The 121,626-nt window shown below is 40.4% G+C and overlaps 7 protein-coding genes across 14 annotated transcripts; 5 read left to right on the forward strand and 2 right to left on the reverse strand.

The window, feature by feature from the left end:
• Positions 1 to 1,325: 1,325 nt before the first annotated feature.
• On the forward strand, positions 1,326 to 69,120 carry frya (furry homolog a (Drosophila)). 7 transcript variants are annotated; one of them, XM_058633424.1, is made up of 61 exons: positions 1,332 to 1,729; positions 21,754 to 21,953; positions 26,330 to 26,383; positions 28,933 to 29,072; positions 29,214 to 29,304; positions 29,466 to 29,545; positions 29,637 to 29,717; positions 31,232 to 31,400; positions 31,797 to 31,889; positions 31,994 to 32,092; positions 32,516 to 32,617; positions 33,566 to 33,669; positions 34,084 to 34,192; positions 34,301 to 34,387; positions 35,116 to 35,287; positions 35,367 to 35,499; positions 35,596 to 35,703; positions 35,972 to 36,227; positions 36,368 to 36,550; positions 36,642 to 36,728; positions 37,331 to 37,590; positions 38,494 to 38,683; positions 38,951 to 39,075; positions 39,593 to 39,650; positions 40,141 to 40,232; positions 40,382 to 40,554; positions 41,128 to 41,288; positions 42,895 to 43,005; positions 43,477 to 43,631; positions 44,309 to 44,408; positions 44,491 to 44,662; positions 45,053 to 45,315; positions 46,620 to 46,766; positions 46,857 to 47,046; positions 47,303 to 47,393; positions 48,140 to 48,222; positions 49,082 to 49,232; positions 49,338 to 49,441; positions 49,978 to 50,163; positions 50,820 to 51,018; positions 52,314 to 52,435; positions 52,544 to 52,731; positions 52,815 to 52,909; positions 54,058 to 54,638; positions 55,478 to 55,575; positions 55,674 to 55,844; positions 56,127 to 56,267; positions 56,704 to 56,883; positions 57,605 to 57,769; positions 58,646 to 58,720; positions 58,817 to 58,987; positions 60,049 to 60,249; positions 60,886 to 61,017; positions 61,890 to 62,026; positions 62,365 to 62,572; positions 62,994 to 63,143; positions 63,774 to 63,872; positions 63,962 to 64,045; positions 65,311 to 65,421; positions 66,019 to 66,224; positions 66,720 to 69,120. In XM_058633424.1, exons 1-61 carry the CDS (start codon positions 1,516 to 1,518, stop codon positions 66,976 to 66,978), a joined length of 9,147 nt encoding a protein of 3,048 aa, XP_058489407.1. In that variant the 5' UTR covers positions 1,332 to 1,515; the 3' UTR covers positions 66,979 to 69,120. The 7 variants fall into 7 exon arrangements, with proteins under 7 accessions (XP_058489412.1, XP_058489411.1, XP_058489407.1 ...); XM_058633422.1 differs by having other exon boundaries at positions 1,333 to 1,729; positions 44,306 to 44,408; XM_058633425.1 differs by lacking the exon at positions 1,332 to 1,729 and adding an exon at positions 7,616 to 7,856 and having other exon boundaries at positions 44,306 to 44,408.
• Positions 69,121 to 69,815: 695 nt separating this feature from the next.
• On the reverse strand, positions 69,816 to 70,628 carry LOC131462527 (CDGSH iron-sulfur domain-containing protein 1-like). The gene has a single exon (XM_058633809.1). It carries the CDS (start codon positions 70,600 to 70,602, stop codon positions 70,246 to 70,248), a length of 357 nt encoding a protein of 118 aa, XP_058489792.1. The 5' UTR covers positions 70,603 to 70,628; the 3' UTR covers positions 69,816 to 70,245.
• A 173-nt stretch (positions 70,629 to 70,801) lies between these two features.
• On the forward strand, positions 70,802 to 72,478 carry LOC131462526 (E3 ubiquitin-protein ligase TRIM16-like). Its single transcript, XM_058633808.1, has one exon. It carries the CDS (start codon positions 71,105 to 71,107, stop codon positions 72,149 to 72,151), a length of 1,047 nt encoding a protein of 348 aa, XP_058489791.1. The 5' UTR covers positions 70,802 to 71,104; the 3' UTR covers positions 72,152 to 72,478.
• Positions 72,479 to 72,596: 118 nt separating this feature from the next.
• Positions 72,597 to 89,988, forward strand: brca2 (BRCA2 DNA repair associated). Of its 2 annotated transcripts, XM_058633806.1 has the most exons (27): positions 72,597 to 73,082; positions 74,029 to 74,128; positions 74,866 to 75,099; positions 75,649 to 75,712; positions 75,900 to 75,952; positions 76,793 to 76,821; positions 76,914 to 77,025; positions 77,398 to 77,456; positions 78,064 to 78,151; positions 78,252 to 78,830; positions 78,911 to 83,773; positions 84,327 to 84,416; positions 84,514 to 84,583; positions 84,671 to 85,119; positions 85,413 to 85,603; positions 85,680 to 85,867; positions 85,949 to 86,119; positions 86,261 to 86,633; positions 86,751 to 86,906; positions 86,987 to 87,134; positions 87,462 to 87,574; positions 87,784 to 87,979; positions 88,064 to 88,230; positions 88,310 to 88,448; positions 88,857 to 89,113; positions 89,245 to 89,394; positions 89,486 to 89,988. In XM_058633806.1, exons 1-27 carry the CDS (start codon positions 73,080 to 73,082, stop codon positions 89,843 to 89,845), a joined length of 9,402 nt encoding a protein of 3,133 aa, XP_058489789.1. In that variant the 5' UTR covers positions 72,597 to 73,079; the 3' UTR covers positions 89,846 to 89,988. The 2 variants fall into 2 exon arrangements, 1 of the variants encoding a protein (XP_058489789.1); XR_009240892.1 differs by lacking the exons at positions 88,064 to 88,230; positions 88,310 to 88,448; positions 88,857 to 89,113; positions 89,245 to 89,394; positions 89,486 to 89,988 and having other exon boundaries at positions 87,442 to 87,574; positions 87,784 to 87,916.
• An 815-nt stretch (positions 89,989 to 90,803) lies between these two features.
• Positions 90,804 to 97,870, forward strand: n4bp2l2 (NEDD4 binding protein 2-like 2). The gene is made up of 6 exons (XM_058633807.1): positions 90,804 to 90,914; positions 92,565 to 93,550; positions 93,899 to 94,023; positions 94,645 to 94,733; positions 95,638 to 95,714; positions 95,817 to 97,870. The coding sequence occupies exons 1-6, from the start codon at positions 90,912 to 90,914 to the stop codon at positions 95,998 to 96,000; spliced, it is 1,464 nt and encodes a 487-aa protein (XP_058489790.1). The 5' UTR covers positions 90,804 to 90,911; the 3' UTR covers positions 96,001 to 97,870.
• Positions 97,871 to 102,361: 4,491 nt separating this feature from the next.
• trmt9b (tRNA methyltransferase 9B) lies at positions 102,362 to 113,039 on the forward strand. The gene is made up of 4 exons (XM_058634526.1): positions 102,362 to 102,440; positions 110,391 to 110,584; positions 110,729 to 110,902; positions 111,796 to 113,039. Exons 2-4 carry the CDS (start codon positions 110,428 to 110,430, stop codon positions 112,734 to 112,736), a joined length of 1,272 nt encoding a protein of 423 aa, XP_058490509.1. The 5' UTR covers positions 102,362 to 102,440; positions 110,391 to 110,427; the 3' UTR covers positions 112,737 to 113,039.
• A 628-nt stretch (positions 113,040 to 113,667) lies between these two features.
• On the reverse strand, positions 113,668 to 120,237 carry hdac12 (histone deacetylase 12). The gene is made up of 8 exons (XM_058634527.1): positions 120,025 to 120,237; positions 119,800 to 119,946; positions 118,608 to 118,767; positions 118,077 to 118,273; positions 117,033 to 117,183; positions 116,106 to 116,222; positions 115,880 to 116,022; positions 113,668 to 115,732 (listed from the first exon to the last, which is right to left on the reverse strand). Exons 1-8 carry the CDS (start codon positions 120,124 to 120,126, stop codon positions 115,709 to 115,711), a joined length of 1,041 nt encoding a protein of 346 aa, XP_058490510.1. The 5' UTR covers positions 120,127 to 120,237; the 3' UTR covers positions 113,668 to 115,708.
• Positions 120,238 to 121,626: the final 1,389 nt, after the last annotated feature.

Below are 121,626 nucleotides of genomic sequence, written 5' to 3' on the forward strand. Positions count from 1 at the left end.
CTGGTTCATGCTGAGGGTGTGTCCCCTTATTATTCACTACAGGGCAGAGCCCAAGGCATATGTGAACTGAGGGGAGGATTGGGGCACCCCTGGGGCCCCAATAGAGTGTGAAAAAAACAAAACCATTTTAACATTAAAGATATCATTAGGTATATTTAGACAGGGTGTGAATCACAGGGTGAATCTGTCGTAAAAAGTGCAAATAAAAGAAAAATAACATAATTGAAATGCCATGGCTCTGTTTTATTCCAAAATCTATCGTACATATTGTTCAGCAATTTAAAACTATATTTATATTACGTATTTAATGACCTTTCACAGCCCACCTGCAGTACCTTCATAGCCCACTAGGGGTGGTCCACACTTTGGGAATCTCTGTTGTAGTTTGGTGTAAATAACACAATTATAAATTAAAGCTGCAAGCAGCACTGTGCGGGTCCTCGCGGCCACAGCCCTGCCGGCAGGTGGCGCTTCGTTTTTGACTCAGTTTTCATGTGCTGATGTTCTCTGGCCGCGTCTCTTATCTCACATGTGATGTTTTGTGCAGATCGGACGTTTTTGTTGGTCTTGGGCTGCGTCGTGTTTCTACCAAGTTTTGTGAAATTTGGTGCAGCCCTTAAGGGGGCACTACTGAGCCATTTTGCAGCACTTTTCATACATATTTCCCTTATTTTATAAAATGTTACGCCACTTTCTGATTTAATCGGTTTTGGCCACCGCTGAGTACGTCAAATATGCGATCTTTTTGGAAGGAAAACTACTATTTCAGGAATTCTATAGTGTTATATTTGTATAATATATAATAGTTAAGCACCAGCTACATGTGGTGGGAAGGAGGGGGCGCAATATCCTATTCTTCTTCGGGCCTCATAAAGGCTTGGTCCGGCCCTGCTACAGGGTTTGAAACAGGGACTTAAAACACATGGGTGTTTTTTTTGTTCCACTTTTTTTACTCGACACTTTCACTTATTTCCTGAACGACACCAGATGTAAATGCGAGGAAACAATGAGGGAAACAAAATGTCATGCGTGTGTGTGTGTGGGGTGGGGATTTGGGGGAGTGTTGGATTAGATTAAGGGAAAAAGTGTCCTTTTATCTCCTGCTGCCAGGAGCGAGACACGTCGTTAAAACTCAGATGAGTATAGACTCCAAAACAAATACAGGATATTTGTTCATGAATGCCTCGTGGCTGTGGAGTGGGTGTGGACACTGTAGCTGTCAGAGCGGCCTCTTTCTCTCCCTCTGCAGTTATGACTGCCCCCTCTCTTCTCTCTCTCTCTCGTCTCTTTTCCTCTGAGAAGTGGGAGGCTCTAAGTCATCCAATACCTGCCACATTCATAAATGTTACTGTAACTTGTCTAACTGCCTCGACAAGTGCAGAACACACGAGCACACACAGAGAGACAGAGAGACGTTTACTGTCCTGGGACAAGAGGAAGAAGAATATTTTAAACATCAGTAGTTGAGCAAGAAGAAAGGAAAAAAGAAAGGCTTTAAATGACTCCTTTGGAAGAATGATAGAAGTGGCCGTGTCCCAGTCGTCCAACATGTCTCTGGAGGAGAGTCCTGGCAGAGACGCAGTGGAGAGTGAGACGGACTGCTCGGAGGGGCTGGACGAGGTCGTCCTGGGACGTATCGCCGGTTTACCCCTGGATCCGTTTCCACCCAGAGACTTCAGAGGGAAATTCAAAAAGATGCGCCACAAAAAGAGGCCGACCATTCTGGAAAGTAGGTGCTGCTTTGTTGTGTTTTGGGGAGTTTGAGAAATATAGTTCAGAAACTCTTATTTTCTTTATCCTTTATTCAGAAGGATCCTATTGAGATCAAGGTTATAATAGTTCGGAATTTTACATTTGTTTTTAGAGTGCGTTTGCTAGTTAGGGTTGCAAGAACCCTCTTGAAACTGGAAGGATTATTTCTATTGTTACTTTTTGTAAATGCCTATAGTTTTAGTTTAGTTTTTATTAGTTTTAGTGTTAGTTTGAGTTTTTTTGTATATTTACCAGGAGCAAGGTCATAATAAGTATTGTGTCATAAAAACAAAAGCAAAAGATGCCATTTTAACAAAAATGTGTGAGGACAAATGATGAACAACCATCCCTGAAGCAAATATAACAAGAAAATATAGACTGAAGTGCAAAATGTGCATTATACTGCTGTACACATTTGATTCTTAGTTGAACCAACTCAACCCAATTAACTACATAACCAATGTCCCACATGGTACACAAAACAACAACTTTGAACGTGTTTAAAAAAGTCAGTCAGTCTGTTGTAAAAGTAAGTGTTTTGCAGCTCATTCCATGTCCAGAAGAAAGCAGTTTTTACTTTTGGAATATAAACTAACCCTTAACCCTCCTCTCCTCCACTTTAAGGAGCCTTTATTCAGTGTAAAAGGCTTCTTAAATATTTAATTTCAAATGCACACATCACAGTCACATGGTTTCGTTTGCGGAACATCATTAACAACAACATGTGGGTAAACTCCCAGAATCCCTCAGCAGCACCTTCTCTGTGTCGCCTCTAGTCGTCACTGTTTCCTCCTGGGGTTTTGACAGAATAGCACAGAGAATGACAGTGTCCGTGCCTCATCCTGGTTTTCCCTTATAAAAGAGATTTTTAATCTTAATGGAACTTCCTGGTTAAGTAAAGGAGTGAAATCAGAAATTGGAATTCAGTTTTTTTGCCACAAATTGGTAAATAGTTTCTTTATATCGTCTTGTTGATCAGTCAAAGCTGCTTCACATGACAGTTTTACACTTTCACTCATTCACTCAGTCATCAGGAGGAACTTAGAGTTAAGTGTCACATCAGCACGTAGACTTGCGTCGGCGGGAATTTAACCTTCGACCTCTTAATGCTACTGACAGGAGTTCTTGTCTATGAAAACAGTAACAACGGAAGAAAATGAATGAAAAACTGTATTAAAAACTACAACAAACAAAAGTAATAGCAAATAATAATAAACCATTAAAAATATAATAGGGCTGAAATAATTAATTGATTAATTATTAATTGCCAACTATTTTTTATAATCGATCATTTTGACATTTTTGATCATTTAAATCAATTTTGCTGATTTTTTTTTTAGCTTCTTAAATGTGAATATTTTCTGGTTTCTTTCCTCCATAAAACTAAGAAATCATTAAAAAAAAAATTCTTGTGGATAAAAAGATGTCTGAGAACATCATGATTTTGAGGTTTGGGAAACATTGATTTTATGGAATAATAATAAGAAAAATAAGAATAGATTGCAATTTGGAGTCCTAATAAAGAACAAAAAAATGCAATAAAATCAGTTAATTAATGAATTTGATATTTTTTGTTTTACAGTCCAGACAATGTTGATTTAATGTGAACAAAATCATTTATAAGAGAGTTAACCGGAAAAGACCATATCTAAGTTTTTACATTACAAACAAGTGTTTGTAACAAGATTCACTTCACAGCTTATTGGTCATCAGAGTTTTGGAAGAGACGTATGAGTGAATGATTGTCTTCTTGATCGTCATCAGTTCGACCTGCAGAGAGAAAACTAACTTAATATTGTCTCAAAGAGCAGAATCATGAGTCCGCATAAACATTAAAAAACACTGAGTATTGAGTGGCAAAATTGCATTAAATGCTAAATCTTTGATTTTTTTTCTATCGTGTCTAAATCACACATAGTTGTACAGATCTTAACCAAACTTGGTGCACTCGTTGCTCTCATGATTCAGAACAAATTTCTAAAGTACTTCCATTAGCTCCGCCCACCCATAAGTCGGCCATTTTGGAAAAACAAAAATGGCTAGTCTGCGCATTTGAACCAACTTGTCCTAGCATGTTTGAGCTAGCTGCGTCAAACTTGGTCCATATGTTCTATTTATTATTATGTTATTATTATGATACCATCAAAATATCAACGACTCTAATGTGAAACAAAATTAAATTAAAGCTTTTTGCATATTGCATTGTTTTAAATTGTGATCAATTTGCTTAGGGACCGAAATTTGTTTTCTGACATGTATTGGAGTTAGGATGTAATTTATTTTAAGTCAAGAACAATATTTATGATCACATTTCACGAGACATCATTAGAATATGAACCACTGTCCTCGAATGCAGCTTAAAAAAAATCCAAAGTTTCCACCAATTGTGAAATTTGCTTTCATTGAAATTCTCCTAAAACATCAAATTGTTAAAAATACAACAATGAATCTGAAGCTTTTGTGATTCTGCTAATGGTTTTGTTGCAAATTCTAATTTAAAAAACAAACAAGGATGAAGGATGAAGAATGTTGGACAGTGACTCCAGATGAGTGGCTGAATGAGACGCACATGCCTCACATTCTTCACCTTCATCGGAGCTTGATAATGTTTTTAATCAGCGCTGAACATGTCACAGCCTTCACTTTACCCTCAAGTCTCTAAAGTCAAGTCTTTAAAAAAAAAAAGGACTTGCAGGAAGTTTTTGGTAAAACACACAAGAGAAAAACAAAGAAACAAAGCTGCAAACGTCACGGAGTTTCACTGCGGCAGCTTCTGTTTTTTAAGAAGTGAAAGTGATCGTCTTCCGGAGATACAAAAAACTGTTTTACAAGATGTATTAAGATAAGATTAACCCTTAAAGTCTCATTATAGATCTGATATTTCTGTCTTATCTTCCTTCTCGTGTCAGAAAATTTGTTTTTATAACATGACCCATGAATTATCTTCTATTATCAACTCGGGGGGGGGGGGACTCTGGTCGTTACAGCAGCAGAGACGGTCAAAATGTAGAATATTTTTCCATATGTAGAATATGGAAAAATATTGAATATTATGATTAACAGCAGTGAGTAAGCAGAGTAAATACAGCAGGAGCTGGTCATTGACAGTGTAAACATTGCAACTGTTGTAGGCTACTTTCTTCTTCTTGCTGCTTCACCAATAATCAGGTTTGAACAGTTAGTGACTTTGTTTTAGGTTTTGTTTTTCCTATAAAAAAGATTTAATACAATTTAAGTATTAATTTAAGAAAGTAAGTATTATAATTTAAGAAACTAATTTTTCCATAAGTTCTGACCAGGACTGACTAGGTTGTGTTCAGGACAGCTATGACTGCTAGCATACTGTAAATCAGACGTTTTTACTGTGCAATTCTTGAGAGATTTCAAATTAAAAGTCACATATTCGCCTGTATTTGTTGCCACCGTGGCACATGAGAACCAAAAAAGACAACATTTCCCATGATTCCACACTGCATTGTTTTTCAAATCAGAGACTCCAGGCGACAGATATTACATACTGTTCTTCAAAGTCAGAAAAAAAAAAGAATAAAAATCCATACCAAGGGATTACATAACTTCTTTCCCCCTCACTGGACTGCGAGGTTGACCAGATTAAACTGTTTGGGCTGAACTCCATAATGACATGTTTTTGCAGTCAAGCAATTGTCCATAATGAGTTAGATTTGCTGCGATTAGTCAGTTTGTGTTTATTTTTTCAGTGTTTTCTGTGCAAACATGGTTTAAAAAAATGCTGGCGCTGTATCTCTCTATAAGCTAGTGCGTATTGAGTCTCCTTTTGACCTTTACGGCACAGAAAAACAAACAGTTAACGGCGAGACGGATCGTGCTGTGGTTCTCGTCTCCGTAGCTTTTATCCTTGTTTTCTGCATATACATTATAGGTCATCTCCTTCTCCTTCCGGGTCAAAGACCAGATCTGACTCCAGTAAGACTAAGTGTATACATGCAGGAGTAATCGGACTATGAATCACATTTTCCAGGTATGTTAGTCCTACTAAGACTACCTTAGATCTTAGTCAGACTAACGTGTTTACATGACATTAGGAAAACCAAATTATTGTCTTAGTCCGGCTAAAATTGGACTTTTAACATGCATGTAATGTAATGTAATGTAATACTATTGCGTGAACTAGAAAGTTCTCTCCTTGAGAAATTCATGCCAAAAAAAAGTCGCCCGCTCTCACACAGTCAGAGGAAGTGGAAACAAATTCCTGTGCCCCCTCTCTTAATGGCAGCCACTGCAAAAGTTAATGAGTTCTTCCTGTACTCATTCACCACCATCACCCTGTCACCAAGTTACAACCGAATCACGCCTGTACTTTTTCATCTCATCGCTGCCTAAAAGTCAGACCAATAAATACTCTTAAGTATGAATTTGTGAGCGAAATCTGCTATAAACGTCACAACATGGCAACTTTAGGATTTTACACATTGCCTTGTTTTGACAACTTCTCACCAAAAAAAAAAAAAACCCACATAACCTGCTCTGTAAAAACTGCAAACACCATCCCCGCTCGTGTCTTTCATGCAGCTCTTTCACTTCAGTCCCTGTAGAGTTGTTTAATTTTCTCTTACGGCTCCACTGAAAGAGCGAGTGTGAGCCAAAAGGCGTCACAACCCTCGTAAATGACGCCATCAGTCACAACCGAGCTGTTGTTCAAGGTGCGACTGAGTCTGAGTTCATGTCTCCTGGAATAAAAACACACACAGTCTCTGCAGCGGGAGGAAGAAGACGGGCGGGGAGGTTTTTTTTTAGTGAGGACATAAAGCACCCTTAACTCACCGACAAACCCCTTACCTTAACCTATCGACAGAGTTGTAATGTAACAAAGTACAAATACTTTTACTTTTCCTCCACTACATTTCCTCTATCTATCTTTGTTAATTGTTACTACCTAATAAAATCAGATGAAGATTTGGTATTATGGTCTGTATTTATAAAGAGCTTTTTCTAGTCTTAATGAGCTGCTTTACATTACCGTTTTCACCCATTCACTCACTCGGGGCTAAGGGTCTTTGCTCAAGGACACATATAGACTTAGCGGAAACCAGGAATTGAACCCACAACCTTTTCAGTTGAAATACAACTCACTTTAATATTTTTACTTCAAAAACTTAAGTACATTTTATATCAGAAAATTACTTTTGATACTTAACTACAGTAAATGTCATAAACTTTAAGACTTTTACTTAAGCAATATTATTAAAAAAAAAGGACTACTTCATTTTCTGGTAACAACTTTTACTCAAGTAACCCTGTTAACAAAGAACTGCTATAAAGTGACCGCAGTTTAACATCAGTGCTGTGAAGAAGGTCAGAGGTTAAAAGCCAACAGTCCGTTAATCCCATCTCCTCCTCTCTGCTCTTTTTTTTTTATTATTATTATTATCCCCCCAACCACCACCACCGCTCGTCCAGATGTTCACTGTAACATGTCGTACTTGACATGATGTCATATCTACAGAGTGTCAGTCAGTGATGGAGGCGTGTCACATGATCCCCGTCCTGAAAGAACAAACGAAAGAGGAACAAGGCCAGGAAGTGCTGTCATCATTATCACATATATATACACACACACACACACACACACAGAGAGAGAGAGTGGTTATTATTAACCTCCCTCCACTAAGAGGATTGCTTCCTGCACTCTCAGCCTCCTCCGCGCTTTTTATTTAAAGGGAGCTTGTGTTGCCTCCCACTGCCTGCCACGGCTTTACAGAGACACAGAGAGAGAAAGAGAGAGAGAGAGAGAGGGAGATGCTGAGGGAGGGAGGAGAGGAGGGAGGAGAGGAGAGGACACTAGAGGAGGGGTAAAGCACAGCTCGGCTGTTTTCCTCAGGATCTCGTCAGCACATACAGAGAGAGAGGTGACAGCAGGATCTACCTGCTGCTGCCGCTGCTCCCAGCTCTGCTGCTGCTGCTGCTGCTGCTGCTGGAGGTTAAAACCAACAACTACTACCAATAAAAACATTAAAAAAGGAGGGGGAGACGTTTGGAACAGGAAGCTGCAGCCATGACCAGCCAGCAGGACTCAGGCTTTTTTGAAATCAGCATCAAATCCCTCCTGAAATCGTGGAGTGGCAGTGAGTAGCTTTTGTTGTTGTTGTTGTTGTTGTTGTTGTGCAACTCCTGCTCTACTTTAACATCTGACTTTATACACTCTTTATTTTATTTTTTTATTTTTTTTTTGGGCTCTTGTGTTGCATGACTGGGACGTGCACTTGTATTTTTTTTTCATTGTCCGGCAAACACAGGAAGCATCTCACCTTTTAGTATCAGATAACCACACTTACAGTATATGTCTCCATGACAACAGCCACAAACATGACTCAGTTCACAGAGAGTCTGGTGTGACGATGAGGAAGTTGTTTCATTAAACACACACACACACAGTTTTTGTACGACACCAGTAGTAATAACATTTTCTTTTGGTTTATTATTTTTTTTACAGATTGGTGAGTCAGCATTTCATTTCTGCTGATTCACTCTGCATTATTTGTACTTGAGTGAGTCTAAACGGCTCATATTAACCTTCAGAACACATTTTTTTTCCATTGCTATGTTAAAACGTATAAACAGAGGTTTATATGCAAGAATGTGCAATAGGCTACTATATAAATACACCTGAGAGGAAAAATAAGTAAAATATGTTAAAATCTGATTAAATTTGTGAAATTTGTAAATAAGTCACAGTTCAAAGTTCGTTTTATGAACAAAACCTAAAATAAAAAGTCGATTTTTGTACTCTTTTTTAAAACAATGCAACATAAAATGAATGGTAACTTAACTTTGCCTCAACAAAAGCCTAAAGATGTGACCTATAAACACACACACACACACACCCAGGATGTCCATAATATTATCATTATTATTAGTGTTAGTGTTAGTGTTAGTATTATTATCATTAATAATGATGGTAATAATAATAATACATTTTATGTGTGGGCACCTTTCTTAAATAAGAAGATAAATCAAACAACAGTTAAGATGAAATAAAACTGACAATTTCAACACAGTAAATGGTAGTTTAAAGATTAATACCACATAAAGAGTTGTGTAATTTACTGAGGGTGCACCTGCGGCACGGATCTGTGCTGTGCGAGCACTAAGGGTTAAAGTGTAAGGAGGACACAGTAATAGGATTAGTCGCGGTTCAGCTCGGCTGCATGTTCTGTTCACAGTGAGCGTCTCCGTGCGGCTGCACTGGGAGACATTCCTGCCCGTGATGTCTGTTTTATATAAGACACACAGCGTCTTGGGTTTTTTTTACAAAAGCAGACAGACGTTGAAACTAAACCTAAACATCCACTGACTGAACTGTTCCCTCAACCCCAAATATGATTAATATTAAGTAACTGCTGAGGAGATGTGAACGTATAAATAGAAGTGTGTCGTCTGCATATGCTGTGATCCTGTGTTTGTATCCGTCGCATGTGAAATGTAAAGCGATACTTGAGCGCGCGACGTTTCTGTCGCTGCTCTCAACGCTGAACCATCTCCTGTTGACATTGCATAATCCCCACTGTGGCTCACTTTGCTGATAAAGACACAGTGACCAGTGTCACTGGTGATGGCCGGCTACAGCTTTAAACATCTAACATTCACATCCTGATCCCAGGCTGATGTATAATCTGTTATAAAAAAAATGTTTGTGTGCATGTTTGGGAACTGATCAATATAGGATATGAAAGGTGCAGTGCAAAGATTTAGCAACATACAGTATATTAGTTGCATTTGCAGGTGAATATCCCTCACGTTACCTTATCCGTCTAATATCTGAGTGTGTTGGACAATCTGAATGAATAACATAATTTTTCTTGCTCAGTTTTTCTGATTTCAACTATGTTTTTACTGAAAAAAACTTAATTTCTGCTCAGTTTTTTTATTTTAATGATATTTCTTGCTGAAAAAAGCTTAATTTCTGCTCAGTTTTTCCTGAATTAACAACATCTATATTAGAAAAACAGTAATTTCTACTTTTCTGGAGTAGAAGGATCTTTTTTTTTTTCGGAGAAGTAAATGCTATGTTTTTCTGAATTAGTGGATTAGCTTTTTACCCTAAACAAATGAAGTTATGCTGTATTTCTTAACTAATTAGATATTTTTTCACAAAAAGTAAAATTCTGCTGTTTTTCCTGAATCAGCGAGACAGCTTTTCCCTAAAAGAATACATTTCTGAAATGAGTTTACACAATTTTTCTCTATTTTTCTAAATTAACATAATCATTTTTTCCTGGAAACAATATTTGCTCTGTTATTCTATAATTAACTAGATGGTTTTTTTTGGACCATTCACATCATTTGTCCATTGCGAGCTACTGTAAAAACATGGTGGTCCACAAAAGACAATTGGAACCCAACTGTAAGTGAAAGAGTTATTAAAAACTGACTGTACATTTTATTTTATATATTTTCCATCGTGAATTGAGGAAATTGTTTTACACAACTGACTTGGCTCACCAACATACAGTCCTAGTGAATTCAGAAAATATGCACAAAAACATTTTCTCAAAGTTTACAGACATTCTATCACCACCATGTTGTGTATATCACCGTTGTACATTTGATGTTAAATATTTTTGTGTATTGTATTGCTGCTGTCTTAAAACAATAGTATTTTATTCTATTCTATTCTATATGTTATTTATGCCCTTTAGGAACCAGCAGTACTGTATGTGGGTTGGGTTTCTCCCCCACTCTCTGTCAAATACTGTTTGCATTAATAACTTAAGAGTAAACAAAGTCAAGGCCTTTGAGACTCTGGTCTGTTGTTAAGTCAGCATGACCAGCGCTAATAAAACTGAGGCAACTGTAGCAGCACAGAAATAGCATTGTGTGTCAGCAGTGTGAGGTCTGCAGGTCAAATTGCCTGAAGGCCGGACCACGACCAGCCAATCAGAGCAGTCGATGCATCTTCAGTCAGTGTGAACAGATTTTGATTACATTTCTGAGGGATGTAGGTTTATGCTTTGACTCGGGTCTTTGGCCCTCTTCTCTGTGGTCCCCCAACTTTGATGGTGTTGCTGGACCTCCTTATCTATGATCCGGTGCCTCCCTTTCTTTCCTTTTGCCCTCTGGGCGTGCGCTGTAATGCGACTCTTGGGATCACATTGATGTTCATCGTGAGGACATGGCCCGAGCCAGGTCCACCTGCTTCTGTTGATTATGGAGTGCATATCTTCCTGTTGGCTGATGTTGAGAAGCTTATTGTTCCAGATGGTTTTGAGCAACAATAATTATATATATATATAGGATTTTGCGCAGACATGAGTTGGGATGTATGTAGGTTAGGACCCAAGAAAGTACAACTGCACACAAGATTAACAATAATCAGGAGAAAGATTATCGCCAAAATGTAATTACCTTTTTTTGGATGTAGGTTAGGACCCAAGAAAAATGTGATTACATCTTGGTGATAATCCTTCTCCTGATTATTGTTAATCTTGTGAGATACTGTTAATCTGACACTTTGGGCAGAGGTTTGCACTCTCCATGCTTTCTCTAGTCACGAAAAGCAGCTAAGATTTTTAATGAAAACTAAAGGAATAAGCCAATGCGACGATCAATATCAGTATTGGATGAGTGAAATGTTTGGACAGTTTGACGAAATGCAGTTATGCTTTGGCTCGGAATGAGCTGATACAATACTCAGTATAAGTATTGGTCCGATATCGGCCAAAATCACTGGGTTAGATATCGAAACAAAATTCAGTCTGCCAATCAGAGCAGGAGATGAGTTGTCCAACCTATAATTCAGTCATTTTTGATTGGATTTTGGAGAAGGTTTCTGGGTATTTAGGTCATGGTTCAAGGACTAAATGAATAGATTTAGGTGGTTGTCTATTTCCAGATTCTGGATTTTAGTTTAAACTTGCAAGAAACACAGGCGTGTATTGACACTGTAGGAAATTAAGCAGCCCTTTAGGGAGGTGAGCTGATACAGTACTCAGAGTGTCAGAGTTGGTCTAATTTCTGGATTGGATATTGAGTCAAATTTGATCTGCCATTCAAAGCAAGAGATTCTGTCAAACCTAATAATTCAATTATTTTGAACACATTTTCTGGGGACAGATTTTTTTCTAAATGGACTGAAAATGGAATTATGCTTTTACTTACTGTTTTTTTGGGGGGATGAGCCAATACAATACATGGTATCATGGTCCAATGCTGGCCAAAGTCCCTGAAATGGATATCGAAAAATGTAAAATTTGAATATGGTATAAAAGTTTCAAAGTAAGATGTGACAAGTAGTCGTGAGTCATCTCTACTTTGTGCTGTACAGTTTGAAATGTTTATCGCTTCTGTTGTAACTAAAGCTGAATATATGATTATTGATAAACTGAGCTTCAGTGAAACATACGGTAATTGAATCTCCTCCATTTTGCTGGAGGAGACAGATGTGGACATTTTCACAGTGACTCTCCCTCACAGCAGGCAGCAGCAGCAGTTTCCACCATGATGTCATGTTTGCTAAAAACAGGGATGATGGTCAATAGTTTTAGAGCGACATTTTAATCTGCTTTGCATGGAGGTCTGTAATCACTCTCACTCTCTCTCTCTCTCTCTCTGCCTCTGCTCAACCCCAGTTTTTGTGATGGTATATTAGTATGAGGATGTTGACAGTCCTGTATGAAGTACTTGTTACGACCAGGCCTAGGGGAAAACCTGATCACAACATTCATAATGAGACTCCCTCTTCTCAATTCCCAATAAACCACCAGCAACAAGTCAAACAAACCATTTTACAGGTTTATTAAAATCAAGCACAACACGTCTACTGGCAGTCTGGCTGTGAGTGGTTTGAGGAAGTCTCCTGCAGCTGGGATGTTCAGGCCTCTTATTCAGGTTGCTTCCAGGCAGGACCAATCAGCTCCCAGGCTCCACCTAGACTCACTCACACAGGTCAATCACTCAAAACATGCACACCTGCAACCCATCTCACACTCACATGCAGACACATACACACAGGGAAAAAGCATTCACGACCCTGGGGTCGTAACACCTCCCCCCTTAAAAGAGAACATTTCTCCCCTAAAGAAATGTTCGATACAACTAAAATGCTTAAGTTGCATATTTTTTGATGTTGTACCTCCAAACAAACTACAGAATATCTTCAGATCTGAACTACATTAAGCAGAATCCACACCATTAGCTACATGAGTGGGTGCCACTCCCACAAGGTAACAAAATGGCTACCACCATGAGGTAAAAACATCACAAGACAAATTAAATTTTGTGCTTTTCCACAATAGTAACAAGTGTCCCACACAAAGTGGAGTGAAACAGCCACAAAGCAAATGGGTCAAACCAAAGTTGCTGCCACAGCAACACACAAAACCCAACAAAAGTGAACTGCCACTACCACAGCACAAAATGGACACTGGTCCTTGACCAAAGTTACTGAAATGAATCAAACGGACTGAACTGGAAAGTCAACTCCACCACATGAAGATCCACTGATCTATAGAGAGACATCATCCCACTCAAAAATCACAATTGCACACAATAAATACAACAGTAACACACAAGTGACCAACACACAAAGTGGACTGCATCAACCATAACAAAAAATGGTCACTGTAGTCAACCACTGACCACACACTAATGTTGCCAACCTACACCTAAGCTGCAACCGAAAAGTGACCCAACGAACATGGAGCGCAGTTACCACAAAACAAAGGTCACAAACCACAAGTTACTGTAAACAAAGTATTTATTGTGACTTAATAAGTGATGTGAATTATATTTGTAAAGTGCAAAAACTGAGGAAAAAGTAAAGAGACACCCAACCTATCAGGATGAAGCTAAACCTAGCTAGTCTTCAATGGCTTGCCGAGCTCGAGGCGACTTTAAACGCTGAACTCAGTGCATCACTGAAGACCAGGCGTAGTCAACAGCAACACTCTGAAGCGTGCCCCCACTCAGGATTACCACCAAAAATAAGAAAGGCAAAATAACAAAGTGGCAAGGTTGTGACACCTGCCCGGCGGCTAACTAGGGTGCTCAAAATAAAACACTATCACAGTCAAATAAAAAGACACTAACCATACACACTAAATTCACCTCATGGATGTTCAAATCTGGACCAACTCCAGTCAACCTATCCAGGTGTCTTATCCCGGACGAGCCTCCAATTGTAACGACCAGGCCTAGGGGAAAACCTGATCACAACATTCATAATGAGACTCCCTCTTCTCAATTCCCAATAAACCACCAGCAACAAGTCAAACAAACCATTTTACAGGTTTATTAAAATCAAGCACAACACGTCTACTGGCAGTCTGGCTGTGAGTGGTTTGAGGAAGTCTCCTGCAGCTGGGATGTTCAGGCCTCTTATTCAGGTTGCTTCCAGGCAGGACCAATCAGCTCCCAGGCTCCACCTAGACTCACTCACACAGGTCAATCACTCAAAACATGCACACCTGCAACCCATCTCACACTCACATGCAGACACATACACACAGGGAAAAAGCATTCACGACCCTGGGGTCGTAACATACTTTAAAGTGATACTTTTAGAGGAATAGTACAAGTATGTTACCAGAAAATGACTTTGGCAGAAGTTGAAGTCACTTTTTATAATATTACTTAAGTAAAAGTCATTTTCTGATATGAAAGGTACTTAGGTTTTAGAAGTAAAAATAGTCAAAATTAATTAAAGTGAGTAAAGATAGAGCCATGGTGGTAGGGCGAGTTGTCTTTCAACTGGAAGGTTGTGGGTTCAATTCCTGGCTCTGCTTGTCTATACAGTATGTGTCCTTGAGCAAAGACACTTAGCCCCAATTTGCAGTTTTGAGAATGGGTGTGAAAAATGTGTGAATGGGTGAAAACTGTTGTGTAAAGCAGCTCATCAAGACTAGAAAAGCTCTATTTAAATACAGACCATAATACCAACTTTTCTTCTTCTGATTTTACCTGGTATTAATGAGTAACAAAGATAGTTAGATGAAATGTAGTGGAGTAAAAAATGTATCCCGTTTTCTTCGTACCTGTCCGCTGTTAAGTTGCGTCAAAGACACACAGATACAGACTTTCAAAATAAACTTCCTGTTAAACTGGAAATAATGAACTATCTATGTTGACGATAGCCAAACACAGTTGCTAACTTGACATATTAACAATGTTGATGCTCGCTCACGTTGTTTTGTCAAATTTTTAACAAATATAACAAGACATTTCTACGTTTTTAATCCCCCAGTAGCTAACCAGGGTATGTTGTCAGTTACTCAGGTTTAAACTGGAAATTTTACTCAGTCAACCACTTGCTAACAAGTATTTTGCTTTGATGTAAAAATCTTAATGACACAATTTCCCTCCTCATTACATAATATGATTTAACAAATACTTTTATAAACAGTGACTTTTACTGGTTTCCTCCCTTCTTCTTTTCTTTTTTTACTAGCCTGGAAGAATAATTCACTTAAAAGAAATGAGAGGATTAAATTAGTGACAGTATGGCTTTGTAAAAGCATCAATTGCCCACTACTTTTCTCACAGAAGTGCATAGTCAGAGTTTGTCCCAGCAGCTGAACAAAGTGCTCCCAAATGACTGTGTTGACATTGGAATTTGTGGTTGAGCGACAGAGGTCAGTGGTATCTAAATATCCACCCACTCTGTTCACAAACGGCTGCTAAAGTGGATGTTTACTCAGTGGCACAGTCTCAGTGGACTTGCATATAGGAAGCTAAATTCTTCTGTGTATATGTAATCACGTGTGTGTGTGTGTATGTGTGAAAGAGAGACACTTGTTAGTCTGATTATGTTGTCCCTCAGGATCTCCACCGTGCTCAGGGTGTTTCCAGAGCGGCGATGATGAAATAATTACTGTTACAAGCTCAAAACACAGGGAGCTGAAGATGTAGGCCGCGTCGTAACGCCATCCAAAATCAATTAATCAACATTTAACCCAATCACTTTGTCACATTAGTGATTGCTTTTTGGGTTAAATGTGAATTTTGACAAATATTTTAGCCACTCTTTGACCTAATTATCATTACTTTTTTTTAAAGATTGTCCAAAAATGTGGCTAGAAAAGGAAGCTCCTTGTTACTACTCCTCCTTATGAATGGTCACGTTTTTAAGTTTAACTCAATAACACAGTTTTTAAGTAAAGATGTATAATCACTTACTAACACGTAGCAATAGGGGGATTATCAGTCATGAATTTGGCATAGTTTATTCCCCTGTTTTCCAAAATAAGCAGCTAATTTACAGCTATTTCTGTAACACATGACAATTGTTAAACAAATAACTTCAATATATGGTGTTTGGTGAATGAATCACAAATTTCATTTGTGCACGTTATTTCAAATATAAGCACAAATTCTAAATAAAAGGTTGGTAAAATTCCTGCTAATTAGTTTGGGGACCCAAAATAAACCATGACCATACCATGACCCATCTAAAGGTCCATTTACACTCAGTGTTACTACTACTCCTTTTGAATTGTCATGTTTTTAGCGTTTCCTCAATATCATAGTTATTCAGTAAAGATGTCTAGTTACTTACTAAAGTGGATGTTTACTCAGTGGCACAGTCTCAGTGGACTGCATGAAGGGAGCTAGATTGTTTGTTTGTATGAATATGCAAGCACGTGTGCATGTGTGTGTGTGTGTGTGTGTAAAACAGACACTTGTTAATCTGATTATCATCCCCCAGGATCTCCACCGTGCTCAGGGTGTTTCCAGACTGGCAATGATGTAATGCTCACTGTTACAAACTTAAAAAAACACAGGGTAACTCCATCCAAAATCAATGAATCAACATTTGACCCATTTATAGAAGAATTTTTGACACATTTTTGATTCATTTCAGGCTTGAATGTGTGAATTTTGACACTATTATTTTTTATTATTTGTAATAAATGTCCATAAACTTGGATAAAAAAAAAAGTTACTACAGAACCCCATTACGACCCATCATGTTTTTAAGATTTCATCAATATCAGTGTTTTTAAGTAAAGATGTACATTAATATATTAACACGTAGCAATAGTGGAGTTACCAGTCGTGAATTTGGCATGGTTTATTTCAGTGTACAGCTTTGTATATCATTTTTAAACAAATAACTTTGAAAGGATGTTTGGTAAATGAATCACAACTGTATTTTAGGCATGTTATTGAAAACAGAAACACATGAAACCTAAATAAAAATGTATTTGTGGAAAAAGATCTCCTTGGGTCCACAGTACAATATGCAGAACCTCCTTATGAAGTGACACGTTTTTAAGTTTTCCTCAACATAAAAATAATTCAGTAAGGATGTTTATTCACTTAGTGACACATAGTAATTCGGGGGCTACCAGTAGTGAATTCGGCATAGTTTACTTGACATTAAAATTATCATGTGTGTATGTACATGTAAGCACGTGTGTGTGTATGTGTGTGTGTGTGTGTGAAAGAGAGACACTTGTCCGTCTGTTTATGTTGTCCCTCTGGAGCACCACCATGCTCAGGGTGTTTCCAGACTGACGGTGATGTCATTGCTCACTGTCCCTCAGCTCCTTGTTTGCCGAGTCACATGTTGTGTTTGAGTCTTTTTTCTGCGTCCACGGCAACAGACAGACGGTGCTTCCCACACACACACACACACACACACACACACACACACACATTGACTGACAGCTTTTCTTCACCACCCACATCCAGACAAGGTCCGTTGGGAGGAGGCCGCTAACGCGACATCTTGATTTGATTTTAATGTTAATGCTTTTGTTGATATCACACGTGTTTGTGCTCACTGTTGCAGGCGGAGACGTTCAAAATGGGTTTTCTCTCCTGATGTCATTTTCTGCAGCACTTGCCTTAAAAGCCCAGTATGTAAGAATTAGTGACATATTGACAACCATATTTTTATTTTTTTTTAAATGAGCGTATTCTTGCAACACAAACCTCCATTTTTAAACCTCAAGATTTGCAATTCTAGCTGTCAGTCACACTGGTGTCCACCCATATGTGCTGATCTTATCGTCTATTTTCCTCTAAATTTGAACATAATTTACAAAAACGACATCATATTCTGTTGAAGATGAGCTGCAACTAGTGATTGAGACCATTAACTCGTTGGGAAAATGTTTACTGACGTTATAAATCAAGTAATTCGTTAGAAGTTAGCTAACTGCTACTTCTGTCCTACTTCCTTTAGCTTCCTGTGAGTTTCCATGGATACAACAAAGGTTTTTAAGTACTTTTTATTGAATTTATAAAACTCGTGTAAGCTGTTCTTGTATGTCTTGAAAGCGACGTCAAACACAGTGTAGCCCTTGTCGAGAGTGCATATAAATTACTATAAAATAGCCAATTTATATGTATTTTAGGCTCCAAAAAGCTAGTAAGAGAAATCACTTTTTATTTTAAAGGTCTAGTGTGTGAGAATTTAAGTCACGTAAGAGGTTGAAATGCTCAGTTTTTCTCTTTCCCGAAAACATCCGGTAACTATGTTGGCCTTCACATACCAATATACCTTCTTCTTTTTGTCTCGGCTTTTTAAGTTTCCTAATTTGTCCATTTGGGCTCCTGTAGCAATATGGTGGCGCAAGATTGGTAGAGTCCAAAAAGTAAGACCATTGCATGAAGAACATATGAAAAAGGCTGTGGGAAAAAAAAATAATAATTTATTTTTAAGTCAGAAAATGTTGATTAGTGTTTCTCAAACCGAGAAAGGATGATGTTCTTGTTTGTGTTTTTGTCCAAACACCAAAAACTATTCTATTTTAATGATTTCTTTGTTATATGGAGCCAAGAAACCTGAAAATATTTACATTTAAGAAGCTGAAAAATCACAGAAACTAGAAAATATTCACATTTAAGAAGCTGAAAAATCACAAGAAACTAGAAAATATTCACATTTAAGAAGCTGAAAAATCACAAAAAAATAAAAAATATTCACATTTAAGAACCTGAAAAATCAGAAAACTTGTTTTAATTCCTTGAAAACCACTAAACCAATTAACCAATTGTCAAAATAGTTGACGATTAATTTAGCAATCGATTCATTATCGAGTTATCGAGTCATGGTTTCAGCCCTGGCTGACCCACACTTGGAAGTGTGGGTGAAGCGGTGTCGGTGTTTACACTTTCACAGTCGCTTCCTCGTGCTTTCCGATCGCAGAATTGGTGGAAAAAGGGAGGCGGGAGGGGCTGCTCTGTCAGTATAGTGTGTACCCCCGGGATAAATATAGTCCCACAACTATGCCACTATGCCGTTGGGCTGCGTCACTGTGCCGTTGGCTCAGCTAAAAATTCCTGTCTGACCTTCACTCTTGGAAGGCATCGGCCTGGTCACAAGGCTGGAGACGGTCGCAGCTGAAGCAGCTCAGAGGGAGGGAAAACACTGCACTCCCACTTAGTAAAAACACTCCCACTGTTGCTTCTGTGCACCATGGATCCTCTGCCCAGCTGGACAGAGCCTGCTGACACACGCGTCATGGAAGTCGGTGGACTCTACTAGCACTAGAATTGGGCGTCTTATAATTTGGGACAACCCTGGATACCGTGTCATCCTTCCCCACGATGGACGGGACGGCGGTGTGCCTGAGTAAGGCCGGCCTCATCCGCTTCATCAAGGGCCTGGGTACGTGTTGTCGAGCTGTCATGTCCAGAGCTCTTCGTCACGCATGCTGGACATTCCTCAGTAGATATCCAAACACTGAGTGTCCTGGAAAGAGCAGCAGAAGACCCACTTGTATACTGCGTCAGCGTTTTTCGTCCAGGAGTCAACGCAGTCCTGCGTTTTCTGTGTGGAGAAGGGAAAAATCTCACTTTTGCATTCTTTTTAGAACGCATTTGTTTGCAGTTTCCTTCAGGTTCCTGTAAAACATGCATTGGTTTTTAGATACGAGATACTTTTGTCAGCAGGAAAACTGATGTTTCTGCTTTTGGTGGACGAGAAGGGTCATGAAATAAAATGACCTCTCGTCTGATTCCTGAAAAAAAAAAAACCAGGACATGATTCATTAAAATTTGACTGTTACGGGTTTTTCTCATGCTTATATTTTGAAATTTGAAAATTTCTCCATCAAAAAAAAAAATTATAATCTGCATAGTGGTACTTTACTGCAGTGAACTATCTGTATGGGTCATTTGCACTGATTTATACTACTACTACATTATATAAACAGCTGAAAAATCACGTCAATTATGCAAGTTTCTGTGAGCAAAAATGTGTAAACTTGCAAATTAGGGAACAATCAGTCACTTGGTTAAATATCAATCAAGTAATATAGACTCTGTAATTGCAATATAAAGAGTATATATGTATATACAGTATATTCTAATCATTCTTGGGAATTTTTTTTATCATTTATTAAATTTTTTTTGTGACACCGTACATTTCCCAATTGTGGAACTCAAATTATTATCTTATTTTCCAATTTTTCAGCTACATATCTGATCATAACCCGTTTTTAAAGTGGAATTTCAAGCTCTTGTTTGCGGTTGACATAACATAAAATAACATAAAAGTAATGAGCGCTGAAGTCGATGTGACATAATTTAACTGTGCAGCGTGGACCTTTCTGCTGCTGCTGATGTGTTACTTTTTATTTATTACATCCAGCAGTTAAGAGCAAATGCTGGGGCAGTAATTTCCACAGCTGTCTTCTCAAACAATACTCTGAATATTTCACATCGGGAGATTTACGGCAGTTCCCGCGGTAAGACGTTGAAAAGCCGCAGGATGTATAAAAATGTCCGAGTCCTAATGAGATGTTTGTGTGCACTTCTTTGCTATTTTTAGCACTTTTTATGTCAGCGGATCGTAACAGTGTGTGTGGTTTTATGGCCCAAGTCGTCGTCCATAATTAAACGAGGGCCGCGGCACAACACTGGCTGAAGGCTCTGCTTCCCTCTTCTCTAAGGGCAGTGACATCTTTGGTAGGAAATGAAAACAGCAGCTGTCGGTCACGGTGTTTTTAAAATTCGGTCCACTACTGTAGTAGGAAAAGAAAGAGCAGAGTCAGGCAGGGCGAACTGGTGCCCTTTGGACAGTCTCCCTCAGGAATGTTCAACATGTCGGGAACTTGATGTCCATGTTTGGAAGCGTCTCGCTGATACCCGAGTGGGTGTCAACAGATCATGACTGCGAATGACTCCCTTTTTTTTGGGCCTAAATTGGATGTAAATGTTTGACATTAAGGGCCACGCACACGGTTGGTGTAGTGGTTAGCATTCTTGCCTTTGCAGCAAGGAGACCCGGGGGTTCGAGCCCCGGGTTGGAACAAGGGTCTTTCTGCATGTAGTTTGCATGTTCCCCCCCGTGTGTGAGTGGGTTTTCTCCGGGTTCTTCGGCTTCCTCCCACAGTCCAAAAACACGCAATGTGGGGATTAGGGAAATTGGACACTCTCAGTCAGGGGTGTCAAACGTACGGCCCACGGGCCAGAACCGGCCCACCACAGCGTCCAATCCGGCCCACAGGATGAATTTGTTAAAATTTCACATTACAATTACATTCTAATTGTAATGGGAAATACTGTATTTTTCACTTCCAGGTACCTGTAACTAAATGTTTGTGCTTTATAGATCCACTGTGATCTGTAGGTAGTAATGCACATGTGTAAATGGTAAATTTAGGCATAATATTGTTGAAATTGTACTTATTCTTCTCAAGAAATGTTATGTTTTGTAAAAACAACAACTACATTGTCAGTGAATGTAGAACAACGGAAAACAAATTCAGAGTTCTTGTTGTTTATAGGTTATTATGCTATTATTTTACTGGTCTGGCCCACTTGAGAGCAAATTGTGCTGCATTTTGGCCCCTGAACTAAAATGAGTTTGACACCCCGGCTCTAAATTGACTGTAGGTGTGAGAGTGAATGGTTGTTTGTCTCTATGTGTGGCCCTGTGGTGGACTGGCAAACTGTCCAGGGTGTGATCCCACCTATCGCCCCCTGCGACCCTCCTGTGGAGGATAAAGTGGTAGAAGATGGATGGATTGATGGATGTTTGACATTAACATTGTGTTTCCCCTGTCCCTGCAGCATCGCCCGTGGCAAACGGATACAACAAACCCCCCAACCCTCCAGTCAGCTGTCCTCAGGGAGAGAAGGGTCCACCGGCCATGATGCCCGTCAGCATCGACCCGGAGAGCAAACCGGGCGAATTCGTCCTCAAGAGTCTGTTCGCCAACTTCACCAACGTCTCCGAGCGAAAGATTCGCATCATCATGGCTGAGCCTCTGGTGAGTCCGATCAGAGAGGGTCGCTGCTGTTTGTGGTTTGTCGTAGACTCTAAATCTATGATAGTCTTTTAAAGAACGTCATTAGATTCAAGCTCACTCTTTAAAACATACATAAAATACGTCAGAAAAACAATAAATGTATACTTTTAAATATTGTTTGCTTGAAAAGTAAGTCAACTTTATTTCTATAGCACTGACAAGTGCAGACAGAGTGGCATAAGGCAAAAAGAGGGCAAATAAAACATAAAAACATACCAAAAACCAAGCCACACGCTTTTCCACAACGTCTTCAGCTTTTTTTTTTTTTAAAGAATCAACCAAATCATTTACAAGCAGAGACAACAAGCCATCAAATGTCAAAAGAGTTCATCAGATAATTGCATTATATTCATTCAGTGGATCAGCAAGAAAGCTCAGAATCCATATTTCTATACTCTATTCAAATCTATTCTATTTTAGGTCGTGACATTTGACGTTTTAAAGATAAAAAAACAATAAATCAGTTACTTAACATCAATTCAATAATGAAGTAAATAATAATAAGCTAAGACACCGTTGCGGTTTTCTCTGGAAACACTGAGATACTGTACTTCGATTAGAATATCGTTCTGGTATTTAATCATTAGCATTTTGGAACATTCTGGTCCTTGTTTTCTGAGCTCGACCAGAGAAGAAGGTGAAGTTAAAAGCTGCCAGTAAAGTCTCTGAAAGACTTTCTTTTTTTTTTTTGTTGTCCAGTAGACGTTGTAGCTGATCGATGAAGCCAACGACAGCTGTCATAAATAATTCTGCTCACAGACAGACAGTCAGACAGACAGTGTGTGTTAATGTGGCACCACTCACCACCTGCTCCTTTCACCACATTAGCGTCGGACAAGAGCCACGAGGCTAAAAATACTCAATGTCCAGTGTTGTTTCATTGTTATTTTGTAAATGCCGGACTGAATTTATCACCTTTCCAATTGTAAGACACTGTTTTATGACTTGTTAAACAGATACACCTGAAGCCAGTTTGTTGGAGCCACTGTGACGTTTGACATTTTTATGCAATAATGGTCCACAAAATTGAATCAAACTCATTTATACAGCAGGTTTCAACACAATTTCAATTTAGCACAATTTCAGTCAGACTGAAATTGTGGTAAATCAAATTTCAAAGTCAGACTAACACATCTCGGTATTGCAATCAGGAGTCAAATTACTTCTGAATGTGGAACTTCAGTCGGACTAGAGTCGTAGTTCTTACCCCGGTATTAAACCTTAAACACTCAAAAGAAACAAAAATTTGGCAAAAATCAAACGGGTACATATTTTTGGGCTGAAGAGGAGGCTGATTTTATCTTCTGTTAGCTCAAAGAATGTAATATTTTAAAGTTTATGGGTGGTACTGTAGGTAGACTCAGTCATGCTAACAGCTAGCAAGTAAGCAAGCTAACCCGGAAACATCCTAATACTAAGCTTTATGGAGGCGTAATGCTAACTAGTAAAGCGCAGTCAAACACACTTTAGTCAATAAATCGATTCTTCACTGGTGTTTGTACACTGAGACAGGGACAGTCGTCCACATGAACAGCGTCGTCAAGCTACAACAACCGCAACTCAACTTGGAAACGTATCTTGCTGCGTTTACACTGGAGTTTAAGTACAACTACATGCTAAAATATTTCCTTTACCGCTGTATGAAACTTGTTTTGAACAAGTTCTTTTTCTGTGTGCACAACATTGTTTACGTTACTAAGAAAATACTAAAATGCCGCTTTAAGCCGTGAGCTGTCGCACATATAGATTCATGTAAATAGTGATCCTGTTTTTGCAGCACGTCCAGCGCTGACATGTCAATGTACGTGTGGCTGCTGTGGTGATGGTTGCAGTTTTAGTGACTGTAATTTACAGAGAGAGCTGTTTGTCTGTGGTTCTCTGCAGAGACGTGTTAATTACCACCGGGAAAGTGTGCATCACCTCCGGAGAACTTCACCCGAGATGTTTTCCTCTCTGTGGAGACCTTAACTAATTCATTTATCGACATATACATTCACGTGTCCTAAGGATCTCAATTAGCCGTTTTACTACCACAGCTACTCTTTTCAGGAGTCCACATTTAACGTTGACAAAAATCAATACAATGACTAAACAATTACTTAAATTAAGGTATTTAACCGAAAACTTAAATCTTAAGTAAAAGGCTAGAAATGTTATGTCAGTTTATTTTGCAACGCCAAAAACATGACCATAGAACGTAGATGAATAAAAAAATAAACTGTACTGTATGTCTTGCAGTTTGGTACCTGAGGCTGACCTGGAAGTAGAAATATATATTATAGCCACCAGGGGGCGACTCTGATTGTTCATATTCTTCTCACTTGATTTATAATATCAGTAAACATTTTCCTGATGAGTTAATTGTCTCAATCGCTAGTTTAGCTCTTCTTCAATAGGACACAATCTCAATTTTTTTAAATTTTGGACACATTTAGAGGGAAATAGACGACAAAACACGGTACATGTGAGTGAAAAACCAACGCATGCCTGGTTGAAGGTGACATCAGTTGGTTGCAAAACTGTTTGTCCCAAAATCTGAGAAGTTCATTGGAACACTGGAGCGTTAGCTGACCTTCCTGCTGTAGGAGAGTGAGTGACGTGACAATCAGCCCATGCAGCGTCAGTGTCAGAGACTAAAAGAAACAAACAGTCAGCTCTTCAAGAAAAGTCATGATTTATCGCTTATGGTGCAAAGATGTTGCTGTGTTGTTGTCTGGTCCCTGAGACAGCTGAGGAAGGAAGGAAGAGGTGTTTTCAACCTTTCACCGCTTTATCTGCTGTGAGACGACACTGATTTGGATTTGGACAGTAAACACTTGACTATTTGAACCTGCAGAAGCTTTTATTCGGAAAAACTAGAGACTAAAAGAAACGGTACAGATGTGCTGTTTTGTTTACTTGTCTTTGAGACAGTTGAGGGATGTTTCACTTTGACTCTTCATCAGGCTCTGCTATGTTGCATGAAGCAACACTGACTTGAAGAAAACAATCAAAAGCAATTTCCAGAATAAAATAGAACTTTATTCCAGCTGTAGCAGCATTATTTTCTTTTGCCTCATCAGATTTATACATATTCACAATTAAGAAACAATGCATATAAAACTTTAAAAATAAGTGTTTACATTTGTATTTGTTGTTTTAAAATAAGCTTTATTTACAGTACTGTGCAAAAATGTGTCATTTAAATCTGTATGCATGTTTCCTGTATTTCCTGGATGTGTTATGCTCATTATAGCACTGGTAAAACAAGATTTTTGCACAGTACTGTATAAAGCACATATAATAATTAAAAACTCAGAATATTAAGCAGATGGAAAAGTAAAATAAACTCAGATTGAACAAGCAGATTATTAAAGTAGTTTGTAAAATATGCCAATGTCAGAGTATGTATGAATGTTCATATGTCAAATCCTAACACTAATGTCTCAGTAGATTAGTTTGTTTCCTCCGTGGCTGTAACTACTTATTTCCTGGGGGACATGTTATGTTTTTGCGTTTGTCTGTCATTGTTGTCTATGACTGTAAAAGTGATCAACAATGGAGGAAAAGTTACTTCAAAAACTTCTGTTAAACTGAGCAGAATTACAGCAGGACACCTGATGTGTCCTCCCCTCCCCCCGAAAAAAGGGAATTAAATAATTCAATGTCAAAGGAAGTTAATGGATTAAGGTTTAATTCAGCTGAAATCCCTCATGGACGTCTGTCCCCGCCTCAGATGATGGACCAGTGTAATATTGGACTGCGCCATCTGTAACATCTGACCCTGACTGCTCATGCCTGGTATCAGACTGAGCGATGACTCCACTCATGAGTCAAGTCTCTGTTTAAAAATACACCACACACACACAGGTTTGTCGGGCTGTTCCTCTAAGGACTCTGCATTAATGTCCATTCATTTGGACAGTAAACAAACCCTTATCCCTAACTTTAACCATCACCAGTTAATGACATTACATGTCATTTTAGCAGACGCTTTTATCCAAAGCAACATACAATGGAATTGAGTACAATCAGCCAGGGGTGGAGTCCAACTTGCAACCATTGAGACCATGATGTCTTTCGCACACAGGGTACCAGTCTTAACCACTGAGTCACTCCACCCAATGACTTACCTTAATCTTAACCTCACTACAATTCACATCTTAGTCCTAAAGTACCGTTAGGGATTAGGTTCTGGTTCAGGTTTTGGTTTCCATGAAGACTACTGGTCCTGACAAGGTCAGTGTTTATGACAGAAAAGGTAACAAGAGAGTTTAGACAGAGTTTTATGAACTTTGTTGGAATTTCTTGACCAAAAAAAGTTGTGAAATATTTTCTTTTTCTCTTGTGTTTTTCAGGAAAAGCCATTAACGAAGTCACTACAGAGAGGAGAAGATCCTCAGTTTGACCAAGTAAGTGCAAACACAGTTCATTTACGTGACAATGATGGATACAGTTTCTAGACAGCTTCGCTTTCAGAATAATTTCACTCGTGCAGTGTTGGTCACCATGATAAAAACAGTACATATGAGTGTTCACCAAGTCGCAGGTGACTCCAAACACAAAGCAAGGCTGCGCAACAGGAGTTTGTTTTACAGGCAGAAGAGTCTATATACTCTATGGTTGAAGAATCAATGCACTTTTCATGTCTTAAAGCTGCTTTATTTCTGTGCACTGTAATTAGGAGTTGATCAAGATATCGATTTGGTGCTATATCGTTGTCCTCCCTTGTGTAATACGATAATTAATACACCAGGGTAAATATTGATATTTTAATTCATAAATGAAGGTGCTCACTCGCCGTCATAACACCCTGAGCACACTTGATCTCGTCTGATCTCGGAAGCTAACCAGGTCCACAGTCCAAAAGCATTCAGAATGGAGATTAGGTAAATTAGACGTTCTAAATTGACCATAGGTGGATATGTGAGAGTGAATGGTTGTTTGTGTGTCCCTGTGACGAACTGTCCAGGGTGTGACCCCGCCTTTGGCCCTATGTCAGCTGAGATTGGCACCCGTGATTGGTTTCGTTCTCTTCAGTTAGACAGATATCGTGATGTATCGTCTTGCAATATATAGATCACCACAGAATGGTTGTATCATGATATTTATTATCGGTATCGCGGGCCATGTCATATCATCTCGTATCATGAGGTGCCCTGTGATTGCCACCCCTTACTGTAACATTAAAGGGCTGACGGGTGAAAGCGCTGCTCACATCCCCAAAGGTCTTTGACAGCCAGTCAAGGGCAGCAGTGTTTACCTTGAGATCTGGCTCTGCTCTGTAGGTGTGTCCAGCAGCAGCAGCAGCAGCAGCTGTAGAAAAAGGACCTGTTTGACAGCGACAGGGGCATGTTTGTGCTGCTGCGTGAGGCCATTCAGCAGCCACACAGAGCCAGAATTCTTCTCCAGCCTCGTGCTGAATGAAGGGCTTGCTGTGTTTCCCCGGCCTAAACCAGACTCCCCTCCCTTCCTGTGTGCCCGGCCCGTTCCTTCCTTTCCCTTTCCCTCCCCTCCCCACATGGAGGGAGGCTGCCCCATGACCACAGTGTCAGAAAGGACCAGCACACCCAACAGTATCATGTATTTTACCCCTTGAAGGTCCAGTATATAGCATTCAGGAGTGAATCATCAACATTGGCATTGCAATGAGCAATTCACAAAGGATGCTATCTCATCATTCCCTTTTTGATTGTCAGGGCAGTAAAAATTCAGTATTGATAATCTATCGAGTTGGGTTTGAATGATTACAGAAACAATTGCAGAAAAATTGCAGAAACAATTGCGTCAATTCAACATTGGACATTTATAGACATAACCGACACCCCTGTCCTTTACCAGGAACTGTGTAATTTTCCACCACAGGAACCAAGAACTATTAGTACCAAATTTTCCATTTTGGTCAAATGGAAAATGTACCTGGTCGGGGGGGGCAGTAGTCCTTTGAGGTAGTTCAGGAACCTTCTGGGTAGGGCTGCAACTAATGATTATTTTCATAATCAATTCATCTATCGATTATTTTCTCAATTAATGGAGTATCGTTTGGTCATTAAAATGTCAGAAAATGTTTCTCAAACCTCAAATGTCTCAAATGTCTTGTCTTGTTATCTTGTCCAAAAGCCCACAATTATACAGTTTTAATGGTTTCTTTGTTATATGGAGCAAAGAAACCAGAAAATATTCACAATTAAGAAGCTGAAAAATCAGAAAACTCGCTTTAATTCCTTAAAAACACTAATAATCGATTAATCGAGTAATTGTTTCAGTCCTACTTGCCCTACTGCCCTACTTGCAGCACGGAACATTTTTATTTCATGTTTTATTTCAGTTTATCAATCTTCTTAACAGCTTGTATAATCTCCTCATTAATTAAAACCAGCAGTTCTCATGTTTAGTTCACTTTTTACAGCAGCAAAATGTGATTATCCTTCACTTTAACTGTTGTTCTTTTGTTTTGTGTAGTAATAAACAGTTTCCTGTCAGCAAACACAGCGGTAGTGGCGTGACATTTCATTTGTTTCACATTTATCCAGTCCGTCCAAAAATTGTGAGGCTTTGTTTTTTTTTGTTTTTTGACGACAAAATAAAACCCATATCAAATATATCAGTTGTGACATTTTAACACCGGGATCACATTTCGCTCCGAAGATAGTTAGCTCCACTAGTTAGCTCGGCTGCTAGCCCCGCTAAGTAGCAGCAGCGACGTTGCGCTGTTCTTTTACGCTCAGTGAAACACAGACACTTTATTCCCTGAAGCACAAAAACCTGAAAACAAAGGATGGGGATGAATTTCTGGTGAACTCTGCTGTAATTTCTGTTCTGATTGCTTTACAAAATAAACAAAGGAAATGTTGATCGCTATCTCTGGCTATGGCATGCTAATTGCCAAACACAAACATGCATTTGGCACGACATATATTGATATTTATATCTATACTGCATGTGTCTCTTTTTCCTCCAGTTGATAAGCACCATGAGCTCTTTGGCCGAGTACTGCCTCCCCTCCATCCTGCGCACTTTGTTCGACTGGTACAAAAGACAAAATGGACTCGAGGAGGAGTTGCACGAATACCGACCGAGAGCCAACACCAAGTCCAAAAAGTGAGAGCTGTCAGGTTGACTTTAGCACATAGCGACGTGTGTCACGAGTAGAACATGTAAAGAAACAGTCATGGAGCAAACACGCAGTGTACAATTGTTTAAAAAAAGAAAAATCCTGTTCCTCTTGTTTTTCTCTGATAGTGATGAGCAGCAGAGGGATTTTCTACTTGAAAGGAGGGATTTGGCCATCGACTTCATCTTCTCTCTTGTACTTATAGAGGTTTTGAAACAGGTGACTTGGCTGAACTCTGTGCCACGAAGACATTATTTTGTTAATCTTATTACTTTGTAAATTTAAAAGTTGCTTAATCATGTTGTCATGCTGGAAAAAAAATAAGCCCATGATTGACAGAGTCTTAGTTTTGAACATCCATTGTTGTGAACCTTGAGTAGATGCCGCTCCACCCAGTCCTCGACGGTTTGGTCAATGAAGTCATTAACCTCGCCTTTAAGCACTTTAGATACAAAGAGGGGTAAGATCCTGTTATTCCCAGTAGAATTCATTCTTCCCTTCATAGTTTTTATGTTTCTCTAAGGTTTTGTGTTCTCTTGCATTTCCCACAGGTATCATGGTCCTAACACTGGCAACATGCACACTGTAGCAGACCTTTATGCTGAAGTCATAGGAGTATTAGCCCAGTCCAAGTAAGTTGCAAAGACATATTCATCATAATATTATTGTCTATAATTGTTTTCCTCTTTTCTATCTTCCCTGATCAGCTGCTTAAGTGTGGCTGCTCGCAGGGAGAGAATTAAAACCAGATTTTGGCCACTCAACAAAAGGCTGACCTAATAAAATGTTCACACACTTAAGTCTATGATATCTTAAGAATGTGTTTACTACTTCATCTTGCTGTTGGGCAGCTTTTTACTGACTGGAAACTAAAGTTTGTGTTGCTTTGTCAACCACTCCCTCCCGCACACCAAACTCTATAGAGAAAACAAGCGAGTTTACATGGCAGCACACAGGAGTTGTTGATCCACTGCTGCCTCCATCAGTAAGTTCAAATGTGCTATTCTGCGACTTCAGTGTTTGAAATCCTTTGTTTGGATTGAGCTAAGTGACACAAACTTGCCAAACAAGGCAGCATTAGACCAAAGGCTGCAGTGTCCTTGTGAGCTAAAAACAACGATTTTCTCAATGGAATTTGGTGCAGAAGGGTGATGGGTTTACAATCTTCAGTTTCCAAGTGGAAGAGATTGTCTAAAGGTAAATTAAAGTTAAGATGTCATTTATTAGGTAACCCTTTTGTTAAATGGCTAGAATTTAGTCTCCTTCTGGCAGGTTCTCAGCACAAATACCTTATACAAATACTTAAAAAAAACAACCTCAGCTGTCCCTTTTAATATTTATTTCTCCACGCTGTCTGCTTCTGGTGCCGTGCTACGTAATGACGGTGTCTCACTGTTGCTCGCGCCTGTCTACAAAACATTCCCCAGGTCACACTTTTGGACAGGTGCCCTTCACACCAAACTAGGACTGGAAATTGATGTTTGTTTATTTGAGGTTTTTCAGATCATGGCAGCAGAGAACAAAGCCTTAAAATAGAGATATGACTGGAGAAAGCGCGCTGCATAGCTCCAATCCAAAGTGTGCTCTGCTTAATTTCCTGCAGGACATATTTCCCTGAGAGGCTTTTGTGGAGCTCAGAGGTTTCACTGCAACCTAAAACTATTCAGATTGGATTCATAGTTGAGAGATTTATGCCACAAAACTCACACTCTGGACTGTTTGTGTCAGTCCACCTTTTCTCCCGTTACCTGACCATAATGTGGGATTCACTGTCTCACGATTGCAGTGTGAGCCAGCAGTAAAGGAGCTGGGAGATGCTCACATGAGCTCTCATGATTAATTATTTTCTAAATTTAGACCTGAGAAAGAATCCCATCTGTAAGCCAATTTGGGCAAAGGATCAGGTGCCAAACCAAGTTCATCCTGTGGCTGACACTCTGCATGTCCACAGTAAGATAAGGGGCGATGACATTTTCAGAAAATTAAACCCCCCTGAATGGATTCTCAGAGTATTCGCTCCACGTCACAGTGTCAAGTGGAGAAGCTTTTTGGGATTTGCAGGTTCAGGTCGGTCTTTATATAGAATCCCATTTAGTTTTTTTCTTCTTCTTCCTTTTCTCTCTCTCTTTCTCTCTCTCACTCTCAGGTTTCCTGCTGTGAAGAAGAAGTTTATGGCCGAGCTTAAAGAGCTGCGGCAGAAAGAGCAGAGTCCGTACGTCGTCCAGTCCACCATCAGCCTCATCATGGGCGTCAAGTTCTTCCGAGTTAAGATGTATCCTGTCGAGGATTTTGAAGCCTCTTTTCAGTTCATGCAGGTACAACAGGCCAGAGATCACATAGTTTGACACTTAATTTCCTATTTCCTAATTTCCTAAATTTAAGGTGAAAAGGGGGCAATCTAAGGGGCTTTGTAAGGGGGAAAGTGAGCTGTGCTAGCCAGAGTCTCTTTCTCACATGATCCGGTATATAAGGATATGCAATCTTGATGTAGACAGATAAACAAAAATCCTGGAAGACAGAGGGAATTCAAAGGGTTAGGGTATTTTTGGTCCTTATGCATCAATTTGATATTTTTTATGATATAATGTTCGATATTATTCACGAGAAAGCGAGGTACGACTGCATTTATTGTAAAGTAGCGTAAATGTATGGCATCCTGCGCTGAGTCAACATATTGTTTGCCAAACCATTTACTGCTCTTTCATTTGCAGGAGTGCGGCAATTATTTCTTGGAAGTCAAGGACAAGGACATTAAGCACGCTCTGGCCGGTCTTTTTGTTGAAATTCTGGTCCCTGTTGCCGCAGTAAGTTTGTTTTTCTGTTGCATGTGATAGTTAATTAAAAAACCCCAGAAGAGCGACACTCTGGAGAGGAGACTGATTCCTCTGTGTGTGTGATGCCGTTCTAGGCCGTGAAGAACGAGGTGAACGTACCCTGCCTCAGGAACTTTGTGGACAGCTTGTATGACACAACCCTGGACTTGTCCTCCAGGAAGAAGCACTCGCTGGTAAGTAAACGAGCAGAGAAACAAACAGAGGCCATTTGTTTTTCTGCCTCCTCATCCACACACACGTTCACACACACACTCTCTGCTGAATGCTTAAATGGGCTGGATGTCTGCGGTCTTTGTGAATCCTCAACCATTTCAAGGTCACTCTTGTCGTGCGCCGATCTTTTGCAATGTCAGTGTCCACAGTGGAAATAATTTATGATGTATGAAGAGGCAAGGCTGCCTTTTCAAAGCAGAAAACCAAGCTTTTTTTAGTGCAGATTGAATGCATTAAATGCACTTTTAATGTACTTTCAGCCTTTAGTGTCTGTAAAAAGGAAAGTGTTTCACCACAGCAGATCACAGTGAAATGACAAAGACGATGTCAAAGACAGCCTTGGCTATGACGGTATATCTGAAAAGTCTCTCTCCTCCACGCAGGCTTTTTACCCACTGGTGACGTGTCTTCTGTGTGTCAGCCAGAAACAGTTCTTCCTCAACAGATGGCACATCTTCCTCAACAACTGCCTCTCAAATCTAAAGGTAATTTAAAGCTCTAGTGTGTGACTTCACCAAGCGATGTTACTGTACCTTTAATAAGTCAATATAGTGAGTGAGTGACATCAGTGTTGTTTAAACCAACGTTTCCCAACATAAATTGTGACGGGCAAAATTTGAACATTATGTAGCGGCTAATTTACAGTCGTATCTGTGACACCTAATATCATTTTGAATTGGTCAACAAATCATTTATGAGAAATGTTTGTAAAATGAATTAAAACTCCACTTGTGTTATTTAAATAAACTAAATAAATTTTTTGCAAATTAGTTTGGGGCCCCAAAAAAGATCTCTACGACCCATCTATGGGTCCCGACCCAGTGTTTGGTAATCCCTTTAGTACAAACAGGAACAATTATAGGATTATAACTGACTTTTTGGACTCCTTAAACACAATTTCTTCTTTTTTTTTTAAACAATGTCGCGTTTACAGAGTTTGTTTTGATCATACAGGGAAAGTTCTGTGTGGATCACCTGCCCCAATGACCATTTAAACTAACTAGCAGTTAGATTACACGTCTATTCTCAAGATGGGTAAACATAATCCCTCAAAGTACCATTGAAGCTTAAATCAATTTTTTTTCCTCATAACCCTATCTTCTTATGTCCTTTGTCATCATTTTGTCATTTTCTTCGTTCTGTCAATTACATGGGCATAATATCCTTTTAAAGTAAACTTCCTATTGTATGGGAAATAACAAAAAAGGTCACATTACATTACTTTATACTTCAGTACAATTGCCAACCTTACAGTATAAATAACCGGGTTGACAGGTTTCTTTTTACACTAAGCTTTGAATACGCTCAGATAAGCTTTTGATATATCGACTGTACAACAACAATAAACTATTGTTTTGAGGCTGTGACTTGTTGCTCTTGTCTGTTTCTGCCACTGACCTTTTTTTTCCCCCGTGAATCTAATATCACGACAGAGTCGAGATCCTAAAATGGCTCGCGTTGCACTGGAGTCCTTGTATCGGCTGCTGTGGGTCTACATGATCAGAATAAAGTGTGAGAGCAACACTGCAACACAAGGGTAAATATCTCCTATCAGTGACCTCACAGAATCATTTCCACTGAGCGAGAGGCAGAATTTCCTATTGAATTGCTTGTTATCGTCAATTTTCCAGTAAATACCTGTGAGGTAGTGATTTAAATTGTTAGCAGAAAAGACAGTGAGCAGTCGTTGTTTTAGTTGCTTTCAGAGAAAGAACAATGAGCAGTTTTTCACGTGAAAGGACATTAATCCAGGGATAGGTCAACACCACATTACCACGAGCCTGAGTCAACTGGGGCAAACCAAAAGGAGTCAAAATTTAAACATATTAAACAAACACAACAAATGAATAGAGTACTCTTGTAAAGAGTTTAATCTCATTTTCTATTTACCAATTTTATGCAGGGCAACACTTCAAAATCTCTTATGAATCTTCTCCCTCTCTATCCACAGTCGCCTCAGCACCATCATCACAACACTTTTCCCCAAAGGATCCCGCAGCGTGGTACCAAGGGACATGCCTCTCAATATCTTTGTCAAAATCATACAGTTTATTGCACAGGTGAATACAATTACTTTGCAGATACAGTAAGTCTCATACTCATCTCTGTGGGGGCTCCTTGTAATTACTAAATGACTCTAAACACATTTTTTCCTCCTTTCATTTCAGGAAAGACTTGATTTTGCCATGAAAGAAATTATATTTGACCTCCTTTGTGTCGGAAAACCTGCAAAAGCATTTAGTCTTAATCCAGAGGTATGAATTTAACCTTTATTTACATTTTTATTTAGCTCTAATATTTTCTGTTGTCCCCTGAAATAGGGTAGTATAGTATATTATAGTACTTACTATAGTGCAGTGTACTATACTAAGGTATAGTATAGTATAGTACAGTATAGTACTTACTGTAGTGCAGTGTATTATAGTATAGTATTTACTTGTGTAGTACCATACAATACAATACAGTGCAGAATAGCATTGCATAGCGTTGTATGTACGATACAATTGTGTAGTAAGGTATACTAAAGCACAGTATAGTACAACATAGTATAGTATTGTGTAGTATAGTATTTACTGTACAATTGTGCACTACAATACAGTACAATGAAGTTTTATATAGTATAGTGAAGCATAGCATAGTGACTGTATAACAATATAGTGCAATGCAGAATTATATAGTATACTGTAGTTTTGTATCGTAAAGGACAATAGTGCAGTGTGGTATAGTGTTGTACTGGTCAGTACTTTTTTTAGTATTATTCAAGTTTGTTACGTTGTAGTACTGTACAGTAGTACAGAATGACGTGATGCTATGCTATCAATACTATGGTACTTTATTGTGCTACACTATGCTGCAGTGTACTGTAATGTGAGATGCTATGCCGTGCTACAGTATACTATGCTTTATTATACTTTACTATACTATACCGCACTGTACTATTGCTATATACTAAGCGTTCTATGTATTTTTCCTGTGTGTCCAGAGAATGAATATTGGTCTAAGAGCATTCCTGGTCATAGCTGATAAACTGCAGCAGAAGGACGGTGACCCTCCCATGCCTAACACTGGTAGCACTTTGCCCTCCGGGAACACACTTCGAGTGAAAAAGACATATCTTAGTAAAACGCTCACAGATGAGGAGGCCAAAGTTATTGGTGAGTGACACTGACATGCCTCGTGAATGTTGAAAATGTCATGCTACGGCGATTACAGCTGCTGTGCCGTCGTCTCCAGGGATGTCACAGTATTACTTCAGCGTGAAGAAGGCTATTGACAACATCCTCAGACACTTGGACAAGGAGGTGGGACGCTGCATGATGATGACAAACGCTCAGATGTTAAACAAAGAGCCTGAGGACATGATCACGTACGTGTGAACATCACTCTGACCTGGCTGACACAAAACACTGTTGAATGTGCTTTCATTCAATCATATTTATCAGTTAATTCTTGATATTTTCAGGGGTGAGAGGAAGCCTAAGATTGACTTGTTCAGGACCTGTGTCGCTGCCATTCCTCGTATCCTGCCCGATGGGATGACCAAGCCTGAGCTGATAGACCTGCTCTCTCGGTATGTCACATGTATCGTGCTCTGGATGACAAATATGGCTGTCTGAGAAGATAAATAAATGTAATCAAGTGTAGCTAATGTTTCTGTTTGTAGAAAGATTTACCTCGTCTTGTTTCACCTGATGTTCCTGTTACATCTGTTTGTGTTTTGTTTAAAGCTTAGTATACGGTATTCTCACATCTTGGTCATGGCCTCCATAATCTGTCCAGATGATGGATTATTGTATCAGTTACGTTCATAATAAGTCATTTTACGTCTTGTCTGTCAGGCTGACAATTCACATGGACGACGAGCTGAGGCTAATAGCCCAGAATTCTTTGCAAAGTCTGCTCTTGGATTTCTCTGACTGGCGTGACGACGTTCTGTTTGGATTCACTAACTTCCTGTTGCGTGAAGTTCAAGACACTCACCAGGGACTGTTAGACACCTCCCTCAAATTACTGCTGCAACTGCTCACACAGTGGAAACTTACCCAGGCTGCCCCAGGGAAGAGCTACGACACGGCTAAGATACACACAGCCGAGGTACACACCTTTGTGGCAGCTATGGCTTGTTTATGTGCTTAGCAACACATTTGTTTTTAAGCCCTCTGGCTGATACTGCCAACACTTGTGTCAAATCCTAGCTACCATGCAACTGTTACATTTGGAGGTTTTTGTCACAGCTCTTGCAGACCAGCTCAAGTCTGAAGGTGCCTCCCGAGCGAGGACCTCACTCCACGGTGCTGCACGCTGTGGAGGGACTGGCCCTTGTTCTGCTCTGCTCCTGTCAGCTGAGCACCCGCAAACTTGCCATCGCCATTCTCAAAGAGATACGAAGCCTCTTTATGACCATCGGACAGACCGAGGTATGGAAAGGCCGCAAAACGACACACCGTAGCAGAGAGGGTATTCTTTAAAGGGGTTTACAGATTGTGATCTTGTTTTTCTTGACTGCAGGATGATGACAAACCTATGATAGAGATTATGGATCAGCTCAGCCCCGTAATCCTGGACAGTTTTGTCAACGTTGCAGTTTCTGATTCGGTAAGTTAGAGCAGTGTTTCCCAAACTTTCTACATGGGGGACCTACTTTCAAAGATGGCAAACAATCATGACCCAAATCACATTATCAGTCATGACAAGAGCAAGTTTGTGCTTAATGTAGTGGCAAGTTTACAGACATGAACCCATAGAAACTCTCCCGTGACCCATTTGTTGGTCACCAGTCTTTGAGAATCACTAAGTTAGAGGCGCAGCCTGTTAGCCTGGTTGATACCAGACCACATGTAATCTGTGTAGTCACCTCCCACTTCCAAGTGGCGGGACGAATGGATGTGGATCAAAATGCCTCGGTATGCAATTGGATAGGCCTTCGACCAATCACACCAATGACCTGGATGATGTATGCAGACCAACAGAAAATGGTTCAACAAACATGCTTGTTGTAGTTTTCCACGAGCGATGGCTATCTAGTAATGGAGTCTAACGACTTTTGCCCGGGGGAACTCTTTGGAGCAAGTCGCTTAAAAATTTAAGCAACAGCTGCTAGACTCTAAATGGCTGCTCAGTAAAAGTTGTTTCTAATGAAATATCTAATTCATTCATGACCCCTTTCTCACCTTTGCCCCCTGCTTGCTTGTTTGTAGGCCGCTCTGCCAGTTGGCCACCACGTGGACCTCCAGTGGCTGGTGGAGTGGAACGCACTTTTGGTCAACAGTCATTATGACATCAGGAGCCCCTCGCACGTGTGGATCTTCGCTCAGTCAGTGAAGGATCCCTGGGTGCTGTGTGTGTACAGCCTCCTCCGACAGGACAACTTGCCCAAACACTGCCCCACAGCGCTCAGTTACGCCTGGCCCTACGCCTTCACTCGCATGCAGACACTCATGCCCCTGGTCGATCCAAAGTGAGTGTCTTCTCTCTTCTATTCTACTTGTTACTGCTCATCCTCACACTTGCACTGTTCATATTCAAGACCAATGTTATGTTGTTGTTTTTTTTACATTTTATTCTTTCATTCCTCGTTGTTCTATCTATCTATCTATCTATCTATCTATGTATGTATCCATCTATCTATCTATTTATCTATCTATCCAACTGCAGTATCCATCTCTATTGCTAGTTAGCTATCTGTCTATCTATCTATGTCTGCTAAACAGCTAGCTAGCTTGGTAGTTAAATCTCTTGCTATGTATCTAGATAGCCTTCTATCTGCACTTTTTTCTATCTATTTATATATCTATCTATCTGTCTGTCTGTCTGCCTGTCTGTCTATTTATCTGTCTGTCTGTCTGTCTATCTGTCTATCTATGTCTGCTAAAGAGTTGGCAGTTAGTTAGCCTTCTATCTGTACTTTATTCTATCAATCTATCTATCTATATATCTATCCATCTATCCATCTATCTATCTATCTATCTATCTATCTATCTATATCGCTAGTTAGCTATCTGTCTATCTATCTATGTCTGCTAAACAGCTAGCTAGCTTGGTAGTTAAATCTCTTGCTATGTATCTAGATAGCCTTCTATCTGCACTTTCTTCTATCTATTTATCTATCTGTCTGTCTGTCTGCCTGTCTGCCTGCCTGCCTGCCTGTCTGCCTATCTCTCTATCTCTCTATCTATCTAGCTATCTATCTATCTATATATCTATCTATGCCTGCTAAAAATCTAGCTAGTGAGCTACATGCTATCTAAATAGGTATTTGAATGTGTTTCTGTGTACGTTTCCCTTGAATATGAGACGCCTTGTTATAAATATCTTACATAATAAGGACTTAATAATGTTTTCTTTTGGAATTGTTTACCAGTAACCCTGTTTACGCGAAAAAGACCAGCACCTCGGGCAGTGGGGACAGTCATGTCACGCTGTGGAGAAACTACCTGATCCTGTGTTTTGGCTTGGCCAAACCCAGCATCATGAGCCCAGGTCACCTGAGAGCGTCGACACCTGAGATCACGTCTGTCACACCTGACAGCGCAGTCAGCCACGACAACAAGGTAGCCTCCTCCCTTGACTTATTAATTCCCCCTTGTGCTTTTTTTCTCTCGTCAGGATCAGGTGTTCATACAGAGCTTGTTGACATCCAAACTCAAAGCATCACATTACACAGCAGCTATTGTATCTTTGCATGAATGGAACAGGGTGCTGATAGATTCTTTTATGAAGAGACACGTACCTCAATGTAATCGTGTGTAATTACTGGTGTTAGCGCTGTGTGACTGGTGTCTATGTCTGACTGAACTGTGTGTGCTTTGGTGTTTCAGGTCATCGGGAGCCCGTCCGTGGCTTGGCTCCTGAAGCAGTTGGTTCCCCTGATGAGGGCAGAGAGCATCGAGTTGACAGAATCATTAGTGCTGGGCTTTGGTCGCACCAATTCCCTTGTATTCAGGTATAACAGAGAACAATCTTTCACAGGAGATGTGCTACTATGAGCTGTTTGACTGTTTGAAAGGTGCAGTGTGTAACATTTAGAAAAGTCTATTGGCATTTCGTAGCCTTAGAATAAGTCATCATATGTACTTTTGGCAAGGGCCTTGCTTTATGGAGGCACCATCTTGCATTGCTATGTTTCTACAGGAGCCTGAAAAGACAAACTAGTCAGGAACTGCATTTTGCATGATAAAACAGAAGCCTATTTCACAAATAAGAAAGGCATACACTTTCTTTTATGAAGGCCACTTTAGTTCTCTGACAGTTTCAACTTTCCCCATACAAAAGATGATTTGTAGTAGGTTATTTTCATAGGTTTGTTTATTAGTTTTTCCGATGATTACAGTGCACTGTTATCATTTATTACTGCACCTTAATTATTTCAGTGTTCTAAGTGAAATCCCCTTTCCCTAAAAATGAAATATGTGTTTTACTGCAGCTGACTTTGTCAATTTTTTCTCACTGTCTCTGCACAGGGAACTTGTAGAGGAGTTACATCCCCTCATGAAAGAGGCGCTAGAAAGAAGACCTGAGGTTGGTTGAGCATATTTGAACACCTAACACACCAATAAAACACCATTAAATCATACCAACACTTAAGATCACCTATTAAAGCTAAAATAGGCAGCATATTTGACAATAATGAACAATGATTCAATGTAAATACAGTGGGAGCCTTAGATAGAACTAGATATCTGCTCCACAAGCCTTGAGAGTGATGGGAGTAATTGACCAATCACATGACCGTTCAGAGAGACGGCAGCACCTATACGTGTCATTTTGGTGTAAAGGTCACCATTCTGATTGTGGCAACATCTGCCTATGTTGCAAAGCAACCTAAAAGAAAATCTAAAAGAGACAATTACGTCTTCCGAAAAGACTTTTAAAAGACTGATAAGTTATTTTTTCCAACAATGCTGCCCACTACAGCTTTGGTTGTCTGAAAAATGCAATGTAGCTCTATCACTGACCTGGCATGTATCATAAAATCTCAGTCAGTAAACTGTGTTTTATCATTTTGTAGAACAAGAAGCGCCGTGAACGCCGTGACCTCCTGAGACTGCAGCTGCTGCGGATCTTTGAGCTGCTGGCTGACGCAGGTGTCGTCAGTGACAGGTTCGTGTCAATAACAACAATAAGGTTGACTTTTTTGCTATATGATACAACAATAAAGCGTCTTTGTTATCAACTGAAGCAGTAGGTCCCTGGGATTTTCTTCGCTTCTTGCTCCTCATTGGGCCTCTCTGTTGTTTGTGATGTCTCAGTACAAATGGGGCCCTGGAACGTGACACCCTTGCTCTGGGCGCTTTGTTCCTGGAGTATGTTGATCTTACCCGGATGCTTCTGGAGGCTGAGAATGACAAAGATGCCGAGATCCTCAAGGACATCCGAGCTCACTTCAGCGCCATGGTGGCGAACCTCATCCAATGTGTACCAGGTAGTCAGAAACGCTTCCTCAAACCAGTTTTTCTGTTTTTTTCCCGTTATACCAGTCACTGACAAGATTAGATCGATAAATTACAGAATAGAAACTCTATCTGCACTGGCATTTCCTCTACCTGGATGCCTAATAGAATCCATCTGTACTTTTCATCCATTTGTGAATTGTGAATTATGTAACAGGCTTCCATTTGGCTTGAGCTCAATCACTCATTTCACGGAGCACAAGACTCTTGACATTGATCTTGGTTTGGGAACGGCCCAAAGGGATTAGATCTAAAAATAGCGTGGCTGGAGGACAGAGAACGTGATGACTCATTGGTTGCCAGACCTAAACAAGTCTCCACTCAATAGCAAAGTATCTGTCAAAGGACATGTATATCACCATGCTGGGAAAAAATGTCCTTTGATTACGAAGGACTGAAGAAGCCTCTTGAATGAAAGGTGAAACGTCACGAAAACTGCAAGTCCAGTTGTTACTGAATTGGTTGTAAAGAGTTTAGGGTCACTAAATATTTTTGCTGACTGTTTAGTTAAACTCTCAGTTAAAATGAATCATCTGTATCCACAGTGCACCACAGGCGCTTCCTGTTTCCACAGCAGAGCCTGCGACACCATCTCTTCATCCTCTTCAGTCAGTGGGCCGGTCCATTCAGCATCATGTTCACGCCTCTGGATCGCTACAGTGACAGGAATCACCAAATCACGAGATATCAATACTGTGCCCTAAAGGTAAAAACATGAATCTACTGATCTCAAAGACTCTTACATTTATTAATATTACCCATAAATATCAAGACTTAAATATCATCTGTCTGTGTTGTGGATGCACGTGAACACCCCCAACATTTGAGGATGTTGATGAAAAAGATGAACTAGAAAGGTTGTCCAAAGAGGTCCACTGTAACCAACAGCTGTACAAGCCATTGCTCAAAATTTAATGTGAGAGTGAATACAAATACATGGAGCGTTAAAACTGTGGCAGACCCTCATTCGTCGTGATTGTCTTTGGACTAGCAGATACAGAAAGTATGGAGGAGCCCTAGTACAGTATAATAATAGCAGTGATGTTTTGAATCTATTGACTGACTATTAGTCTCACAACTTAATAGACTTGGCAGGTGGCTGACTCAGGGCACCAGTGTGAGCAGTGCCAACTTTGACGTTGTTTGGATGAGAAATTCCAAAGATCATATCGATGGTATCAATTTTAGTCGAACTTTGAAGCGATGACACAGTTCACTTCCTGATTCTTATCAGCCACAACTCGACCATCAGCTGTGAACGAAAGGCCCTACTTTCAGTTTCAGTTTCACCTCGTCCTCGGCCTATTGTCTTTTACCCATATTTGGTTTCTTGTTTGTAGAACCTTCAGGTTGTAGATAGTTTGGACACAAATAACTCCTGATAAAGAGCTGAAACCCTAATCTAGACGCAGATTTGTTTTTCTCTGAAAATGCTTTCCAAATGTAGATTTAGCTTTAGTTTTGGCAGAGCCATGTTCTGCTACTCAAGCCTGAAGTTTAAACTAACTGCTCCTGGCTCACCTTAGTGCAAAAACAAAAGTATTAAAAACATGCATGCAATGTAAACATTAATTTAGGAAAGAGGATGTTGCCACCTTTTGCAATCCTCTCCTCGTGAACAGTGTTCACAAATTGTGTTGATGAAACCAGCCTCTGAATCACAAGGTGGTTCTGCATTGGGAAAAAAATCCTCCCGTCCTACCTTGTTTGGTACAGACTCGTCTCCACCCACAAGTCAAACACAAAGTGACGTAAACTCACCCATGAACTGCAGCGTTTGAATAAATGCTCCATCCAGAATAATCCGCAGTGCACCGAGATTAGATTTTCACATCTCATCTCATCCCACTGACACATTTAGACACACACATTGAGACCTTCATACATTCAACACCAAGACGTGTGTCACCTCTTTGCATTGATTTACATGCAAATGTGGCGGAGGCTTTGTTAAACAAAGAAAAGAACGTTTAGTTCTTTATTGTCCTTCAAGAGTCATTTAATTTGTAAGCAGCAGCACAAAAATTAGGGTATAGGATAATGTAGGCACATACAGAGCAACCTAACCTGGTTTTAAACAATCTCAATCCAATTGAAAGTTTATAAAAAAATTGTCAAAATACAATTAATGTTGACAGTCAGGACTTGAGACTCTATCTCCATCCAGAGAAAAGAGGAATGATTAAATCCAGAAGGGCATGATCACAACTGGACAGGATGGATCAAAACGTGTCTGTTACCGATTCTGGACCAGGATCAGTTCATCTTGAATCATCAAACCTCTAACATGTGACTGCTGTTTGTTCTTCCAGGCCATGTCTGCTGTTCTCTGCTGCGGGTCTGTGTTTGACAACGTTGGCCTCTCTCCTGACGGATACCTCTATAAGTGGCTGGATAATATATTAGCCTGTCAGGATCAGCGGGTATGTGGTCAAACCTCAGTGGTGCCTTTCAACCAGCTTTGCCCAAATTTCTACATGGGGGACCCCACTTTTTAAAAATGGCAAACTATCGTCCCCGTCCAAATTACATAATCAATTGCGACAAGAGGACATTTGTGCGTAAGGTAGCGACTCATTTACAGCTGTATCGTTTGGAAAATGAATGACAACTTCCTTTTTTATTCATGTATTTGTATTTCCAAACAAAAACATTGATCTTCTCTCCTTGTTTCCTTCTTTATTAATTCCTCTGTTTCGTGTTCCCATCTCTTTCTTGACCTCCTTCTATAAAAAACACAAAGTTGTAATTCATGAGTGATCTTGTGATTTGGGGCCATGATAGTTTGCCATCTTTAAAATTGGGCCCCCATATAGAAAGTATTGGGGAAACCACTGGTTTAAAGAATTTTAAGCATTTGCAGAGTGTTGAGTGTTGGTCTGCTCCTGGCTCAGGTCCACCAGCTTGGCTGTGAAGTCGTGATCCTGCTCCTGGAGCTCAACGCCGACCAGGTCAATCTGTTCAACTGGGCTGTGGATCGCTGCTACACAGGCTCCTACCAGCTCGCCTCAGGCTGCTTCAAAGCCATCGCTGCTGTCTGCGGCAGCAGGTACAAAATCTCTCACTTACAGTACACACACACTCCAACTGTCTCCTGTTTTTATTTGAATTTCTCTTTTGGAAACTACTGCTACAGTACATCATCTTACTGTACCATCTCGCTTGTGTCTGCTCCGTCTTGCTTGTTTGCCCCACAACAAAAATATGATTACGACTTCATTTTCTGATTTATCTCTGACAGAAAATGTCATGTGATATTGGTTTACTCAGACAGGGAGATAAAATAGTGTTAAAAAAACAGGACCTGAAAACCCAGTGACGCTCCCAATTTCTTCTGTTCTCAAACGTCATCTCCGTCATACCTATGTGCGTCTTTTGCGTTGGTATGGACGTTTATGCAATGCTTCCTGTAGAGGGCAGTGCCGAGTTGCAGGCATCAACAACAATGGCAGCCACTGACAAGGTTATTTTATTGCACTTTTATTGATCCGAAATAAACAGAAAGGCAAGCAGATTTCGGCGGCGGTGGTAAGCTGTCCCATTCATGTTGACTGTACATTAAAAAGTCCTGCCTCAGAGTTGTATCACTGGCTTATCAGTGGCTTTGGGAGCTATGGGGGGCCAGGTGCCTTGCTCATGAACACAATTTTCTTTCCTCTTGATTTCTTAAAAAAAAAAAAAGCAACATGACTTTATTATTTTTCTTCTCCTTTTCTCCTTTAGCAGAAACTGCCAAAGTGATATCGTCCCACTGCTGAACCTGGTTCTCTTCAAAGCTTCAGACACCAACAGGGAAATCTATGAGATTTCCATGCAGTTAATGCAGGTGAGAGAAACTATCACTGTGTGTGTGTGTTTTACATCATTTACAGTCAGTATAACACGTTCCTCTTTCTTTCTTTGAGCAGATCCTTGAGGCAAAACTGTTGGTTTACTCAAAGAAGGTTGCCGAGCAGAAGCCGAGCAGCGTCCTGTACGGCACTCACGGTCCGCTGCCGCCTCTGTACAGCGTCTCACTGCCTCAGTTGTCCAGCCAGCTGGCTCGGATGTACCCCGAACTCACGCTGCCTCTGTTCTCAGGTCACTCTTTCTTCCGTGTGTGTGTGTGTGTGTGTGTGGTTACAGGCTCGGTATTTAAGCCTGCTGTCATACTCTCCCAGGCTTGTCATCTTCTCGTGGTTGCCCACTAAATGCTGCCTCTTCCTGTACCAAAGAAGCCTTCCTCTGGTAGACACTTACAGTACATATGGACACGCCCACTGACCACAGAAACATTGAGAGCTCAGTTTTGGAGAGCGGGGCTCCCCCGTCCACTTTAAGTGGAAATCATATGGATCAGGATTAAACTGGCGATTATGGTGAAAAGGAGTATGCAGCATGTGTTTGATTTGTTGGCCGGAATGTAAACACCGCAGCGCCTGCTGATGTTATTCTGATGCTAATATTGTCTTCCCCCTCCACTCGTTGCAGAGGTTAGCCAGAGGTTCCCCACCACTCATCCCAACGGGAGGCAGATCATGTTAACCTACCTCCTGCCGTGGCTCAGTAACATTGAGCTGGTGGACAGCGGCCTGCTGCTGCCCGCCTTCGCACCGTGCACCTCAGATTACGACGCGTCCACTCGCCATGCGACCGCCCCGGCGGCTTCATCGCACCAGCTGAGAGGCAGCGGCTGGGGCTCAGTGCAAGCTACGTCTATGGTTCTCAACAACCTCATGTTCATGACTGCGAAGGTAAAAGACATGTTGGGGTTTATGGGATGTATATATTCAGGGAAAAAGCTGGCACGCTCAGTGATGTTAGGGCGATGGGGGTTTCAGTGGTAGAGCAAGTCGTCTTTCAACTGGGTTTGGTTGTGGGTTTGATTCCCAGCTATGCAATGTCTGAATGAATAGGCATCTATTGGGACACCAACAGGGACTGTAATGACATATTTAAATACATATACAGGACTTTAATATAGAGTTGGTTCTCCCACTCTTCTTGGAAGTCTTTCCTTCAAGATTTTGAAGTGAAGTTCTACGGTGAATTTGTGTCCGTTCATTCATTCTGTAGAGCAATGATGAGGTGAGGCACTGATGTTGGACGAGAAGGTCTAAGGCTCACAATCTCTGTTCCTGTTCATCCCAAAGGTGCTTGATGGGGTTGAGGTTCTCAGGTTCTTCCACACCAAACTCAAAGTCAAACCATGTCTTTATAGTCCTTTCTTCTTCTGTGCACTGGGACACAGTCGTCCTTCCTCAAACCGTTGCCACAAAGTTGGAAGAAGAGCATTGTCCAGAATGTCTTGGTTTGCTGAAGCATTAGGATTGTTCTCCTCTATTGGAGATAAGAGATCTCGAGCCCAAAGACCTGAATTCAATGCTTAACAGGTGTGGCCAAATACTTGTGTCCATATAGTATAGATGGGCTGAATGTGGATAAATGTGTGATTGAATGCGTGTGAATGGGTGAATGGCAAAAACTGTAGTGTAAAGCAGCTTACATTGGAAATACTGTATATAATTGTGCTGCAGGGTACACATTTAATGTAGATTACAGAGACTGACCATTGGTGGTGTTTAGTCAAGCATTTGTTTGTATTTTTTTTTGTATTCTATGTTATCATAAAACAGTTGTATTTTATCAGATGTAAAAGTCCCTATTATTTGCTTCCCCGTGATTTCTAAAGACTGATAATAGCCAAAATCTTGTTTACTTAAAGTTTTTAGTGGCACTGGAGTGCAAATTGATGTTGTAATAAGGGTTAAAAACAGTCGTGTTTGATCTGTTTATTGATAAGATAAGACCAATATTGTCCTTCAGAGCAGAGACAGTCGACGTAAAGGTAATAAATAATAACAAATGCATTCTATGAAGTGACTATTAAGACGATTATAAAATAGAATAGACATAGAAACATGCAGTATAGACCTCATTAAGTCACTAAAATATACAGTGCAGCATGAGCTTTACAGTAACGGTGTAAACAAGGCTTGCATATAAATTATGACTATTTCAAGGGGAAATGAGGTCACATGACATGTATGTTTTTCAGTATGGGGACGAGCTGCCTGGACCAGAGATGGAAAACGCCTGGAACGCTTTGGTCACTAATGAGAAGTGGAGCAACAATCTCAGAACCACCCTACAGTTTCTCATCAGCCTATGCGGCGTCAGCAGTGACACCGCTCTCCTTCCATATGTAAGACGTGGCGCAGTATATCATTAAGACCGCGGCTTCCCAACAGTTTTGGGACCAGATGCTCATGTTGTGTCTCTGTCTCGTGTCCAGATCAAGAAGGTGGTGATCTATCTGTGTCGCAACAACACCATGCAAACCATGGAGGAGCTGATCTTTGAGCTGCAACAGACGGATCCGGTCAACCCTGTGGTGCAGCACTGTGATAGCCCTCCTTTCTATCGCTTCACTGCCACGGGCAAAGCCTCCACGGCAGCAGCAGCAGCAGCAGCAGCAGCCTCAGGTACAACTGTGAGCGACACAGCTGTGCACTCACTGTGAGCAGAAAGAACACTGGTTAAAAAATTGGTCAACCTGGGAATTCAAACTGCTCCACTGAGAGGAACTTCAGAAATATGTAGATCATAATACGTTGTTTTAAGTCTGGAAAGATCCCAGTGGTGAATGTAAAGCTGGTGCTTTTGGTGTTACACTTCATGCTCATTAGACTTTTCTTTCACACCTTTTTAAACATAAACTCTTCTCGGGTTCATTCGTAGGCACCACGTTGAGCAGCAACACCGCTGTCGTCTCCCAGGACAGTTTTCCCGATACAGACGACTCCAAGACTGTGAAGGAGAATGAGGAGAGGTAAATCTTTAATATTTGCTCACACTTTACACGACAGTGCAGTAACAACACGGCAATAGTTGAATTACTCCCGTCAAAGTGGGGGGTAATACGTCGTATAGCACTGTTTAATGTAATTTCCACCAGCTTGGAAACAAGGTGATTACATGACAATATCACAGCTAAAAGCATAGGGAAATTAAATTAAATATCTGCCTTCGATTCAAAGCGATAACAAAAGATCTAGTTTGGGATCATGGAGAACTAAAGTGGCAGAATGACAATGAGTAGTTGTGATCCAATAGTGACAAATATACACAATTATATGAAAAAACAAAAGAGAAGACACTGTAATCAATGTGACGGAAAAACGCAGGAAGTGACGCCGAGTTGGCAAAATAAAACAGGAAAAGGATATACATGATGTTGCTGTCAAAAAACTTGGTAACATCTAAATGAATATGAACTTTTATTGTAATTATTATTGTCTTTTTTCAGTGTACACTAACACTAGTCACATAGGCAGGAGCATAATTAACTAAACTAAACTGAAGTAATGTCCTGGTAACAGCTCAGTAATGAGAATTACTATGTAATACCATTAATATAATACGTTTTAAATGAGAAAGTTTGGAATCATAAATGATAATGACCACACTTTAAAGTTGTGTGTTTCACACACCTTTTTTTATTGCTATTACTTTGATGTTGTGACCATAATATCACATCCCTAGTTGATAGGTTGTTTTTTCTGTTTTCTTTTAAAGGCTCAGCCACATAATGCGAGCTCACAACCGCCTGGAGTCACGCTACAGTAACAGCTCAGGAGGCTCTTACGACGATGATAAGAGTGAGTATTTTTTTTTTCTTTTTTCTTTTTTCCCCTCCTCCTCCTCCAGAAGCTCCTGTGATAATCTGTGCTGGTCATAGTCTGGTGAGTGTGTTATATACAGACCAGGGTGGAGGGTATAAAAATGGTGACTGGGCCTGATGTCATTGATAATGTATGAGCAACGCCTGTGGAGTCTGTGAGAACTGGCACTGGAGCAGTGACCTAAGAATAAGTCTGACCACACTGTAACACACCACTTTTTTTTCTCTCCTTTTGTAAATTTGACATGTTTTGTGAATACAGAACCCATCAATGTGTTTGCGTCAGTTTATAATTGTTTTAAAGGCAATAGAAGTACAAGACTCAATCACTCACTCACCTTCTGGCTTTTTCGAAGCTGTTAATGTGTAAAGTTAGCGATTGTCATCCATCTTGTGGATTTTAATGTTATTTTTGTAATTTCCTGTTTAACCGGAAGTTTATTTTGAAAGGTTGTGCGCACGCTTGTGATGCAACTTAGCAGCGAAAAAAGAGCGGAGCTAACGTGCAAAACGGTGTCAAAGATAGAAGATAAATCGATAAATTAGACAAACAAAAAGTTAAGAAGAAAACAAACACATTTAAAGCGATATAAGCACCAGTCCAGAGTGGAAACAAGGTCATTTTGGACGTAATCTTTCAAAATGTAAGTCTAGTTATGTGAACTGCTATGCCTGCTAGCTTATCTTTGTTTTTCCGTTTAAAACTTTTCCACCGTCAGTTAAAGCTTCTCCTTTTGATGACTGGACGCTAAAGCAATCTTTGTGGATTCATAGTGGAAGATTGATGCATAAATGAAGGTGATTTTATAAACAAATGTATTTCTGTGGTCTTACAGGTGAACCTCTGCCTCCCTACGCTGATTGGCTGATGGTTGTCAGTGAGACCAATAAGCCCCACCCACTGCCCATACCTCTGAATGGAGGATGCTGGGCTCCACTTGTGGACTTTCTGCCAGAGACCATCACTCCCAAAGGACCATTACACAGGTGAGACCACTGCTTATCTGCTCACTCTGACTCTCTTTGCTATGTCAAATGAAAATCTTGAGACAAATATCAAACGTGATGCCATGTTTTTGATTTGTTTGTTAGGTGTAACGTCGCGGTCATCTTCATGACAGAGATGGTGGTGGATCACAGTGTGCGAGAGGACTGGGTCATGCACCTGCCTTTACTGTTACATGCGCTGTTTTTGGGTAAGTTCACACTTACAATATATTATCCCAGTGCAGCTACAATGAAAACCAAATGACTTCATGATTATATAAGTCAAAAGAAAGTAGAAGATTCCCTTCACCTTCCCATTTAAATGTTTATATTTCAAATGCCAGTTGATGTTTCAAGCACAACAGGCTCTCCCTGAGATTATCAATAAACATGGAGTCACTATTTTACTATTGCTATTTTACTATTTTATCTTTTTTTACTATTCTTGTTTGTTCATCATGAACAGAAATAGGTATCATTGTTTGTTTGCTTCGTCCTTCATCTTAAAAGGAACTTTCGTTTTTTTGACTGGATTTGCAGTAAAAAGTGTCTCATGCCACATTTTTCTATCTGAGCCCTAGAGAATATTGACCGAATCAGACAGGCATCCCATAATTTCTTGTTTTGAAGTTTTCGCTTCATGTAGAAGTTCAGTTTCAACCAGCTTAGACTTTGAGATCAATTCTCTGAAACACAGCACAGAAGAAAAAAACCTGAAAACAAACATCTGTTTCTGTCTCTTCAGGAATGGACCACTACCGTCCCGAGGTGTTCGAGCACAGCAAACGTCTCCTCCTCCACCTGCTCATCACGTTGTCCTGCAACAACAACTTCCAGGACATCGCCTCCGTCTTACTGCAGACACGGGGGATCAACGGCACCAAGACCCTCACCTACAAACCAAGCCTTCAGCCTGAGGTTTTACCCTCTGGTAAAAAACCTTCTACTTTACTTTTTTTAATTTGCTCTCTTGTACATTTTGTATATAATTACACTAGAAGCAGGTTTGGTCATCGGAGCAGTTGCCCCTCGTTGCTCTTCCTTCTGTCTAACATAAACATCAGGAGGGGAGGGGTAACATTCCTATTAGAGAATAGATAAGTTTCTTATCAAGGCAGAACATATTTGGATACTGTACTAAAAGCACAACAGAGAACCGATGACATCAAGGGTCTTGATTAAAGCATTCCTTTCTGCTATTTTTGTCCTTTAGCCCAATTTGGGGCCATCTGCTCAAGCTTGGACATGGTCCCCTCCTCCCCTCTACGATTGTTTTTTTTTGCAAGTGTCTAGACATTCTGCAATGTTTGTTCGTTTGACCGTTGGAATTACAAAGTGTGAGCTAAATATATGATTTCTTTCAAGATAGTGATAACAATGGAATGTGGAGAGCCAAAGAAAACACTTGAACGCGTTTTTCCCTCGACAGTTCCACCACACTAAATAAACACTGTCCACTATAGATGTATTTGAATTCCAGTCCTGTTAAAACAGGTCATGCTGCTCTCTCTGCTCTAACTCCTGCTGCATCTCCAGCTGCAGTCAGCGACACAAACTCGAAACGTGCTGTTCCTCTGTTGTGTCCAGGAGGCTTCGACTTCCTGCGGGAGAGTCAGGCGTCTCCCGTCCCGGACTCTGGCCTGAGTTCCTCCTCGACGTCGTCCAGCCTGAGCCTCGGTGGCAGCAGCAACAACCTGCCCGACATGTCACAGGAGGTGGAGGAGCTGGTGGCTTCCAGTAAAATGGACGACAAGACCAACAAGCTCATTGAGTTTTTATCCACAAGGTACACAAATGTCAGGATCAATGTCCAGTGTTGTGAAAAATTAGAGTGAGAAATTAGCTTCTAATGCACAGATTTACTGTATTTATGATGGAGATCACCACCTAGTGGTGCTGTGTGAATAGTGCAAGAGTGAGCAGATTTGAATTGATATTAAAATCATGAGAATTAATTTTACTCATTGGGAATTAAAGATTTCCCGTTTTGAGGGCATAAATATTAAAAAAATGTTTAATGTTATTATTGATTTGATTGATTATTGATGTTATTATTTTGCCTCTCTCTGATATCGGTGTCAGCATTGGACTCGAAATATTGTTATCAAGCCACTCCTAAAAGTAATGGAATTTAATTTTGTTTACGTTTAAAAGTGAACACGCTACAGTTTTAAAATAGTAGGGATAAACAATATTAATTGCACGACATCAGTATCGGCCGATATTACATTGTTACATATATCCAATTACATTTTTTGATATTATTTCAATTAGAGCTGCAACTAACGATCATTTTTCATAAATCGATTAATCGATTGGTGCATAAAATGTCGGAAAACCTTAAAAAATATTGATCGGTGTTCGTCAAACCTGGACATGATGATGTTCTCCAATGTCTTGTTTTGTCCACAAATCAAAAATGATTAACTTTTAATGATTTCTTTGTTATCCAGAGCAAAGAAAGGAAGAAAATACTCATATTCAAAAAGCTTAAACAATCAGAAGTCTTGTTTTAATCATGAAAAAAGCTTCGAAGCGATTAATCGATTATCAAAACAGTTGTCGATTCATTTAGTAGTCAATTAATAATCGATTACTCGTTTCAGCTCTAATTTCAGTAAGTTCACACGCCACACATGACATTTCTCACGCTGAGAAGTGATCAAACTCATCGCACCTATGTAACTTATGAATGGATGATGCAGCGGCAGATTGCTTTGCGTAGTCCATTCATACAGCTGTCTTGAATTAGCAACCTTTTAACCAATCAGAAAATAGTGTTTCTTGTTGCCGGGTAAAGTTTGAAAACAGGTTTTCCGCTGCAAGTACTCGTTGCATGTTATATCACTCCATGGTATGTCACTGATATCACACAAAAAGAAAACAGTCCACAGTCTATATGTATGTATCCATGTCGTTATCAGCCCAAATATCCCGATATATCGTCCAATATTGTGCATCCCTTTAAAATAGCTTTAGCCAGTTTAAGTTTAACAGTATTTAAATGGCAAAACAGAAGCACATTTTCTATAGCAGACCTCCGTATGGATCTTATGTTTGTGTGTTTTGTTGTTTTTATAGAGTTCACGGGCCACTGTGGTGCCATGAAGACATTTCACCAAAGAACCATATTTCAAAAAGCACCGTGCAGCTGACAAACTTTCTGCGCCACGTGGTCTCTGTGTTCAAAGACTCCAAGTCAGGTAACACCTCAGTGTGTTCCCGCGACAGTAAATACTGTATTAATGATCATCTCCACCACGGTAACCACGGTAACACCCCCTCCCCCTCTCTCCCTCTGTCCTCGTTAGATTTCCACCTGGAGCAGCAGCTCAGTGACGTGGCCCTGCAGACGGCCTTGTGCAGCTCATCGCGTCACTACGCCGGCCGCTCCTTCCAGGTGTTTCGAGCTCTGCGGCAGCCCATCTCCGCCCATGCTGTGTCAGACCTGCTCTCACGGCTGGTGGAAGTGGTCGGTGAACATGGAGAAGAAGTGCAGGTTAGTATGTGGACACGAGATGTCCAATGTGTGAGGATTAGAGACGTCTAATGGTGTTATGGTGTCCTTTTTCTGTCTTGCAGGGCTACGTGATGGAGGTATTGCTCACGCTGGAGTCTGTGGTGGACAACTTGGCTGAATGTCTGAAGAACAATGATCTGATGTCCATCTTGACGAGGTTTGCGTCTCATCGTTTTTATGTCAACCTTTCTTATTTTAGTGTCATGGTCTAATGTGACACTTCATGTCACTGAAGCTGAAGCTGAGTCAGTTTAGGACCCAAGAGCAGGCTTCACAAATGCGAGGGTAACAGTTGACGTAGTGGAGTCAGTGATCAGTTCCAAACAACGGTGAGGATATGCGTCAGTGGCAGAGCTGATGAGTGGATTGGAAGTAGAGCTGCAACTACTGATTATTTTCATAATCGATTAATCTGTCGATTATTTTCTCGATTAATCGAATAATCGTTATGTCCATAAAATATCAGAAAACGTTGTTGATCAGTGTTTGTCAAACCTGGAGATGATGATGTTCTCAAATGTCTTGTTTTGTCCACAAACCAAAATGATTCACTAATAATGATTTCTTTGTTATACACATGCAAAGAAAATTTGCATTTAAGAAGCTGAAACAATCATAAATCTTGTTTAAATCATGTTGTTTAAAACATATACACAAACCTCTTGTCTAAAAGGTTGCAAAACTTCTGCAAATTTGTTTGGGGAGCCCAAAAACAATCACCCATGAGCCAGTGTTTACTTATCATGAGGTTGCAGTTCATGTAGGAGTGGATCAATAACAGTCTCTAAACTTTGAAAATCTATGACAGATATTTTGCCTTCCTTCCTCGTGCAATATGATCCTGCACTTTTAACTTTTCACAGATGATTTGTTTAATTCAGTTAAACCGATATTGACATTTATTGTCTTGCAACGTATCGATCATCATTGAATCATTGTATCGTGATGTTATTGGTATTGTGGACCATGTATCGCGTATCATGAGGGACCCTGTGTTCCTGTACCAAGTGAGAAAGGGATGTGGGTGGGAAGTATGAAGTATGTTGAAGTTTTACGCCTAAATGTTTGTCTGTATGAGAATAATTTCCATCTGATGGATGAACATAATATGATTGTATTCACTACAACTGTAATTTTTGACCGGGAACAGCAAAGTACGTTGAAATTAAATAAACCACTCTAAAGTGTTGATCAGCAGTTTTAGTTCTTCAGGCAAGAAGATGAAAAACACAATCAAAGCAATAAACATGGTCAGATTAGACCAAACAATGAATTCATTTAATATATTCTGTCTCTTTAATCCAGAGCCGCGTCTCCAGATTTCCTGACCAGCTTAAAGGTGCTGTCCAACAGGAAGAGCACGGGGCAGATCAACCTCAGAAGACAGAAAAGGATCAGACACCAGAGAAGCTCCTCTGTGCCCAAGAAGTTCGGCGAGGCCGACCGGTGGTCGGATCCCCCCCGCAGCGCTACACTGGACCGAATCCAAGCCTGCGAGCAGCAGATGTGTTGCTCTAAAACCTGCAGCTCGTCCTCGTCCAAGGACAACGTCAACGACCCGAGCAACATCAACCACCCCAGCAACCTGCTGGCCACCATCTTCTGGGTGGCCGTGTCCCTCATGGAGTCGGACTTTGAGTTTGAGTATCAGATGTCGCTGAGGCTGCTGAAGAAGCTGCTGGGCCACATGTCGCTGGACAAACAGGAGAACCGGGAGAAGCTGGAGAAGCTGCAGGGTCAGCTGAAATGGAGCAGCTTCAGCGGACTCCAGCAGCTGCTCCTCAAAGGCTTCACGTCGCTGTCAACCACCGACCTCACACTTCAGCTCTTCTGCCAACTCACACCCGTGTCGCGAGTGCCCGTGGTGGACACGTCACAAGCCATAGGTACGATGATGGTTGATGACATGAATTTAAATGTCAAAGACGCGGTAAAGCAAAAGTGATGCAAAGTTTTACACAGTACAGGTATTAGTATTAGGGCCACAGGAATACATCAGTATTAGGGCCATACAGAAAAAATATTGAAGATTTCAAGATTAAAGTTACAATAGAGCTAATATTACAAGAATAAAGTTCTAATATTATAAGAAAAAGTTTTATTATTAAGAGAATAAAGCCCCAATATTACAACAATAAAGTTGCATATAATATTCTGAGAAAAAAGTCATAATACTAAGAAAATAAAGTCCTATAATATAACTGGAATAATGTTGTGCACAATATTAAGACAATAGGTTGTATTATTCTGAGAATTGAGCCCTAGGATTACAACAATAAAATCGCACAAAATAGTAAGAGAAAAAGTCTTAATGCTACGAAAAATAGAGTCCTAATATTACAAAAACAAACTTGTATACAATATTACAGGACACACTCGTAATAGTATATAATAACACGAGAAAAAGCCCTAATATTACAAGAATAAAGTTGTGGATAATATAATGAGAATAAGTCACACAATTATGAAAATAAAATCATATGTAATATTACTAGAAAAAGTCATAATATTACAAAAAAGAAGTCCTAAAATAACGAGAAAAAGTTGCATATAATATAACAAGAATTAAATTGTAATTGACTTAACTTCACTTTTTTTTTGGTGTATATCTTCATTCACATGATGAGACGTCCACATCCGTCCGTGCCACACTTAACTTTCTTAAATGTGGCCCCATGATTTCATTTCCAAATATTACAATGAATTTGTCCTTTTCATCTTTCAGGTTTCCCTCTAAACGTTCTCTGCCTGCTTCCACACCTCGTGCAGAACTTTGATGGCCCCACGCCGTTCTGTCAAGATGTTGCTGAGAGGATCGCTCAGGTTTGTCTCCTTCGAAACATTTCTGTAACCTCTTTGTGTCTTAAAGCAAATAATATCATTTTCATCATTAAACCCAGTTTCCTTTCTCTTGCGTGTAGGTTTGCCTCGAGGAGAAGAACGCCAAGCTGTCCAACCTCGCTCACGTCATGACTCTGTATAAAACACACGCCTACACGCGGGACTGCTTCTCCTGGGTCAACGTGGTGTGTCGCTATCTTCACGAGGCCTTCTCGGATATCGCGCTCAGCCTGGTCACCTACATGGCAGAGGTCTGTGTCGCTTCATCGACTGAATGTTTGTTTTCTGACCGTTCAAGCTGCAGTGCGTAACCTTTAAACACAAACACATGTGCGTGCGTACAAACCATTGTCAACTCACAGGAAGTGATTTGTTTTTTGTCAAGACAAAAGCTGATAAGAGGAGATGACTGCAAAAAGCAAACGTCTTACAAATGACAAATATCATACAACGTCACTAAAAGTTGCGCCCTGCAGCTTTAATATGAATGCTATTAAAGTAAAATAAGTGTTATTTTAACTCTGTTTTAACAGCTGTTGGAGAAAGGCCTCCCCAGTATGCAGCAGACACTTTTACAAATCATCTACAGCCTCCTGAGTCACATGGACCTGAGCGGAATTCAAGCCAAACCCTTCAACGTAGAAGTGCTCAAGACGATCGAGAAGTTTGTGCAGGTGAAAATGAAACTATTTTATTGCTGCGGTGACTTTTAGGGAATGTTTTCTCGTGTTCATGGAAAGCGGAAAAAAAAAAAGGAAAGGTTACATTCGATGTGATCAGTGGAAATCTTTAGCCAACTGTGTGAGTGAGTCTTGTGTTCCCTGTTCCTTTTGTAAATGTTCACAGGGGAAAAAAAAAAAAGAGAGAAGCTGTCGTGTGTCAGCGCAGTAAAGTTGTAGACACACCCAGTCTATAAACAGTCTGCTTTTCTGCCACAGGCCTCGAGCTGCTTCTCATACTGACTCTATTTCTCCTTTAGCTTCCTACTGTCAGGAATCTGACCGAGCACATTTGTCTCAATAAAGGGGAATTCAAATAAATGCACTCGATTTAGGATGTTTATTTATTAATATGTGTGTTTGTTTCTGTTTCTTGAATTGGTGCACATAGACCGTCCATTGGAGGGAAGCACTAAATATCCTGAAGCTGGTGGTTTCCCGGTCGGCCAGTTTGGTGCAGCCCTCGGCCCCGCAGAGCGACCTCTCCTACGAGGACATGAGCCGCGTCTGGGAGCGATCCACCAAGGCCCTGCCCGGGAAAACTCTGGATTTCCACTTTGACATATCTGAGGTTAGAGACTCTTCCTCTCACGTTGGCCTCGAGCGACTGAGACATTGTCCCTGTGAAGACGGCTCGTTTCTTCCTGTATTTTCCAGGGTGTGGTGAGAGGAAACGTTTCTTTCCCCACTTTTTCTATAACGCTTACATTTCTGCTTAACTGAACCTCTGGAGATTAGCTCAAATGGTAAACACAATTAGCCACAGCAGCAGCAGCAGAAGCAGCGTGGAGCTTGAAAGTGATGCCAGAGATACAGACAGGGCGGTGCATGTGTGGGAACTGAACAGTGAGCTGTTTGTGTTGTTCATGAATGGTAGGAAATGATGTCAGCTCTTTGCTGACGTCCTTTGTGTGAGTGTGTGTGTGTGGGGGGGGCTCAGTTGGTTCTAGTGAAGAGCCAAACACTGTGTGTGTGTGTGACTGTGTGTTTAAACTTGAGACATTCTGGAAAAACCACTGATATTCCTTAAAATAACCTCATTTATTTTTAGACCACTTTGCTTTCCCTCAATTGCTTCATGCACCTGGAATGCCAAGTGGAATAAAAAAATAAAAAAAAAACTGCAAATACCGATGAAATGTCACTTTATTTTGGAAAATGTCAAAAGCCTGGAAGAAGCAGGAGCTGCCGTGAAGCCCCAAACATGGACTTACGAAGCTTTCCCTGAGTTCTTCCATTCACGTGTCGGTCTGTCTGTTTGTGTTTGTGTTTGTGTGCGTCCATGCGCTCAGACTCCAGTGATTGGCCGGCGCTACGACATCCTCCAGCGCTCGCCGGGCCATGACGTGAAGAGCAGGAGCACGACAGTGACCTGCAGCACCTCGTCTACCTCGTCTGGATCCACAGTCAACAACGTCCTGGTGCCGGTCAGCTGGAAGAGGCCTCAGTCTTCACAGGTGAGCATGTTTGTCTTCATGTCTTTTTGTGTTAGAGGGCAGTAAATTCACAAAGGTGTAGTATTAATTTGCACGTTTGTATTGAAGTTGAATTAAACAATTCAATGAGTTAAATAACTTTGCTTTTTAAAACTTAGACAGGGTTCCCACGGGTCCTTGAAATCCTTGAAAGTTTGTGAATTTTATTTTATTTATTTTTTTAATTTTAAAGACCCGTAAGTTTTTAAAAAATTACCCTACATAGACAAGGGTTGTGCAAGAAAAAAGTGAAGTTGATATTTAGATAAAAGTCTCCCTTGTTTGTCATGACGCCACCTACTGTTTCACGCCCTGCATTGCTTGATGTACGCATGTCAAAGGTCGAGTCACTAGCGGTCTTGTGGACACTGTCGTCGCTCTCTCGCTCTCTCCGTCGTTGACGTGAGATTCCATGAGCGAGTAAAGCTAAGCAAGAGACGAGAGCGAATGACGACATGATGCCATGGAAATGAAAATTCCAAGATCTCTGTCTCACCAAAGAAAATGACAAAGACTGATTTTGACCCAAGATCCCAAGGACAAACACTTGTCCAGATGCAGAGCGTGCTGCAAATCAATAAAAGTGGACGCCATGGACAAAGACGCTCTTGAGCTATTTCAGCATGTTCTATCCTTGAATTTGGTCCTGGAACGTCATTGGATTTGATGTCAGTCAAGGTGTGGGAACCCTGTTGAGAAAAATGTGCACTAAGTGAGCAAAAACCAAATAACTTATAACACTATCTAGATATATAAGGATATCTAGATTTCTCTAAAATTGTTAAAACATGCGGGAGAAAAGGATCCACATTGAAAATTTGGTTTTAAACATCTCAATGTTCTCTTCTCCTTCTACAGAAAAGAACACGAGAGAAGCTGGTGCATGTTTTGTCTCTGTGTGGACAAGAAGTTGGCCTCACGAAAAATCCCTCGGTAAGATTCGCCTCGTTTTAGCAGAGCTGTGAGTTTTCAGCACATCGCCACTGTTTTTAAAAAACAGTGTTTGTACTGGTTGGTTTCTCTCCGTAGGTGATCTTCTCCAGTTGTGGAGACCTGGACCTCATGGAGCATCAGCCCAGCCTGGTGTCTTCTGACGACGGGACCCGGGAACCGGACAACATGGACGACACCACGTCGGAGCAGCAGTTCCGAGTCTTCAGGGACTTTGACTTCTTGGACGTGGAGCTGGAAGACGGAGAGGTGAGTCTCAGGACGGAGGAGGAGGATTTGAAGACGATTCATCCTCGTCTTCCTCCTCAACTGTCACTGTTTGTTGACTGTCTGTGTCAGCTCTGCCTGCTGTGTGTAACAGGTTTTCCTTTTTTTTTTGTCTGTTTATTCTCTTTGCTATCTAGGAGCTACAGGTAAGTTTAGTGATGCAACATTTTTATTTGCAGTGGGTTTTTTAAAATAAATAAGTGTGTGTTTGTACTGATAATTAAGTGAATTGTGACACTGACAGTGAGGAGCAATGTGTGTGTGCATGACGTGTGATTAAATCAAACAGATTCTGCTACGTTCATGTACGAGACGAGAGAAATCATCGTCACGTCGTCTCTGCTACAGACGCCATTGAAATACATGTCCTTGAAAGGCATCCATTTAACAGTTATTTAACGAAGGGTATTGCGTTTGCTTCTGTTTCTCTGAATTAAGCTTTATGTGAATTATTAGCTTAATTAATTAATTAGTGAGTGAGTGCAGTGAACAACAGAAGTATATTCCATTTCTGGACCTAAACTGTCGTACACCGGACCTTAACTGGTGTAAAAAATGTATGTATGGGTGTGATATTTTAAATAGTTTGCCAGTGGTATAACAGTACAACCCAGTACTTTTCTTTTTTTTTTTCTTTTGTTGTTTTTAACCCAATACAAACTCTCGGAAAATCTTAATCTCAAATAGGGCTTTACTGCCATCTAGTGTTACAATTGGAGGAACCGTGTTAAAGCACCATCCATCCATCCATTTTCTACCACTTTATCCTTAATTTATTTATTTTATTCTGATTAACTTGACTTTGAGTGGTAGGATTTAAGCCGTTGAAACCACACACTGGTTTGGTATCAGATTAAGATAAGTGTCCTAGTGAGGACGCTTATTACTTCTGTCCGTTGATATTTTGTTCTCAGAGTCTTAGATAAATTCGACCCTCCCTGAACATGCACCGCTTGTTTGTGTGATTGTGTGTTTGCGTTGCGAGAAGAGACTTTGCTTTTCTTTTTTTATTGTAAACTTAAAGACCATGTCCTCTGTTACAGGGAGAGACGATGGACAACTTTAACTGGGGCGTGCGGCGGCGCTCCATGGACAGCCTGGACCACAGTGACCTGCAGCCCCTGGAGGAGAGTCAGCTGTCGAGCAGCATGCCCAGCCTCAGCAGGATCGCCAACGAGGACTCGGACGAGTCGTCAGAGGAAGATTCCCTCACCGTCAGCCAGATACTCTCCCGCTCACAGCTCGTAAGTTCACAGTGGAAGGTTTGTTTTGGGGAAAAAGTAAAGTTACACTGAAAACAGCTGCTATACAAGTCACTCGTCACTCGTTTGTGTGCTGTGCCGTGCTGAGGTGATCCGGGACCAATAGGGCCCAGTAGCTTTTCTTCCAGTCTCCGCATCAACACTGTAAAAAATAAAGCTGTGAAAACAGCAGGATTGTCTTGAAAACCAATATCATTTCACACATTTTTGTCTTGTCTGCATCGTCATTCTGTTCAAACCGTTCCCAGTGGACCTTAAACGTTTATAGAGCTTTTATAGTCTTATACAAATATATATATATATATCACGTTTCATTATGCAGAGACTGTAAAAATGTAAATACAAATCAGCAACAGCATTTCAGCTGAGTCATGTTGTGGACTGTTGATTTCTTCTTTATGGGAGAGGAATATTTGTTATACAGTGGGAGAATGATGGAATTCTTTAAAGTGTTTTCACAGTTGAAATAGTCGACTGGCCCAGTATCAGTAACGACAAGAAAAAGTGGTGTCAATCCACCACTGATCCACAGCCACAGTGTTTTAAAAAACGTCAGTGTTTCCGTTCTTTATAACGATAATTTTCTCCGGTTTCTTTCTTTCTGTGTCTCTTCTCCAGATTGTCAGCCTCTCTCCGACAGCAGAGAGCAGTAGCGTGGACTCTCCCTCCTCCCCTCCGGCCGATTCAACACCTCTGAACTCCAAACATCCGAGTTTCGAGGTCCAAGTGCCAGAGGACTCGAAGCCGCGGGTGAATAAGGGCTTCAGAGTGTCTGAGATTCTGGGAGCCACCAATTCCTACCGCACGTCTTTACTCGACTTCTTTACTAATTTCGCCAAATAGCGGCTGCTTGTTTGCATCTTTGTCTTGGATGTTATTCTGTACACTGTGCTTTGGGTTCAGTCTATGATCAGTTTTATTATTATTATTATTGTTGTTTTCTGTTTTTATGGCATTTTCTACATTTTTCCTCTATTCAGAGTAGAGCATGAGCCAAAAAAAATTTGTTTTTTCTACGTGTTTCTGTCGCTGCATGTTGAAGGTGAATGAGCTAAAACCTGCAAACAGGGAAATCAGTAACGCTTTGGGCTAGTTTGTGCCTTACTTTAATGTTTCCAGGGGGTGCTAGTTGGGTGGTTTGTGGCTATAGCCATAGAAGAAAAGAAAAAAAAAACAATATACCGCTTCCCTTTCTGTGTCTGTCTGTTAAAGGCAATGTGTATACCTACTGCTTCTGTGTTGGTGGCGCTAAGCAACTACTAAAACTCTTGGCATGCGGGAGGTAAAGAAAAGGTTTACACATTGCCTGCTCCAAAAAAAAAAAAGAAGTGTGCAGGACCACGATGCTGGCAGAAATTGCTCTTATTCACATTAATTGGCACATTTTATTGCACACAAATATTATTAAATAAAAGAAAACACTACAAGGAGTGTCCGTAGGGTCCCGTGGCAAGGTTAGTGTATCCATTTTACCCACAAAATTATGTTTAATAATGAAGTGTAACATAACACAGGGAACAGTTATGAAAAATAATAATAATCCATATTGCATGTTGCTTCAGTTGCATGACTTCAGCGTTTTTGTTTTTCTATAACGTAAGGCTGCTTGCTCTTTCTTTCAGCGCGAGCCGTCACAAGAAGACGAAGTCGCCGCCGTCCACGAGGACGAGGTGTCTCTGTCCATCGTCGAGCTGCCGCCCGAGTTTCACTGTGGTGACGACTACAGAGGAGAGCTGGACCTCGACAGCTTCTTACCCAGGTTCACCCTCTCTACGACTTTTCTCACTTTTCTAAATGTCAGAAAGCGCTGAAAAATCTAGGAAACATATTTAATTATGATTTTTCTCCATTCAAAAAGTCTAAATTATGAGATAAGAAGTCGAAATTATGAGATAAAAAGTCAAAATTATGAGATAAAAAAAATTAAATTATGAGATAAAAAGTCATAATTATGAGATTAAAAAGTCATACTAATGAGATCAAAAATTTAAATTGTGAGATAAAAAGTCATAATTATGAGATAAAAAGTCATACTAATGAGAATGCATGAAAATGCAGCTTTTTTGACGTTGGATGATTTTCTCTGTGTCCACTCAGTTTCGCCGAAGAGGAGAGAGACGACATGCTGGAGTGCCGTTCTTCACCGCCGCCGTCACCTTTCTTCTCCGCCATCCTCGCCGCCTTCCAGCCGGCGGTGTGCGACGACGCCGAGGAAGCCTGGCGAAGTCACATCAACCAGCTGGTGTCCGACTCCGATGGATCCTGCGCCGTCTACACTTTTCATGTGTTTTCTTCACTTTTCCAGGTATTGTACTTTTTGTACGTTTTGTTTTGTTTTTCTTGTGGTTATATGAGGTATTGACACATTATCAACTCAGTTAACCAGATTTGGATTCACCCTCACTGAAAACAGGGCTGTCCACTGCTGTCCTCTTTTAGTAAATTTGTGTATTAAACTTTGTAATTAAACTTTCAATCTAATTAATTGCGGTACGAGGATAATAGGATTAGAACGGTGGTTGATTAACCTTTAGAGAGGTCTGATTAGAGCAGACTCTTAATAGATGCTTCCAGCTTTGAAAAGTCATTAACCCAATGTTGTTCACTTCACTGACCAAAGCCGACAGTGGAGGGAAAGTCATCGTCCGTAGCAGGCTGTATGCAATTTGAATGACTCGGAAGGGATTTAACAGCATCACAGCGAGTTTTGTTGTTTTCCTTCACAGAGTATCCAGACCAAATTCTGTTCGTTGACCTGCGACGCCGTGAGTTACCTCGGCGACGGACTGAGGGGGTTAGGGTCGAAGTTTTTGAGGTCTTCTCAGATGCTGACGTCCTGCTCCGAGTGCCCAACCTTATTTATTGACGCGAACACGGTAGGTAACATGACACATTTCCAGTTTCTACGACATTTTGTGGCAGGTGTGGAAAAAAAAAAATGCTGTAAAGTTTTCACAGTTTCCACAAAATATGAATTCTAATTGTTTACATTAATCGGTTTACTAAATGCAGAGAGAGCTAACAGCCACCCCTCAAACCAGAATTGTTAAGGCGAGATTGAGAACCAGGAAATAAGTTGAGGTGTGCTTGACTAGAATCACAAAATCAGGGATTTTATAGAATTGTAGATTATAGGTGTATGAGGCCATAACAGACCTTTCAAAGAGAGCTGTTGGAGCTCTTTTGAAGAAGCACAAAGAAACGGGTAAACGTTGAGGACCATAGATGCAGTTGTGAGCCAAGGAAGCGTATTGTGCCAGACGAAAGACACGTTATGCTTACGTTCAGGGTAGGCAGAAACCTCTGGGACCCAGGTACACCCATCTACTGTCTGAAAAAGTCAAAAAGCCCTTCCTTCGATGTAGAAACAAGGCCAAAGCGACTTGACAATGCACAAAAACACGAGAACTGTGATTTAATGAATGCATTCTTACTTTTGGACACCTGTCTAAAACCGTATCTTTAAATATGACATTTTTGATCACGCAAAACTCAACTTTTTACAGATTATGTCGTACGGTCTCCTGGAAAAAATGAAATTCAGTGTGTTGGAACTTCAGGAGTATCTCGACACTTACAACCACAAAAGGGAGGCGGCTGTCACTGTAAGTCGACTCAACACTGAGCTTTGAAATCTGTATGTTGTCACTGAGTTTTAATAATAATGATAATGATGTATGTGTTATATCCTCAGTGGCTGAGCAACTGTAAAGCCACTTTTCCCCGGGCCACAGGGGGCGCCGTGATAACATGTCAACCCGTGGAGCACGAGGAAAAGGTAAACCAGCCAGTGTACAAACACATTATATCAAATTGTTATTTCACAGTCAATGCTAAGGATGTCTAAATCTAAACTGACCTTTCATACTGTACTTCCTGCACTGCGATTACTGTGTGATACTGTAGCTCTGTGAGTGTTGCCTCTAATTTTTCCTCAAGCCATGTAAATGTTATGTTTTCCAACGGCATTATTCTTTTCTCACATCCTGTGTGCATTATGATCGTTGTCAGCTCCACCAGGCATGAGAGCAAGAAAGCTTGAGTTGCATTTAAAGTCCCTGTAAAGTGATAATAAACAATATACTATATATTATATATATATGTATATATGTATATATACATATATATGTACGTATGTGTGTATATGTACATATATGTGTATATATATAAATATATACTGTATATACCTTCTGACTTTGTTACCTCGAAACAATGCGTTACCAGATTTGAATGAAAGAAAGTGGCTAAGGTTTCAAATCATGTAAAATTCAGCAACATTCTGTGCTCTTAAGGTGGTGGGGGCGTGTCCATGGGAGGAGCCAAACACACATACAGACTGCTCTTCTTTCTGTTCTTCTCTACTTCATTTCCTCATCTTTAGACGCAGGTGCAATTACTGTGCGTGAACGGTAAACCACTGATAAAGCTCACTGGAGTTATACTAACGATGGCTCCGGTGCGTCATTTAGCTATATTATTAGACGCGGCTAAAACAAATCCTTCACGGGAGACTAAAGAGAAACTGTTTTCAGTCTTTACTCCACAGTTTCCACATGTTCTCGGACACCATTTTCTCATAAATAAATGTGTGAATAGGAGAAAACGTGCATTTGCTTTACAGGGACTTAAATGTGGCCGTCAACAATGCACTTGTGTCATAACTGAAGACTGAAGGCTCGGTTGCTCCGCTTATTTATCCTTTCTCTTCAAGTCCGACTTTAATTTCCAAGTCGCCCATACATCAGTGCTTATGTTTCTTTACCTGTGCATGAAAATACCTCTGCTTTTTTTTACTCCTTTTTAAATGGAACTGCATGCCTTTCTTTTCATTCTCTGTTTTTTTTCTTGCTCGCTTTGTAGCACATGGAATCTCTGGCTGTAAGTTTAATCCCGGCTTGTTCTTAGCTAACTTGTTTCTACAAGTAAATCCATCCTTTTTTCTGTAATTTAGTTCTGGAGTAGGTAGATGTGTTTGTATTCCACAAGTAGGAAAATACCTCATCATGTAATCTTAATGTAAATCTTTTTTTTTTTCATTTCCAGCAACTGGAGCTCTGTCAAAGACTCTACAAACTCCACTTTCAGCTGTTGCTACTTTTTCAGTCCTACTGTAAATTGATTGAACAGGTCCACGCGATCAGCTCCATCCCTGAGGTAAGTAAAGCGAGCACTAACCCGAAAATGGTTGATAAACTCAAATTACTCTGACTGGTAAAAGCCAAAGTAGATTTAGGCTAAAGTTAATAGGTTTTATGAACACAAGTCGAGTACTTTGTGACATTTTCCACCCAAAGCAACCGAATGCCGTCCTTGAGTGAGCCAACATACCTTTAATTATACATATTTTATTACAAATTCACATAATTTAGTCGTTAAAACAACGGCAGTTTAGAAAGTGTTTGTTTTGAAATGCATATTGTTGATATTATTGTAAGTTATTCTATATTAAGATTTGAGAGAGAAAGATTTATCCTCCCTTTTGTTCCTCTTTTCAGTTACTAATCATCTAAAACATACATATTTACATATTCATCAATAATATTAAATAGATGAATGTAAAAAAACAAGTTAATAATTCATATGTGAGCCTCTCTTTCTCTCGAAAACCATATTTTGAATTATAATTTTTAAGATTTTATATTGATTGTAAAAATTAATTCAATTAATTAAACCGAAATCATGTATGAATGGTCAAAATGATTGTGATTTGCCATTCTAAAATTGTCAAAATCTTGTTCTCCCATCTTTTAGCTGAAAAATATGTCCAGAGAGTTAAATGAGATGAAGAGGAACCTGAGGGAAGCAGCAGCCGCAGTAACCAGCGACGAGATCGTTTGCCGCCAAAGCTCCTGCTCTGAGCCCACGTTCAGCTCCTCTGAAGCTGCCGTACAAGCCGTTCTGGAGTGTCTGAAGAACAGAGAGTTTAAAACGGCCATTCGCTACATTCGCGAGTGCAGGTGAGTCCAATAACTATTTTTTATTTCATCATTCGAATCAAGTTGTGACATAGTAGAGCATTATCCACAGATAACCAGGCTACATATTATGCAATGTTTCCATCACGGTACACTTGGGTACATTTTGGAATAGCACCTTTCCTTGGTAGGTCGCATCATAGCAGGTACAGAATCCAACACTAACTCGTTTTAATATTGTGTTAATGTGTTATGTTTATTTTACATGTTTTTACTGCAATGTGTAAGCATTCTCTGGAGTAGCATGAGAAGAGTAGTCAGAACGTTGCAGGTTCTGGAATGGTGTGTTCTCCATCTGTTCCCATACTCATGAAAAGCACCAGGTTCCTGCCAACATGGTGGTGCAAACAAACCCAATCAGGCTTAATACAAGCATATTTATGTGTAGTTTACACAGTTTCTGTCAGTTAGGCCTCCTTATTGTCTCACACTGGATCTTTAAGATGGATAACCCCTTCTCTTTTTTTGTCTTTGAAGAACAACTTGGCCTAACGACATCTTTGGCAGCCACTCTGAGGATGAGATCCAGACGTTACTGAATATCTTCTTCAGACATCAAACGCTAGGTCAAACGGGAACGTTTGCTCTGGTGGGCTCAAAGCAGGACCTGACAGAAATCTCTGTCAAGCTGATGGAACTTAACGGAGAGATGCGGGACATGATCAGACGGGCCCAGGGCTACCGAGCCATCACGGCTTTTCTCCCCGACTCCAGTGTCTCCGGCTCAACGCTATGATGGCGGTTTTGGCTGAAATGTGTCCCTACCGGCACAGAACCCCCATGCTATGGCCTAGTCTCTAGTCCTGTCTGTGGCTGCTGCTATTATTGCTATTATCTCAGTGGATAGAAAGCATTATGCACTCACGCTCACTTACTCTCTCTCTCTCTCTCTCTGGAATAACCAAAAACCTCTTCTGCTTACTCTGAGTACACCAGGATCTTGGACGTGCAGCAGTACTGTTGTTTTTAGACACATGAGTTTAGTGTTGTTTGGCTTTTTATCCAATCCAACCCATTTTTTTTTTTATAAAGCACATTTTAAACAAGAGTTGACTGGCTGTACACTCTCAGAAAATAAGGTACAGAGTTGTACCTTTAAGGTTACAATGGCTTGTCACGGGGTATCCAAGTTGTACCGTAACGGGACCATTGTTGTACCTCTAGCAACAATATTGACCCTTATTTTAGTGCATTTTATATTTAAAATCAAGCTAATTAAATAAAATTCACAGGCTAAAGACAGGGTACACAGGACAGGTCGCCGAGACACATTAATGAGTATGGCCAACTCACCAGCCAGAGAATATTTCAGTCAAACTGGGATACAAAACTGGTGAATTCTTGCTGTGAGGCAACAATGCTAGCCACCCGGGCCCCACAAGGAACTCGAGAACTCAAGAACAGGTGCAGCTGTGCTCAGATGAGTAAACGGACGAACAAGAACCGTACAAAAACACATATAACAAATAAATTCCTACACTGCAAGCACCAGATATTCTCCCTTTAACAGCTGCAAACGGCTCACAAACAGCTGATGTGGGCTATATGAGCTGTAATTCGGCTAGTTGGCTAGCATTGGTGCACTAGCGACATTAGTAGCATTAGCTTGTGCATGAAGGGCAAATTTGGTTGCCCCAAAAAGATGCAGGACCAAAATAATAAATAAATGATAATAAACAGGTGACACACTACACAAACAATAGGGAATTTACTCCATGTATGTACATTTTGTGCTATTTAAAAGCTACATACAGTATATGTACTTAGGTTAAATAATGATCCCTCAGGGGTTATTAGATTGTACCTTGGGGTACATAAATGGACTCTTAATGTATTTCTGACTGTGTACAGTAATAATACATTTTTTCTTTAAAAAAAAAAAAAAAAAAAAGCACATCTAAGTGTGAGAAAAGACACACACAGCTACTGTGCGTCACGCTGTGTTTTATTGCACTAATAGCCCAGGAATTTCCAGGCTGAAATACGAGAGCGAATAAACATGAGCTCGATGACTGGTCTGGTTTCCAGGCTTCTAATAACACACACACACATTAAATACATCTAAAGTTTAAATCTAAGTGTTTGTCTTTCGGTCATGTTGTTTTATTTGTGTAAGGGAAAGTGTGCAATCCTTCATGGAGGTGTAAAAGCCTTTTACTGTATCATGAAAGAATGTATTTTAATATCACAGCATTGGAAAAACAAATGAGAATTGTCCTTCAAGAAAAAGGGAGGCTGCGTTACTTGGTTTCAGTAGTGGGTCCTTAATGAGTGTGTGTGTGTGTGTGTGTGTGTGTGTGTTTGTGTTGTGTGGTGTGTGTAGGTGCCTGAGTGTGTGAATTAAAGACCTGATGACCATCACTGATGGCGTCACAATGTTGTTCTCATAAACTACATGCTGCAAATCTACTGTAATGTCTCCCAAACCTACATTCTTTTATGTGGGTCATCTGTTACATGAGTAAAACTCTTACTGTACCTTTTACCTGTGCAGCTTTAAGTAATACAGTAAATTATTTATATGATTTGCAGGGGGAGAACCGGCTTTTATCAGACTAGATTTATAGGAAATGTTTATTTTACCTGCCAACCCTGCAGAGTCTATGTATTAACAAGAGTAATAATAACGTTCAAAAGCATACACCGAAAGCTATTTTTAAAGAAAAATATATGATTTGTACATAGCGCAAAAGAGGCTTTGATCGGACTCATAAGATTGTATTTTTATGAACTTACACTTTGAGTTGCATGTAGAGTTAAAGAGATTCCACAGGAAGTGTTGGTGTCGCCTCTCGCCTTGTAAATACTACTGCCTTTGCAACGGATTGTACGGTGGTCTGTACACTTCTCTAATAAGAATTAAACCTACATTTGTAAACAGGGGTGTCATACTGTTGTTATTGTTGATAGTTGTTGTTATTGTTGATTCTGGCGTTTCCCATTTTAACGTTCCCCACAAACTTTTATAAGGTTGTCTCCTCGCTAAGGAGATCAACACTGATGTTTCACAGGAAGTAAAATATCTTCCATTTCTTTGATCATGAAATATCTCAAAATCCTGAAAATCCAGATTTAGACCCTCACTTCTCACATCTGTAGCCTCTGGTCATTATTTAACCTTATTTTTGAAAAAAAAAAATTTGAATTTGCTGCTTTGCTAATCCAAAAAACAATATCTAGAATAAACTTTAGGATCCTAGATGGAAAGTGTTCTCATTCACTGAACAGGCTTGGCAATTGAAATGGGTAGCCAGAGGCAAGGCACTGTCCAGAGAGCATCTATTATTATCTTTTTTATTTCTGTATTGTTCAAATACAAGCATGTGTTATTTTAAGGGCTTAAGGATAGTTTCTGGCAGGCTGTAATGCCTGTAATAGACAATTTGAAGTTCTTAACCACAGTTCTCTTCCTGCTCTCGTTTTCCTTCGTCCCATCACCCCTGTATCCTCCTTTCCTGTAAGAGCACCCCCTCCCTCCAAAGAGGTAGAGGGAACTCCAGAGTCTTGGGAAAGAGGGGGATTGTGCTCGCAACCAACCTTGCAAATGAGAACCATGATGATGCTGGGATACAAAGATGCAATGAATTTATTACACCCAAAATCCTTCTAATGGAACAGCTTCTCAAGGTGAAGATTCTTAGATTTTTACCTGTAGAGGACTATTTCCTGGGCTACCTGAGGCAAAGAGCTGCCAGGTCATTGTGTCTCAACCACCTGCTCCAAGGAAGACGCCAGACATGAGCATACAATGTCCATGCACAGGGGTGATAACAATTTTGTCCAAAACACATCAAAATGCAACAGAAAGCAATTCGCAATGTCGTGAAATGTGATGAAAAAAACAGGGTTGAAGGACTGAGGTCAACATTTAGACTATTTGCAGCATCATGAGTCTCTTTTCTGGGCTTTGGTGATTGCACTTGAGATGCAGAATGGAAAAACAGCGGGGGGGGGGGGGGGTCATGGGACGTCAAGAGAGACCGGAGTTGTGCGATTAATCCGTTTAATTATTCTTCCTCTTGATGACGAGGGGCCCGACGTTGTCCCCAGTCTCGTCGTTGTGTTTGGCGTGTGCTCCGTCACAGTAAGGGAACTTCTTTGACTTCCAGCAGCGGCAGTACACAGCCTTGGTGCCGATGTCCTCCATGTCAAAGCTGTGGACCACTTTGGGACTGTCTTTGCTGACGGTCGTGTTCACCTGCCCCTTTTTACAGCGCCGCCCGGACAGGTAATGGCTGAGTAGGAATCCCCCAACAGCTGCAACCACTGCGACTGGCAACGCTACCATCAAATGCTCTTTTGATAACCTGAAAGCCGAGCTGGGCAGAGTGGGCGTCGGAGGCGCTGTCAGCTGCGGCATGCTGGGTAAACTCGCAATTGTGATCGGGAGAAATCAAAATATTCTGTAGTTATTCTGTGTTTTTGTTCTATATGTGGATGAGGAGCTTTAAACTGCATTAGAGAGCTTTGAACTGCTTTGAGGAGCTTTGAACTATTTGAATTAGGGCGACTGGGGAACCTTGAGCTGTGTTGAACTTTGAACTTTGAGTCGCAGATGCTGAGAAAATGAAATGTTAAATGTCTTGAGCTTCTTCATCGTCTTCTAGTAAGTTCCGCGCAAGCTGTATTGAGGAACTTTGGACTGTGATGAAGAGCTTTGATCTGTGGACAGAAACCTTATGGAAGATGCAAGACCATTGTTGAGGAAAGGCCTTTAAAGATTGCCTCATCAGCTCAGGTACAGATGTCTTTATAACCATACCATTTAAAACCTGAGGACAGCACCTTCAGGAGGATGGTTGTCGCCAAAAAAGGCTGACAAAACCTTAACGAGAAAACTCTGAAGACTTCACAGACAAGAAATGGAGCAAATAGAAGAACAGCTGGAGCAGAAACTGATCTGCTGTCCCATCTGTTATGATGTTCTGAAGGACCCTGTGACTATTGCCTGTGGACACAACTACTGCATGAACTGTATTAAGTTCCACTGGGACACAGAGGATGAGAGGAGTATCTACAGCTGCCCTCTGTGTAGAGGGACCCTCAGACAAAGGCCTAACCTGGTGAAGAACACTTTGTTAGCACATTTAGTGGCACACCTGAATAAGTCTGGTCTCCCTGCTGCTCCTGCTGATGACTGCTATGCCGGAGCTGAAGATGTGGCTTGTGCTGTCTGCACGGATAGAAAACTGAAAGCTCTCAAGTCCTGTATGGTTTGTTTAGCGTCTTACTGTGGGAAACACCTTGAGCCTCATTATAAAACACCTCCGTTTAAAAAACACAAGCTGGTCGACCCTACCGTCTCACTGAAAGAGACTCCAGTGGATGCTCTACTGTCACAAACGGAGCTCAAGACCAGAGCTGAATTCTTACAGTATTCACAGGACATCACTCTGGATCCAAAAACGGCGTATAAACATCTATTTTTATCTGAGGGAAACCGAAAAGTGACATTAATAAGGGAGGAAAACTCTTATTCTAGCCATCCAGACCGATTCACGTCTTGGTTACAGGTCCTCAGTCGAGAGAGTCTGACTGGACGTTGTTACTGGGAGGTGGAGTGGAGAGGGGAAGTCGTTCATGTCGCAGTCTCATACAAGAACATCCACAGAGCAGGAGACTCGGACGAGTGTGTGTTTGGATACAACAACAAATCTTGGTCGTTCCGTTGCGAGCAGAACAGATGTTACCTTTATTGCAACAACACCTGGACTAAGGTCTTATGTGGTGCGTCCCCCAGAGTAGGAGTGTACCTGGATCACAGTGTAGGTCTTCTGTCCTTGTACAGAATCTCGGACACCATGACTCCTCTCCACAGAGTCCAGACTACATTCACTGAGCCTCTCTACGCCGGAATCAGGTTTTATTCTTGTCCTGGATCCACAGCTGAGTTCTGTAAACTCACATAGACAAACGCTGTGGGCGGGTACTTTGACATCCTGGTATTTCTTGTTGTGTTGATGTTTACGTTTGTTGAGGTGGAGCCAGTGTTGCAGCACTCGTGTCCCCTTGCTTATCTATTAATTTCATTGCTGCTTTTTTGATTGTTGCAATTATTTCTTAACTGCTGTATTTTTTATTTATATTTATTTATGTTTCATTTCTTGTCGATTTGAATGTACAATTGTTTGTGTCATTTTAGTGATCCCCATTCTATTCGATTCATCGTACTTCCTAAGACATCTGTTCCATGTTTTTTTTTTTTTTTCATGACAATAAAATTGTCAATAATGTTTTTTCAGGGGGGAAATCTGTCTATTTTGGACCTGTTTAAGGTCCTTGCCAAGTTGATTTTGTGCTGTGCTTTAGGAGTTTATTGTTTGACTTATTAGAGAATAATAATTTACCACATTTTAAGAACAACACAGTTGGCCAAAGTGTTTCGTGACCAACAAATGCAAAAGTAAAAACGATAAAAGACAGTCAAACAGTAAAAGCCAACAAATCCAACTGCGTAAAAGCCAAAAAAAATTGTTTTTAAGGGAGGACTTCAAACCAGGAAGTGAGACCATGTAGACATTTAACAAGACAAATAAAATTATTTTCTTTGGAGGAATCAAAACATGACCTCAGTCTTTTTTTTATTAATAACGTTCATATATTCATATTTATATTAAAAAATATAAAGTTGAATATTTCAGTTTCTCGTCTACCGGAAGTGGGGTTTGCTTCCGGTTGACAGCGGCGCGCGAGGTTTGTTTTGGTAGCAGCGGAGTGAAACTAGCTAACACTTGGACTCGTTTCGAACATTTCTACATCACTTTGCCTCAAAGTTTTTTTTTTGCTTAATGTGAAATTGTCTTCGCGAAATGAAAGTTCACTCTCTCGCCCTCCGTCATGGTGAGTTACATCCACTTTAAATACAAATGTAAAACATTTTTTACGGCTTTATTTCCGCTGAATGCAGCTAGTTACTAGTGAGTTAACACGGATTTTTCACTTTCCGAACACTGTCAACCAGCTCTAACACTTTTAACTGCTGGAGCAAATGTTAACTAACTTAACCACGTCGCTTATCTTATCTCGAACCTCTTTTCTAACGTGTCAGGTTTGTAGCTTCATAGCGTGTAGTCGGGAGGAGAAACGGTGCAGCTCTTTAAAACCGTTCGTTAATCAGAAACAGAGACTGTTATATTGCAAAAATACAAATTCAAATTCAAGAAAATGTAATTATCTCAACTTTAAACATGTAACTTACTTCTAGAAGTGGTGTATTGCTCCGGATATAAGCATTTATAATAAGACTAGAAACAAATACCTGTAAACACTTAGTACACTTTGTAATTTGACATTTCACAGATTTAAAATACACAAATGTCATCTTTGGCAACACTTTCAAAGAATTCCTGTGTCTGTTTTTTGAGCTAAAACCATGATAAAAGATGTCACTCATCTTAGATATCACTTGTTGTAGCTTCTTCTAATTTCCCACTCCAAACTATTAAAAAAAATATCTTATACTGTCGTAAACCTTCTGCATTCTCAATCACGTTGTGATTTAGGGCTGTGACTCATTAATCATAATTCCTAAATCTGTTGATTATTTGCTTGATGAATCAAGTGCCTATTTGGTCCATTGAATGTTGAAAAATGATGATGTCTCATTATGTCCACAAACTGATTTCTTTAGTTATATAAAACCAAATAAATAATTCTACATAAAATTAAATGTGGAAAATTAAGAAATTTGAAGCAGAAATATAAAAAGTACTGTGCATGCACAGAAGTTGCAGCACACATACATTTTAATCATCAGTGTGTAGTCACAATGGAAATGTCTCTTCAGGTGTGCCACGTGAGAACATGTAAGGATTACACCACGTCTCCTGGAATGGATTTGCCTTCCAAAAACATGTACGAAGAGTTCAAGGATGAAATCTGGAAAGGTACGGTGACTTTCAGATGAGCTTAACATGTAAAAAGAAATGTGTGTTTCATCTGCTCTTCAGTTTATCACAAGGTACACAAAAGTTGTGGCTACTGTACGTATTTTCCCACGACTTGTTTACATATTTCTTGTTGTGATCATTGCTTAAAAAATACTATGATATAGTTTTTTTTTAAGTATCTGAAATGTAAATAATAATAATAATAATACTACTTTCCCTGCAAGCTGTACTCAGAGGTGTAACACTGCCCTCCACAGGAAGGAGCTTTTGCTTTTTATTGCCCAAATCTCTTCAACACAGCTCTGTTCATCCTCTCTTCTCCTCAGTGTCATCCTATCATCTTCTCTCCTCAAAGTTCTTTATCGTAGTTTAGATTTCCTGTTCTTTTTTGTAATTATTTTCTGGCAGGCTGTACACTGAAATGTTGCCTCCACAGGTAAAAAAAATAACATTTCTGTCACTTCACACAGCCATAAATAAAACGCTTGCACGAAGAAATACCAAAACTGTTTTCCTGTCTCTTCACCCTCCTCTACTTTTCTCATCTTTTCATTTCCCCCAGAGCCTTCTGTTCATAACTTACTTCGTATTGTCCCATCCTTAGTTCACACAGTTGCACAGTCACCAAGAAAACCACAAAACATAAAAAATGTCTTGCTTCCTGTACAAGGTCTTCTCAGGTTTAATAATGTTGAACTGAGCTGCAACCCTTTGTATTTTTGTGTTTTTTTCAGAGCTGGCACCGCTGGACCCCGACTGGTTTAATATACTGACAGTTCAAGCGTCCACCGTTGAGGACAATGTCTCCGATGTCTCCGATGAGCTCTGTGCGAACCAAGAGGCACATTTTAAAGCACCTTTGGATAAAACTGCACCAGACAGTCAGCTGTTTTCAACGCCCAAAGCTTTCAGACACAGTCGAGTCGGGTCGCCTGAAACTGAGGCAGAGCAGTCGTTCCCTGCTGAAGGTATCGATTCTAGGATTCCTCATCTATTAATAGCTTTCTTTCTTTCTTTTTTTTTAATGATTATGACTTTGGTTATACTGGAGCAAAGAAACCAGAAAATTAGGGCTGCAACTAACAATTATTTTCATAATCAATGTATTTTATCGATAAATCAATTGTTATTTTCTGCAAAAATATCAGAATCATGTTGATCAGTGTTTCCTAACTCTCAAAAAAAATTCTCCAATGTCTTGTTTCATCCACAAAACAAAATTACTCAGTTGTATTGATTTATTTGTTATACAAAGCAAAGAAACCAGAAAATGTTGTTTTAAATATTTAAAAATACAAACTTGATTAATCGATTGTCAAAAATAGTTGGCGTTTAATATTGAAATTGCTTACTAATCTGTTAATCATTGCTGCCTTATTGATTCATTGATATTCAACTTAATAAATGTTTTATAACCTCTAGTATACGTGCTAGATAGAACTACAGACGTCTGCAAATTATATTTTAAACGCATTATTGTAAAAAGTTCTTATCTAATGTTCTGTTGTTCACTGTAGAAAAAGAAATGCTGCCATGGAAGGAAACACAGAGTCCACATTTGTTACGAATGGCAAAAGAAAGGTAAAGAAATATTTCCTTTTTTTGTATCACATATTTAATATTTATTTCATGAGTGATTTGTCATTATCTGAATTAATATATAACTTGAATAGAAAAGGAATTGTGAAGTTGGTTCTAAATTTAATTACCTGTTATTATTTTATGAAAAAATAAACACCATTCTATTTTCTTATTTTCTTATTTTAAGGGTTGCAGAAGCAAAATATGGAGGAATCTGTCCACAGAGTCAGGATGGTTATGGTGAGCCGCAATATCCTGTTTGTATTAGGGATGTACAATATTTGCTCTGCCATGAATATGAAAAATATTACGTTCATTTCACTACACAAGAGACCAAATGCGTATACTGCATGTCTGTTATCGGCCAAAGAGCTCTGCATATTGGATATCAGCAAAGAAGATTTTTCCTGTTATTTACAGATTTTGTAGCTTCTTTATGAAGAAAATAAAGCTCTTTGACATAAAGGACAACCCAGGTATAATACAAATATTCATGGACACTTATGGCCATGAATAGGAATTCAACAAACTACATTAGACAGCGCTGGGGAAAAAGAAGCCAATACTGTAATTTCAGAAGAAGTGTGGTTACAACTGGGAAAATAAATAACCATATTTACCTTAAAATAATAACCTAATTTATTCATCTTTTTCCAGGGGCATTCCATAACGCACGATTCAAGTAGTTAATCTAGAACTTGGATCAGATTTTTTTTACAAAATGTGACTAATTTTAGTAATCTTTGGGGTCAATTGTTTTTTTTTTTTTAACTAATTTTAGTAATCTTTGGGGGCAATTTTTTTTTATAATTTTAGTAATTTTCAAATCCTCAGTATGAGAGACAAATATTTGCTGCAGATATTCATGGTCGCTAGAGAAATACTCGGGCAAAATGGGATTATCATTTATTCAAAGACTCTTAATACTTGCTGTCTGTTGGTCTGAATATATCTGGTTTGTACTGTAACTGTCTTGACCCTCACCTGTTCCTCGTTTAAAGTTTAAAAATCTAATATCATGCAGCCCTTGTTTGTAAATTCTGTTTTTCAAATCTGTTTTTGTCGATGTCGTCCCTACAGATTTGCTTCATCGTATGCCTAAATCCCCAGTAAGAGTCTTTAATCAGATAGAGATACTGCATTTTATTTATTTTTTTACATTAATGGTTGACCCTCTTTGTGTCGTTTTTATGAATCCCAGGTCAGCTATGCCAAGAAGATAGCTGAAACCCTGGGTGCACAGGTTGATTCTGATATATCGTGGACCAGTTCTCTGAACACTCCACCACCTGTGCCATCCACACTCATTTTATGTAAGCAAAAAAGACTCAATTTATGTGATTTCTTTCTTTCTTTATAAATAAGTGGTACTGCAGCCTCACAACAGGAGTCTGCTCTTCTCTCTGTTCTTCTTCTCTACTTCATTTTCCTCATCTTTAAGAATTTTAAGGTAAAGTGTCAGTGTCGTGAAGGAGCAGGTGCAGTCACTCACCAGGGAATGATAAACTGTTGATAAGGCTCACTGAGGGTTTTCATATATAGTTACAGTGTTTGAGGGGGAGTTCTGATCCTGAAAATCCTGAACCGAAGACTGGAGAAACTGTTTCCAGCCTTTACTCAGCCACTGCTTTCTTAAATATATAACATGTGAAGAGAAGAAACTCTCCTGTGCTCTCATGTTACAGCTAAACCTGACGAGAGTCCCTGTCCTGCGAGTGTTTCTGCTGCAGACAAAAATGTTGTCGTAAGTAATCTCAATTTCAATTATACGTCAGACAGACATGCATCCCGCCAACCTATATATGTATATATATTTATATATATATGTGTGTGTGTATATGTATGTATATATATGCATATACGTATATATATATAAATATACATATATAATGAAAATCTGAAAATATATATATAAATAAAGTCTGAATGTCTTTCTTTTCTGTTCAGACTTTCATTCTATGTATTCTTAAATTAATTTTCTGAATGGCATTTTCTTTATTATAGAACATGTATTATTATATACATGTTTTTATCAATTTTGTTACTTTTTCTGTCCATATGAATAGTGTGTAAAGCAATTTTTACCAGTGCATCTGGATTTTAATTAACAAAATCCAAAACTTTGTGAACTATACTTTGCGCATGATTCCAGTGCATCGTAAATCACACAAAGTCAACGTATGAAGAAGTTTGTAAATAAATTCCGGGTCACACAAGTCGGACAAATTAAAGCTCAAAATCCAGTTTGCCCATTTTTCCTATTTGAATTTCTCTGTTTATCTATGATTTTGGAATCTAATTTTGATGTAGAAAGAAGCATTGATATATTTCTCCGTCTTGACTGTTTTTAGTTTGTACGGAAGCTTTTTCCTTCTCTATCGAATTCGTCCAGAGTTGTGGCAGCGTCATCAAAAAACAGCGACATTTCTGTTCAGCGAGGTACTGAGTTTTTTTTCCCCTTTTTAAAGTGGTAATATAGTGAACGGAGCATCATCTATGAATATGAATGAAATTGAAATATTATGTCTGTGATCGGCAGGCGGCCTCATTTCCCCTGAGAGTCCAAGAATTTGGAGACAGAAGCTACCGGATGCGATCGAGGACAGCGATGTTCGCAGGACTGTGGCAAATGTTCTCGATGGCGCTGAAAATGTCCTCTCCATATTTTTCAGCAACAGCGGTTCAGCACTGAGAAAAGTGAAAACTGACCGAGTCCAGAGGAAACAAATTGTCCCGACAAAAGAGCAACGCTCAAATACAAACAGTGACACCGTCACTGAACAGAGGACAGATGATCAGGACCTTGAGAAACTTTCCTCACCTCCGCCGTTGCCAAGTAGAGATATTAGAACCACCCAGTGGTCTCCTTTGAGTTTATCTGAAATCCCTCCCTGGACGACAGATGCTTCATGCTGTGAAGTGGAAAACAACGTTTTGACAGAGCGATTGCAAAGAGACTCTAGCCTGTTAGCAGGGACAACTTTGAAAAGCCCTCACGGTGGCTTTATAAAGAAGAAGAGAAAGTTTATTTACACTGTTGATGCTTCAAAAACACAGGATGAAGGAAGAGAAATTCCATCACAGATCATCGACACCTCAGCACTGGTTCCAGATTCTGGTAAGTTCATACATAAAATACAATATTTCTCTCTACATTGACTGAGTGTAACTTTGTTTGACATCACACTTGTCTTTCAGGGAACGATGAGAGTGTCAAGCTGTGGGTGAAAGATGGAGATGAGAACGAGACGCAAAAACTACCTCTTTCTGTCAAATCAAAACTCCAGGATCTTGACATGTCGCAGCTCTGCAGAGATTTTGCACAGGATTTCAGTCAAATGTTGGACGCCGATAAAGTGAGTCTGGCATCGGGGGATAATCCTCACAATGGCTTCTCTGCGTCCGCATGTCTAACAACCATGAGGCAAGCTAAGGAGAAAGCAAGGCAAGCAAACCTTCACCACGACTTTGATGCTGTTAGTCACGGAAAACTGGGTCCAGCCACTGATCAAAGTTACTCCGTCAATGAAGGCACAGTAAGTGACAGCGGATTTCAATCTGCAGTTGCGGACGTCAGTCACCTGACGACGACACTTCCCAGCACGGAGAACTGCGTGCAAACGCAACGGTTTGCAAACGGAAGAAACGGGAAACCTTTAGATGATATTGAACGAGAAGCTGAAACAGATGTCAAGCTGCCCAGTGCAACCGAGGAAAACCAGGCACTGGATCTTTGCAGAGAGAACAGGGAACCACAAGGACCCAGTTGTGCAAAAGAAACAGATAATACCTTGTGTGAAGTTGGCGACGGCTTCAAAGCCGCTTCCAGTAAGTCAATACGAATTTCCTCATTACACCTGGAGAGAGCTAAGTGTCTCTTTGAAGAGAATGAAGCTGAAAAGACTCTCCGAGATCAGCCGGCCACAGGAGGTGAAATAATTGGCATCGGTAATGGAACCGCGAAAAATACAATCTCCAATTCAAACCAGCCTCCGTCTTCATCGATCGAGAACACGGCGGATATCAGTTGCCAGTTAACTGCGTCACAAAAGGCTGATGTCACAGAACTGTGCACTCTCTTGGAAGAAGCCGACAGCCAGTTTGAATTTACACAATTCAAAATGACGAAGCCACAGCAGCAGGATAATACCACGTCTCTCAACAAAGTGGATAAAGAACTTGACCCTGATTTTCTCCTAGGTATTGATTTTGATGAGAGCTTTAGTGTCGATGCTGAAAAACACACGACAAAGACTGTGATGACTGAGAAAACGGCCTCATTCATGGATGCTGAAACGAGCGGTGACGTGTTAAAAGTCACAAGTAAATCCTTCGGGAGAAATAAAAATGCCGCCGTTGCATCTTCCTCTTCAGAGCACATCTTTGAAGGTGGTAGCGGTGTTTCGTCAGCTAAACCTCAAAATCTCAACAAATCCCACATTCAGGAGAACAACAATCCTTTGATGCCTGGCGTGGGATTTATAACTGCGACGGGGAATATTTTGAGGGTTTCAAGAAAATGCATGAGCAAAGCCAGAGCTTTGTTTGCAGATTTGGACGGGGATCTAACGGATCACAAGTCAACAGACGAGCATCGCGGCAAAGTTGACGCTAAAACCGAGCAGAGTCGGGTCACGAGCGTTGCCAAAGGTTTGAGAAACGGGTTCCAGACGGCCAGTGGGAAAGGGATTTCTATTTCAGCTAAAGCAATGCAAGAGGCAGACACTCTCTTCAAAGATTGCGACATCAGCCACAATAACACCGCTTTATCAGTAAAACTTAAAACAAACATGGTACAATCGCCTTCATTGTCCAGTAATGCAAAAACACATTCGGAACCTAAAAGTATCCAAGAAATCAAAGAGGTTGTCGTGGATAATGTGGAGAGTCAGAGCTTTGGTTTTAAGGATGCTCCGGCAGTTACAAGTGCCGTTTCATCCCATGTGAACCTGCCTCTGACTACTCAACACCTTTCTTCTCCCTCCTGCACAACCTCAAAGAGCTGTGGCTCCTCTACCAATAATCAGTCGAGTAGCGGAGGTGGATTCTGCACAGCCAGTGGGAAGAAAGTCTCTGTGTCGGCTAATGCCCTGAAAAAAGCAGAGTGCCTTTTGAACGAAATTCATGTGCTTGACAGCGTCAAGGAACACCTGACGCAGAAAGGAGATGCTTTAAAAACAGGCAATCCCACACATCAAGCGCTACAAAATGGTGGATTTCAGACAGCGAGTGGCAAAGGCGTTGTCATTTCATCTGCGGCGCTACAGAAAGCAAAGTCCCTGTTGAGTGAAAGTGAAGCAGTCGATGATAAAGTGAGTGTAAAAGCAAATCATTACAAGAAGCCCGTTCATGGTTTGTCATCCAGGAATAATGGATTTCTAGCAGCATGTGGAAAGCCAATGGCAATTTCGTCTGAGGCCCTACAGAAAGCTAAAGCTCTTTTCAGTGACATTGCAGTCAGTGAGGAGGTGCTAAAAGTTTCAGAGCCAAGGAAGAGCAGCAAAAATCTAAACCTTTCTCTGACTACAAAGTCATTTTCTTCTCCCTCATCCACAGTATCAAAGAATTACATCTCTGCCAATAATCAGTCGAGTAGTGGAGGTGGATTCTGCACAGCCAGTGGGAAGAAAGTTGCCGTGTCAGCTCATGCATTGAAAAAAGCGGAGTGCCTGTTGAATGAAGTTCATAAGCCTGAGGAGATGAAGGAACATCCGACGCAGAAAGTAGATGCTTTAAAAACAGGCAATGTCACAGATCAAACACTACAAAATGGTGGATTTCAGACAGCGAGTGGCAAAGGAGTTGTCATTTCACCTGCGGCTCTCCAGAAAGCAAAGTCCCTGTTGAGTGAAAGTGAAGCAGTGGACGATAAAGTCAGTCATCACATGAAGCCCGTTCATGGTTTGTCATCCAGGAATAATGGATCTCTTGCAGCCGGTGACATCACTGTGAGTGCGGAGACTCTAAAAGTTTCAGACACAAGGAAGAGCGGCAAAAATCGGCACCTTACCTCAACTACAAAAGCATTTTCTTCTCCCTCGTGCTCCACGTCAAAGAATTACGGCTCCTCTGACAATAATCAGTCGGGTAGCGGAGGTGGATTCTGCACAGCCAGTGGGAAGAAAGTCTCTGTGTCGACTGATGCGCTAAAAAAAGCAGAGTGCCTTTTGAATGATGTTCATAATACCCCCGAGGGCAAGAAGAAATGCATACAGAGAGAAGACTGTTTAAAAGCAATAGGCAATAATGCAGATCACACTCGAGCTGCAACACTACATAAAGGTGGATTTCAGACAGCGAGTGGCAAAGGAGTTGTCGTTTCATCCGCGGCGCTCCAGAAAGCAAAGTCACTGTTGAGTGAATGTGAAGCTTTTGAAGATAAAATCTGTGTGAAACCAAATAATAGTGGATTTCTTGCAGCCAGTGGAAAACATGTGACATTTCCTTCATCTGAGGCCCTCGACAAGGCTAAAGCTCTTTTCAGTGACATCACTTTGAGTGAGGTTCCAGACACAAAGAAGTGCAGCGAAGAACAAAATGGTGCGAGAGTCTGCGTATCTCGGAAGAATCTCTTGACAGCACCGAATGTTGTGGAAGAACTGGACGATTCTATTGCCATGCAAGAAGCAGACGCTTTCTTCAAAGACTGTGACACGGAATGTGAGGAAAGTGTCGCACGTGGGAAGAAAACTTCCAAACAAAAACATGACGAGATGTTGTCAAACACCAGTGAGGGGCATGGAAGTGCAAGCTCCAAGTTTGAAAAGGGATTAGTCGTTAAGCGTAAAAATGTCACGCGTCACAACGACGTGGAGTCTCACAAAGGTGCTTTGACGAAAGCTGCAGATTCTCGTGATGGAAATTCCTATTCTGCCTTCAGTGACTTTGGCAACAGCGGTGGATTCTGCACAGCCAGTGGGAAGAAAGTGTCCGTGTCGGATGAAGCGATGACAAAAGCAAAGTCTCTGTTGAATGATAGTGCTGCCTTCAAGGACACAAACAAAAGAATGCCACCTAAAGAAGATAATTTACCACCTCAGAACCCTGACGAAGGAGTAGCTTTTTCATTTGATGCCCAGAAAAAAGCAAAAAGTCAATGTAGTGAAGCTGAGAGTAAAATTAACGTCAAATCAACCCGTTCGAGGATACCTGTCTCTTGTTCGACTCCTGTGAACGGTGGATTTCTTGCCGCTAGTGGTAAACCTGTGGCATTTTCATCAGAGTCCCTCCAGAAAGCGAAAGCAGTATTTAATGACATTGAATTCTGCTCAAAGACTCCATCAATTTCCGACACGAAGAGGAGGAGTCATGTTTACGATCAAACTACAAACAACGCTGGAAACCTCACCTGTGGTTTCACGACTGCAGGGGGCGCTAAAGTCCACGTGTCGCAGACAAATATGCTGAAAGCGAAGACCCTTTTCAAAGACGTCGCAGAAGAGGAGAGTCGTCGTTCAAACTCCGACCCTACCCCGACCCACGAGTCGGATGGAACGAGAAATAATTTTAATCTCACCACAGTGAGAGATGAGCAGGAGACGAGGCACAGTGTCCCCCGGGTCGTTAAATCTTTTCAGCCTCTGCAAGAGACCGACCATGAAAACGAAACTCTACGGGATTCGAGGATGCATAATTGCATTTCTAATCGAGAAAAAGCACTTGCAGACGAGTCAGAGTTGAAAGAAGGGAAAAGAGAGGAGACATTTACTTCACTGTGGGTGGGAAACCCTCATGCAGAGGAGATGGGAAATGTGTCGGGCTCTGAAGTAAATCACACAAGCAGCAGCGAGGGACCCAGGTTCAAAAGGACAGAGGGGACTTCAGTTATAATATTTCAGTCACTTGACCTCGGTGGCTGCACTAAAACACAGCAGGAGTTTCTCGCCCAGGAAGCTCTCGACTGCACCAAAGCATTGTTAGAAGATGAAAGTCTCGCTGGTAAAATTCTCTTGCCGAGTTTAGAGGGTGAGCGACTGCAAGATAACCCAGGCACCAACCCCAGGTCTGTGGAGGGGCAGAGAAGGAGACGGAAAAGAGTGGGAGAAGATGCAGATATCACAGGTAAAATATTTGTTCTGACTCAGGACATTAAAGGGATTGTTTAATTTAGTGTGCTAGTGCAGACAGACTGCTGTTTTGTTAGTGTTAAACAGCCTTTTCTCACTGAAAACTGCAGTTTGTGTTGCTTTGTAAACGTCCCAATCGCCCCCACACCAAAGTCCATAGAGAAAATCAGCGGTTTTACATCACGGCACACAGGAGTTGTTGATCCACTATTGTCACACTTAGTTAGTTCAAGTTTGTTATTTTGTGACTTTGGTATTTGAAATCTTTTGTGTGGATTCACCTTAGTGACACAAACTTACTAAATAAGGCAGCAGGAGACCAGCAGCTTCTGTGTCCCCATGAGCTCAATACAATTGTTTTCTCTATGGACTATGGAGAAACAAACCTAAGTTTCCTGTTGGAAAAGGCTGATAAACTGCCAGATAAACACACAAAGTAATGAGATATTCTTTAAAGATGTTTCCATGTTGCACATAAACTAAAATGCTTGATTATTCATTTGCATACACATTGCATTTATTAGCCATATTTTTCTGTCACTCTCCAGTTCAGCCTCCACTGAAAAGACAATTACTGGAAGAGTTTGATCGGACTGTTGACGAACCAACGCTACAGCCACAGAAAAGTTGTCCAAATAGTAAGTATTTTGACTCTCAAACAAGTCTATTATGTTTATATTTTGTCATTTATACACAAATACACCTTCTATCTGTGTTTTTATTTTTTTCATTAAGGTGTAATGAAAGATAGGAGAGTTTTCAAGTACAGTGTTTCTCATCATCCAAACATCACAGGGCCACACGGGTAAGTTAACCCTAGATTTGTGTACATGTGGCTCCCAGAGTTAATCAGCTTTACTGTAATTGTTTTATTGTTGTCTCTCTCTCTCAGAAGTGAGAAACACTATGTGGAAAGGCGACACTCAATAGCAGGACGCGGCACATCGACGCATTCAAAGATGCCCACATTTGTTCCTCCCTTCCTGAAGAACGCAAAGACGGAGACTCGCAAGAATACCGACCTCAACGTCAGCGCGAAAACACCGTCTGCGTTTGTTCCTCCGTTCAAAAAGCAAAGGACTGTTGTCCAAGAGAGCTCCTCGAGACCGCACGACGAGAAGGACAAACACCTGCGTCTCTTTGGTCCGCCGTCCAACAGCAACGGTTTCGCACCGCCTGCTAAAAAACCACAAAGCGATGCAGATGTAAGTGGCGATAAAGGCGAAGAGGACGTGAAAACAATGACCTTTCCTGACACTACAGATAATCCTACGATGAATAGTCCTGCTGGCTGTGTATCGGAAGAATCTGCCGCAGAGGAAGTGTTTTCCCGAAGCCAAGGTGCAGTAACCTTCACGTAGAAAATCAGGACGATGCACTGTAAGGGCCGGGTCATATTTAATGTCTGTGTTTCCATCTGTTACCATGTGTCCACTGATCTTTTATTTCCACCACTGTCTCGCCACAAGTTTGCCCTTATTTGTGTTTTTGCTGAGTTTCACACGTACCATAGACCGCAGAAATAGCCGGATGAAGAACCTTGACGTCACATGGACATGGAACACGTACGACCCGGCCCTCGATACTCCTTCTTCTAACATTGATTTAAATAATATCTTTTGTGTGTTTCGCAGACGTGTTCTTGAATCTTGAAAGTGTGGAAATGGCGCGTGACATGCAGGACATGAGAATCCGGAAAAAGAAGCGGCAGACGATACGTCCGTTGCCGGGCAGTTTGTTCCTCGCGAAGACCTCAGGTGTTTCCAGGGTCCCATTAAAAGCCGCTGTGAATGGAAAACCTCCTGTGAGATGGTCCCCAAAACAGGCAAGGCCCCAGTCACAGAACATTTACGTTTAAAAACATTTAAATCCTCTAACATCTTGATGCTGCTGTGTTTCAGCTGTATGAATGTGGTGTACACCAGCATGTTTGTGAGATCAACTGTGAGAACGCAGAGATGTTCCGCTTCAGTTTGAAGCAGTTTCTCAACATGGAAGTTTTCACCGAGCACGGCGGGGTTCAGCTCGCCGACGGCGGATGGTTGGTCCCCAGCAATGACGGCACGGCAGGGAAACAAGAGTTTTACAGGTATCATTTTGAGTTCTACCGTAACACGTGTTGTGTTATCCGATTGCACTTAATCCTTAATCCGATCCCCGCTGTCCACAGAGCGTTATGCGACACGCCAGGAGTGGATCCAAAACTGATGAGTGAGGAGTGGGTGTTCAACCACTACAGATGGATTGTGTGGAAACAGGCCTCCATGGAAAGATCGTTTCCGGAAACAATGGGCGGCCTCCGTCTCACACCAGAGCAGGTTCTCCTGCAGCTCAAGTACAGGTACGTCGCTTTTTAATTTAATGTCACATAATCAATTATTAGTAAATCAATTCATTTCCTCAACAAACACTATAATATCAGAGAAGATGGTTGAACTACTTTTCCTGCGACTGTCAATGGTTTTCATTTCCACATCTCCAGATATGACGTAGAGATCGACCACAGCCGCCGGCCGGCTCTGAGAAAAATCATGGAAAGGGACGACACCGCGGCCAAAACGCTGCTCCTCTGCGTCTGTGGCGTCGTCTCCAGCGGTCGACCCCCAAACGAGCAGAGTCGCAGCGACACCAAGGCTCCGCAAGGTTCCGACGCCAAGGTGGAAAACTCGTCTGCGGTCGTCTGGCTCACGGACGGATGGTACGGCATTAAAGCGCAGCTGGACGAACCTTTGACCGCCATGCTGCACAAAGGGCGACTGGCCGTCGGGGGGAAACTGATCGTCTACGGCGCTCAGCTGGTGGGATCACAAGATGCGTGCTCTCCTCTGGAGGCGCCCGAATCCCTCATGCTAAAGGTACTTTAATGACATCTTGTAACGAGTTTATTGTCGTTAAAAATGTGACTTACACAAACTTCCTGTTCGAGAAGCAACATTCAACTGCTGTTTGTGTTTTGTTTTGTTTTTTTTTAGATTTGTGCCAACAGCACCAGACCTGCGCGATGGGACACCAAACTGGGCTTTCACAAAGACCCTCGGCCGTTCCTGCTTCCTCTCTCATCTTTGTTCAGTAATGGAGGACCAGTGGGATGCGTGGACATCACTGTGCTGAGGAGCTACCCCGTACAGGTGAGTTTAAGACACTGTCACACCTTGAATGTTGTGATATTTATTTACTTTTTGACTGTCTTCTCGTTTGGTTTTCCAAGTGGATGGAGAGGAAACCAGATGGCGGCGTTGTTTTCCGCTCTGTTCGCGCCGAGGAGAAGGAAGCGAGACGATACAGCAAACACAAGCAGAAGGCCATGGAGATTCTTTTTGCCAAGATTCAGTCGGAATTTGAGAAGGAGCAGAAAGGTAAGGGACGTTTTTATCACCTGTGTACTTCCAGTGTGCGAGAGATAGTGATGATTGGACCCACTGAAAACTTCTTTTCCCAGAGTGTGAAAATCTCCTCTGTGTTTTCGTGGATACAGTCGGTACATGACTTCATATTGTATTGTGTACTTATTTATAGACGCAGATGAAGATTTTTCTTGAAATTATGCTGCGTTTACGGGAAATTCTTTAAGTTAAATTATAGGGAATGTCTTTTTTTTGCGTAGATTAAGCTTTAACTTCTGCCACTAAATTCTCTTAATGTTACGCACTGGACCTTTTTAAGAATGGAGGTTTCATCTCCAGGTAACGACAAACCTCAGCGCAGAAGACGGACAATGAGCCGTCAGGACATCGTGAGTCTGCAGGATGGAGAAGAGCTGCACGAAGCAGTTGGCGACGACCCGGCTTATTTTGAGGTGAATTTGCCAACTATTTTGACTTTTTGGCTTTTTAAAATGGGTTTTATCTGGTTTCTTTGAGATACTAATTTTGGTTTGTGGACAAAACGAGACATTTGGTAACCTCGTGTTGAGGTTTCGGAAACAAAAATCAACGTATTTTCACATTTTATGACATTTTATGGACCAAATTTGAGTTTTAATCACATGGATTTGTTACCTGTCAGGCTCATTTGAGTGAACAGCAGTTGGCGACGCTGCAGACATACAGACGTTCTCTGATGGAGAAGCAGCAGGCTGAACTGCAGGACCGTTACCGCCGCGCTGTTGACGCAGAGAGCAGTGACGGCGGCTGCCCCAATCGAGACGTCACACCCGTGTGGAGACTCTGCGTCGCGGACTCCATGGACCAACATGCCAGAGGTGTGTCCTCGTTTCTCCTCTTCCTCCTTTTTTTGACCTGTTATGCCCTGATTTTAATTTACGCTTCTTCTTCTTCTTCTTTAGCTTACCAGTTGAATCTTTGGCGCCCGCCCTCGGACCTTCAGTCTGTGCTGAAGGAAGGCTGCAGATACAGAGTCTATAACGTCACCACCTCGGATGGAAAGAGACGCAGCGGGGTCGAAACTGTTCATCTCACTGGGACGAAGAAAACGCAGTTCCAGGACCTGCAGGTACTGTGGGCAACTGTTGTCTCTATGGTATGTGTATGTAAATTAAAGATTGTTTTAAATGATTTTCGACATCATACAGGCTTCTTGGGAATGGCTATCAACACATTTTCAGCCGCGGGTTTCTACCAATTTTGTGGAACTTCAAGACATAGAGTATCAGCCGCTGTGTGGAGAGGTGGATCTTGCGGGATATATCATCAGTATCATAGATGAACAAGGTGAGCGGTTAAATGTGAATGTTTTCACATTTCTGTGATTTTTCATCTTCTTAAATGTGAATATTTTTGATTTTTCAGCTTCTTAAACGTGAATTTTTTCTACTTTCTGTGATTTTTCAGCTTCTTAAATGTGAATTTTTTCTACTTTCTGTGATTTTTGGGCTTTTGCTCCATATAACAAAGAAATCATTAAAAAATAATAGTTTTTGGACAAAAACAAGACATTTGAGAACATCATCCCATTTTATGACATAAGAAAATAATTGAGAAACTTAACAATATGTCCCATCCTGTTCTTGTGCGTCTCTAATAATGCTGCCTACGTATTTGTTGTTATTCACTATCTCCACAGCTGTGCCACTGTTATTGTCGGTGCTCTAACAGGTGGATTTCTTATCGTCCTTTTAGGTTCCACGCCTGCGTTTTATTTGGCTGATGGAAGCCTGAACTTTGTCAAAGTGCGCAGTTTCAGCAGCTTCGCTCACTCTGGCCTGGAAGATGTCGTAAGACTGCGAGTGCTGTTGGCTCTGAGCAACCTGCAGCTGCGAGGTCAATCCACGCATCCATCTCCCGTGGTGTACGCTGGAGATTTGACCGTCTTCTCCACAAACCCCAAGGAGGCTCATCTGCAGGAGTCCCTGTGCCAACTCAGGAACCTGGTCCAGGTACAAAGCTGAAATCAAATGAAATCTTTATATGTCGGCCCTGCGGTGGACTTTTGGCCTATGTCAGCTGAGATTGGCTCCAGCTTCCTCGCCCACCTTTTTAAAAATGTATTTTCATGTGTGATTTTCAGGCTCAGGAAAACTTTTTTCAAGCTGCTGAGGAGAAGCTGTCACTTTTAATCAAGTCCGATGACGTCATGAGCGCCGTGTCTTCTCCAGCTCTGCTTCAACCGCGAACCCCGGTGGTTACGACAGACGGACGACAGGACGCCAGGACAAGTGTGAGTCTCTGCTCTCTAAAACAGATTTACTCTCATAATCAACACAACACTGATTTAAACTGTTTTTCTTTGTTGTTGTTTTTTAATGCAGCTACTACATCAGCAGCCAATCAGAAGCCTCGACTCTGTCACACCCATGAGCACGAATCCTCCTGCTGCGTCGTCTTCAACAGAAAAGAAAAAAGACCCCAAGAGCCTAAAGAGGAGACGAGCTCTGGACTACCTGTCTCGTATCCCGTCTCCTCCGTCTCTGTCCTGCCTGAGCTCGGTGGCTTCTCCGTGCGTGAAGAAGACGTTCAATCCTCCGCGCAGGTCTGCGGCACCGGGCACTTTAACGACTCCCGCTCGCAAACCTGCTCCTCCTCTTCCGCTGGCCGAGGACGAGTGGGTGAACGACGAGGAGCTGGCGATGATCGACACGCAGAATTTGCAAGTCGGCAATTCACTGTAATAAATTATACACAGCAACTGTGCGGAAAACAGAAACCGTACAAAAGAAGTGAGGTAAATATTAAAATTATGTCATCACTTCCTGCCCGTCCACTTGTTTGTCTGTAAATAGAAACAATAAAAAAAGGTTTATTTTTAATTTGATGAAGTCAGGGAGCTTCTGCTCAATCCCTGATTAAGTGCCTGATCCTTTTTTGTTGTTGTTGCTGCTTACACCACACATCAATTCACCATATTTCTATATAAATTTGGATTTTAAAAAGCCTTTTTTTTACCAGTGAAAGTACAAGGGATGGAGATGAACAGTTATTCTCTTACTGTGAGTTACTGGGTAAAGTTACTGAGACATAATACAGTATATGATCAATTATTGTAGTATGTATTTGAAATGCCCATCCCAAAACGTAAAACTGAGATAATTGATTAAAAATAAAGTACAATAGGCTACTGAATAATTATTTACATCCACATCAAAAATTCTGAATCACTCATTCTAACTGTAAATATGTTGACTATTAACAATAAGTGAATTAGGTTATGTTTGAAATTCGATGTCACAAAACATTTTAAATGGGTATGATTTTTTGTTTTCTGATCGTGACACTGCAAATCTTGTTATGTTATACATGAAAAAACTCACTGCTTCTGGATCATTACACAATCCATAAATTCTGTCATAATACAGTAAGCTTTATTTTGAAGTGCAACTCAGAAAGGTCACAAACTATCACCAAAACAATTGTAAAAAGTGCTTAAAAAACAAATAATATAATGATTAGAAATAACATTTAGTAAATCAAAATGAATATTCTCAAAGTTAAACCTAAAAGATGCCTTTTTTTTAATAATTTTATTTCATTGAAATAAATCACTGTTCTGTGGTTGTTGCCACTCCAGACCAGCGGCGGCGCTATAATCACACTTAGTAATGGTAATCGGCTCGATGATGACAAGAAGAAGAAAAAGAAGCAGAAGAAGAAGCGCTTAGTAAACACAAGGCAAACGTGCCGGGGGATTGTATAATTTAATGTTTTTTCCGCATTATTTTTGGACTCTTTTGGATTTCCATGGTAAGAATTCACGAAGGGCGACATTTATTCTGTTTGTGTTTATGTCACATTTTAAACATAACCCCTTTTTCACCCCACCACCGTTTTCTGTCATGACATTAGCTAAACACGACACTGTTGTTTGGTTTCAGTTTTAGCTTCAATGACTTTACAAGTGCATATATATATATATAATATATATATTTATACATCATCTAGACTTAATTTACCTTTGCAGTGAATGTGTCAACCATAAAATGTTGTAAAACAAAACTGCACTGATTTAGTAGGAAGGAACGAAAGGAAAGGAATAAAGTGCTAATAAAGTATTTGGGATTTTTATTTTTTTTAAACTAAACATAAGATAAGATAGTTTCTTTATTAGTCCCACAGTGGGGAGATTTACATTGTCACAGCAGCAAAGGTACTAAAGATAAAGATAATACATAATAAACATGCATTTCCACATGTGTGACAGTATACTACAGAACGATTTTAACGACACGACTGTAACAAGTTAAACATTACTGACAGTTTGGGCTTGATATTGACAGCAATTAACAAGGGTTGGACATGATATATTGCATTTATATCATGTAAAGTACTGCACGTGGGACGAGTAACCTGTTACTTATAAAGTGAGGTTGTTTTTTATAAACACGAGGTCGGCCAGTTAAGTAACCGTTTTCGCTCTCGTTTGAATGGACCCCATGAAAATAAAGCATTTTTTAAATATGTTAAACTTTTTGCTTTCCACGGAAAAAACAGAAAACGGCCAGGAGAAGATATTATTATAGATTTAAATATCAACATGAATTGAGTACTTATCATCATCAAAGGAATACCCTTCCCCAAAGCCTTTGAATTGTTTGAAAATTAAATTTTACATTGGATGACGTCACCTCCAACTTTTACCCCGAAAAGCCGTTGTTAGCAATGCTAGTCGATAACATCGCGACACGAATCGTCGAGTAAGTTCGCTTTACGGCCAATTATTTTATCATTTTTTAATTTTTTATCATTTTATCATTTATTTAAGCGATTGGTTTAAAAGAGTAACTAAAATTCAGCTAACTTGCTAAATTCAGCTAAACTTGCTAACTAATAGTTAGCAAGTTTGCTAGCTAATAGTTTAGTAACAAACTACATTTTCCCTTTTAACATTGTTAATGATTATTGTGCATCATTTAAATTTTGAGAAATACTGCTAAACCTGCATGTCCGTTACAACAGCTGTTTATTTTAGTTTTTCCAAACCGAACACATCAGTTCATATCTGTCTTTCTTTTTCAGAATAAAATCTCTGAATTCTGTATAAAATTTTATAAATAAATAATTTAAAAAATTTTAAATAATTTTTTTTTGTGAAGACAAGCAAATCATTTATTTATTTAAATTTTTGATCAGATTTTTTGTAATAATCTGCCGTGCCAGATAGTGATGCTGACCATTTCTCTATAGTAGTTTGCTTGTACAGCGTTGCAACATTTCCATGGATTAAAGTTAGACATTACTGTGTATACTACTGAGTTAATGTGAATTAAATATGACAGAAAGTGTTTGCACGAGTGGTGGCCATCTGGCCGTTTGGTGAAGTTCCTCTGGCTTTCCGAGTTTAAAAGCTGACAATTTTAGATAAACGTTAACTTTTTCCGATTTGTGTTCACACAGATGTCTCATCCTGACTCCGCCTCTACGACATCACCTGGTATAAAGCGCCCTCGTGTGGCAGGTCGGAGTAGTGCCGACGTGGATGATGATTCACTCGTAAACACCAAACGTGTGAGTAGTGACCGCGCCGATGGCGAGAACAGCGAGAAGGAGCGAGTGTTAAAGGAGGTCGGACTCACCAGCAGCACTTTCATCGGTCCGGTATTTCCTCCACGAGCCGGCGCAGTCAAGTCTGACATCGAGGACTCGCTGAGCGAGTTTTACAAAGAGCTGGAGCAGATTGATACGCCAGACGGTGCTAACGTGAACTCAGGGACACGACCCACTCCCACCAGCCAGCACACAAGCCAGGAGAATTTTAATTACGCAAGCAAATCTGCAGAAATGGACAAGTCCTGGACTAGCAGTGGAGGGAGGCACCCATCATGGCCACACTGGTACCAAAATGGACCGTACCAACCCAGGAGACCAAGGCCAGGCATGGACCAGGCATCTGTTTCCTCTCACAACCAGAGGCATTATCCACAACCAACGTACAGACAGCCAAACCCAAGATTACACCCACCACCGTTCCACCCCCACTACCCACCTCCACCTACATTCCCACAACCACAACATGTGAATCCAAACAGGGGCAGCCCAGGAGTGACAAACCACTATCAAGAGCGGTCTCATTTCCAAAGACCTCCAATGTGTCTACCTCCAAATGGGTCCAGACCTCACACTCAGGGCTATCACGGAGAAGACCATCCGCAAAACTTTGACAGGCACGACTGGGGTCGTAGCCACGACGCGTTCTCTGATCACAGAAATACGGGACGGTGTCAGTTTGACGAGGATTATAACGGTTGTGAGAGATTTGGTTCAGGAAATGAACTCTGGGAGCAACAGCGTCACTGCAGACCTCCTGAAATCACTCACAGCTCCGCCCTGGTCCTGATCCTCATGAGGGGTTTACCAGGATCCGGCAAATCAACACTGGCCAGGTAAGTTTGAGTAGTGTTGTTAGGATTCTAAATTCAGCCGATGGATGTCCCTGTGATGGACTGGTGACCTGTCCAGGTTGAGACTTAGACTTTTTAAGAAGCAAATAAAATAACGATTTAACTATTCAAAAATATTGTATTTTATTGTTTGAAAATACACTTGTTCTTTGCGCTCCTTCGTTTGTTCTTTGCGCTTCTGTTTTTCGTTTGTGGGCGGGCCTTAGGAAGCTGCTGATTGGCTACTGACAGCTCAATGGACTAGAAGTTGTCACAGACTTTGAGTAGCTTGGAGTTATTTGTGTATTCGTTCATTTATAAACAATGTGAATGTTTGCATGTCACTCACAGGGAGCTGCTCTCCACTGGTCCCTGTGGTCTCATACTCAGCACCGATGACTACTTTGACCTCGAGGACGGTTACAGATATGACCCGGGTCTCCTCGGAGCGGCACACGAGTGGAACCAGAGCCGAGGTATTTACCCCTCTCTGTCTGTATCTGTGTCTATAGTATGATTTTAAGGGGGATTTTATCAATCTTTTAATTTTATTTGTTGCCTTCATCAATTCAGGCATTTTCAGATGTGTCACACTGTGACTGCTTTTAAAAATAAAGTCACAAATAGCTTAATAGGTTAGCTTTAACCATTTATTTATATCGTTGTACTTATTACCTCTTGGTTATTTTACAGAAATGTATTAAGGTTTTGTCCCTATTTTTTATTTATATATTCATTGATTATTTATTCTATTTTTATTATGTTGTTTTTTATGTTCACACTTCCCTGATGTTTTTATGTAAGCATTTTCTCACTTCTAAATTGATGCAGTTGCTATTTTCTTAAAATAACTTGCAAAGTTAGTAAGTAAAGTACATATATATATATATATATATATATATATGTATGTATGTATGTATGTATGTATATATATATATATATAGATAGATAGATAGATAGATAGATAGATATATATATATATATATATATATATATATATATATATATATATATATATATATATATATATATATATATATATAGTATTTTTTGCCAGAACTTGGTTGAGTGTATTTTTCCTTTAAAACCTCTTTTAGCTAAAGATGCCATGAACGATCATCGCTCTCCAGTTATTATAGATAATACAAACATCCAGGCCTGGGAAATGAAGCCATATGTCCAAATGGTAAGTGATAATAATCATAATTAATGTTATTTATGATGATGGTAGAAAGGAAACCTGGTCTCCCCCAAAATAATTAAGGTTTATCACTTGGTATTTACTTATAAAATGAAGAATAATCAGAATCTGTTGTAATAATTAGGGAGGTATAAATAAACCGAGGCGTTTGATTTAGTGCAGAACAAATGCAAGGAAATAAAGATTAAAAAGTAGTTGAGTGTATGTGAAATATGTACAAAAGCGACGTTTTAGTGTTTAAAATTACAGTCCCAGTGCAAAACATTGTAAGGGAGTGGATTCACATTGGTTGCCAGGTTTGAATAATTACAAATAAGCCTCTTTTAACACATAACAGAGTAAAAGTGTGTTTTTTAGATTTTAATCTCAAAACACCAGAATTACGTGATATATAAATCAGATTTCTGATTAGAAAGAAATTATAAATGTGACTTCAATCCCGTTTTTCTGTCTTTATTCTCAGAATTCTCAGAATATTATTTAAAAAAAAAATTGTAGTGTATGTACTTGTATCACCAAGAATTATAAGAATTTGGGATTAAACTATTAGAATTGGCAAAGGGAAGCTATACAATTTACATTAAGCTTATGTAAGCTTATGCAGAATTAATATTGTTTAGGATAATAATAATAATATCCTCATTAATAACAGTGTATTAGTTACAGAAGAGAATTACGTCTACGTTTACTATTATTTTTAAACAAAAACAGTCGAATTCAGAGAAATCACTCCAAATTCTGACCTTTTTTTTTCTTCAGAATCTTGATTTTAATCTTAATAATTTTGGCCTTTTCTCCCCCCCCCGCATAAAATTCTCGTAATCCTCTCCTGTAATTATTGATGTTCTAGAATCTTCCTTAAAATGTTAATAAATTCTTTTTTAACCAGGCTTTAGAGAAAGGATACAGAGTGGATTTTTGTGAACCTGACACCAGCTGGAAGTTGGATCCTTTTGAGCTTGAGAAGTAATTTCATTTATTTTCTCTATTTTTTTAAATATATAAATAAGGTTATGTATATTATACGCGCTGCTGCAGACTTCACTTCTGCTCTTGTTTGCCCTGAAGGCGGAACAAACACGGCGTTCGCCACGACAAGATCGCGCTGATGTCGGAGCGCTTCTCGTTTCCCGTGTCCATCGACATCGTCCTGAGTTCACAGGAGCCGCGCCGCGTCGTTCAGAGACAGCGCCCCAAGCAGCAGGAGGCGGCGGAGGCGACGATGAGGAGGAGGGACAGACCTCTTCATTAGTTTTAAGTTAAAGGTCCAGAGTGTAAAGTGTGACCGGCTCGTGCTTGTCGTACCGCGGCGCTCCGTGTTTGTGCTCTAACCAAAGCGAGAACGTTCCATTCCAGTCGCTGCGATTTCTCTCCAGGAGATTCACCCTCTTTTGTGTTCTTTGAGCGTTCTCACCTCCTGTATCCGTTCCGTTACCGTTCGTTCCCTCTTTTGACTAAAACAAGCGTGTACCACCGGAGTCTGGATTATTCCCAGGTCACGGGTGCAAAAACAAAAGTAAAATCCCCAAAAATATTAGAGGAAAATAGAAATGAAATAAGAAAAATAGAACATTTTGGGTCCGTTTTCCATGCCCGTTCACGGAAACACTTTCTGTCGTAAATGTTCACCAGGACTGATGCGTTCGCTAAATTTGATGAGTTTTAGGGCCTGCTCAGGCCCTCAGAATGTGATTTAATTTGGAGGAAAAAGAAGAAGAACTTCAGTTTCCACACCTTGTGCTCTCAGACCTTAATAAAGATGAGATAAAAAAATTAAACTGAGAAGAAAATAAAAATACTAGAGTGCAATTTATAGAGAAGTAGAAGAAAAAACACTTCAAATATAATTATGAAAGTAAACCGCTGATTCTGATCCGATTGGAATCAGATTTGGCTGCGAAATCTGAAGTGAGGACTCAATCCATGACTTTTTATAAAGGAATCGACTAATCTAATACTTATAATCGACAGATTAATGGATTATGAAAGGCAATCGTTCATTCTTTGTTGGTTTTTGCCTCAGGTTTATGTGAATGTCGCCTTTCTCCGTCGTTTGCACAGAAACCCACAAACTCAGGCTGCGGTTGTTATATGTCGCCACAAGATGGCAGCGTCTGTAAAGTGAGGCTCTACAAGAGCTTTTTCTGCTGCAACAAAATAACGAACCCAAGTTTTTATTATAAACGATTTTACACGTATGCAAACATGTTCTACCAATACAAGGTTTTTAAAATTGTACACACTGGACCTTTTTAAGCAGCTTTGAAAGACAGTATTTTTGATAAGTCGTGTTGCTGCTGATTTAATATACCGTGTATATATACTTTTGTATATGGAGATAAATCTATTTTTTGTCGGTTTTCTAAAGACATGGATAAGGGTGAAGTGTAATGTAGGAAATGTAAAAAACAAAAAGTCAGGATCATCTGCCTGATGTTGTTTTAATTGATTTTAGTTGCTTTTTTTTAACAGAAATTCTGATGAAAGAGTTTCTTTGTTCAGGTTAAATCACAAGTTTCATAGTCAAAATGTCATAACCATGAGACACTGACTCACTGTTCATTTCTATCACTGTTCATTAGAAATAAGTTTGTTTATTGTCCTTTTTGCCTGTTTTGTACTTGAAATTGATGATAAATGAGCAGAATCGAAAAAATGTTTTTGCATCTTTTTGGTTCTTTTTTTTCACGTCAAACATAAATGTTATATAAGTTATAAACATAACACAGTGTGAAAGCTCTGTGAGTTTCATCGCAGTCATTACCGCGTCTCACAGGAACGGACGTTTCACCGCTTCGGTCCCTCTGGTGTTCATTAAAGCGGCACAAGCAGCTACTGTTGCATCCATTTTAACTCCTAAACACCTCATCCGTAAGAATCTGTGCGGCAAAAAGATTTATGGCCACAGATTTTTGGTTCTTTTACAGGGATGTTTGAGTGTTGAGCTGCTGCATGTGACAGATCTGGGTTGTTGCCCTTTCTTTCTCTTCCCTGCAGAATCCACTGTTCTGCGCTTAAAAATAGCATGTGTGGTTTTGGCTCACAAAGGATGAACAGTGGAGGGAGGAATTTTGCGATTGGACATTTTGTCAGGCTGTAGTTTGTGATTTTATGACCATATTTTGTTTATTTCAGTGTTTTTGTGATAATTCAGTCAAATATAAACACATACGAAATATAGTGATTGATTCCAAATGTGCGTCCAGTGTTTCACCAATTTTCCAACTTTCTTTAAACGTAAATATAACGATTTATAAAACTTCACAAGCGGCGTTCTTGGTCCCCTGCAGTCGCGTATGTTGGCCACTAGATGGCACGCTACATTGTCTACATCGTCTTAAAAGGCAAAGACAAAATGTCGTATGATTTAATTGGTTTTTAATGTTATTTATTAATCAGTTAAAAATACAACGTTCACATGGGAGGGGTTTAAGGAAGAGAATTTTCTTGTTCTTACAACCATGTGGCAACACGTCACAACCTCACCCGTAATAATCTGAATTCCCATTGTGGAGCCTCCAGAATCTTGTTCTACGTGTGTGCGAAGTGTGGCTACTTCCTGACGCAAACCGTAACCTCGGAAACGGTCTTCATAACACGAAGTAGCTGCTCTTCTGAACACGTGTAGAGTAAATCCGGTTTCTGGATTGGGGAAGTGACAAGCTTTCGCAAACCATTGGATGATACTCACTGTCAATCTTCATTCTGCTCCCCCTGGTGGCTATTCAGTATATTATCTACTTCCGCATTGGCGTCCTCGGGAGAACCTGAAGATGACGATGACCAGTTTTGATGTACGGTCAATGTTTATTACCCGATTGCATATGGGCCTGTGGTCCTTGTGATATTTACTGCAGTTTTGTCGTGTCGTATGTCATCTCCAATCTGTCTCCCAGCCTCCGCACGTGTTTCATCAGCACATTCATGACAGTGAATTATTTCAGCTCCAGCTCAGAAGCTGTGATTTTTTTCCCCCCCCCCCCCCCCGACCGACAGTCACGTGTTCCCTCCATGCAAAGACGTTACAGTATAAATGACACCTTGGCGTCTTCTGTGGCGCTTCGACAACACAGCGTTGACCTCAGCGAAAGAACAAAGTGTCAGCGCGCAAGCCGAGCAGCACTTAAGAACATAATGTGTCTCACATCCTCTGCAAGCCTTGTCATTAATGAGAGCGCGGCGTGAACTGTGAGCACGGCGTTAAGAGTCTGATTAACCGGATGTTAAGGTTGTGTGAAGATTTTAAAGCACATGATATTCAGAGATGCTCCTCGGACATTTATCAAGGACATTTTATTAAAAAATCGGCTTACAGATGAGGATTTTATGAAAAAAGCATTTAAAAAAAAAAAAAAAAAAGTAACGATACTATTTCACAATATTTAAGTTACGATACTATTTTACGATTTGAAAGTCACAAAACGATATTATCACGATATTTAAGTTGCAATATGATATTAGCATGATATCTAAGTCACGATACGATAATGCAATATTTAAGTCACGATATGATATTGCGATTATATGCTAAAAAAAATCGGTACTTTTTGTCTCCAAAGCAGTATTTCACTGTACTATGCCTTCACTCATTATTCTAATTATAATTATTATTACGTCCCCTCTCTTGCTTCATCATTGTTCGTCTTTGACTCATTCTTTTTTGCGGAAAATGAAATCAAAAGACACTGCTCTGTACTATTATAAGCCCATGGTGCGCGATGGCAGCCTCCCTCTGTGAATCTGTTTCAAACAAAGGCTTTGACCTTTAAAATCCTGGAGCTGCTGCTGAAGTCTCCGGCTCTTCACCTTGTCAAGTCGAGGTCTGAACATGAACAGGAGCAGTGAACAGTGACGGCAGCAAATTAACGTCTTATTTCCACTGGTCAAACAACGTTATTCTACTTTACAGGCGACTGACTCGCAGTACAGACATGTGACATAACATTAAAACCACTGTGCACCAGTAAGTCTATGAAAGGTTTGTGAACTTAACAACAGGATGCGAGAAACAGGAAACGGTCCGGAAGTTTTAAATCTCTGGAGAAGCTAATGTGAATGCGTTTCCTCCACTGGCACAAAATAAAAATGTTTGTTTGTTGAACTGAATCTGCTTTAGGACATTAAATACTGTCATGATTGTACAGTTAGTATCTTAAAACCCTGAGTGATTATAGTAACTCTGTTTATCTACAAATCCCTGGATGCTCTTTCTCCAGCGTCTCCTCTCTGACCTTCTGTGAAAAGGACAAATGCAATTCTACACCTAAACTATTGGTGGCAGTCACGTGTTGTGTGTGTGACTTTCTTTTTTTTTTCAGTGACCTTGATCTCTTTACTCCTTTCAGTGGGAATAAGGCGGTTTTGTTTGTTTGTTTGTGTTTTAATTAATTTTAATTCTTTTTTGCTTTAATTGTGTTTTATAGTTAATCGTTCCCTCTGTTTTTCAAGCACTTCTTTCATTTTCTTTCTTTCTTTCTTTGCTAGTTAGCTAGTATTTGTCTATGAATCTATCACTAGCTAGCATATCTATCTATCTATCTATCTATCTATCTATCTATCTATCTATCTATCTATCTATCTATCTATCTATCTCCCACTAGCTAGCATATCTATCTATCTATCTATCTATCTATCTATCTATCTATCTATCACTAGCTAGCATATCTATCTATCTATCTATCTATCTATCTATCTTTCTATCTATCTATCTATCACTAGCTAGCATATCTATCAATCTATCTATCTATCTATCTATCTACCTATCTACCTATCTATCACTAGCTAGCAAGCTATCATCCATCTACGCTAGCTGGCTAGTATCTATCACTAACTTATCTATTTAATTTTAATTTTATTGATTTTTTTTAAATACCACATATAACAATAACAATAAACATTCTGATTGGTTAGATGAGAACATTTCAGAAGCGTAAACCTTTCCAAAGAATAAAAAACCTGCAATTTCATGAGAGTGGAGTTGGTGGCGCTAATTCTTACACTCTGGGCCGACTGAGTAGGGAAATCTGCAATATATTGGTTTGATTTTAGGGGATTTTAAAGTTCGCAGTGAACTCAGATGACTAGCGTTATACATTTTAACACTTTCCTGCAAAAATGGCAGCGTAAACGAACAGTCATGATCAGACCTTTATAATATTGTATTTATAATTTATTATGGATACGTGTGAGCCTCCAAATTAAATTGATTGATTTATTTGCAGTATTTTTCACCTGTTTTTTTTGGGAAACACGTAAGGTTCGGGTTTTTTCAGATTTGCCCATGTGCTTCACGTTTGTTTGACACTGAGGACAAATCTCACCTGTAACACGAGGTCAGGTGTGTTGTCTGCCCGTCGAGGACACTGGTTTGTTGTGTTTGTCACGTGACGCCGACAGCCAATGACACGCCGTGTTCTCCAACCTCGCAGCGTGTCATCTTTTCTACACACCGACGACCGATCAGCGGAGACAAGTCCAACACAACGACAACGAACACCGGATTTGAAAGTCTTCAAAATAAAAGCGCAGCTTCATGTGGGGTTTTTTGACAAGAAAATACATTTGGAAAACAACTTTATTTTTAACTTCTTGGTTTCTACGGAGGTTGGTTAGGGCCACGTGTAAATATTTTTTATAAAACACAAAGAAAAGCTAGAATTCTAAGAAAAACTCGTGATTTTTTCTGACATTAAAGACCAAAAAATTGATCCACATGACTCTAATCCCCTTCCATAGTCTCCTTTTTTTTACTTGCCATTCTTGTTATTTAATTTACTTCTACAATGCACTAATCTGGGGAAGCTGCCCAAATCTTATTGTATATTGTTTGCACAATCACAATAAACACTAAGCAATTCTATTATAAACTGTTGAGTCAACAGCATGTACACAATAACATCGAGGAGATATATACCATTTAAAAAAAATAAGCATTGACCAATTATAATTTATTAAACTGCCAATTATTACAAATACTAGTAAGTCACTAAAACTATTCACTCAAAGCTTAATGGACAAAATTTAGTTTTTTTATTACCTGTTTAATGTATGATATTTATTCATTACGGTTTTATTCAAAAAAAAATACTGTATATCAAATGTATGTAGGAGAGACAGCACATGAGTGTGTTTCCAAAACTGGTGACTTACAGTAAGTGAAGACATTTTTTATGGATCATTTGTTATAATATAACAGATATATGTTATCAAATGAAGGCAAAATACATTTAATGTAAACACAATAAGGAAATATTTTAAAAGTGCATATGATAATAATAATATTTTTAAATAATAATTTAGATAAATCTGACACACAGAAAGATAAAAACGTTATTTTAAACAAATTAAGACATACTTTTAATCATCAAAAGTATGTTTTAATTTAGTTTAGTTTAAGTAAAGTTTACACAGAGGATGGACAAAGATGGTGGCTTAGGTAAGATCAGATAAGAAAGGGGAAATTAATAATATTATGGTAAACATGTTTTGTGTACTATAAATATCGGTACTAGCTAAATATCTACGAAATAGTAATTGTTTTAGGCTTTTATTTTGACACCCGTCGCCGGAAGTGTGCTTGTAAACTCGTGCGAATTGACAGGTGTGAGTCTGAACATGCTGTGGATGGGATCCAGTCCGGCGGCGGCTTGGCTCGCTGCTGGCGGCCGCTCTCGCCCTCGCTCTCCCGGTCAGGTAGGTTTCCTCTCTTTCGCTCGCGGTGTCGTTGATCGCGTGTCCGGTGCCGCCCGTGTCGAGCGCGAGCCCGTGATTAAAGTGATGCCAGATCGATGATGTATTTGTTAGCGATGATGAAGAGAGCGAAGTTTCTGTGCGAGCGACCTGAGGACTGAGGCGGATCAGAGCTCGGCGGTTTACCCGTAAAGTGGCTTTGTATTGTGTGTGTGTGTGTGTGTGTTGGAGCCAGAGGGTGAGCAAATATTGACTCGAGTGTAGCAGTTGTGTCTGTGTGTGGAGCTTAATTCATATTCAGATTCATTTAATATCTCCCAAAAAAAAAAATCGATTTGTGTTTGTTTTGTTTCTTATCTCGAATTGAATGTAATCAACTTTAATGGGATGTTAAATCGTTGTCGATGGAGGTTGAGTCTAATGAACGTCATCTAATTTAAATCAAATAGATTTGACACAACCCCACATAAGTCTCGTTTGTCATGATTACCATCATCAAACTTTATTCTAATTCCATAAATATTACCATAAAAGATAATTACATCACTCAGTATTGTACAAAACATACATACTGTCATTACCCAATCTGTACCAGAAACCTGTTTTGTCTTTCGTCCATACTTTGTGTTAATTACGTATTGCGATTACACAAGAAATTGTGCAATACCACCGGAAACCTTGGGGGGGCAGTATAGAGTTAATAGTCCCCAATCAGTCAGGAAAACAACGGAAAAAGTCTATTCCACCCTTCTGTTATACGTACTTATCATTCCCGTAACTCCTAGGACGTCTGCAATATCAAGAGAGTTCCAAAACCATGGACTGGTGATCTGTCCAGGGTGTGACCCCAGCCTTTCACCCTATGTCAGCTGAGATTGGCACAGCGCCCCCCTGTGAAGAGCCTCATGTGGGGGATAAAGCGGTAGAAGATGGATACCGGAAAGCAGAGTAATCTCTTGTCATTACGGTAGCCCTCAGGACTTCCGCGGAACGACCATCCGATCACAGATGAGATTCACCAGCGCGTCACACATTTGTGACGACTTCGGCTTCTTAGTACCTGCCAGATATTGAAAGAGAAAGTTATCTTGGGAAAAGGGGGCAGAAGTCAATCACTCACTGAAGATTTTTTGACAATTCTACAGCCATAAAATCAAAAATATGTACAGTACGGACGCCTGATTATCATGACGATCACGTACAATAACAATCGCCATGTTTGTTGATACCTGCGCCATGGCACTGGACACTGCCCTCTAGAGGAAGTATTGCGTAACATCCATGCCAATGCAAAAGGTAGTGACGGAGATAACGTTTGGGATGGACAGACGAAAATAACGGAGTATAAATGGAGTCTTTAACGCTTATAACTCTAAGCGTTACCCTGGAAAAAGGAAGTAGCCACACTGATTGTTTTGTCACTTCCTGTTGTAACAAACATAACAGGAACATAAAGCGCACACGCTGGCTGGTTTGTCCAGTCAGACGTAGAAACACGATAGCTCAAATTCACGGCCTCGTTAAGCATGACCTTTACCTGAAGTACATTTAAAATAATTTTTCTAAAGATAGGAAAGCTAGTTTGCTCTCTGTAGCACCTGCAACACCTTTTGGTCCAGTTGGTGGCGCACTGATGTTTTGGAAACTTGATTATAGTTATGCAAGGAGGTCCGAGGGTTCCCACATATGTTACCAAATAGTAGGTTCATATGTATATGTATATGTATATATATATATATATGTGTGTGTGTGTGTTTGTGTGTGTAGACACACAAAGTTTGGGAAACATTAAGCTAGAGGGACGTGGACCCTTGTTTTACTGCGGATAATATGACCCTGTGCCCTTAGATGTCCCGATTCTTCTACACTGGACCTTTTAAGAAAAACTGAATATTGTCCTTCCAGGTCATACTGTCAATGCTTTCCAAGAAAACAAATATTTTTAAAGTTAAAGTAACGCAATTTAACGTCTAGTGGCATATCAACACTAAATTAGTTAAATTTGACATCTTGGCCCTAAACCAGGGGTCTCAAATATCGTGTTTCCATCATGGTACGGCACGGTTTGGACCAGTAAAGCCCTTGCTTTGCGACTTAGAACAGTAAGTCAGTGACATATGTAGCGTGACGCTGTACCCCGACAACGAACAGCGAACAACACAACAGACAACAATGGACCGGTTGGGGCCGGTTATTGTGGTACTACTTCTAATGGAAATGCAAGTGAACCGCTCCACTCGGTGGAAACATGCCAAAACTCAAATGACATGGTGTCCAATGAGTGACTAGTTTGGTTAGTAGGGGGCCGGTCAACTTTCTGAGAGTTTTTTAGCGTCCAATTACCATAGAGAACACTGGTTCTGCTTTAGTGACAGGACGTGACAAATCACGCCCATAACTCACGCAAAGCTATGATCATGGGCCATAGATATAAGGTTGATAAATTCAGTTTTGAAAGCAGAAACAAAACGATGCCACGACACGTATTTGACCTGAATATGTGTTAACATTTTCCAGCTCTGGTATATTACACTGCAGCATTGAGAGAGAGACGGGGGGGGGGGGGAGATTCTAAGTTTAGCAAACAACCTCCCGCTGCATGTTGATGTTGAGTCATTAACTGAAGCCTTGCATGATGGGTAAAAAAACCCTGTTTGGCTGTGGTTTCCCTGTGTTTCCCAGCAGAGTGTTAATGGCAGCTGGCAGAATGACTGTGCAGCTCTGTCTCACCGCTAATCTCATCATAGCACCGCTGAGGTCTGACCTGAAGCCTCTGCTATCAGCAGGGTCCAGGAGCATTAGGTTTGAAGTTAGACATGTGTGGAATAATGATGGGCTCTGCCTCAACAGAGGTATTGTGATGAAGACGCAGAAGCGTGTGAAGCTTTAACCAAACACAAAAGACGAGGAACAGATTTTTATCCTTGTCCATTTTTCGGTCCTCTGACTTGATTGTAGCATCCGTTGTCAGTCGAGAGTCAGTGCTCTAAGCTTTCCCCCAGCTGCGCGTTACGTAATAACAGCCGAGGACGACCACAGTTGAGTGAGCAGACGCGGTAACTCAGGCGGAGCAGAGACAATACTGTTGCCACGTCCTTATGTAAGGTACTGTTTGCGTTTTCCTTCCACTCGACTGGAAGACGACGACAATGATGATGATTGAGGAACAGAACAACTGCGCCCTTACTAGAGGTGGGAATCACAGGGTACCTCACGATACCAATAATATCACGATACAACAATGAACGTGGATGGAGCATTTCTTAACTTAGCTTTCTCCACCATTATCCCACTGTAAGCTCCCTCTCCTTCAGCCAGGTAACTTCCACCCAAGTTTCCCTCATTCGAATTTGAGTAGCGCCACCGTGAGGAGACGTGAAGTAGTGACGCCTGGCGAGTGAAACTGGCAGGGACTGTTTACTTTAGAACGCCTTCATTTGTGAATTAATGTATCGATATAGTGTAGTAGAAAATGAAGGTTTCAGTTTTATGATTACAACTGAGCCACAGTTTGTCATAGCATCAATGTATACCCAGTATATTTTATTAACATTGCCTTTTCCCAGATATAAAAGCTACCTAATCTTACCAACACTGTACTCTGATTTCATGATGACAGAACTTTTCTTTGCACACAACTGAGGAATAGGCCCTGAAACTCTGTGTACTGAATCAATTTTGAATAAAAATAAAAAAATATTTTGAATTGCAAATCATCCATGTATTCGAATATTCAATGAAGTAAACATTTGAGCGCATGAGAGCTAGTGAAAGTTATGCTGGGTTTGCTAACGGGGACAGCTAATGAGATGCATTCAAAGACCCTGTTAAATTTCATCACCTCTGTTGAGTCCATAGTAATCAATTTGCTAAGTTAATCATCAACTGTTATTATAATTGATTCATTGGTTGAGTAGTTGGATTATTTTCTGGTTTCTTTGCTCCATATAACAAAGAAATTATTAAAACATTTGAGAACATCATCATTTCCAGGTTTGGTAAAAACCGATCAACCAAGTACTGGATTACTCGACAAAATAATCGACCGATTAAGCGTTGATGAAAATAATCGTCAGTTCCAGCTCAAGAGTCCGGGATATAAATGTTGTCTGCCGCTGTGACCTTGTGATAATAGATGGAGTGGAGACTCCACACTGGAGTGGAAAGATTTGTTTTTATAAATGCAAACATTGATGAAACATTTGTTTGGAATATTTTCAATATACAGTCACTGTAAAACCCAATAATTTTGCATTTTTGGACAAAGCAAGACATTTGGGAATGGCATCGCCATCATAAACTAACATTTTTCAACATTTTATTGACCAAACAAGTCACCAGTTAGCCAATAGATTCATCTATTTTGGGAATAATTGTTATTGCAGCGTTAAAATGTACGCACACGTATCAATAGGTATCAATAGACGAGTCTGTTCATGCACAATGAGAACAATCACTTTGTCCAGAGACGTATTTTGTTGTGTTCTTGCTAATATCCTGTGATAAACCCTGCTGGCAGAGCTCCTGCTCACAAAATGGACGCCACTGAACATTACATCCAAGGACAGGCCGTATCCGTTTAATGTCTATTAAGAGCGGTGAAAGGGAAACTGTGTGTGTGTGTGTGTGATAGCCTTCCATCAGGTTAACATCAGCAAAGTGCGCGCTATCATTACATCAGTTACATCATTTATTTTTTTTATTGCTCTGATTTATATTCGTGGCTGCAACTAATAAAGATTTTCCTAATCAATTCTGTTTGTTGCATTCAGCAGCCAGTGCTCAATAATCCAGCGGCGTTCACATGATCTTTTACAACGTCGTCGTCGTCGTGTCAGAAAAACTGATCGATCACCACTGAGCATGACTCAGAAATTGTGCTTTTATTTCACATTGAGTGAGTGAAAGCATGTCCTGACTGCGATAGCCGGAACGTTAAAATAGGAATGATGCACATTTTTTACTGTATTTTGAATCCGTCCTTGTGCACACGAAGCTTTAGGGAGCGATAGCATCCGTGCAGGGGCTGTGGGCTGCATCCTAACAAACAGAGATGACTGTAGCGGGAGCTGTGAAGACCAGATATAACACACACAATAGCACCATTACATAACCCCCCCCCACACACACACTTGCAGTTCAGTCTGGTGTTTTGTTCCATTATTTGGAAAATAGTGTAGGTTCAGGTTGAAGAGATATTTTCTGTGTGTGTGTGTGACAGTCAGCGCTGAATTTCAGGGGAAAATTGGACCGTCATTGTGGGTGAAAATGATACCGAGAACATGAGCTGTAATTGTGATGCTGAATGTATTATTACAGCGTATAAAAGCCACAGACTCTATATAAAAATAGACATAGTCGTTTCTTCTACAAAGAGAAAGAACTTACAAAAATAAACCATATTCTGTTGAAGAAGAACTAAACTTAGTGATTGAGACTATTAACTTGTCGGGAAAATGTTTACTCATGGTATCATTTAAATAAGAAGTAGAAGTAATAAGAAGCAACCACTGTAGTCGCCCCCTGGTGGCTATCTGTTACTTCTGTCCTTTTTGCTGGACTTCACTTTTAATTTAAATCTGCAGACATTAAACTGTGCCGTTCCTTTCTATGCTGATGATACTGTAACACTCTTACAACTAATCTGATTAATCTGTTGATTATTTTCTCGATTACGTGTTAGTTTGGTCCGTAAAACATCAGAAAACGTTGAAAAAATGTTGGTCGGTGTTTCCCAAAACCTGGAAACGTTCTCTAACGTCTTGTTTTTGTCCTCAAACCAAAATGATTCACTTTTAGCGATTTCTTTGTTACGTGGAGCAAAGAAACCAGAAAATATTCACGTTGATGCTGAAACAATCAGAAAAACACTCAAAACAGTTGACAATTAGAGAGTCGGAGAAAAATTTTAACGAGAAATGGTCAAAAGATTGAGTTGGTTTCTACATTCATAGTTTGTCACTTCAGTATAACCAGGGCTCAAGACTACAACCAAGAATCATTGGAGTATAGTTAGTAGTTTCATATTTTCTATAGACGTAGTAATTAAAGTCTGCCCTGCCATTCATTTTGTTTATTGTGTGTTTGTACGGCGCCGTCTGCACTGCCCTGTTGAAGATGAAGATAATTGGGTCTCAAGCCGTGGTGAAGTCTACATGATTCACAGGTGTTCACACACCCTTCTCTCAGAATTATGTATCCAGCAACGCAATGTCTCCATTTAATTTGCGCGTGTGTACACACTATGTGTGTACTTTACATGGAGACAAACGTTAACCTGCACCTTATTTTTCTTAACAATTGTTTACACAAGTGTGAATGTATAGTCTATGAGAAATGTGTTGTATGTATGTAGATTGGAACGTGTCCCTACAGTCAGAATCAGCCATTTATCACGGACGACAGATCGTCTTACGTGATTTTCGTACTCCCGTAGCAGCCTCCGCATTAAAACCAGTTAAAGCTAAGCTTCAACTGTTCTCTACGGCTCTGGGTCCCAACCTTTTTTCCTTGATGTCCCCCCTTGCTTGTGTCCAGGACAAACCGACCTTACCCTTTGGTACTTTTACGTCTCTCAGACAACAGGAACGTGGTTGCTGATAAATAGCTTAATAAATTTAAAGGTGGTTTTAATTTGGCTGAGGCCGACTTCTGATTACACGATGTGAGTGTATATATTTCATATGCACAAATATAATTATATTAACCTCACAAACAAAATCCCTGGCGTCCCCCTGAAGGGGGTCTATGGGACAACACAGAATAGGTTTTTTCACTGCGGTGACCTTGACGCTGATTGGACAAATGCGGCAAAAAAAATAATTTAATTTCCATGGAAGCTCAGCTTCTCTGGGAGTCAGTGGAGCAGTGGGCGGGGCACGATGATTGGAGGAACTGTGTGAAAGGTGGAGCCAGTTTTTGAAACATACTGCTCGTTGTGTGTATTTGCTCAGTGATGTAGACCATTTTCATTTGTACGTTTACACTGTAAATAAAAACACTATTATAGCATTTCAGTTCTACACAATTATCGTGTTTCCTTGTTCTAGTTCTTTGTTTGCAGAATTTCTGTAAAAATAACTGGGCTTGAAATGTGTTTCCCTCATTTCAAAGACCAGCAACCGTCGATGGGCAACCTGTAGAATTGTTTCCTCGAAGTGGATTTTACTGTTGAAAATAAACCTGGTCGTGAAGCAGAAGTGAATTTTTTCTACATTTTAATCACAATCATTAATTGTGATGAACCATAAATGAGTTTTAAAGTTCTGGTGAAGATTTGGAGCCCAGGTTGTTTTCTTGGCCAGTCTCCCTTGTAAAATACATCCATGCGATTAACCTTGTTAAATCAAAGCTGAATAGATTAAATAAACTGGACTTTGTCCGTTTTTATACACCGTCTTTGAAAAACAGCCTGGTGTCCATATATCCAGTTTGTCCTGTGGCTCGTAAAAATGAGGAAGTCCAGAGTCGGACGTGATTGGTGTCGTTTGTTTTGCGTCTCGTTGCCAAAAAAAGATTTATGCGTGTACCTTTTGCTCCTGTGTTACCGTGGAGAAAAAACCCCAAACAATTGGACAGGGTTTAATTTATAATCCCTGCTGTGCTTTCACGGGGATTGATGAAAAATTAAACCTGATGTCTTGTATTCATGGGGCTTAACTGTGCTCCCAGAGGACTGCAGGCTGGATGTGACAAGTGAGCTCCTTCAAATATAAAGCAGGGGGCTTGGCGTTAAATTACCTCTGCTGTCTGACAGATGTGTGTGTGTGTGTGTGTGTGTGGTGATTACGTTCTCCAGCTGACCTTCACAAACACGTAAAGATGCAGAGAGAGAGAGCGAGAGACCTCAGCGTTGGAGGCTCCACTTTGCTGCGTTTGATTTTCCGTGTCTGAAGCAGTTTGGTGGATTTATGACGCGGACGTAATTCAGGAGATGTGTTTCTCTCGTGCCAGGCATGATGGTGTGAGGCCTGCTGCACGAGGACAAACCATGATGGAGGAGGCTGCTAGTCAGCTGGAGAGAGCGCACGTGCACAGCGTCTATGACAAGATCGCTCCGTATTTCAACGACAGCCGCTACAAAGCCTGGCCCAAAGTACGGCAGTTTCTGCTGGACCTGGAGCCGGGGAGCATCGTCGCTGACATCGGTGGGTCTGAATCTTTTTCTTCTTTGTTCTTAAAAGTTTTTTTCCGTAAACACACAGGATTGTTTCGTCATACGTCTGAGTACTGGTACTGAGGTTTCTGCCCAGGTGTGTTGTAGCTGACGGTCTTGGTCTTGGTCTTGGTAGGGTGTGGCAATGGCAAGTATCTGCACATCAACAAGGAGGTGTTCAAGCTGGGCTGCGACGTCTGTCGCCCCCTGGTGGACTTCGCCTGGAGCCAAGGACACGAGGTCCAGATGTGTGACGGACTGCGGTTGCCTTACAGGGACGGCTGCTTCGACGCCGTGCTTTCCATCGCAGGTGCGTGACACAAAAACAGATTCCGACACATTTCCCAACACTGACACTCACTCGTTCTCACTGATAATTATTTTAGGGTTAGTGTATCTTAAGAAAACTGTACGTTTGTTGCTTTTTGTTGCTGTTAGACAGACTTTTCAGGGTTAACCGCTGGCAGCTGTAAACCACTCACTCTCCTGCACCAAACCCCATAGAGAAAATCAGCATTTTTTTACATCACAGCAAACAGATGTGGTTCATCCACTCCTGCCTCCATCTTTGTGTTCATATGTCGTCTTCTAACTTTGGTGTTTGTAATCATTCGTCCATATTTACCCAAGTGGCATAAAATGACCAAACATTGCAGCGGTAGAGCAGCAGCTCCTGTGTCTCCACGCGCTAAAAATGCTGATTTTCTCTTTGGGGTTTGGTGCAGAAGGGTTTCCTGTTTCCGGTTGAAAAAAAAGTCTAAACAAAAAGGGGTAAACATATTCTTAAGGTGTCGATTTCATTTAGTTGTCCCTTTTATTAAGTTGGTAAAATCAGTTTCTCCGATAGTGAGCGTCACATGTGTAGTCTAAGTACTAAATAAAACTGAATGTTAATTTAGTGGTTGCTTGTACCCCCTTTCATATGTATAAATACCAACTGATGCAGCTGCCTCATATTAAATGAACTGCCAATAATGATAAACATCAGCTGTCGATGAGCTGGTGTTGTTGCCATGCCAACTGAGTGAACTGAGTATGTCCTCTAAAGACTGTAATCAGGAACAAAAAGGACAGCAGACACCCACTCCTCTAATTGATCCTGTGTGCCATATCCTGTGCTTTTAATGACACGTCATCATAATTAAATCAATGCCTGCGCCACTCGTCCTGCTCACGTCTGACAGATTGATATTTTTGTCACAGTCATCCATCACTTGTCCACCAAAGAGCGGCGGATCCGAGCAATAAGGGAGATGGCCCGCACCCTGCGCGTTGGCGGACGCCTCATGATCTACGTGTGGGCCATGGAGCAGAAGCGCCGCAAGTTTGAGAAGCAGGACATCTTCGTTCCCTGGAACCCGAACCCTCAGTCCACCTCGGAGCACGGTAAGACCAGGAGGAGAGCCGCGGCGCAGAGCGTGAGCGAAGCCCTGGACAACAGTGACAAGCACCGGAAGGTTAGAAGCACATCGTCCGTCGCCGATGACGAAGACCTGACCTGCAGCATGCCACAGCAGAGGACGCAGAGACTCTGGTTCTTCTCCAGGTCTCTGGACTCCGTGTTCGACTTTGGCAACTTGACCATCTCGCGCTCGTCCTCCAGAGACATGAGCACTTTGTCGTCGCCCACCGGCGAAAGCGAGGGGAGCAAGTCGAGCCAGGGCGGGAGAGGACGGGGACTCATCAAGCAGGTGTCCAGCTTCTTCTCTCCTCCGTCTGTGATCGGCTCAGAGGAGGACGTCTTCGACGCGGTCACGGATCTGCACAGGGGACAAAACTACGGTAGAGGAGGCGGCGACAACAACAATGGCACGGAAAGCCAGGCCGTCTCGGTGTCTTTGGCCCAGGAGTGTGGCTCCCTGGCTCTGCCGGACCTGGTGCCTTTCCAGAAGGAGCACCTGAAGCAGTCGGGAGGTGAAAGTGAAGGAAGAGAGCAGCAGCAGCAGCAGGAAAGCACAAAGAGTCCTCAGGGGGACGAGAGGCAGGTGGACGCTTCCTGCCTGAGGTACTACCACGTCTTCAGGGAGGGAGAACTGGCAGAGCTGATAGAGAATCACGTGGACGAGCTTCATGTCACACACACCTACTTCGATCACGCCAACTGGTGCGTGGTGGCAGAGAAAGTCCAGTTGTGGAAAATATGACATTTTTCCCTTTTTTTTGTTCATAACCTTTTATTTATTTATTTATTTATTTACTTTTTAGACTTTGCATCAACTCTGCCTCGAGTTTAACCTTTTTTTTGTTACTGAAAAAAGAAAAGGTGGAGACGTAGCCACTTTTTAACACTAAAGTAAACCATTCCAGCGAGGTTGTATATGAGGTATTTGCATGGTCGCCGTCAGTGACAGAAGAGAAAAAACTGGTTTTAGGCGTTAAATCAAAGGCTCATCTTAACGTAAAAATTTATTAAGATAAACATTTGCTGCCTTTTCCTGCTGGAAATGTACTTTGTTCGTGGTAACACGGGAGCTGCTGGTCTACTGCTGCAATGTTTGGCCCATTTGTGCCTCTTTGGTAAATCTGAAGGAAGAATTTCAAACACTGAAGGCAGAGGCAGCAGTGGGTGAGTATCTCCTGTTTGCTGTGATGTAAAACCGCTGGTTTTCTCTATGGAGTTTGGTGCAGGAGAAAGTTTTTAGTAGCTAAAATCATTTTTTTTATTCTATAGCCATATTATTAGGAACAGTGAGTGTTTTAGGCAGATTCTCGTATATACCTCATACAGTGACATTTCAATTACCCCCTTTAACTATTTCAATTCAGCTGCTCGATTTATCAGATTACGACAGTGTTCAGCAATGGCTACGTCTGTATATTCCACCACTATTTTTTTAAAAGTATTTATTCTGCTTCAGTTTTGTGTTTAAAGCCAGTGAGCAGTATCCACACATCCACTGCCTGCTCCAATTTTAGTGTCAATATTTGAATTTTTTTCACCCAAAACGCAGCAAATTGTGGGGTTTTTAGAGTTTTAAAGCAGGATTAGAGCAGTGGAGATGTTAGAAAATACAGTTTTTCCTCTTTGGAGTCGTTATGACACGAGGTGATTTTTTTCCTTTTTACTTTCAAGGGCCACTTTAATTTTTTACAACACCCTTGAAGGTCCATAGCGCTGTCATTGTTCTTATTATTATAATTATTCCCGTGCACTCTGACCTCCCTGATATCTGAAGTCACATGACGCTGCTGCTGCTCGATGATCTCGTACTACTTTTTTTTGTCCTGAAACCTCTCGGCAAAACTGGCCACGGGGAGTTTTGCATATTCAAACATCAACATCAGCAAACATGTTTTTTTTAGTTCTTCCCGAGCAGGAAAATAAACTTGTTTTAGCCTATTTTTTTAGCACTTCTGTGCAAACACGCTGGTTTGCCTGACTTCCTTCGATAAAAACACAGTTGTGGATGATTATACGTTGGTTTTTGTTTTGTTTGTTTTTAAGGCCAGAAGTTCTCCACCACTTTAATCTACTTATTATTCATTTTATTGAAGAAAATTCAGTGTATAGGATTCAGTAACATCTAACAGTGCTCGTATGTCGTTGCCTTCAAGTGACGCAAGGACATGAAACGTCCTCTCGGGGGTCAGTGTTTCTGTCCCGATCTGCTGTAGAAATGTGGTGGACAATTTCCTTGTCGAGGTTGACTTTAAAAGCCCAGTGTGTGAAAATGAGTGACATCTAGTGGTGAGACTGTAGATTGTAGCAGTTTCCGCGATGGGACTTTACGTAAAAGTGGACGTCCAGTTTAAGAAACAAACTCAAACTTGCAATTTGATCATGTCCGCCATGGAACCACGCACACAAGAAAGAAAAGAAAATGAATGAGAACGCAACACTTTTGTAGTTTTAGCTGATTACATTTAAATTATGCTCCGTTTTTCGCTGATAGATCCCACTGAATCCTTTACACTGGACCTTTTATTGCACTGATTTTACTCTGACTGCCTGTTTTTACGTGTGTACAACTCTGACTTCAATCTGGCACCAAGTGTCAGGGATGGAGTCGAATACAGATATGATTGGGTCACTCGAACCACGACGCCGTAAACAACACATTTATACGTTAACCACCAACCGATGAAGAAATAAGCAGTGACTCAGCTAAAGTGCTGTTGTTGATTTTAGCCCGTGTGTCTAGTGAAGTGTGCGATATTACAGGACGTTTGGGTTGTATCTGACTTTGCATTTTTTCGCTCTCCGGTATCCGAGCCACTCATTTTTTTGGACCGATATCCATACTAAGTATTATATCAGCTCATCCCCTACACTTAGAATATCATAAACACTATTATTATACAGGAAAAACAAAACAAAAACAACTCTAATATGTGCAGAATATCTTCCAAAACCATTTGTGTCTTTAGCTCGGTGTGTTTTCTTCAAAGAACGCTGTTGTTTTTCACATCCGTAACCGTCGTGTAGTTGTCTCGTAACAAGCAGATTGTGCCACTGGTGTGTTTCAACAAATCAACTGCCTCCTCCTCCTCCTCCTCCAACTGTGATTGAATTGATTGCACTGTAACACAAAGTCTCCACGTCGCTGCTTGATGTCGGTGAATGACGGACACACTGGAGGTAAAAACTTGATGATCTGTGTCTTTCCCGCCACGGAACGGTGAAGAACATCATCATCAAACTGAATGTCTTACTTTGTTAAATGTTTTTAAATGAGTTTTTCCTTTATTAAATATTTTTCATGTGTCATAATGAGTGTTTTCGTGCTACCTTCCCCGACATTAACGGTCCATTAGAATTTGGTAGCTTGACACTGATAATCAGTTCCGCCTGGATTTATTTTTGATTTCATGGCGGTAGATATCTGGCCGTTCAACCGTTTGGGAATCACGGTACTGAGAGACTGACATTGTCACAAACTGCAAAAGTTGGGTGCGTGATCATCCAACGCACAATATGTCAGTAACTATTTACCAAATTACAATAACCTGAGTGTAAGAAATACATCATTTGTACATTATGAAACAACACTAACCAGGAATATTCAGCACCAGGTACCAGATAATTGACGTTTTTCCAAACACACATATTGGCATTGGCTCCTAAATATTAGGAGTTACCCTTTAAGGATCATCTTGAGTCAGGAGACGTAAAGTTTTAGAGTCCACACTCCCTCCAGACCTGCAATAAGGATAAAACACGTCGAGTTAAGAGAAGTATTTCCAAAAGAATTGAAACTTCAAATTTGGCAAAGTTTGTTTGGGGACCCACGACCCATCTGTGGGTCCCGACCCAGTCTTTGAGAACCACTATCTTGTGTTCTATGACCTGAGTTGCTGCTCTGTGGACGATGGAGTGTCTGAGCGCCAGTTTGTCGATGTCTTGCGAGTATCCTCCTCCGATGACGGCGGCGACGGGGACGCCTCTGCTCACCGCCGTCCTCATCACGTACAGATCTCTCTCGTGCAGGCCTTCGTTAAAGGAGACAGACGGTTACAACAGGTTTTTTTTTTTTTTAGCGAAGAAACTCACGCGTCCGAACGTCATCGCTCACCTTGATCGGTGAGACGGAGCCTGCCGAGCTCGTCGTCTCGGTGAGGGTCGACTCCTGCATCGTACAGTACCAGATCTGGATGGAACGTGTCCAACAGCCAAGGGAGATGAGCTTCAACTGTAGATTCCATTCATATTAAATAGTGTTTAAAACAACAGCTTTATGCTATGACGTCTTAGACAGCGTCTACGAGAAAAACAAATTTCACATCGTGTGCGAAATTACACACACGAAAAACGAAAAAAAAGTGTGGGCTGTGTCCCCCTGGTGGACTGTTGAGGTAAATTTTTAAAATTAGTGAACAGAGGTGATAAAGTCATCCGATTTGTGTTATTTTAAGGGATCAGAAGTATTAAAAACACAGTCATGGTGATTTCTGTGGTAAATCAGAAGTAATGAAACAAATCAATCAGCATTTTTATTACTTTTTTTATTACCCATTATTACTTCTTTTATTTGATTTTTTTTTGGTGGGGGACCATATTTGATGTAGCACATCACACTAAGTGGCTTTCAGGTGTAAAAAAAAAAAAATGTTTTGTTTGTGTTGATTGTACCTAATTTAATGGACAACAGAAGATTTTCAGACTTAAAATTTAAAAACGGAAAAGGTACAGTGTATAAAATTAACAACATTTATTGGTGACGTTGCAGCTAAATATATGCCTCATCTCACCCCTCTCTTCTAAGTGTTGGATAACTAACCTATGTAGCCTTTAGTAAGCGTCAAAACTCAAAAAAGATTTAGTTTGTCCGCTGTGGGCTACTGTACGGTACAATCAGGTATCAAGTATAATTATTTTATTTTCAATTTTTCCCCCAAATGGAAATAACTTCACCTAAATTGTACAAACTGGACCTTTAAACTAAAGAATCCTGGCATTGACAACACGTTTATTATTATAATTATGGTCTGTTTTAACTTGCCGATGGAGAGGTACTCCTTGTCTTCCAGTCCGTCCTCGACGCTCACATCGAGGTCACTCTGTTGTTTATGGAGGGGGAAGTTTTTCCCACAATGCACCGAGAACGTGAACACGCACGGCTCGTCTTTAAATATAAAAGCTGTGCCGTCGCCCTGGTGGAAACAAAAGGAAGTTTGACTATTGACGACAAAAACCTCATAAAACATGCAACTACTTTTAGAAAAGAACTCTCCCTTAAGAGCCCTTTTTTTACTCGTCGGCACAACCTAGTGGTTGTTTTCTGTACCAGCACCTGCTGCGTCACATGACCCCCAACCTCAAAATTTTAAATGAAGACAGGTGTGCAGATCCTTTGTTCAGAGGAAGTGGAAGGTGTCGGGGAAAACAGTCTTCCATCGAAAATAACGTGTTCATTTGACCAAATCAGACGTCAAAGTCTAGTTAAACTTTGTTTTGTAATTTGGGAGGACATGAATCAAAGCCTGCAACAGCATCTGTGGAACAAGCCATGGCTACGTGAGTAGCACTGTGTGTGTTGATAATGTTGAAAAAGGTAGAAATATATTATTTTTAAATCAAAATCCCAGTTTCAAATTGAATTGTTCAAGTCATTGATGAACTTGTTAACAAACGGCTAATTTAGTAAATTAAATGCCAATTACTTTGTAATCGCTTACTCAGTTTAAGTTCTATGATTTCAGATTTTTAAATGTGAACATGCTTGTGCGAGGTTTCGAGAAACTGCCACCGACATTTTCTGGGTTTAAAAGACAAAACTAATCGAATAAATGAGTAATTTAACAGATTAACTGAATGAAAACAATCACTAGTACATGTTGGATACAATATATTCAGGTTCTCATCTTTGTGTTTGAGTATACTGAGAAAGATTTTATTAGTGGTTTCATGTCTTGTTTGTAATTCATAAATTGCAAATCAAAAAGTCACAAAAATCAGCTCTAACTTTCTCTGCATATATCATGTTTTTCTAATATCCTACGACGTGTCAGTCAGATAAAAACACAAGTAAAAAGTAAACTGTCACCTGATGGACGTCCAGATCCACGATCAGGACCTTCCTCTTTGGTGAGGAGTTGTTAATGACCGATTTGGCTGCGACCGCCAAATCGTTGAGGAGACAGAATCCTGAGCCGTAGCTTGGAAACGCGTGGTGAGTTCCTCCTGCTGTGCTGCAGGTCAGACCTCGCTGCAGAGCCACGTTAGCAGCCAGAACTGTCCCACCTGTCGTCAAACACAGGACCGGGAGGACATTTTGAGTAACAGTGGTAGTAGTATTGTTAACGTAGTAGTACGTGTAATCTTACCCAAATGCTCACTTCTGAACACAGTGTGGTTATATTTTTCCCCCCACATTTATATCACCTGCAGGGGGCGATGTGTCTACACTGTGATTTTTCATCACAGTCACATAATGCAACAGTTTTGGGTAAATGTAGTTTGTAATCCAGGTTAGGAAAGACCAAGTGCAATTTTTTTTTTAATTTATATTTATTTATTTGATTATTCAGATAATCAAATATCTGAATATTTGATTATCCTCGTGTCTCCTCCTCACCCGTTTCATATCGACAGCGTCTCACGAGGCCTTCGCTCCAGGAGAAACCCGTCCTCCTTTGGTCCTTCTCGCTGGTTTTCCCATGTATGAAGTTGTCCAGATATTCCTCAGTGTGCACACAGCTCAGTAGATCTTTGGAGGCTATTTCAGGGACCCACACCTACTGTGAACAAGCAAATTCACACTGACGAAGAAGTTCTAATACAGGGGTCTCAAACACAAATGACCTAGGGGCCACCACTGAGCGTCTTGTCTGGTCAGAAGGGGGCAGTCAAGTGAAAAAAAAAACTGTTCGCTGGCGGTGTGCGATATGTGATTAGAATGAAATCAAAATATTTCATCATGATACTGCAATAAGTGCCGGTGTTTCATAGAATTTCAAAATAAATGTTTGTTTTATGATTTATAGTTCACAATATGTATATATTGTGTATACAATGTGTATATATAATATGTCATGTATAAATCTAGTTCTAGTAATTTCTAGTTATAGTAATAGTAGTAATGATACGCACCCGTAATTATGTGTAGTATTGGTAGCATTAGTAGTAGTAGTAGTAGTAGTACTTGTCGTAATAGTGTTACCCACCTGTTTTTGTGTACATAAGCAGTAGCAGTAATATTAATAGTAGTAATATAACATTAATATTAGTCATAGTAGTAATAGTAGTAGTCATGTTACCCACCTATTTGTGTGTAATTGAGTAGTAGCAGTAATATTGGTAACACTAGTAATAGTTGTTGTAGTAGTAGTGATGTTAGGGTAATAGTTGTAGTAGTAGTGATATTAGTGTAATTGTTGTTGTTGTAGTTGTAGTAGTAGTAGTAGTAGTAGTAGTACTTACCCACCTGCTTGTGAGTATTAACAGTAGTGCTAACAAAAGTAGTAATACTTCTAGTAATGGCAGTAATGATACGCAACTGTTTGTGTGTACATGAGTGGTAGCAGTAATATTGGTAGTAATGTTACAGTAGTAGTAGTAGTAGTAGTAGTAGTAGTAGTAGTAGTAGTAATGTTACCCACCTGCTTGTAGTAGCACTAGTATTGGTTAACACTAATAATAGTTGTTGTAGTAGTACTAGTAATAGTTGTAGTAGCAGTAATATTAGTAGATGCAATGATAGTAGTAGTAGTAGTAGTAGTAGTAGTAGTAGTTGTAGCAGCAGTAATATTAGTAGTAGTGTTACGCACCTGTTTGTGTGTAATGACTTGGTCTTGGATTAAAAAGTGTAAAACTCGTGGAAACTTGTCGATTGGAAACCTGTGCTTCGGTGGAAGATCACACACATAATGTCTGTGATGAATCACAGGTAAACCGCTGCTATCGTCACGTCTCACCTGTAAACAGGTGACAATGACGTCAGCTTTAATCCCATCTGTGACGTTATTAAACGATCAGAAAACTTCTTATCTTACCGTTTCTTCGTGAAAACATCTACAGGAGGAGAAAACGGCTCTAAACAACCGCGCGACTTTCACACGCGGACTTTGAGAAAACATTATATTTACGAAAATCATTTATCTGATTTAATATTAAACTTAATGACGTTCAGTGACGTATTAAAGAGAATTTATCACGTCAATGTTAGTTTGTTTTGAAAGAAGCTCCTCATGAGCTGAGGGTTTCTTCTGCTGTGGAACCGGCTGTTGACGGATGTCGGTGTTAGAGTGATGATGCCCCCTTCCGACGTGGAGTGGAAATAACCACCGAGTCAGTGTCAGTGGCTGTTTAACGCCATCTACTGACATAAAGCTGCTCTTGCACAGCATCATAGAATAACAATTTTAACTTATTAAATATATATAATATTAATATAATTAAAAGATCAGTAAAATAAAAATAAATTAGCTAATGTAGAACAATAAGTAAGTAAAAAAAACATTCTGGAAGGTAAATTAAAAAAATAAAAAAAATAACTGAAAAAGTTTTAATTTCATTTTATAATAAATAACATTTTTATTCATTGATTTTACATGAATAGATACAAGAAAAACAGGAGTGTGGTTGTGTCAGAACCCCACAGGAGCTTGTACAAAAACCACACCTATTCTTCTAAAATGTTTGTTTGTTTTTTAAAAGTATACAGCAGAGGAACTGAGAAATTGAATAATACTATAATAAATTGTAATTTGAGATATGTGCCAAAGTTTCTTAAGGTACTGATCAATAGTATACTTAAAATAGAGTAAACATAATTAATAAATAAATAAATAAATAAAAAGAAGACACTTAATGAAGCACTTAAAAAGGGGGCTATTGTAACCTCAACAGTTCATTTTATCTGCTCCGTCACATACTGTACTGTAGATCTCCCAAGTCCTTTGGATCCACAGGTGATAAACAAACCACGTTTGAAGCAACACCAGACTTGATTTTTACTGAACTTTATTGGACTGTTTCACTTGGTTGTTTGTAGTGCTGCACGCGATGTGTGTTTAAGCAAACCCATCGTAGCTGAGTCGCCCTGTCATCTTGGCATGTTGTGTGTGTTTTTGGAAGCCAACATGTTTGTGTTTGTTCAAAAGGAAAAAGTGAGGTGTACGTGTTTCTGGCACACGTTGTCATTTTACACAACATCACCATCACAAAACCACACATCCCTCACAAAACCCTGCCTCACATCACACAGCGGAAGGAATTCAGAGGCCGATTGTGAGTGTTGGCGGAGCGTGTTACAGCAGGTGAGGACGGGGGGGGGTTTGTTGTTGGAGGTAATTAATTTGTAGCTTGTGTGTGTGAGAGAGAGAGAGGGAGACACAAGGCTGACGAGTCACATAAAGAGGTCAAACTGATTGACCTGTAATCATAGTGATTTAACCATAAAGAGTTGCCTTTTTTTGGAATTTAATATAGCAAACACATTATATTTAAGAAAACATGGACAATTTTTGTTGGATACCATTTAAATATATTTAAAAAGGGAATTACATAAGTAAATGTATAGGAAAATATAAATTCACGTTATCAAAACAAATTGTGTTTTTTATGCTTAATGAACAGAAAATGTAACAAATACA

This window comes from Solea solea, chromosome 7 (assembly GCF_958295425.1).
Source record: "Solea solea chromosome 7, fSolSol10.1, whole genome shotgun sequence".
NCBI classification, from domain to species: Eukaryota; Metazoa; Chordata; class Actinopteri; order Pleuronectiformes; family Soleidae; genus Solea; species Solea solea.

Excerpts from the sequence above, each read along its gene's own strand:
- frya (XM_058633422.1), top strand. The coding sequence starts at position 1,516 with ATGATAGAAGTGGCCGTGTCCCAGTCGTCCAACATGTCTCTGGAGGAG. Across the intron at positions 32,618-33,565 it reads ACTGCCTCTCAAATCTAAAG|AGTCGAGATCCTAAAATGGC; the intron begins GTAATTTAAAGC and ends ATATCACGACAG. Across the intron at positions 37,591-38,493 it reads ATGCCCCTGGTCGATCCAAA|TAACCCTGTTTACGCGAAAA; the intron begins GTGAGTGTCTTC and ends ATTGTTTACCAG.
- LOC131462527 (XM_058633809.1), bottom strand. The coding sequence starts at position 70,602 with ATGCCGCAGCTGACAGCGCCTCCGACGCCCACTCTGCCCAGCTCGGCT.
- LOC131462526 (XM_058633808.1), top strand. The coding sequence starts at position 71,105 with ATGGAGCAAATAGAAGAACAGCTGGAGCAGAAACTGATCTGCTGTCCC.
- brca2 (XM_058633806.1), top strand. Across the intron at positions 84,417-84,513 it reads ACAGAAAAGTTGTCCAAATA|GTGTAATGAAAGATAGGAGA; the intron begins GTAAGTATTTTG and ends TTTTTCATTAAG. Across the intron at positions 86,634-86,750 it reads CCGAATCCCTCATGCTAAAG|ATTTGTGCCAACAGCACCAG; the intron begins GTACTTTAATGA and ends GTTTTTTTTTAG.
- n4bp2l2 (XM_058633807.1), top strand. Across the intron at positions 94,734-95,637 it reads TGAAGCCATATGTCCAAATG|GCTTTAGAGAAAGGATACAG; the intron begins GTAAGTGATAAT and ends TTTTTTAACCAG. Across the intron at positions 95,715-95,816 it reads GATCCTTTTGAGCTTGAGAA|GCGGAACAAACACGGCGTTC; the intron begins GTAATTTCATTT and ends TTTGCCCTGAAG.
- trmt9b (XM_058634526.1), top strand. The coding sequence starts at position 110,428 with ATGATGGAGGAGGCTGCTAGTCAGCTGGAGAGAGCGCACGTGCACAGC. Across the intron at positions 110,585-110,728 it reads GAGCATCGTCGCTGACATCG|GGTGTGGCAATGGCAAGTAT; the intron begins GTGGGTCTGAAT and ends TGGTCTTGGTAG. Across the intron at positions 110,903-111,795 it reads CGCCGTGCTTTCCATCGCAG|TCATCCATCACTTGTCCACC; the intron begins GTGCGTGACACA and ends TTTTTGTCACAG.
- hdac12 (XM_058634527.1), bottom strand. The coding sequence starts at position 120,126 with ATGATTTTCGTAAATATAATGTTTTCTCAAAGTCCGCGTGTGAAAGTC. Across the intron at positions 117,184-118,076 it reads TGGATCTGGACGTCCATCAG|GGCGACGGCACAGCTTTTAT; the intron begins GTGACAGTTTAC and ends TGTTTCCACCAG. Across the intron at positions 116,023-116,105 it reads GCTCCGTCTCACCGATCAAG|GCCTGCACGAGAGAGATCTG; the intron begins GTGAGCGATGAC and ends CCTTTAACGAAG.